Source organism: Hemitrygon akajei, chromosome 22 (genome assembly GCF_048418815.1).
Source record: "Hemitrygon akajei chromosome 22, sHemAka1.3, whole genome shotgun sequence".
NCBI lineage: Eukaryota > Metazoa > Chordata > Chondrichthyes > Myliobatiformes > Dasyatidae > Hemitrygon > Hemitrygon akajei.
Window position 1 is genome coordinate 57149985 of NC_133145.1, and position 104663 is coordinate 57254647.

Consider the following 104663-nt stretch of genomic DNA (forward strand, 5'->3'; position numbering starts at 1 on the left):
CACTGATTTATGAAGGCTAATTTCTAAATAAATATGTTCAGGAAGGGGAAGTGGGGGTGAGGGAGGGGAGTAATTAAATAAAACCCAGTTCTTGATCCATCTCCATCCTTCCATAACCATCCAACTCTCCAAGCCCCAGGCACTCAGCAGCTGCTACTTAAACTCTTTGTGACAGTATCACCATCATTTCAGCATTTTTACCTCAAACATTAAACTGGTAACGGCAATGAATAATAGATTTTGGTTCTTCCAGTCCTGGCCCAAAACCCGAGAGCTGAAAGATAAAATAACTTTGACTAAATCCAAAACACAAGAGATTCTGCAAATGCTGGAAATCCCCAGACCAACACAGACAGTAATGCTGGAGGAACTCAGCAAGGCAGGCAGTATCTACGGAAATGAATAAACAGTCGACATTTTGGGCCGAGACCCTTCATCGGGACTGGAAAGGAAAGGGGGAAGATGCCAGAATAAAAAGGCGGGGGGAGGGGAAGGAGTATAGCTGGAAGGCGACAGGCGAAGCCAGGTGGGTGGGAAAGGTCGGAGAGGAAGGAATGTGATAGGAGAGTAGTGTGGACCATGGGAGAAAGGGAGGGAAGAGGGGACCCAGTGGGAGGTGAGAAGAGGTAAAAGGCCAGAGTGGGGAATAGAACAAGAGGAGAAGGGGGAGGGATTTTAAAAAATTACTGTTAGGAGAAATTGATATTCATGCCATCAGGTTGGAGGCTACCCAGACAGAGTATAAGGGTGGCATCATCATGGGACAAGAGGAGACCATGGGCCGACGTGTTGGAACAGAAATGGGCTGGTAGGTAAGGACAAGAGGAATTCTATCACTGTTAAGGCAGCAGGAAGATGGGGCGAGCACAGATATGCGGGAAATGGAGATGCGGCTGAGGGCAGCATCAACGGTGGAGAAGGGGAAACCCTGTTCTTTGAAGAAGGAGGATGCCTCTGGAACAGAAAGCCTCATCCAGGGAACAGATGCGGTGGAGACGAAGGAACTGAGAAATGAGAATAGCATTTTTACAGGAGGTAGGGTGGGAAGAGCTATAGTCAAGAAAACTGTGGGAATCAGTATGCCTCTAGCAATGGAGCCAAAGAGATCGAGAAAGGGGAGGGAGGTATGAGAAATGCACCAAGTCGATTTAAGGGCAGGGTGGAAGCTAGAGGCAAGGTTGATGAAATTGATGAGCTCAGCATGGGTGCATGAAGCAGCACAATGCAGTTGTCAATTTAGTGCAGGAAGAATAAGGGAGTATCAACAGGGAGGGCTTAGAACATGGGAAGGCATAGCTGGCCCATGTTGGTGCCCTGTCTCTCCCTTGAGTCTGGAGAAAGTGTGAGGAGCCAAAGGAAAAATTCTTGAGGGTGAGGACCATTTCGGCCAGACAGAGGGTGGTTGGTGGAAGAGAAAGAGTAGAAGCTGGAAGGAGTTAGGTGAAACCAGGTGAGGGGAAGGTGGGTGGGGATGTGGGTAGGAGGGATGAAGTGAGATACTGGGAGGAGATAGGTGGTAAAGGGCTGCAGAAGAAGGAATCTGATAGGAGACAAGAGTAGGCGATGGGAGAAAGGGGAGGAGGAGGGGAACCAGAGGGAGGTGAGAGACAGGTGAGGAGAAGAGTTGAGAGGGGAGCCAAAATGGGGAATGGAAAAAGACAGAAGAGGAAAGGGGAAGAAATGATCAGAATGTAGAAATATTGATGTTCATGCCATCAGGTTGGAGACTGCCCAGCCAGAATATGAGATGTTGCTCTTCCACCCCGAGAGTAGCCTCAATGTGGCAGTAGAGGAGGCCGTGTTCAAATGGGAATATAGGGAATAAACTGAACACAGGCAACCTAGAATTCCGGAGAACCATACTTGCCAGGAGTCTGTAGAAGTTCTTTCCAAGAGGAGGAGGAATTGAGGTGAATCAAAGTGACACCGTTATGGGAAACACCTATGTGGGGCGTGAAATGGGAGCTGGAATGAGAATCAGTAACAGACTGACCCTTTTCTACGCTTTACAGTCACAAGAAGAGCAAAAGGCTCGGATCTGACAGCAGCATGTAATGTCTGAAAGTGGTTGTCAGAAGATGATTTTAATTCCATTACAAAAAAACATGCGATTAGGAGACAGTATTTACAATTTATAAAGAAACATATCTAGCTCTCTGCCTGCTTAACACTTATAAATATGATTTACATAATAAAATAAATATGTAAAATTACCAACTCAGCATGGGTTTTAGTTTGTTAAAAAATACACAGCATTATAGTTTGTGGCACTTTTGACCCGAATCCCGCTGTCCCGGTTCTACACTGTTAACGAATGGGGAAAGGAGTAGGTTTGTGTTCTGCGGTCCAATCCATCATGACAACCAGTATTTATTTCGAAAGGCTGCTCGACCTTCTTTCTCCTTTAATTAAACAATCCAGTGCTTTCCACCATTTTGAATTTTAAATTGTGTCCTTGCAGGTTTTTGTTGTGAGAGGTTGTGAGGTTCCGAAAGATAAAGCCTGCCTGCTTCTTCTCAGTGTGGGCTTTGACTTCTTTTCCTCGTCTAAAGTCTCGTCAGTCCCAAGGTGGGGGATGCCTTAGCTCCCGCTGCTTAGCATCCCCAGAAGTTTACTCACCTCCAGACCCTGCTCCTGGGCCATCTTCTGTATATCGAACCCCATGTGCATCAGGAACTGTATAACAGTCATCTCCTGCCCTGTGTACTGGTCTCTGATGGTGGGGCAGGTCGGGTTACAGTGTGGCCACTGACAGCTGTCCGTCAGGTGGACGGGGCACCCCTTCAGGGAACTCTTCCCATTTCGGTTGCTGTCTTGAAGGCTCCGGTCCCAGCAGTGCAGTGCCCGGGGGAGGGAGACTCCCTTCACTTGAAGGTTCAGCCAGTAACTGAAAGCAGGAGAGCAAAACTGGTGGTGAGCATAAAGGCAGACTTCACGTATCTGCGGAGTAGGACGACAATGAGGTAACACGATCGAACGTTTTTACAGAGTTATGTTAGTGACTGTACCTGCTGGGAGCTAGGATCCGGGCTCGCAGGGACAAGAAAGACGCAGGCGCCCTCGAAATACCGCACAGAGGCAGAAGTACAATTTACAATAGGGACATCGGTTCCCCAGTGAAGTCTTTCAGCGGTTAGCAATGGTGCTATGATAGCGTTCTGCTAACCGCCGTGCTAACATGCCACCCAGTGTTTACCTCTGCTCTTATGGCTGTAGGAGGACGAACCTCAGATCTGCATTCCGCATACGTACTTTGATCATAAATGTACTTTGAATCCCTGAAGGAATACAATGTGGTCTGCCATCTCTGATTTTTAAATAGAATGCTCCGCTGATTCCAGAGAGCGTAAGACGCTACATAAATCTTCAGGGACAAAGTAAGGCGCCCTGGTCAGCAGAGAGGAGTTGAGCCAAAGGGCCTGTTTCTGAGCTCTGTAATTTTGTGCCAACATACTGACCCTAATCGGCATGTTTTAGGATAGTGCAGGGAAACCAGAAAACCAGGAGGAAGGCCACACGATCACAGGGAAGACGTACAGACTCCTTACAGTCAGTGGGGGAACTGAGCCCATGTCACTCGCGCTGTATCAACATTAAGCCACTGTGCCGCACAAATTTTGTCTCTGCTTTTACAGAGAAGGAATATAATATCAGAGTGCTCCACTGATTTCCAGGGAGTGTAAGATTCCAGGGCTGCATTAATCATTAAGAGCAAAGTAACCCGCCTGGTCAGCACAAACACACTGGGCCAAAGGGCCTGTTTCTCAGCTCTATCATTTTATGCCTCTATGACAATGATCAATTATATTTCTGTCTGTTCGCTCTACTTAATTAATTTGTTTTTAAAAAAATATATAAAGAAATATATATGTTTCTTTTTGTAATTTATTATCTATTGCAGTGTACTGCTGCTGCAAAACAGCACATTTCATGATATACAGTACGCCAGTGTGGTTAAAGCTGATTCTGATTCTGAACAAGCCCCGGCTGTCGGTGATCTACTTCCCAGCCAAAGCAGTGCCGTTTTAGTCATGTTGAGGAACGAGAGACTGCTGCAGTGATTGAGAGGTTTGTACTGGAATCATAGAGAAGTACGGCATGGAAACAGGCCCTTCGCTCCATCCAGTCCGTGCTGAACCATTTAAAGTGTGAAAGAGTGCCGAGCTGTTGCTGGCACACGTTTGAGCAGGACATTAACTCAGCAAGGTAGATCAAACTCTCTTGTGAATGAAACAGCTCATTAGATAAAGGACTTCCCCTTTCCCTGTCTTACCTTTTTGTGATAACTTCATGAGACAAGCATGCAGGTGCAAAAACAGCCCTAAAACCAAAAAATATATATATGGAATCAATTATATTATAATGTAAATATCCTGCACATATAATACCATATAAACACACACACAGTGGGGTTAGCCTGATGTCCCATGGACCCACACCTGGACTATTGCCCTCTGTACCCTCCCCATTCAAGTATTCGTCCACACAGCAAGGAAGGCTATCAAATCTTGCAGCAGGATCTGGACCAGATGGGAAAATAGGATGAAAAATGGCAGACGGAATTTAATGCAGACAAGTGGAAAGTGTTGTGCTTTGGGTGGACAAACCAGGGTAGGATTTACAGTGAATGGTAGGCCACTGAGGAGCATGGTAGAACAAAAGTATTTGGGAATACAGATCCATTAATTCCTTAAAAGTGGCATCACAGCTAGATAAGGTCATAAAGAGAGCTTTTAAATCTAAATTTAATTTGGCTTAATTTGGAATATCATGTACACCTAGTTACCAGGAAAGATATCAGTAAGATTGCAGAGAAAATTTACAAGGTTGTTGCTGGGACTTGAGGGCCTGTGTTAGAGGGAAAGGTTGAATAGGTTAGGACTTTTTTCCCCCTGAGATTAGGTGTAGGAGGGGAGATTTGACAGAGGTATACAAAATTAAAATATAGGGTAGATGGAAACAGACTTTTTCCATTTATTTTGAGGAGACAGGAGCTGGAGGTCATACATATATGAAGAGCAAAGGGTGGAATATTAAATGGAGAAATTCTTCACTCAGAGTGAGATGACGAAGTGGTGGACGTAGGTTCGTTGGATAAGTACGCGGATGGGAAGAGTATGGAGGACTATGGTCCAAGTGCAGGTTGATGGGACTGGGCTGAATAAGTCTGGCACAGACTAGATGGGCCGAAGAGTCTGCTCCTGTGCTGCGGTGTTCTTGGACTCTTTGTTACAGAGGGATTGTGAGGTGTAGTCCACATCTCCCTGACAGTGACCACACTAGTAGACAGAGTGGTAAAGTGGGCGCACTGCATTCTCGTCTTCCATCAGTCGGGATATTGAGTATAAAAGCTGGCAAGACAACGTTTGGTTCGGCCGCATTCGGAGTGTTGTGTTCAGCTCTGGTGGCAGCAGTACAGGAAGGAAGTGGAGGTTGGGAGAGGTTGCAGAAGAGTCTCACCAGAATGTGGCCCGGACTAGAGATGGCGAGCTACAAGGAGAGGGTAGGCAAACTTGGGACGATTTTTTCTGGAGGTTCAGAGTTACATCATGAGAGGAATAGACAGGTTAGATCTTCAGAGTCTTTCTCCCAGGGTTGAACTGTCAAACACTAAAGGGCATTCAATGTGACAGAGAGAAGTGGATCCATTGGGGGATTTAAGAGGTTCTTAGATAGTCACTTAGATGATGGAAAGATGCAGAGCCATGTGTGAGGGAAGGGTTAGATTGATATTTGAGTGGGTTATAAGGTTATCACAGCATCGTGGGCCTAAGTGCCTGAGCTGTACTCCAATGTTATATGAATGACAGGTATTTTACAGAGACTGGTAGATGCCCGGAACACACCTCCGAGGGAGGTGGTCAAAACAACGTTTAAGAGGCACATGGAAAGGCAGGGAATGGGGGTGGGGGGATATAGACCACATGCAGGCAAAATGGCATCGTAGTCAGTACCGACATTGTAGGCTGAATGGCCTGCTCCTGTGCTGTACTGTTCTGTGTTCTATACATGAATGCATAAGCTTTCTTTAAATATACCAAATGGTTTCTTGTTCCTGGTTAATCTTCCTCAAGCAGTGTCTTCTGATTGATTGATTGATTATTAATTTATTGATCGATTGATTGATTGGTTGGTTGGTTTATTTATTTATTTGGAGATACAGTGTGGAACAGGCCCTCCTGGCAACCCACCTATTTAACCCCACACTAATCAATGTCAAAATGGTTGTTGTGTGAGGAAACCCACATGGAACAGGGAGAACCTACAGACAGCTTGGATCTGGAAGGTGCTGCCCAAAAGCATACAGGATTCAGCAGGATCTTTCCTAAAGAAAGTTGGATAAATTCTGGAAGGAGGAAGCACTAAACTGCAGGGTTTAGTGTGGCCTGGTGGGACTCACGTGATCTTGCTTTGCCTAACAATAGACTGGGTGTACATCTCCTGCGCCGTGCAGTCCTATGATTAAGAGAGCTTTTGGGAACTCACTGAGGACACTGGATACAGTAGGTGACCCCAAAAGACTTGCAGGTGCTCCCAGTGTGGCTTTCTCTTCATCGGTGAGACCCAGTGTAGTTTCGGGAACAGCTTCATCATTTATGGCCTTCTCTACTGCCACAATCAGGAGCAGCTCATATTCCATCTGATGATGTGACATCAATTTATCTAACGTCCAGGAATAGCTCCTCGCCCCGCCTTCTCTCTTTTTATTCCCCATTCTGTCTTCCCTCTTCTCCTCGCCTGCCCATCACCACCCTCCAGTTCCCCTCCTCCTTCCCTTTCTCTCAAGGTCCACTCTCCTCTCCAATCAGACGCCTTCTTCTTCAGTCCTTTATCTCTTCCACCAATCACTTCCCATTTCTTACTTCATCCCCCCCCTCCACCTCACTCACTCACCCTCCTTCCCTCTCACCGATCACCCGCCAACTTGTACTCCTCCTACCCCCACCTCCTTATTCTGGCTCCTGTCCCCTTCCTTTCCAGTCCTGGTGAAGGGCCTCGGCCTAACTGTTGACTGTCTAGCCCCCTCCACAGATGTTGCCTGACCTGCTGAGATCCTCCAGCATGTTGTTTGCGAAACTGTTTTGAACCATTTACTGACGCCAACAGCTTCACATGTGGGCTTGGTTCACGCAAACAACTGTGGCGACGAGGCAGTGTAGGAATTTTGGATGAACTCCTTCCATTTGCTAATGTAAATGATCCTTGTTTGGCACAGTCTCCTGCCAAACAAATCGAGGCTGAAATAACCAACTCATTTAAGAAGGAGCAAGATAAACACACGTCGGGAGTGAATTACAGACGCTGGAGAGGTGTAGACTTAAATAAGTATAGGCAGGGAAAGCAGCTCAGTTCCTTACACGATAGCTACCTGGAAATGCCTTCTGGCAGTCCCACCCCAAGAGCAGAAATGTAATGGAGCCAAACTCCATTAAAAGCAACTACACCAACCAAGCTTACTGTGGTGACCAAGCCCAATACACTCAAAATGGCTGAAGTGATTCACTTTAGCGTAGTTTTGTGTTGTTTCATGTAGCACCATGGTCCCGTAGGAAAATTGTTTCGTTTTTACTGTGTACTGTACCAGCAGTTATGGTTGAAATGACAATAAAAGCGACTTGACTTTGACTTTGAAAGGTCAAACCTGAAGGCAGAGTACAGGACTCTTTAGCGGTGTGGAGGAACAGGGGGATCTTGAGTTGTCACGCAAGCTGTTAGGGCGGTTAAGAGGGTGCATAGTGTGTTGGCCTCCGTTAGTCAGTGGATTGAGTTCAAGAGCCGTGACGGTAATATTGCAGCCCTATAAAACTCTGGTTAGACCACACTTGGAGTATTGTGTTCCTTTCTGGCTGCCTCATTATAGGAAGGAGGTGGAAGCTTTATAGAGGGGACTGAAATTTACCAGGACGCCATCCCAATTAGAGAGCATTTTTCATGAGGATGCTGAGCAGCGACTTTCCTCTTTGGGTTGGAGGATGAGAAGTGGTTTGACGGACTTGTACAAGGCGATAAGAGGCATTGATGGAGTGGACAGCTGGCGGTAGGTCAAGAGGGTGCAACAGCTTCATCATCAGACAATGCGGACAACCACCATTAATAGCTAATATGGTAGGGGGCATAATTTTAAAGTGATTGGAGGGAAGTATAGAGGGATGTCAGAAGTAGGGTTTTTACACTGAGAGTGGAGGGTTTGTGGGACACTCTGCTGGGTGTGGCGGTCGGGATACATTGGGGACTTTAGGAGACTCTTAGGTAGGCACATGGATAATAGAAAAATGGAGGGCTATGTGGGAGGAAGCATTAGATTGATGTTGCAACAGATTACAAGGTCAGCACAACATCTGGGACTGAATTACTGTGCTATTCCGTTCTATGTTCTCAGTGGCTTGAAGACAAGCTGTAATGAGAGAGCTATGGGTGGTGGTGAACTCAAGTGCAGAGTAATGCCTAGAATTAATTCAGACTCTGCCTCAACCTCAAACTAAACAAGACGACACAAACAAAATCCAAAGGTGAAATCACAAGCAGTAGTGCTAGAAAAGCAAATCCTATGATTGAGCACAGAGTGCTCGGCACGAGGCCTTTGAGAAGAGACTTTCCATGAAGGGATGTGGCAGGCAATAACTGGTCACCTGAGTCTTAGAGGGACAGGTGAAACTAAACAGATTCCGGGGAATTGGAGTGCCGAAACTTGGATGCCTGCTGTGGTTCGGTCAGGACCAGGACACAAGTGTCCCGTTTAAAGTCTTGTACAGGAACTCCCAGTCCTCTGGATCACAGGATATATTACAAGTGTACCAACAAAGTCCTACAGCTTCTGTGAGACTCACCTAGTGCCTACTCCATTTAGTGTATTACAGAACAAAACCCTATGCCATCCCACCAACTTCCCCAAAAGCACGGGTGTGAGACTTTGTCCCTCTTCCTTTTAAGTGAGGTTTTAAAGAAAGCAGACCCTGGAATATCAGCCCTCAACAAAACACACAAACATCTGGAGGTCAGCAGGACAGGCGGCACCTATAGAGAGGAATAAACAATGGACAATTTGGACCTTTCATCAGGACTGGAAAAGGAGGAGGAAGAAGCCGGAATAAGATGGTGGTGGGAAGGGAAAGGAGTACGAGCCGGCAGGTGATTGGTGAAGCCAGGTGAGGGGGCAGGGTGGGAGAGAGAGGGGGATAGAGTGAGATGCTGGGAGGTGAGAGGTGGAAAAGATAAAGGGCCGAAAAAGAGGAATGTGATGGGAGAGGAGAGTGGACCATGGGAGAAAGGGAAGGAGGAGTGGAACCAAAGGATATGATGGGCAGGTGAGGGGAAGAAGGGGTAAGAGGGGGCCAGAATGGGGAAGGGAAGGGGCGGGGGATAGAAACTACGGGTAGTTAGAGAAATTGATATTCACGTTGTCAGGTTGAAAGTATGGCACCCAGCTGGCTATGGGATATCCCGTCCTGATTTAATGGGAACATACAAACCTTCTGGAGCTTTACTACCTGTGAAGTGCACAGGGTCATTCAGCAGACAGTACGGTAAATAGAAGCCCCAACCCACCACCCACGTCACCCACCTTAATGCATGTCTTGCAATTAGATCATGAACTGATAAAATAGCCAGTTCTTTCCTGAGATTGAAACCGATGGATCTGACACAGTCGTAGAGCCTTAAAGCTGACTTACGGAACGTCCTTAAGGGTGTTCTTCAGCTCACGCCCGAGGTTCTGGATGTAGTTCCACTGGCCTTCTTGAACTGGTTGTCCAGTGAGATGCACGTTATCAACCGTAAGCTGCGCTTCGTCAAAGAGCCACTGCACCACGAACAACGGGCCTGTGGTCACAAAACTTGGTCAGGCTTACTTGGGACTTGACCCCACCTCCCCTCTGCCAGGCTGCACCGAGTATCTCACCCTCCAGTGGGGAGACAAGGAAAACCCTGGGGAGAGTCTGGGCTGAAATCTCACCATGCCCAGTCAAGTGTAATTTAATCTCCACGCATTATTTATAAATATACTGCCTCTCTGCTAACAAATAACCCGATTTCTTGGACTTTATAACATTTGGAATCATGTAAAATAAAGTGGGCCAGTCAGCCCATCATATACATGCTGTCCCTTTCCCCCAACATTGCCTGTCTCTTTACAGACTGGATTGAAAAAAGCTGTAATTGGCATTAGCCTCCCCACCATCAAGAACATCTTCAAAAGGCGATGCCATCCATCATTAAAGACCTTCGCCATATATGATATTTTCTCTTCTCATCAAGGAGGAGGTACAGGAGCCTGAAGACACACACTCAAATAGCTTCTTCCCCTCACCATCAGATTTCTGAATAGTCCATGAACCTATGAACTCTACCTCACTCTTTGCTCTCTTTTTGCACTTTTTAAAATTATTATCTATATATATTTCTTATTATAACTGATAGTAATTATGTATTGCAAAACTGCCTCAAACTAACACATCTCACAACATATGTCAGTGCTAGTAAACCTGATGCTGGTTTTGATTTGAAAAATATTAATCAACTGTATTTGTAAATTTTAATTCCGATTCTGGACCAGTATCGTTTCAGGAAGTATATTCCAGTTTGAAAAAAAGATCTATTTCCATGTATTAAAAAATGATCTATTTCCATATATTAAAAAAAGATCTATTTCCCCTCTGGTTCCTTTGCTGATTTCAGTATGTATATTGTATACATTTCTTTGACATTAAATGTATCTTTGAAACCTTTGATTATCTGAAATCTCTGCCCTCTGCTACCAGCCCTCCATTGGAAGCAGTTTAGCAATATGTGCTAAAAAAACAAACTCTTGATCTCAGAATCTACCTCATTGTGGCCTTCGCACTTTATTTGCCTCCCTGCACTGCACGCACACTCTCTGTAAGTGTGACGCGATATTCTGCACTTTGCTTTCCTTCTTACTGCCTTGGTGTCCTTGTGTGCGTGATGATCGGTTTGCAAACTAATGTTTTCCTTTGTATTTTGGTATGTGTGACAACTCTAAACCAATTCCAACTCTAATTCCATTAACCTTTATCAGAACCCCTTATCATCTTCAACAATTAACTTATAGGGTCATAGATTACTGCAGCACAAAACAAGCCCTTTGGCCCATCTATGCTGACCTGATCTTCTGCTTGGTCCCATCTGCCTTCAGCAGAGACATATACCTCCAAATTGTACCCGTATATGGACCCATCCAAACTTCTCTTAAATGTTATCATCAAACCTGCATCTACCTCTTCCTCTGTCAACTCTTTCCACACTCACACTACCCTCTGAGTGAAGAAGTTTCACCTCAGCTTCTCCTTAAATATTTCACTTTTCACCCTGAACCCATGACCTCAAGTTCTAGTCTCACCCAACCTGAGGGGGAGAAGCCTCCTTGTACTCACTGTCTCTATACTCTTCCTAATTTGTATTCCCTCTAGAAGATCTCAGTTCATTGCCCTGTGCTATGTGGAGCAAAGTCCCCACCTATTCAATCTCAGGTCCTCAAGTGTTGCAACATCCTTGTAAATTTTCTCTGCAATCTGTCCTCAGCTTGAAGATCAGGACCTTCAGGCGTCAAGTCATTGCATTAGAGTCCAGAATTTGCGGGCCGTGTTAGTAGAAACAAGTTTCTACCCATTGCTTGGAATGTTTATTTTAATGATGTGGCTATTTAACAGCCCTCGAGTTAATCCCACCACACTAATATCAGTCAGGGAACTGAGACAAGAACATTTCTGTCCCCAGAGTAGTTTCAACCTCAATCCAACATTTCTAATATTGACCTGCTGAGTTCCTCCAGCACGTTGTGTGTGTTGCTTTGTAGTTCTAGCATCTGCAGACTTTCTAGTGTTTATTATTCCTAATCATTGGCCAATTGGTTCAATTTCCAAAGATGGGATTTGAGCTCGCTTGCAGGGTATGAGGTTCCTGGAGTGAAGGTGTCAATCTGTCTAAACCAAACAGGATGTTATATCTGATTGAATACGACAAGGAGGAAGTTCAAAGCTAGACATATGCCAAAGAAGTTTTTCCTCCCTCTCTCTGATTCAAAGTCTAAGGGGCCTGCTTTTCATGGGAAGCTCTGGGGCATTTCTGGTCCTTCCTCCAAGAGGACACAACCTTGCCATGGGTTGGAGGCTTGCATGCCTCAATGACCCAGAGAGCCATGTTGGCTGGAGTCAGGGCTTCAGGCTTCAATTCTTGGTAGGGTCACCCATGCCAAAGAGGACCAAACAATAGAGGCCAGACTACGAATGGCTCACTGGTCCTCCAGGTTAGAGGGTTCAGCTCAGGGCTAGCAACCCTGGTAAAACAAAATTGTTGCGGAAACAGCAATGAAGAATCCTTTTACATCTGAGTGCGATGGTATTCCTGAGTTTCCATCCAGGACTTGTGTGACTGACAGCGGTGAAAACCAAGAGGATGTACTGACGTGATGAAGCAAGCCGTCAACACCGCCAGAGATGGAGGACCTTCATTGCTGCTCCGATCGCCAGTGGTGTAATGTAATTCTGGTCCATTCTACCAGACTTAAGTTGTATTTTCTACAATGGGAGTCAAGGCACGTGAATGTGCAGGGAATGGAGGGATATGCATTATGTGCTTGCAGAAGGGATTAGTTTTACTTAGCACCGTGCTCAGCACAGATATCACATGCAGATGGGCTTGTTCCTCTGCTGTACTGTCCCATACTCAGTGGCCACCTCGTCATGAATTGGCCACTGAGTGTGTGTTCATGGTCTTCTGCTGCTGTAGCCCATCCACTTCAAGGTTTGACATCTTTTATGTTCAGAGATGCTATTCTGCACACCACCGTTGTAATGTGTGGCTACATGAGTTACTGTCCCCTTCCTGTCAGCTTGAACCATTCTGGCCGTTCTCCTCTGACCTCTGTCACTAAAAAGCACTGTCGCCCACAGAACTGCCGCTCACTGGATCTTTTTTGTGTTTTGCACATTTCGCTGTAAACTCTAGAGACGGCTGTTTGTGAAAATCCCAGGAGATCAGCAGTTTCTGAGATACTCAAACCACCCTGTTTACCACCAACAATCAATCCACAGTCAAAGTCAATTAAATCACATTTCCTCCCCATTCTGATGTTTGGTCTGAACAACTGAACCTCTTGACCATGTCTGCATGCTTTTATGCATTGAGCTGCTGCCACATGATTGGCTGTTTAGATATTTGCATTAACGAGCAGGTGTACTGGTGTAACTCATAAAGGGACCACTAAATGTATGTTCTACTCTTGATATTCGAAGTTGGTGCACAGCTGTTCAATTTTTTAACTTACTTCTTAACGTTGGATATATTTTGTATCCGAAGAAGCAGTTCCATTCTTCTCCTTCTTTGAACTGTTGCTTACAACGTTCCGGCACGACTCCGTTCCAATAGCTGAAAGGGTAAAGAGAGTTCTAGTCACTTTGTACCAAAAAGCTCCCATCTTACTGAACCAAGAGGGAAGCAGAGGGCTTTGTATTTATGTAGTGCTCTACAGAGCCCAACAAGGTCCCAAAGAATGGACTAATGGACTCTTGAATCTCCTTCGTAATGTGGGAAGCTCAGTTGGAGGTCTGTGCACAGCAAATTCCCATGTTGTCAGAACCAGCCAATATGTTTTAAAAAATATCGACCCTACCCCACCTTACCGTCATAGGTATATCATCATGAGGTGGGTTAAGAGCAGTTGAGAACACCAAAAGACTTTAAAACCATAAGATATAGGAACAGAATTAGACCATACGGTCCACCAAGTCTACTTTGCTAATCCATCATGGCTGATTTATTATCCCTCTCAACCCCATTTTCCTGCTTCTACCCATAACCTTCGATATCCTTACTAATCAAGAACCTATCATATACCCAAAGACTTGGCGTCCATAGATTCATGTGGCCCTGAATTCTCAGATTCTCCACCCTCTGGATAATGAGGTTCCTCCTCAGCTTTGAAGAATCTGGGTTAGGAAGAGGTCAAAAGGACACAGCAATGCCCCCTCAGTACTACATCTAAATTTATATTGTCCACCTATCACCTCCCAGCTTCTCACATCACCCACCCTCCCCCACCCTTTCCATCCCCCTCACAGGGTCTCATTTATCACCCTCCAGCTTATACTCCTTCCCCTCTCCCCACCTTATAATTCTGGCTCCTGCCCCCTTCCTTTCCAGTCCCAATGAACGGTCTCAGCCAAAAACTACTCGTTGCCCTCTGCCTGGCCTGCTGAGTTCCTCCAGCATTTCCCATGTGTCCCCTGAGTGCAGCACTTGGTTTCCTGGGGGGAGGGTCCCCATGTAGAGCCTTGCACTGTGCTGAGATGCAACTCTTGAAAGTCAATCTCCAAACCACCCCAACAAATGCATCTCCTGCTATGGTTATATCTACAGAGGGATTTAGGATGATATTTGGGAGAGCAGATTTAGGACAGAGATGATGAGGTACTACTTTTTCCAGGGTGGCGGTGTGGTGATATTGTACTGGAAGGTAAGTCGCTCTGCTAACCTGCGGGTCACCCTTGGGCAAGGTGTAGCACCTGCTTAGCCCCCCCCCCCCCCCACCCACCGACCCCGATCAGGGTCACGTGAAGCCATGGGAGCAGGTGGTGGAAAGTCATATGAGCAGCTGATGCATATCACCATTATGTGACCATTGACGCCAGGCAGACAATCTCTGAAGAGTATTGATCATGGCTGGGGTCTTGTAAAGACACTGCCCAGAAGAAGGCAATGGCAAACAACATCTGTAGAAAAATTTGCCAAGAGCAATCGTGGTTATGGAAACCATGATCACCTATACCATATGACATGACACGTAATGATGATGTCATATGACATGGTGCACAATGATGACGTCATACAACAGAGCACAAAATGATGATGATGACTTTTCCCAGAGAGTAGTGAATCCTTGGAATTCTTTGCCCAGGTTGGCAGTAGAGGCTTCCTCAATGAATATATTTAAGACACAGTTGGATAGATCTCTGAATAGCAGGGGAGTTAAGGTTTGTGAGGAAAAGGCAGGTAGGTGGAGCGGAGTCTGTACTTGGATCAGTCACGATCTTATTGAATGGCGGAGCAGGCTCGATAGGCCAGTTAGCTGACTCCTGCTCCTGTTTCTAATGTTATTAAATTTCTTAGATAGCAATTGAAACAGAATCATCGGAAGTATATATTCATGCAACCTTTGTTCATTAGGATTGTGTATGATAACGCTCATTTTGTTAGAAGAATCATGTGCTGTGAATCAGACAATCTGATTCATGAGATTGACAGGAGGCCACGAAGCAAAAGGTGCTCAGTTAGGTTTGGAATCAAGCCCACCATGCACTGGAATAACTCAATATCAAAGAGAACTAAGATATGTTTCCTCCACAGGTTTCTGAGCCCGCAACAGAAAAGTGTAAGCAGCAACATGTCTTACCTTATCCCTTTCTTGATCGCTTCTGTGGGGGCGCACGATATTGTGTCGATGCAGTCCGTCCTCTGGTATTGCTTGTTGTCTAGGAACCAGCCCGAGTCAGCCAATCCACGGACCTGCACCCCGTGCAGTCCCAGCTCCTCGAGCTGTTGAGCCACCCGGTCCACGTTCAACAGGACGCCAGTACCTCCCGCACTAAACAAACACAGTCAGTTACACTGTGAACGCGAGAAACTGTTTATACAGCTTCGCAACCTCAGGATGATCACTGCACTTTATAGCTGCTTCAGAAGAGATCAGCTTTGGAATATGAGTACCACAGACAGAGATGTGATCATGTCCAGATAGACTCTGTCTACCTTTGTTGCTGCCTCAGTAAAGCAGCCAACATAATAAAAAAAAACCCACTCGCCCCATACGTTTTCACTTCCCTCTCCCATCAGACAGAAGATACAAAAGCTTGAAAGCACGTCCCAACAGGTTCGAGGACAGCTTCCAACCCATACAAGAAGATGGACCCCTGACCTCACAATCTACACCAGTACTGCGCAAAACTCCTAGGGACATATATATAGCTAGGGTACCCAAGATTTTTGCACAGTACTGTAGTCATTTCATGACATGTGTGAGTGATGGTAAACCTGATTCTGATATGGGTCTTTATTGTGGACTGAGAGTGGGAAAGGAGAGGGAAGCACCAGAGAGACATTCAGTAATGATCAATAAACCAGTTGCCTGGAATCAAGTGACCTTGCCTGGTGTCTCAGGGCTGGGTGTGTCTGCACGCGCACAATCTCCCCGCCCCGGCACTCCTTCTCTGCCACCGGTCCGAGACCCCTCCCATGGCGCTCCACTCTCACCATCCCCAACCTACTTTGCTCCCACCAGATTTACAAACTTGCTCTCTGCTCCACGTTGAAAAGTACAGTACTGTGTGTAAAAGTATTTGGCACCCCAGCTATATACATGCCTAAGACCTTTGCATAGTACTGTACCTCATCGTGATTTTGCACTTTATCATTTATCTGCAATGCTTTCAGTAGATATTAGAATTTATTCTGCATTGTTATTATTTTACCTGGTTCTAACTTAATGCACTGTGTGATGATTTGATCTCTCTGAACAGTATGCAGGGCAGGCTTTTCACTGTACCTTCGTCCACATGAAAACAAGAACTAATTCCAAGACGAATTAAAGCTCAATCATACACACAAGAGATTCTGCAGATGCTGGAAATCCAAAGCAACACACGCAAACTGCCGAAGGAACTCAGCAGATCGGGCAGCATCGATGGAAATGAATAAACAGTCGATGTTTTGGGCCAATAGATAGATAGATACTTTATTCATCCCCATAGGGAAATTCAACTTTTTTTCCAATGTCCCATACACTTGTTGTAGCAAAACTAATTACATACAATACTTAACTCAGTAAAAAATATGATATGCATCTAAATCACTATCTCAAAAAGCATTAATAATAGCTTTTAAAAAGTTCTTAAGTCCTGGCGGTAGAATTGTAAATCCTAATGGCATTGGGGAGTATTGACCTCTTCATCCTGTCTGAGGAGCATTGCATCGATAGTAACCTGTCGCTGAAATACCCTGCTTCTGGACTGGATAAGGAAATTTCCTTCACTGAACCAATTGTTTTTTTTACAACACTCTGGAAGTTTCAACGTTACTACAGTTTACCTATTTTTTTCCACGGGGGCTCTGGATTCCTCTCACAGTCCAAAGACGTAGCAGTTGGTATTTTAATTGGTCATTGTAAATTGTCTCACGATAAGGCTAGGGTTAAATCAGGAGTTGCTGGGTAGTGCAGCATAAAAGACCGGAAGGGCCTATTCCACTCTGCATCTCAATAAATAAATAAATATTTTGATTATATACATTTAAAATTTCCCATCTGCTATGGAGGGATTTGAACTCACATCTTCATATCAATAGACCAGCCCTTTGGTCCAGTGTCTCAACCACTCTGCTGGTTTTTATTAAGAATGATTTAATGCTAACATATAGTAATCCTCATATGTCAGAACAGTCTATGGTGATGTACGCAAATGCACAAACCGGTTTTGGATGAGACAGCCAAATGGCTCGATTGACAGAAATAACATGTGTCTTTGAGTCATTGTGAAAATTGCTTCTTTTTGGCTGCTCCAGGGATCGCTGGATGTTCCCCCCGCCCCCACCCAACCCAAGAGAATTTTAATTAGGAACAAAGAAGACTGAGGAGAGATTTAATTGAGGTATAAAAACATCTTGAGAGGCCTAGTTGTTGGAGGAAGGAGCAGTTTCCCATGGCAAAAATGTCAATAAACAGGAAGCAATGGATCGCCTTCCAGCTGCAGGACGGAGGAAATCTGAAGGAACAGGAGAGATGGAACACGCAAGCCTAAAAAAAACAGCACGTTAACAGGCCTTCCAGACCAACGAGCCCTTGCGACCATGCCACCAATTAACCGACTAACCCGTACATCTTTGGAGCACCCGGAGGAAAGCCGTGGTCACGAGGAGAAGGTGCAAACTCCTCACAAGACAGCTGTGAAATTGAACTCATGTCACTGGCGCTGTAATGCATTATGCTAACCGCTACGTTACCATGCCACCGCAAAATGCTAGCATTATACATTGGGGAGACCCGCCACAGACTGGGAGACCGTTTCGCCGAACACCGGGGCTCGGTCCTCCAGCAGTGGCGGGATCTCCCTGTGGCCACACACTTCAATTTCACAGACCACTCCCACTCCGACATGTCTGTCCATGGCCTCCTCTACCGTCAAGATGAGGCCACACGCAGGTCGATGGAGCAATACCTTATCTCCCGCCTAGGTAGCCTCCTTCCTGCCGGCATGAACATCCAACTCACTGACCTCCGTTTTTAGCCCTGCCCCCCACCCTTACCCCTATCCCTATCTATTATTTTAGTCTGGTTCTCTTTCTCTCCCTTTTCCCCCCCTCACTATAATCTCTCCCCCCAGCCCTACCTTTCTTTCTCTTTTATTTCCCATAATTCTCCACCTTCCCCCCCAGCCCATTTCCCTCCAGCCTATCACTTCCCAGCTCTCTACTTTATCCCTCCCCCCCACTTCTTATCCCCCCTCGACTATCCCATGTTACTTCACTCCTGATGAAGGGTTTCAGCCCAAAACGTTGTTATTATCTCCTCCCATTGATGCTGTCTGGCCTGCTGAGTTCTGCCAGCAATTTGTGTTTTTTATTTATTTCCAGCATCTGCAGATTCACTGGGGTTGCCCCTAGCATTATCATAGTTTGTCAGGGTATTTAGCTAATTATTGCAACCCCCCTCCCAACTTAAACCTAGCCTAATCGCAGGACAATTTACAATGACCGATTAACCTACTAACCAGTACATCTTTGGATTGTGGAAGGAAACCAGAGCACCCGGAGGAAACCTACACATTCACGTACTCCTTTATGGCCAGCAGCGCGAGTTGAGCCCAGGTAACTAATGCTGTAAAGCGTTGGGCTAAGCACAGCACTAACATACGAATGATGCTCGTAGTGTTTCTTTAGCTAGCAGGAATAAGATGGGCCAAGTGGTTTCCTTCTGTATGCCTAATAATTAAATTAATGGTTAATTAAATATGCCTAAGTGGATCAGATGGGAGCACGTTTGATTTAACTGTCAATTTGATCAGGTTTTGATCTTGAATTGGGATTTGGCAACCTGTTGGAGCATCAGATGATTCTGAACTCTTGGGCCAGCTGGTTGGCCTTCTTTCGTGAGGCATCATAGATACTGCAGGAGACACAAGTGACTACAGACGCAGGGATCCGGAGCAAAATACAATCTGCTGGATGGGCCCAGTGGGTTGCACAGCATCTGTGAGGGTGGAGGGGAATAAGCAGTCAACATTTCTGGTCAAGACCCTTCAACATCCTTGGAGGATTGATGGTAACTCACTAAAGAACTCTATTGTCTATCTATATCAGGGGATCCCAAACATTTTTCTGCCACGGACCCTTGCCCTTAACTGAGGACCCCATGTTGAGAGCCCCTGGTCTATACAGAAGATGTACAGTAAATGTACATTACTGTAAATGTCTTCAGTTGCTAAATTGTCACAGGTACCAAGGCACTGCTTGTGTTTTGCATGCCATCCATACAGATCATTTCACCTCAGTATTCCATCGAGGTAATACAATTGAGAATTTATATCATACATTGTACTTTATATATTTAGATTTACATTTAAAGATACATTGTTGTAAGAAAGCCCTCATCGGCCAATTAAACCCACGTGGTCAATTAACCTATTGATCCTGATGAAGGGTCTCAGCCAGAAACATTGACTGTTTACTCCTCTCCGTAGATGCTGAGCTCCTCCAGCCTTTCGTGTGTGTTCCTCTGAGCTGCCAGCATCTGCAGTACCCCTTGTGTTTATAACCTACTTACTCATGCGTCCTTAGAATGAGAGAGGGAACCAGAGCATCTGTAGGAACCTCTACGACGGCACGAGGAGACAATCTCTTTGCAGGCAGCGGTGAGAAATGAACCAGGGTCACTGGTGCTGTACTAGTGTCACATTAACAGCTATCCTTCTGTGTTGCTATGCAGATCTTTGCTTGCATCTGTCCCCCACCATCAGGGAGGAGGCCTACGTAGCATCCATACCAGGACCACAAGACTCAAAAACAGTTACTCTCCCCACAAGCTGATCAACACCTCCTCCCCACCATCATTAGTTCCTGTCAGTCACTTTACGTACCATACAGACGTTCCTGTGCCTTACGTCCCTTTATGTCCATACAGTCATTCTATGTAAATATATAAGATAATCTTATGTATTTATGTTTATTGTGTTTGTTAATTGTGTTTTTTTTGTGCTTATTGTGTTTTTTTATGCTGCATCGGATCTGGAGTAATAATCATTTTGTTCTCCTTTACACTAGTGCACTGAAGAATGACCTTAGACAATCTTGAATCTTGAGGTGGTACTAGGGAAAAGCAGCAACAGAACGCAGATTAGACTGTAGCGTTTTCACAGAGCAATACAATTTAAAAGTGTAGAACGATCACAAGGACCTGCACCATCCAGGCCATTCCCTCTTCTCGCTGCTGCCGCCTCAGGTCCCACACCACTAGGTTCAGGAACAGTTTCTACCTTTCGACCATCAGGCTCCCTGGACCAGAGTGGATGACCTCACTCACCTCAACACTGAACTCACTCCATAATCTACTGCCTCACTTTCAAGGACTCTGTTCTTAATATTATTTACTGATGACATCCGTTAGTCTCGAGAGACCATGGATCAGCACCTGGAAAGTCTTGGAGAGTCCTCTCCAGGGTGCAGGCCTGGGCAAGGTTGTACGGAAGACCAGCAGTTACCCAAGCAGCAAGTCTCCCCTCTCCACACCACCGATGTTGTCCAAGGGAAGGGCAAGGGCCAATACAACTTGGTACCAGTGACATCGCAGGAGCTGCCAGAGCGAGGTTGAAGGCAACGTCGGACTGCCTTAGGGACTCCAACTCCGGATTTGTCCTCAGGGTTTACTCCCGAAGCCTTTCCCATGAGGGGATATGGCCACAAGGCAGCAGAGGTTTGAAATCAGAGTTTTCCCTCTCGTAGATGGACTGCCTTCCCAGGCTGACAAGCTTCATCTACCCAAAATATTATTTATTACTTATTATTTGTTTTTTTTGTATTTGCACAGTTTGTCTTCTTTTGTACATTGGTTGTTTGCCCATCATTGGCTGTGTGTGGCTTTTCATAGATCCTGTTGTGTTTCTTTGTATCTACTGTGCATGCCCACAAGAAAATGTATCTCAGAGTACTATATAGTGTGATATATGTAGCACGTACTTTGATAATAAATTTACTTTGATATTTGAACTTTTAATAGAAGTCATGAGTAGATTAGCAGAGAGCAGCTTGCAATGATTCACCATGAGCTGATTATTTGCTTTCCCAGCCCACTTGTATTAGGCCCAAAAGATGTATACTCTGGCCACTTTATTAGGTACACCTGTCATTAATGCAAACATCTAGTCGGCTAATAACGTGGCAGCAACTCGATGCATAAAAGCATGCAGGCATGGTCAAGAGGTTCAGTTGTTCTTCTGAATGGGGCAGGAATGTGATCTCAGTGACCTTGACTGAGGACTGATTGTTGGTGCCAGACGGGGTGGTTCGAGTATCTCAGAAACTGCGGACTTCCTGGGCTTTTCACGCACCACAGTCTCTAGAGTTTGCAGAGAATAGTGTGAGAAACAAAAAATAATTCAATGAGTGGCAGATCTGTGGCCAAGTGTCTTGTTAATGAGAGAGGTCAGAGGAGAATGGCCAGACTGGTTCAAGCTGACGCGTTACAACAGTGGTGTGCAAAGGAGTATCTGAAAGCACAACATGTTGAACATTGAAGTTGATGGACTAGAGCAGCAGATGAGCACAAGCATACACTCATTGGCCACTCTTTTATGTACAGGAAGTATCTAATAAAGTGGCCACTGGATGTAAAAATATTGCAAACACATTTCTTTTAAGGTACAGCCACCATTCTGAAGTCCTAGACTACCCCTTCCCTCCTCTCAGCATAATGCTGATAGCTAACACTGGCTAGTGAAGATGTCACATGCCTCAGTGCGATTCCCCTGACAATCAGCTCTGCCCCCCCCCCCCCCCCTCTGAATGGGTGCTACAAAGAGCTGGAATGTTAATTGCTTGGGCGGGGAGAATGGGAGGGAGATGGCGAACAGCTTCAGACTTCATTCAATTGGACGGCATTTTCCTTTTAATCCACATCTGGAGACTCAGGGGACCCACAAGGAGGTAATTAGGACCACATGGACCATAAAAGAAAATGGCAACAAAGATACACGCACACACACGCACACACACACACACACACACACACACACAAACATACATACACACACACCAGTATGAAAAAATGTAACTTACACTATGGACAAGATTGTTATCATTATTTAGGCAGCAAAGAGTTATTTAAATACTGCTTATACCACATAGGGAATGCAGTTGGGCAGCACTGCTCAAGGGCTCTAGACTTCATACTCTGTACTCATGTATTCAGCATTAGTTCGGACTGAGTAGCTCACAATTTGGAGGAGCTGTCTTGTGGAGTGCGCTTAAATCTTCAAGCCAGGTTAATGCTCTTGGAGTCTCTGGTTGGCATCACACCATTTGCACGTTACGTTAATGTCCAGAACTGGCACGAAGCAGAGGCTTTGATGAAGGCTTGTCTTCTTAGAAGGAGGTCTCACTGTGCAGTTTAACTTTTTCAAAGTTTGAGGTGGTGTCTGAACCGCAGCCGACTGCCCAGTCACAGCTGAGCACAAAGCAGCAACTAAGAGCGAAAGTTCTGCCCCCACCACTCACGGGCCAATAGAAGTGGGAGCAGGAGTGGGTTACATGCTCCCTGAACCCACTCCACTGCTCAGGGAAAATCCGACTGTGGCCTCTAATTTCTCCATTCCTGCCAGATGTAGAAGATCCTGGATCCCCTGATAATCCGGAAACCTATTCCATCTCAATAAACTCATTATCCACAGCTCTGTGGGGTAAAGGTTCCTTCAGGTTGTCATGGCCAGGGGATGTATTGGGGACAAGTTCCCAGTACCCATTGGCATGTGTCTCCAATAGTCTCTGACAACCAGTTCCAGCTTTTGACCTTCATGTGTGGTTTAGCCTACTAAACCTGGCAGAACAATTTCTACTGACAGGAGAAGGGACAAAGACATGTTACTAGTGCCTTAAAACCAGTCGCTTTGTGCAGATGGGGCTCATCAGTCGCGGCTGGCAGCTCATCTGGGAGAAGGAAAACTCTCACCTCAAGCCTGTACTGCTTTGTGGCTGTACCCTCTCATGGGGAAGGCTTCGGGAGTAAACCCTGAGGAAAAATCCCTAAGGCAGTCTAAAGTTAAATTCAAGGCTGACTGGCAACTCCCGTGATGCTGCTGGTGCCAAACTGTATCGGTCTCTGCCATTCCTTTGGGTTCATCAGTTGCGTGGAGAGGGGGAGCCCGTTACCTGGGCAACAGCTTGCTCTCCCCATTGTACTGCCCTGGCTTGCATAACACATTGACAGCTAGGACACAATATCTATCCATGGTTGACCCTAACCAATGGACAAGGAAAGATTTCCAGACATTCACAATCCTCAGGTGTGTGAATCCGGGTTGCGGGCCTTCTTGTGGGTGAATCACAAAAAGTTAACAGGGAAAGTAGTGAAAAGGACAAACACCATGTTGGCCTATATCGCAAAGCGGTTGGAATTATAAGATAAGAAAATTCTGTTCTGAATTGTAATTGTTAATTATGTTACACCTGTAGTACACTGCACAAGTTCCCTTTCATGAGCAAGGATGTTTAGTCCTGTGTAGGCACACATATCTTTTGCACAGTACTGTGGTATTTTTATGTATTGCTCTGTACTGTTGGCACAAAAATATCAAATTTTGTGACATGTGATGATAAACCTGATTCTGATATGGGTGTGTATTGAGAACAGAGAGTGGGAAATGGGCAGGGAGAGGGGAATCATGGTTGGGAAAAGGGGAGAGGAGAAGGAGCAGGAAGCAACAGAGAGACATATTGCAATGATTAATAAACCAATCGTTTGGAATCAAATGACCTTGCCTGGTGTCTCAGGGCTGAGTGTGTCTGCACCCGTGCCATCCCCTGCCCCGGGCACTCCTTCTCTGCGACCTGTTCCACACCATGGCGCTCCAGCCTCACCAATCTCAACATGGTGTTGGGCATGGGGTAGCAACCCGATCCCATAAAAACCCAGAGCTACAGAAACACCAACAGCCCTCATCCCTGCAAGGGGAAGGATCTTCGAAAATGGGCTCCACCTGGGGACAAGTTGAAAGACTGCCCCAGGACAGTGGACTCTGTTGGCAGCTCATGCCCCAGTGGGACTGATGGGTTTAAGTGCACAGTCTGTGACGAAGTCTGAACTATAGAAGTAATTATAATTTAAATTGTTGCATTTCTTAGCAATGTGGCAGACAGGAAGGTTCTACAATGGGTAGTTGAAACTGCCCAGTGCATCACTGGCAGCAGCCTACCCCGCCAGCGAGGACATACAGTGTACACATAAAGGTGCCAGAAGACAGCCAGTCACATCAGGAAGGACCCCACCCACCCTGCTCACGGACTGTTCGCCCCACTTCAGATACACAGCATCACGGCAGAACCACCAGACTCAAAAACAGTCACTCTCCCCAAGCAATGAGGCTGATCAACTCCTCCACCCACTAACCCACCCCTCCACACCCCCAGCCACCACTACTTTATCATTTCTGTCAGTCGCCTCATGTACGGACACTCCTGTGCCTAGTGTCACTCATGGACATACAATTAATCTATGTATATAAGCTATCCTATGTATTTATATTTATATTTATTGTTCTTTATTATTCTATCTTCATCTGTTCTTTTGTGCTGAATTGGAGCCGGAGTAACATTTATTTTGTTCTCCTTTACACTTGTGTACTGGAAATGACACTAAACGATCTTGAAGTCTTGAAAAGCAGACTCATTGTCTCAAATGCACACTGTCCATCGCTCTCCCATCTATATTCCTCACATTTTATTCCCCACACAGTCCTTTCAGATTCTCCCTGAACACAGGGGCCAAATAAACCTACCTACCAGCACACCTTTGGGATGTGGGAGGCACTGTTCCCTCTAGGCTGCATTACCGCGCAGTAACTGAAACGCTCTCATGAACATAACCTTCAGTGCCGCGCAGCTGGACTTTTCTTTTATGTAATGTTAATATAGTTTTGAAAGTATGTTAATATAATTATGAAATACTCTGTCATTAATTATGTGTTAATGAATATAATCCATATTTCTTAATTTGAAACATTTTAGAGCTGCAATGAATAGTATTTAAATTGTCAGTGTTTCAAGTTACAACACTGTTACAAATTGTGACAATAAATACAGAATGGAAGCCAGAAGCTCATTCTTAATAAACCATCGGCCTGCTGAACGCCAACACCATCCAGTCAATATTCATACTATGCGTTTTACAAAAAAAATTTAAAGTGCCATGTAATTTTCAGGCTGGGTAAAAATGGTTGGTCTGTGCAGCTGTAAAAAAAATTAGAGGGAACATTGGTGGGAGAAATCCCCAGCACCTATGGGAAACACGCTGAGTCTCAGGGAGAACGTGAAAACTCCACACAGACAGCACCAAGGTCAGGATCAAACCCGGGTTGCTCAACCCACTGGGCCACAAAGCGATGAAAGTTACGGTTTCACATGCTTTTATTTTTCGATGGAAGCAAATATTATTGAAGTTTACAAATAGTAATTACTTGGCAAAAGTTCTTTTCTCAGACATAGAGCTTTGTAAACAAAAATCTCAAAGGACTTCCTAGATTAGTTGTGGGTATTTGTTTATTTAGAGATATTGTGCAAAACAGGCCATTTCCATCCAATAGGCCCCACTGCCCAGCAACCCACCTATTTAACACTAGCCCAATCACAAGACAACTTCCAGTGACCAATCTAGTAACCGGTACATCTTTGGACCGTTGGAGTAAACCTGAGCACCCAGATGAAACTGATGGACTCACAGGGAAAACATAGAAACTTCTTACGGGGTGCTGGAATTAAACTTCGAACCCTGGGACATCCCTAGCTGGAATAGCGTTGCGCTAACCGCCATGCTACCGTGGCTGGGAAAGTGAAGGTGAGGTACAGGATTAACCATCGTCTCACTGAAGGATAAAACGGGCTCAAGGGATGAAACAACCCAATCATGTTTCTGCTTTGTATGATTTTCCATGACCTTACAAAACGCAGGCACAGCCCCAGCTTTTGGCACTGACAAGACACATCCACCAACCGTACCATCTCACGAGTGCATCGAAGATGCAGGGCCCAGGTCTAAGAGCAAGGAATGACCCAAGGGTTAGACGATTAAATGCCAGGCCAGATTGAAAACACAGGAGCCAGAGGTGAGGGACGGGTCAGTTCAGTTCGCTGCTCAATGAAGTTTACTCGTTTGTGCACTGAACTAAGGCAACTAATGGGCTTCTGTAGGCTGTGAAATTCAGCTCTGAATGCTATTTTGCTTGCTTTTATTTTTTTGCACGATTTGTTTTTTTTTCTCTCTCTGCACATTGGGTGTTTGACAGTCCTCGTTTTTAAATGGGGTCTATTGGGTTTCTTTGTTTTGTGGCTGCCTGTAAGGAGACGAGTCTCAAGGTTATTTAAAGTATAAATACTTTGATAACAAATATACTTTGAACTCTCCTCAGTCCAAGCACTTCTCTTCCCAAAGTATTTCACTGTAATAATAGCCGCAAATTAAAAGGAAAAGTAAATTTATTGTTGAAGTACTTATGTCACCAAATATTACCCTGAGATTCACTTATGTGTGTTCCTGGTCTTTCTTCTCTGCATTCTTTAAAGCTTCCACATCCTTCCTATAATGAGGCGATCAGAGCTGAACACAATATTCCGTGTGGTCTAACCAGAACCTTACGGAGCCCCAACATTACCTCGCGGCTCTTGAACTCAATCCGACTAATAAAGGCCAACACGCCATGTTCTTTCTTAACAACCCTATCAACTTGCACAGCAACTTTGAGAGATCTATAGACATTGGGCCCAAGATCTCTTTGTTCCTCCACACTTCAAAGTTCAAAGTAACTTATTATCAAAGTACAACCCTGAGATTCATTTCCTTGTGGGCATTCTCAATAAATCCATAATAGAATAATAACCATAAAAGAATCAATGAAAGACTGGACCAACTTGGGCATTCACCAGTGTGCAAAACAAAAAAAAAGACTATGCAAGTACAAAAAGAAACAAATAATAGTAATAAATAAATAAGCGATAAATATTGAAAACGTCAGACAAAGGATCTTTGAAAGTGAGCCCATAGGTTGTGGGAACATTTCAATAATGACGCAAGTGAAGTTGAGTAAAGTTATCCTCTTTGGTTCAAGAGCTAAAAATTGTTGCTGAACCTGGGTGTGAGTCCTGAGGATCCTATCCTTTCTTCCTGTTGGCAGCAACAAGAAGAGATCATTACCTGGTGATAAGGGTCCCTGTTGATGCATGCTGCTTTCCTGCAGTGACATTTCATCTAGATGTGCTCAATGATGGGGAGGGCTTTACCCACAATGTTCTGGGCTTATCCACTACTTTTTGTAGAATTTTCCATTTAAGGGCATTGGTGTTTGGACACCAGGCTGCGATGCAACCAGTCAATATACTCTCCACTACACATCTTTAAAAGCTTGTCAAAGTTTTAGATGTCAAATGTTTGCCAGACTCCTCTGGAAGTACAGATAGTTATGCTTTCTTCGTAACTGCACTTTCTTCGTAACAGCCCAGGACAGGTCCTCTGAATCCTGCCATTAGCAATTTTCCTTACATCTTTAGGTGAGTGTTCTTGTTCAATCGTGTCCAACTCTTCGTGACCTCATGGACCATAGGGTTTACGTGGTAAGATATGGAAGTAGATTGCCAGGCCTTTCTTCCGCTGCTGCTGCCCAGGTTGAGACCCTGCTGGTTTGAACTCAAGACCATCTGCCTTGAAGCCCAGTACTGATGCCACTACACCACCAACCGGCCTAGGTGAGGGGGTCTTTGATGAAATACAATTACGTAAAAAAGATAAGACCCAGGCAGCAATAGAACAGAAGGGGAGGATCAATGTATGCTGTACGAACAACCAGATGGCTGATGTCTGCCGGGAAAATGGTCAGTCGGAGTGGGACTCATTGGTGTTGAGTGATCACCACAAGGTTATACTGCACGTTTCGATGTAGGTGTGATAAGTAAACCAGAATCTGAATATGAATCTCATTTTTTTAAAAATGCTCATTGACCTGCCTCAGTGACTAGATGTTCTTGATTGCATGATGCCATCGTCGTTGCTAGAGAAAATGAAAGGCTGTGCAATAAAAGGGGAGAAGAATGAAAAACAGCTGAGGTACGTTCCCAGTAGTTGAAGGAAGGGCTCGAGTACTGTAATGAAAAGAACGACAACTGCTGCGCACCAGTCCCCCTTCCAAGAAATATCAAAACAGCTCGCCTGGCTTCTTTTCAACGTGTGTGAACCAGCTGTTGTGGCAAGCATTCGACTGGAAAATCGACGCCGACATCAATCAGTTGGTGGAATGATGTCACGTATTGCATGCGCGCGTGGAAATCACATCACGCAGGATTAAAGTATCTTACACGCTCTGCGATGATTTAAAAAAAAAATCTGAATCTAAGGAAGACTACAAGACCATGGGATGGATCTCAGGCTGGCGTTGTAGGGACAAGCCTTCTCTTTCGACAACTTTATGCCCTCCACTCCGGATGAAATCAAGATGGTCCTCCTGTGTGCCTCTCACTTTCCTCAGTGTTCTTACTTATTACTGAAGTGCTGAACGTTAAATGACAAAGATTTCCCAGGATCTTAATGAAAGTTTACCCCAGTGTAAACACTTCAAAACACATTTTATAGAGCTGTTTACATTGTTAATACATATGGTATTTATGGATATATGCACGTTTTTATTCCATATCCATACTTTTCACTTAGACATGCTCTCTTCTCACTGCTGTCAACAGGAAGAAGTTACAGGAGCCTTAGGTCCCACCAGGTTCAGGATCAGTTATTACCCTTCAACCATTAGGTTCCTGGACTAGTGTGGATAACTTCACTCACCTCAATGCTGAACTGATTCCACAACCTACAGACTCACATTAAAGGTCTCTAGGACCCCTGTTATCAGTATTATCTATCTGTTTACCTATTTATGTTATTGCATGGTTTGTCCTCGTTTACACATTGTTTATCAACCTTTACGTGCATTTCTTCGTTTTACTGAGAATGCGGGCAAGAAAATAAATCTCAAGGCATTGACATATAAGTACTTTGACAATAAATTTCCTTTGAACTCTGAACATTATTTTACAGGTACTTTATTCTTTTTTCTTTATATTTGTTGAAGATTGCTGCTCCTAAAGAGTAGTTCTGGTCTTACACAGGACTACAGGGAACAGAAATTCCATTGATAATACTTAACCAATAAGATAGCCAGATTCAAGTAATGATACACCTACTACTAAAACTGTGAACTTTCAAGAAAAATACCAACAATCAAAGACCAACCTTATTCACCACATACGTTTACATGCATTCGGAATTTGCTGTGGTCTGTTGATCGGGTTGCAAAATGCAACCATAAGACATAGGAGCAAAATTTAGGTCATTTACCTATCTTGTTGGTTAATTGCTATCAATGGAATTTCCAACATCTCTGGTCCAGAATGAGAAGGTTACCCTACTTTTTAGTCTGCTCTTTGTTCTCCTCCAAGAGGATCATTACCTTGTCATTGGAATTTGAGGCTTGCATGCCTCAATGGCCCGGAGAGTTATGTTGGCTGGAGTCAGGGCTTTATGCTTTGGCTCTTGGTAGGGTCACCCATACTAAACAGGTCAAAGGGTAGAGGCCAGACTAAGAGTGGTCCACCAGTCCTCCAGGTTTGGGGTTCAGCTCAGGGCTAACAACCTTGACTGGTAAAACAAAATTGTTATTAAAAACATCAATGAAGAATCCTTCTACATCTGAGTGCAATGGTATTCCTGAATCTTCATTCGGGACAGCAGTGAAAACTGAGAGGAAGCTACGGACATGATGAAGGAAGCCTTGAAATACCACCAGAGATGGAGAACCTTCATTGCTGCCCTAAATGACAGTGCCATAAGTTTTTCAAATTCTCTCAACACTTCTTCTTTGCTCTCGTAACACTTAATAAAATATCTGTAAGCAACAAGTTTTCTATCTCATTCTTGAGTCTTTGGTTCGTAGAATGCAACACTTCCGAAGTGCATGTCCGTAACTGTGCATGTCACTGCTCTATGTGCTCATCCAACTTTACTGTAACAGGGCCCACAGCGAGCCAAGGATGTAATCAGAGCCTTCAGTGACTTCAACTAGACCAGGCGATCAGAACATCAATGGAATGGAAGCTATTCTATTCTGGCTATTAGTGCCATAGAATACTACAACACAGAAAGAGGACCTTTGGCCCATCTACTCTGTGCCATCCTGGTCTTTTCCCCAGTCCCATCTATCTGCACCTGCACCTGGACATAGCCCACCATTCCCCTCTCATCCATGCGCCAATCCAAACTTTTCTTAAATGTTACAAATGAACACACATCTATCACTCCTGCTGGCAGCTCGTTCCACACTCACACCACCCTCTGAGTGAACAGATTTCCCATCAGATTCTCCTTAAATATTCCACCTTTTATCCTAAACCAATGACCTCAAGTTGTAGTCTCACCCAACCTCAGTGGAAAAAGCTTGCTTGCATTCACCTTATCTCTACCCCTGATAATTTTGTATCAGATCTCCTCTCATTCCCCTATGCTCCAGGTATAGAGTCCTGATCTATTCAACCTTTCCCTAGTACTCAGCTCCTTGTGTTAGCAACATCTTTGCAAATCTTTGTGCACTCTTTTAAACTTATCAGTATATTTCCTGTAGGTAGGTGACCAGAACTACACATCATGCTCCCAATTCGCCTTTACCAATATCACGTACAACTACAATATAACATCCCAACTCCAGTACTTAAGCAAGATTTCCCAGTGGTCACCCATTTCAATTCAGCTTCCCATTCCTATCCCTTGGACTCCTCTACTGTCACGATGAAGCCACACTCAGGTTGGAAAAGCAACACCTCACAGTCCACCTGGCTAGCCTCCAGCCTGATGGCATGAACATCAATTTCTCTAAACTTCCAGTAATTTCCCCCCCTCCTCCATTCTCCATTCTGGCTCCTCTCTCCTCCCCACTTGCCTATTACCTCCCTCTGGTGCTCCTCCTCCTCCTTCCCTTTCTCCCATGGTCCACACTCCTCTCCTATCAGATTCCTTCTTCTTCAGCCCTTGACCTCTTCCACTAATCACCTATCGGCTTCTTACTTCATCCCCAGCAACCCACCTTCCCCCTCACCTAGTCTCACCTATCACCTGCCAACTATGCTCCTTCCCCTCCCCTCACCTTCTTAGTCCAGCTTCTGCCCCCTTCACCTCCAAAACATTTATCCCCCTCCAAAGATGCTGCCTGACTTGCTGAGTTCCTCCAGCATTTGTGTGTGTGTGTGTGTGTTCCTCAAGATTTTCAATGTCTGCAGAATCTCTTTTCTGTGTATGAACTCCTATACTCAATGCCTTGATTTATGAAGGCCAATGTGCCAAAAAGCTTCCATTATCACCCACCCTATCTACCTATCATGCCTTTCTTTAACGTAAGAGAGCTCCTGCCTCCAACACCCTTTCACATCATGAGTTCCAGACCCCCTTCCCTCGCTGAGTGAAATATTTTCTCAAATCCTCTCTAATCCTTTGTCTAATTATGCCCTCCAGTCATAGACTTCTCTGCCAGGCCTCTCATAACCTTAATGAACAAAAACATTCTCTACTATTTCAAAAGCCTTTGTATGCTAAGTGTGTAATAATAGTGATTTTCAACACAGCCACATAAAGCAACATTTACACATTGAAAGGATAAGCAGAACGTAAGTGGCGATTCCACAATAAAAGCATATATACTCCAAGACTGGGTAGCAGAAATTCCTTTAATCTCCGAGAACTCACTTTGAAGCAAGCCCACAATGTAGGAGCAGTTCCTCATGCAAGGTCCCATAAGGAACCCAAGGGGCATGAAGACATCACCTCCCATCTTATGTCATTTCAGCCAAAGTCAAGGTCAAAGTAAAGTTTATTATCAAAGTATGTATATGTCGCCATTTACTACCAAGAGATTTATTTTCTTATGGGTTTTTGCAAAGGAAATAAAGAAATACAATAGAATTTATGAAAAACTATAAATGAAGACTGACAAATAACCAATGTGCGAGGTAAACCAAAGAACACAAAGATAATACTGAGAATATGAGTTGTAGAGTCCTTGAAAGTGAGTCCGTGGGTCGTAGAATCAGTTCAGTGTTGGGGTGAGTGAAATTATCCACACTGGTTTGGGAGCCTGACGGGTGAAGAGTAATAACTGTTCCTGAACCTGGTAGTGTGGGACCTAAGGCTCCCGTTCTTCCTTCCCAATGGTAGTAGTAGGAAGAGGGTATTGCTCTACCAGATGCTTGCAGTTTTGATGGGCTGAATGGGTCCCTTCTGTGCAGTGACAAGAGGCCAGTTTATTAGCGACACCTGTACACCTGCTCGTTAATGCAAATATCTAATCAGCTAACGTGGCAACAACTCGATGCATAAAAGCACGCAGATGTGGTCAAGAGGTTCAGTTGTTCTTCAGATTAAATGTCAGAATGGGAAGAAATCTGATTAAAGTGGCTTTGACCGGGGAATGATAGTTGGTGCCAGACAGGGTGCTTTGAACATCTCAGAAAGTACTGATTTCCCCAGATTTTCACGCACAACAGTCTCTAGAGCTTACAAAAGCATCCAGTGGGCATCAGTTCTGTGGGTGAAAATGGCTTGTTAATGAGAGAGGTCAGAGGGGAATGGCCAAGCTGACAGGAAAACGACAGTAACTCAAATAATCGTGTATTATATATAACAGTGCATCTCTGTAGAAGAGCGTCTCTGAATGGACAACATGCCATACAGTAGTTACCTAATGAATTTTAGTCAGAGTGTAACTAAAATTCTGGAAACAGCTAAGTCAGGTGTTTGTAAAACTGCAAAGAGAAGGTGAGGTTCACATCTCCGGACCACAAGCTTTCATTATAACTGATTTCCAACACCTGCAGTAATTCACTTTTTATGATTGTCTTAAAAGAATAAAGCACTTATTGTCCACAGTGAAACCCACTAAAGCTTCCACATCCTCCCTATTATGAGGAGGGGAAGTCAAGGGCTAGAGGGCACAGCATCAGAGCACAAGGGCAATGATTCAGAGCAGAGATGAGGAGCAATTTCTTTAGCCAGAGGGTGGTGAATCTGTGGAACTCATTGCCACAGACGGCAGTGGAAGCCACGTCATCGGGTATATTCAAAAGTGGAGGGTGATAGGTTCTTGATTAATAAGGGCATCAAAGGCTACAAGGAGAAGGCAGGAAAATGGGGCTGAAAGGGGTAATAAATCCGCCATGATTGAATGGCAGGGCTGACTTGATGGGCCGAATGGCCTATCTGCTCCTGTATCTTATGGTCACACTCCAATTGCTAGTTGAATATTGAAGCGTTACAGGATTTAACCTTTTTATTGAACCCATTAAGTGAATTAATCAGGATTGCTTTGATGTGTTGGCCGAAGTTTCATATCAGGGATAAAAAGGATCAGTTATTTCCACTCAAGTGTTGGTACCTCAGAGCACATACCAAGCAGAAAGGTAACATGGTGGATTTCCTGACATCTCCCTGACACGTGACTGTTTAGCACCAACACCATCCTCCCCCTCGCTCAGGAACTAGAACTGCATTTCTGCAGCAGATTTCATACCTTCAGGACCTCCCACCAAAGCACTTGAAACACAGCAAGAGGTAACACAGTAACGCTGGTGCCAGTCAGTGCAAAGCAGGCTCCCAAAAGCAGCAGCGTCTCTGTGAATTTGTGGGAGACGCATGCCTGGTAATGGATGTAAGGGAGAATCCTTCCCCACACTTCCCTCCCCACCCTTCTTCAAACACTCCATAGGATGTTTTGCTCTTCTCAGAGGGCACTGTCTCAAAACAAAACCATTGCAATCTATAAGACTATAAGATAATCAGACACAGGAACAGAATTAGGCCATTTGGTCTATCTAGTCTGTTCCACCATTCCATCATGACTTATTTACTACCCCTCTCAACTCCATTCTCCTGCCTTCACCCCGTAACCTTTGATGCCCTGATTAATCAAGAACCTGCCAACCTCCACTTAAAAAATACTCAGTGACTTGTCCCTCACAGCTGCCTGTGGCAATAAATTCCACAGATTCACCACCATCTGGGAAAAAAGGTTGCTCCTCATCTTCATTCCAAAGGGGCGTCCTTCTATTCTAAAGCTGTGTAGACACCCCCATTATAGGACTCATCCTCTCGATGTCCACCCTATCTAGGCCTTTCAGTAATCGACAGATTTCATTGAGTTTCCAACTCATTCCGAAATCCTAGCGAACACAGGACCAGAACCATCAAACGCTTCGCATACACCTTTCATTTCTGGGATCATTCTCGTGTTCCTCCTCTGGATTCTCTCCTTTTTAAGAGGCTCAACACTGCTCACTATGTTCCAAGTGTGGTCTGACCAATGCCTTACAAAGCCTCAGCAGTACCTCCTTGATTTAATGTTCTAGTCCTCTCGAAATGAACGTTAACATTGCACTTGCCTTCCTCACCACCAACTCAGCTTGTAGGTTAAGCTTCAGGGAATCCTGCATGAAGACTCCCAAGTCCCTTTGCACCTCTGTTTTCTGAACTTGTTCTCCGTTTATACAATAGTCTACACCTTTATTCCTTCTGAGACACTCTGTGCAATCAGACAACCAAGCAGATCATCACTCCCATCCCCAGTTCCCCTATTGTTCCACAGCCCAAACACCGCCATCACTCGTGTGGGCACTTAATGTAGATACATACCCTCTTGCACTTTTTCGTCTTTTGTACTGCAGGATTGTACATCACTTATACTCCTCTCTGCATTCCATTTCAGGGAGTCAGAACAGTTGGGAATGGACATCAAAAAAGAAGGTAGCTTTATTTTTCTGTTGTCAAGCTCAAACTCGCCTGGACTGGACAAGCTATTTTGCTCCCAATTTTATCTAACAATCATTGTTGACAATTGTTTATTGTGTTACCATAGAAACTATACATCCTCATATCCACTCATAGTCCCATTCATGTACAGGCAGCTATCTTTGTAAGCCTGACCACCATAGCTCAAAGAATTTCAACGCAATGACGGCCGAATTAGGACTTCTCCCCGTTGCTAACTTGTAAATATCTCGGTTCAAAACTTCCTTTGGTGTTTCCACTGCAAGTGACAGCATGAACATAAAGAACGTGTTTACCACTCCAATAGTCAGCAGGCAAACCCTACATGAGTGTGTTTATGGTAGTGCTACAACATTCTAACATGAGATTTCCCACTTCAATGATGCACAGAATAGGACAAAACCCAGTTTGGATGTGCTTGGGACACTGTGTTCAATTCTGGTCACCTCATTATAGGAAGCATGTGGTAGCTTTAGAGAGGGTGCAGAGGAGATTTACCAGAATGCTGCCCGGATTAGAGAGTAAGTCTATGAGGATCAGCTGAGCGAGCTAAGGCTTTTCCCTTTGGTGTGAAAGAGGGAGAGAGGTGACTTGATAGGGGTGTACAAGATGACAAGAGGCATAGACAGAGTGGACACCTCGTGACTTTTTTTTCCAGGGCAGAAATGGCTAATATGAAAGGACATCATTTGAAGGTGATTGGAGGAAAGAATAGGGGGGGGGGGGGGTAGCTGCCAGAGGCAGGTTTATTTACACAGAGAGTGGTGGGTGCGTGCTAGGGATCACAGTTAAAGGCATTGGGGACATTTAAGAAACTCTTAGATAGACACCTAGAGAGAAAAATGGGAGGGTTGTGTAGGAAGGAAGCATTGGATTGATACTAGTTGCTCCAGGACTAGTTGCACACAGGACTCACTTTTGTTCTGTGTGCTATTTGCTTACTTTTATAGTTTGCACGATGTATTTCTCTCTCTCTCTGCATTCTGGGTGTTTGACGTCTTTTTTTATGGGTTCTTTGTGGTTTCTTTGCTTTGTGGCAGCCGTAAGGAGACAAATCTTAAGGTTGTTTAATGTACTTTGAACTTAAAGGTCAGTACAACAGCGTGGGCTGAAGGGGCTGTACTCTGCTGTATTGTCCTCTGTTATGTTCTATGTTCTAAATACAATCTGACAATTCATCATTCAATCGTCCAGCCTCTCATGGACAATATAGAGCAAGGTGCATTGATGGTGCCAACAAGCTTCAGCCATTCACCAACTGAGTTCTCTGATGATTCACCAGAGGTTTTGGTGAGGCCACTTGGCTCCTTAAGTCATTACAAACATGTTGAAGAGCCAAAGTCCAAAGGTAAGGCCAAAGTGTCAAGGAAAATGGACATTTAAAATTGAAGTCAGCTGAGGGAACGGGAGAAAGACTCTCCACTGGCCAAACACAAAGGAAGATGGTTAGTTTGAGTAACGGACACAAAGTGCTGGAGGAAGACAACAGGTCGGTCAGCATCTATAGAGGGGTAGAAACAGTTGAGGTTTCAGGCAGAAAAATGGGGCAGAGGCCAGAATAAGAAGGTGGGGGGGGGTGGGGAAGGAGTACAAGTGATAGGTGAGACCTTGTGAGGGGGGATGGTGGTTAGGTCGATGGGGGGGTGGGGGATGAAGTAAGAACAGGTGGAACAGGTAAAGGGCTGAGGAAGACGTAATCTGTGTCACCAGTGATGACTAGGGATGGAAGAATTTTAGTCTCCACAGATTCCACCAGTCATCTGCACACTAGTCAATAGCACCCAAGGCCAGGATTGAATCAAGGTATCATGCACTATGAGAGAGCGTCACTGCAAACTGTGCCATTGTGTCACTCTTATTGTCCAATTAGGAATGAAATAGGTGATGCACTTCAAATATAATTCCCCAAAATTGGTTCGGAAGGTAAGTTAAACCAGAGAGCAGAAGGGCAGGAAGTTTGCTTTTTCTCTTGAACACAAAAATGTTCCTATTTTGTTCGGAGTAGAACACTCACTGCCAGATATTAAATACAAGAGATTTTGCAGATGCCAGAAATCCAGAGCAAAACACACAAAATGCTGGAAGAACTCTGCAGGTCAGGCAGTGTCTATGAAAATTAATTGACAGTTGACGTTTTGGACCAAGACCGTTCTTCAGGACTGGAAAGGGAGGGGAAAAACGCCAGAGTAAAAAAGTGGAGGAAGGGGAAGGAGCACAATATAGGAGGCAATAGGTGAAGCCAAGTGGGTGGGAAAGGTACAGGGCTGGAGATGAATGAAACTGATAGGAGAGGAGAACGGACCATGGGAGAAAGGGAAGGAGGAGGGGCACCAGGTGGTCGGCAGATGAGAAGAGGTCATAAGAGGCTGGAGTGGGGAATAGGAGAGGGAAGGGGAGGGAAAAAAATTACCAGAAGGAGAAATCCATCCCATCAGTTTGGAGGCTGCCCAGATGAGACGGATGTTGCTCCTCCTCCCTGACAGTGGCCTCCTCGTGGCAAAAGAGGAGGCCACGGACGGACATGTTGGAATGGGAATAGGGCATAGGAATTAAGATGGTCACTTATTTCCTTGTTTTACAAATGTTTGTATTTGTCTATACAGGACCCCCCCCCCTCCCACTCTACAGCACAATGGAAGTTCCTGCAACAAACAGACTGCAACGCTCCAAAAGGCAGCTCAGCATCACCCTCGCAGAACGGAAGATAAGCAGCATACACAAAGCCTCACCGGCAAGCCACAGAATGAATAAAGAAAATAAAAAACATAAAACAATTTACCAGAGGAAGTGGTCGAGGCAGATACAATACTGTCATCTAAGAGGGACTTGGATAGGTACATGGAAAGGAGAGGTCTGGAGGGATATGGGTTGAAATTGCGATAAGCTCCATGGGCGCCATAGTCGGCAAAGACTCGATGGGCCAAATGGCCTGTACCTTTGCTGCACTGTTCTGTGATTCTGTGAATTCTCTTGTGCTGCTACCTATATTTACCCTTGCACCTTCACGTTGACATCAGAGTTCATATAGACATCAATGGATCTGGGGTTGAGAGGGTGAGCAGCTTTAAGCTCCTCGGCATATACATCATCAAGGACCTCACTTGGTCTGTACATACCAGCTATGTGGTGAAAAAGGCACAACAGCGCCTCTTTCACCTCAGACGGTTGAGGAAGTTTGGTGTGGGCCCCCAAATCCTAAGAACTTTCTACAGGGGCACAATTGAGAGCATCCTGACTGGCTGTATCACTGCCTAGTATGGGAACTGTACCTCCCTCAATTATAGGACTCTGCAGAGAGTGGTGAGGACAGCCCGGTGCATCTGAAGATGTGAACTTCCCACTATTCAGGACATTACAAAGACAGGCATGTAAAAAGGGCTCGAAGGATCACTGGGGACCCGAGTCACCCCAACCAACCTGTTCCAGCTGTTACCATTCGGGAAACAGTACTGCAGCATAAAAGCCAGGACCAACAGGCTCCGGGAGAGCTTCTTCCACCAGGCCATCAGACTGCTTAATTTATGCTGATACAATTGTATTCCTGTGTTATATTGACTGTCCTGTTAGGTGTGAAAATCCCAGGAGATCAATCCGTTTCTGAAGTACTCTAACCACCAGTCTGGTACCAACAATCATCCCACAGTCAAAGTCACTTAGATCACATTGCTTCCCCATTCTGATGTTTGGTCTGAACAACAACTGAACTTCCTGACCGTGTCTGCATGCTTTTATGCATTGATTTGCTGCCACATGATTGGCTGATTAGATATTTGCATTAACGATAAGGTGTACCTAATAAAGTGGCCACTGAGTGCACAGACCTGCACATTACTTTCTACTGTTTGTACTGGGTCCGCCATTTATTCCCCATTTTGTGTCCATCAGGAAATTCCAGTTTGCTATCCTCTGTTCCTGACACATTTGAGTATGTTCTGTAAAGCAGGACGTACCGTGTGGAACATATCTTAGCATGTTTTACCAGTTACAGAAACTTCCTTTTTACCTGCCCCCACTGTCTTCTTCTTGACTGGTTGCCCTGTTCCTGTGAATCCAAGCCAATTACTTCAATGTGTCAACATCGTTGCCGTAGGTCTCCATGCTTTCCTGGAAATTCACATGAACTACGTTCGCTGCATTTCCTGAAGCTAGTCTATCTGCTGTTTCTTCAGAGTGCTGTACGTTGCCAAGGATAATCAGTCGCTCGTGGTTCTGAGCTGAATGGTATTGAATGTCCATCCAGTATCTAATAAAGGCGGCTGGTAGAGCCACAGCCTCACAGTGCCGGTGACCTGGGTTCATTTCTGGCCGGTGCAGTCTGAATCCACTCCGGTTTCCTCCCACATCCCAAAGGCACACAGGTTGGTCAGAACATAGAACAGTATACCACAGGGACAGGTTCATCACTGACCATGACGTTGTTCTTAACCAGTCCATCTCGCCGCACAGGGGCTGCACCCCTTCATTCCCTGCCTGAAATTGCACCTATCTAAATGCCTCCTAAATTTACCAGGATGCCGCTGCCTGGATTAGAGAGCACGTCTTACAAGGATAGGATGAGCGAGCTAGAGCTTTTCTCTTTGGAGCGAAGGAGGATGAGAGGTGACGTGATGGAGGTGTACAAGATGATAAGAGGCATCGACTGAGTGGGTAGCCTGATATATTTTCCCAGGACGGAAATGGCTAACACTAAGGGGCATAATTTTCAGGAGATTTGGGGATAGTATGGGGGTTGCAGGGGTAAGATTTTTACACAGAGAGTGGTGGGATGTGGAGCACGGTGTCACAGAGGCAGGTACCTTAGGAACTCTTAGAGAGGCACATGGATGACAGACAAATGGAGGGTTAGGTAGGAAGGAAGGGTTAGATTGACCTTAGAGTAGGTTAAAAGGTCAGCACAACATTGTGGGCTGAAGGGCCTGTACTGTGCTGTAATGTTCTATTGCTATCGTACCCATTTCTGGAACCTCCCCTAGCAATCCATTCCAGAACCCACCACTCTCCATGCAAAAAAATACCCTGCCTCACACGGGGGGCAAAGAAGAGGCGGACGAACTTAACAAGTATTTTGTGTCAGTCTTCGCTGTGAAAGAAACTAGCCATATGCCAGAAATCTGAGTGTGTCAGGGGGCAGAAGTGAGTACCAAGGAGAAGTTGCTTGGGAAGTTGAAAGGTCTGAAGGTAGATAAGTCACGTGGTCCAGATGGACTACACCTCAGGGTACTGACAGGTAACTGAAGAGAATGTGGAGGCCTTAGTAATAATCTTTCAAGAATCACTAGATTCTGGAATGGTTCCAGAGGACTGGAAATTTGCAAGTGTCACTCCATTCTTTCAGAAGGGAGGGAGGAAGAAGAAAGGAAATTATAAGCCAGTTGGGAAGATGTCGGAGTCTATTATTAAGGAAGGGGTTTCGGGGTACTTGGAAGTTTAGGATAAAATAGGCCAAAGTCAGCATGGTTTCCTTCAGGACAAATCTTGCCTGACAAATCTGTTGGAATTCTTTGAGGAAATAACAGACAAAGGAGAATCAGTGGATGTTGTGTATTTGGATTTTCAGAAGGCCTTTGACAAAGTGCCACACATGAGGCTGCTTAACAAGATAAGAGCCCGTGATATTACAGGAAACATAACAGCATGGATAGAAGATTGGCAGGAGCCAAAGAATGAGAATAAAAAGGGGCTGCAGGTGACTAATGGTGCTCCACTGTAAACTGCCCCTGGAATGAAGATGAGTGATAATATACATGGGAAGTTGATGAAAAGAAATGGGATTAAAGTAGGATGAGTGGTGGGTGCATAAGACAAAGTCAGGGGGCTGAAGGGCCTGGTTCTGTACTTTATTTCCAAATTTAATTTCCAATATACTGAGTTAACTCTCCTGCAGATGGTCAAATCCAGTAGATAAAGTCTGTAGAAAACTAAAAGTAAATTGCTTCCAGTGCCAGAAATATACTTTTTTATCTATTTAGAGATACATTGCAGAACAGGCCCTTCCAGCCCAATGAGCCGCAATGCCCAGCAACCCACCGATTTATCACTAACACCACAATTTACACTGACCAACTAACCTACTATCCAGTATGTCTCTGGACCGTGGGAGGAAACCGGAGCACCCGGAGGAAACTCGCGCGCTCACGGGGAGAACGTACGAACTCCTTACAGGCTGCGGTGGAATTGAGCACTGAAATTCGGCAATGCCCCAAGCTGCAACAGCGTCATGCTAACCACTTGGCCACCGTGGCCTACAGGGAGCAGCGCTAATTTGTTTCCGACTTTGATGATTAATATAACATTGACCGGCTTATTACTTACAAGGGAAAATCTGATCAACACACAGAGAGTGCTGGAGGAACTCGGCGGGCCAGGCAGCATCAATGGAAAAGAGTTCTGCTGAAGGGTCTCGGCCTGAAACGTTGACTGTTTACTCTTCTCCATTGATGCTGCCTGGCCTGCCGAGTTCCTCCAGCATTCTGTGTGTGTGTTGCTGGCCTATTATTTCCTGGTTTATTTTTGTTGATTTACCTACTCGTGCAAGAAAAGGGCAGTAACTGTTGCCACTCTTCCTCGCCTATTTCTTCCCTAGTTGTCACTGGGGAAGACAGCTAAGGAAGAAATAGTTTCATCCCTCCAATCACACCCATCTCAGTTGGAACTTTGAATTTTGAGTATCCCTATCCTGTCTCTAGGAACTGTAGTCTTTCCTCAGTAATACTGCAACCTCAGTACAGACCCCTCCTCTTTAGGGGTGACAGTCCATCAATATCTGTTTACCCTACCGCTTCATTGCTTTCTCAACGTATCAGCAGCCTTTCCCTGTTATGCCTAAAAGTTCAAAGTAAAGTTATTGTCAAAGTACATTAAGGTCACCATATACAACCCTGAGATTCACTCTCTTGCAGGCATTCACAGTAGAACAAAGAAATTCAATACAATCAGTGAAAACTACACACCAGCAAAAACTGATAAGCGATCAGCGTGCAAAAGGCACACTGTGCAAATACTAAAAAACAAATAATAATAATTGTAATGTAATGCCCTGGTTAGGATTTCTACTGCTATGCTGTGGGGTATTTTATTTTAGTAGTGTTCTGTAAAAGCAGTGTGTCCTGCTGATGAGGGTGTTTTGGCTTCGGCTGAAGATAAGGAGCCATGTTGTCCAATTTAGGAATGTTGTATCAGCCAGTTGGGAGTGGGATGGCATGGAGCATTCTGGAGAGCTGGGTGGGAAGGGTTTTCTGAAGGATGGTAGTCTGGTTCAGGGTCTTTTTGGCGGAGAGAAGAGCACAAGGGAAGACACCTGGAGGGTCCCATCTGAAGGGGAGACCCGGTTGCAAGGCACAGGATTCCAAGAAGGAAGTCCTACTTGTGGTTGGTGAGGAAAATGCAGTGCCATAAGTGATACACCCAGCTACTACCGAAATGAGCTCCAATGTTTATGTGCACATTTAGACTAGTTTAACTGTAATGGGCCCTTTAATCTTCCTTTTTCTTTCTCTGTTAACTATTTAATAAAATAGAAAATAGGTATATAGTATCTTTATAATTTTATGCTGGTGTACAATCTGTCATTTCTGGGCTACCGATAACTGTATGGGCATTATTTACACAGCATTCGCTCTAAGCAAGGTTCCTTTAATCGGAACATCCCAACATTCCTGTTTGGTTGAACCCAAATCAGACCGACCCTAGACGTGTAGTGCTTATGACAGACGGCCGCTGAGTCACGTGGCTGTTGACAGAGTCAGTTAACGAGCCAAGTTGGCATACGAGCTCGGGTGAGAATGTTGCAATAATTATGAAACATAAATAAACAATACTGAGAACATGAGTTGTGGAGTCCTTGAGAGTGAGACAGTAGGTTGTGAAATCAGTTCAGTGTTGCTGTGAGTGAAATTATCCACGCAGGTTCGGGAGCCTGATGATTGAGGGGTAATAACTGTTCCTGAACCTGGCGGTGTGGGATTAATCATCAATATCTTTCCTTTTTCCCTCACTGCTTTCTGTTTAGATTTGCTTTTAAGGACAGTCTTGTTTGCCAATTGTTCACACCCTTTAATCTAGACAAGGTCCTTTATCATTTCTCAGTATAATTAGCTATTTCCAGTCAAATGAACATGCCTCTCGCTTTTCTTGTGTCTTGCTATTCTTACATTGAGCGTAATTATGTTGTGGTCACTGTTTCCTAAGTGTTCCCCTAATTTAAAATGACTTGCACGTTCCAATTCAAAAGCAGCAAGAAATGAAATAGCTCTTCGCTGTGTCAAATTAGCAATGTACTCCCTGCATAAAGCAAGCTGTAAACTGCCTGTTCACACTCAGATTTATTTATCACACGGACATCGAAACACACAGTGAGATGCATTGTTTGCTTTAACAACCAGCATGCCCAAGGATTTGCTGGGGGCAGCCCGCAAGAGTCACCACACATTCTGGTGCCAACATAGCACGCTCAGAATGTTCAGCAGAAAAACACAGAACTCAACGAATGACAAAACAATCCCTATTCTTCCCTACCGCTCACTCACACACATGGGCAGTCCTCCATTCTCCAGTCTCCAGCTGTTTCCTCCCCTTCCCTACTTTGGGGAAACACAAATACTGTTGCTACAAACAACAGATTTCCTGTCAGTGAAAACAAATGTGATTTTGATTCTGATTCTGACAACCAAAACCTCCAACACTTCTACTCCATTAGGAGGTTAAGGAGATTTGATATGTCACCTGGGTGGTGGGGTGGAGATGTGTCTCTACCGAAGGAGGGGTAAGGTGTTCCTCCCTCTGCAAGGTCACCTTGGGCAAGGTGGAGCATCTGCTCAGACCCCACCCCCCACCCCCGACCAGGGTCACATGAACCATAGGAGCAGCTGGTGGACGGTGGTACGAGCAGCTGGTGCATATCACAAGTCCTGGTTATACAACCACTGACGCCAGACAAACACTGCCCGGAAGAAGGCAATGGCAAAACACTTCTGTAGAAAAGCTTGCCAAGAACAATCAGGGACATGGATATGTCATACAACGCGATACTTAACGAACGGACGCTATGTCATGAAAGACTAACAATTTTTTACAGATGTACGAAGGAGAGCATTGTGACTGGTTACATCACAGCCTGGTATGGTGGCACCAGTGTTGCAGAGGGTTGCAGTATCAACCAGCTCCATCACGGGCACAACACTCCCCATCATCATGAGCATCTTCTAGAGCAGACATCCCACCTCTCAGGAGTCTCCTGCATATTGATAGCGGCTCTCTGACATCCTCAAATTATATACAATATCCCGGAAATCGATTTTTTTGAGAGAGTGAGAGCGAGAGAGTGAGAGTGAGAGAATGAGAGAGAGAGAGGGAGAGAGAGAGAGAGAGAGAGAGAGAGAGAGAGAGAGAGAGAGAGAGAGACAGGCATGTAGCAAGAGAGTGACAAAGAGAGCATCCTGATTGGTCTCTCTTTGTGCTAAGTCGACCTATCAGTTTTCTCTGTGGGCGGGCTTTACAGTTGACCTCTCTCTCTTTCATTGTCCATCAGTTCAGTTTAATGTCGGGCAGCGCCATGGCAGAGTGTTCCAATAAAGAAAATATAAAACGTACTTCACCCCAGACTACACTAAAGTGTACCCCTGCCTAATAGGGGTCAAAAATAATGACAGTGTTGCTCACTGCACTGTTTGCAACAGTGACTTTTCTGTTGCCCATGGTGGGTTAAAATGTAAAAGACATGTTGAGGTGAGTTTAACAGGTGTCATTCATTCATTAGCATAGCTAACGTTATTTAAACTAGCTGGCTCGCTGCTCAGGAGCTACTCTATTGATGTCCTACGTGATGAAGCCAAACTCCCTGTAGACTTGCTTAAAGTTGTAATAGAATAAAAAACAACTCCATGATAATAAGTACATATTTTAAAGCCGCATTTTCTGCATAATAAAATAAGGATACACCTTATGCTTTATTTCTTTTAGGGAACACAACATATTAGGGAGGCTAAGCGCAGGGAAGGCTGCTCAGGTATTTCACAGTTCTTTTCAGCAGAAAACCAAAGTCTGACAGAGAAGATCACTAGAGCTGAGGTGTACTTTACATCTTTCATCATTGAGCATAACCTGCCAGTCCAGGTGTGTAAGCGTACAGACAAGCTATTCAGGAAAATGTTTCCTGATTCAGAAATAGCAAAACACTATGCCTGCTCATCAACCAAGACAGCAGCTATTGTGAACATGGCACTGGAACCTGAATGTGCAGAGGATCTGTACAAGCTCATCCGGACAGAAAAAAAGGCCATACAGTATTTTGGTTAACGAAAGCAGCGATATCATGTGTGAGAAGGAATGCGCCATTTTAGCCAGGTACTATAATGAAACACAGGATAAGGTAACAGTTGGATTTGTAGACATGCCAGTGTGCAATGATGCCAAAGCTGAAAACATATTCAATGACATTGCATCATCCATGCATGACAAAGGCCTTGAATGGTCTAACTGTGTAGGATTTAGCAGTGACAACTGCAATGTGATGATTGGCAAAAACAACTCTGTCTTATCAAGAGTGAAAGCACAGGCCCCTCATATTTACAGCGTTGGCTGTCCAAGTCACCTGGTCAACATTTGTGCCAAAACTGCTGCTAAGGAGCTCTCAATGTCACCTGAGGAACTGCTCATTGACATCTACTACTACTCTGAGAAAAGTTCCAAACAAAGAGAAGACCTAAAACAGTTTCAAGAGTTCTGCAATGTTGCCCAGCAGAGAGTACAAAAGCATTGTCCTACACAAAATGCTGGCAGAAATGTCGTCACTACCTCTTCCCATGGATGCTGTCTGGCCTGCTGAGTTCTGCCAGCATTTTGTGTTTTTATTTATTTCCAGCATCTGCAGATTCAGTCGTGTTATTGTCCTACACGCTGGCTTTCTTTAGGAAAAGGTTTGGACCATATGCCCCACCAATGGCCAGCCTTTATTTCATAGTTTGAGTCAAAGTGTGAGAATCAGAAGTCATCTCATATTCAGAAGAGGCTGAAAGACCCCAAAATGAAAATACACACATGCTTTCTCCATAATGTCACACAATGTTTTGACAAATTCAATTTGATTTTTCAAAACAAGGCACCTATCCTCTTTAAGTTGGGTCAGAGTGTAGAAGAGCTCCTGCATGACATAGCAAGCAGATTTATTGAACCAAAGGTATTGAGAGAACAGAACGTTCAGGAGATCGATGTGAGCAACCCTGAAATTCACCGCCCGGATGAAGAGCTTTTTACTGGATACCTGGCAAGAGGCAGTTGCTAAGCGAGGAAGCACAAGAGATCCCCCTTTACAAGACAAAGCAGTTCTTCAAAGATGCCGAAACATTCTATGTTAGGTGCTTTCAAAAAATCTTGGAGAAGTTCCCAATGAGAGACCAAATCTTGAAAAATCTGTCAGTGGTCAATACAGAGAGCCAAGATGAGGTGAGCCCAGAGCAGATTTTGACTTTGGCAGAGAGATTTCCAAATGTGATCGAGGCAGATGCAAGAGAACAGCTCCACTTGGAAGTCCTGGATTATGTCTCAACTAACCTTGAAGGAGTGGTGCCGAACTACAAAAGTTTGCCAGTTGATGAGTTCTGGGGGAGCTGTCCAAAGTAAAATCTGTGAGCACAGGGCAGCTGAGATTCGAAGAGCTCTGCCAGTTGATGAAGCTGCTTTTGGTGCTGCCAAATTCTAATTGTGATGTAGAAAGGGCATTCAGCATGGTGTGTCACATTAAGACAGAATTCAGAAGTCAGCTGTCTCACAAAACACTTGTGAATCGTGCAAAATTAACAAATTCATTGACACAGACTGCAATGAGGTTGAGACTTGCAGCAAAATGCTCAAATCTGCCAAGCAAGCCACATCACAGTACAAGGAAAGTTTGCAAAAGAAATAGAAACGCTATTTACATTAGCAATTAGCTATTAGCATCGAGACTGCCAACAAAATACTCAACGAGTGTGTGTTTGTGTGTGTGTGTGTGTGTAAATAGTTTCAACATGTGATCAAATAAATTGTTGTGTTCTTTCAAAATCAAATGTCCTGAATACATACACCCTTGGAAGTCGACCGGTGGGGGGGGGGGGGGGGAATTTAGGGTTGCAGGGGGCGGGGTTAGTGGTGCTACCTCCCTGAAATGAGTTTTTGCAGGGTGGGATGTCTGCTAGAGGCGAAGCGTCAATGAGGCAGCATCCATCGTTAAGGATCCTCACCCTCTGTGATGTGCCCCTCTTCTCATTACTCCCACCAGGGAGGAGGAACAGAAGCCTGAAGACACACACTCAATGATTCAGGATCAGCTTCTTCCCCTCTGCCATCAGATTTCTGAATGGACACTGAACCCGTCAACATGATCAATATTTCTCTTTTGTACTATTGATGTATTCATTTGTACTCCATAGAGCAGCAAAGTTTGCGACCCATGTCAGTGATAATAGACCTGACTGCGATTCTGACGTTGCAGTACACTGACTCGTATGCATCTGTGTCAATAATCTACACAAGGGTAATGGTTTCCATGTAAAGGAATCGGAATAAGAATCAGGTTTAATATCGTGAAATCTGTTGTCTTTGTGGCAGCAGTACAATGCAATCCAAGATAAATATAGAAATAAATAAATAAAACAACAGTAAGTTATATATGTATATTAACTAGTTAAATTAAAAATTGTGCAAAAACAGAAATAATAAAAAAGGTGAGGTAGTGTTCAAGGGTTCAATGTCCATTTAGGAATTGGATAGCAGAGGGGAAGAAGCTGTTCCTGAATCGCCTAGTGTGTGCCTTCAGGCTCCTGTACCTCCTTCCTGACGGTAACAATGAGCAGGCGGCATGTTCTGGATGATGGGGGTCCGTAATAATGGAGCCGCCTTTCTGAGACGTTGCTCCTTGAAGATGTCTTGGATATTACGGAGGCTAATACTTATTTTGCAACTTTCTGTAGCTTCTTTCAGTCCTGTGCAGTAGCCCCCCCCCCCCCATACCAGACTGTGATGCAGCCTGTCTGCAGAAGTTTTCGAGTGTTTTCAGTGTCAAGCCAAATCTCCTCAAACTCCTAATGACATATAGCCAATGTCTTGCCTTCTTTAGGAAGAAAGGATTCTGAGTTTAGCAGATGTGATAGAGGGACTAAAATATTAGTGATAGTGGTAATGTTGAAGAACCAAACTCATTAATACAGTAAGTCGCAGATCTCCACAGAAAAACAAATACTACTCTTTCTATTCTCCCCTTATTCTTATGCCTTCCCTGACAGTTTAGCATTCAGGTATATTTAGTTACCGGTCCTCAAATTTCCACACTCAAATTTCAGGTCCCGGTTCACGCCTATTTTAATCTGTGAAGTTTGTTTCCCAGTTTTATACTTGGCCGGGCAGTCAGTAACTGATCTCATGTAGCAGTGAATATTCCAACTCTCCAAAGAATTACCATCTTACCGACCTGTATTCCGACCAATCACAGGCTGAGGAGTACACAACAAAATCACATCTTGAAATATAAGAAAATAATATAGAATATAACACGTGTTTCCTATGTTCAGGCCATGAAACCCAAGGACAATACCTCAGTCTTTGCAGTTTTTGTTGCACTACTTTTGTAAAATATGTATTTCAGAATTAGGTGTAATCAGGTTTAATATCACCGGTATATGACATTATTGTAATTTATCATAATCCTTATGTTCTGCACTGTACTTCTGCTGCAAAGCAAATTTCACAACCTGGCCATTTTTGGGGGTACAGGAGTGGAGCCCAGCGTGGTCTTCTACTGCTCTACCCTTTCCACTTCAAGGTTCGATGTGTTGTGTGTTCAGAGATGCTCTTCTGCACACCACTGTTGTAACGTGTGGCTATTTGAGTTACTGTCACCTTCCTGTCAGCCTGAACCAGTCTGGCCATTCTCCTTTGGCCTCTCTCAGTAAGAAGTGTTTTTGCCCACAGAACTGCCACTCACTGAATGTTGTTTTTTTTTGTTTTCCCACACCATTCTCTGTAAACTCCAAAGACTGTTGCGTGTGAAAATCCCAGGAGATCAGCAGTTTCTGAGATACTCAAACTACTATGCCTGTCACCAACCATCATTCCACGGTCAAAGTCACTTAGATCACATTTCTTCCCCATTCTGTTGTTTGGTCGGAACAACAACTGAATCTCTTGACCGTGTCTGAATGCATCGAGTTGCTGCCACATGACTGGCTGGTTATATATGTGGCCATTGAGTGCACATCCATGGTCTGATTCTGATACTGAGCAAGACAGTTTGGGGTAATGTTCAAGATAAAGACTGGATTAGTTTTATTTGTCACATGTACATTAAAACGTTGAAACGTAGACTGATGTGCATCATTTGAGTTAACGACCAACACAGTCTGCGGACATGCTGGGGAAGTGTCGCCACTCTTCCCACGCCAACATACTAACCATGGTATATCTTTGGAATATGGGAGGAAACCCACACTGTCATGGGGCGAATGTACAAACTCCTTGACACTGGCGAGAATTGAACCCCTATCACTGGCGCTGTAAAGCGTTGCACTAACTGCTATGCCACCAAGCAGTCGGAAACCGCATTATCTTCCCACTTTCTACAATAAAAATATACAGCAATTTGTTCTAGTCTGATGGCAGTATCATACACAATTATATTCTTTAATTTCAATAGCTCCTTTAAGTTGTCTTCTGCTTCATTTTGTACAAGCGCATCAGACCATAACATGTGCTTGGCCATAGTGTACAAACATATCGAGGTTTTGAAATACTCCCTTTTCCTCTGACATAGCAGAGAACATAGAACAGCACAACCAATTATGTTGCACCGACCTTTTAAACTACTCGAAGATCAATCTAAACCTTCCCTCCTACATAGCCCTCCATTTTTCTATCACCTATATGACTATCTAAGAGTCTCTTAAATGTCCCTAGTGTATCTGCCTCTTCCATCATCCCTAGCAGGGTGTTCCATGCACCCACCACTCTGTGTGTAAAATACTAACTACCTCTGACATCCTCTTACACTTTAAAATTATACCTTCTTGTATTTGACATTTTTGCCTTGGGAACAAGTCTCTGGCTGTCCACTCGATCTGTCTCTTGCCATCTTGTACAACTCCCTAAGTCAATTTTCATTCTCCTCTTCTCCTTGGAGAAAACCTCTAGGTTGCTCAACCTATCAGGATAAAGGTTGCCAGAAATGTTTATTCCTCTCCATGGATGCTGCCGGACCTGCTGAGTTCCTCCAGCTTTTTGTGTGTGTTGTCAGAAAATCAGCTGTAGAGCCACAACGTCACAGTGCGTGGCCAGGAACAATGAGTCAGTGTTTCTGTTGCACTTCCCGAACACAGTTGGCTGAGCCGACTCAATCCTGGTCGGCATTAGAGACCAGCTGGGAATCGGGACTCAGGCAGCAGACGATAAACATGATCCAGCCCCAGCGAGTGAACGCAAAAGGACAATACGTCAACTGTATTGCATGCACCATTGGCTGTTTAAGCAGTGTCCCAACGACAACCTTGCACCCGGTGTCAGCAACACCAAGGAACTGACTGAACTTCAGAAAGGGGAAATCAGAAGAACACACTCCAGTCCATATTGAGGGGTCAGCAGTGGAAAGAGTGAGCAGCTTCAAGTTCATGGATGTCAGAAGATCCAACCTGAGCCCAACACATTGATGCAACTATGAGGAATTTACACTAGCAGTGATACTTCAATAGGAGATTGAGGCGATTTGGTCTGTCACCAAAGACTCTGGCAGATTTCCACAGGTGTACCGTGGAGAGTTTTCTAACTGGTTGTATCACACTCTGATACAGAGATTCGAATACACAAGGTCATACAGAGGCTTCAAAAGGTTGTAGACTCAGCTGGCTGCATTACAGGCCCAACCCTCCCAACCATCAATGTCATCTTCAAAATGAGCATAATTTTGAGCACCTCACATGCCCTCTTCTTATTACTACCATCAGGGATGAGGTTCAGGAGCCTGAAGACCCATCATCACCATTTTAGGAACAGCTTCTTCCCCTCCACTATCAGATTTCTGAACAGACAATGAACCCATGGACACTACTTCACTCTTCTTCTTTTCTACTATATATTTATTTTTGAATATATTGCTTATTGTTTAGTAATTTTTTATGTCCTGCTTTGGTCAGCTGCTACAAAACAATAAACTTTATGGCATAGGTCAGTGATAATAAACCTGATTCTGATTCATAAATAAACAGTAAGCTATAGTGAAACCCTATCATATTCAAAATACTTTTCTTGGGAAAGTTGCTTGAGAAATTACTTTTGCTGGACTAATGACCTGAGTACACACTCTTAAACATGTACCCTGTGCTTTGATTCTGTGTCCACTCTGTCTCTACTAGTTACGCGAATGAAACTGTGGGCAGTGCAGATGAGGCCTAAGCAGCCTTTTCAGCTTTGATCTCAGTTCTTCCTGATCACAGGAAAGCTGTAACCCACCTCGTGGCTGGCGCGGTCGCAGCACTAGAGTATTGCACGATGACCCCTGCGTGGTTCAAAGGTGCTGAGAGAACACATTTCAAATGCCAAGAAACAGGAGAAGGCTTGCAAGCTCTTATCTCAGAGCCAGAGAAGGAGAAACCAATGAACTCCCCTGCTACTTAATTCTATCTGATTTCAACCTTGAGAGACCCACTGACCTTCTGGGTACTTTCAGCATTTTCTGCTCTGACAGACGCAACTTGAAAGTTCCAAAATGAAGCGAAAGTGCCTCAACTGAAGGGACAATGCCTGGCCAGCCAACAAAAGCTGTCCAAACTCGACAAATATTTCTGTCGAGCTAACGGCTTTTACATCTCACATATCCAGCATTCACACCTCACTTGCCCATAAGTTCGAATTTGATTCAACTTCTGCTGCTCATTCCTCCCCTGGACTCCTCAGAAGGTTAACGCAGCAGCTCAGACAACAGCTGTGGACAGGAGTAGACAGCCGAGGTTTTGGGCTGAGACCCTTCACCAGGCCTGGCCCAAAATGTTGACTGCTTATTCCCTTCTGTAGATGCTACCTGACCTGCTGAGTTCCTTCAGCATTTTGTGGGTGTTGCATCTGCAGACTCTTTTGATATGGTATTATTTATTTTTAATTTTATTTATTGAGATGCAGCGCAGCATTAACACTTGTGGCCCTTCGAGACCAGCCGCCCAGCATTCCCCCAGTTTAATCCTAGCCTAATCACGGGACGATTTGCAATGATCAATTCGCTTACCAACCGGAACGTCTTTGTACTGTGGGAGGAAATTGTAGCAAATGGAGGAAACCCACATGGTCATGGGGAGAACATACAAAATTCCTTACAGGCAGCGGCGGGAATTGAACCCAGGTCGCTGGTATTGTAAAGCATTGTGCTAACCACTACACTACCATGCTGCCCACTTGTACTCGTAACAAGGTATGATAATGAAACAGTGAAATGTGTTGTCTTTACAACAACGGTCAACATGGTCCAAGATGTGCTAGGGATATGCATCCAATGCCAAATAGCATGCACCTAACTTACTATCCCTAACTTGTATGTCTTTGGAAACCAAATGAAACCTATATGGTCTCTGGGAGAATGTACTGACTCTTTACAGACAGCAGCAGGAATTGAACCTTGATCTTACAACTGGCTCTGTGAAGTGTTACACTAACTGCTACACACTTGCACTTTTAACACTTCTGACAAAGTTCCACCCTTTCCCTAATTTGCCAAATGATCCTTCAGCATTTCGTGTCTAGATTTGAGAACGAGGAACTCTAATTAGACTCTGAAACTTTAAAAATATCTAAATGCTTTCATTCTGAGGCAATAACTGCTAACAGTTTAGTCGATTTGAAGCAAAGATGAATTAATCCACAACATCGTTTGATTTTATCAAATTGCAGGTGAGAGAGAGTGGAATTTAATCTTTAAGGACCGTGGGCAGTATTTAAGATCCAAAATAAGATTTGATTGTAACCAGGATAATTTCCCCAGCAGGAGCTGGGCACCGTACTCCGTGTGGAATTTGTTTTTATCTGTGAAAAGCATTTGATCTTATCTCAGAAGGTGGTGAGGGCTTCAACGCTGGGGCCCCACAAACACAAAAACAACGTACCTGGTGCCTGCCAACAGAAGGATCTTGGCATTTTCAAGGCCTTTCGTCAACAGCTCTTTGACAACCTCTTGTATTATCAGTGCTCCCATGAAAGCATAATCACCTTCAACAAAGAACAAGGAGAGAAATTTGAGAGAAGACAGAATGGTGCTTAGAGAAAAATCACTTCATTGTTCAGGATGGAGAAATGGAGCAAGGAATAGACCCTTCAGTCTCTATGTCATGTCTATTGAGACCATCCATTTACACTTATTCAACACTGAACCATAAGATTCCAAATTCATTTCCATCAACTCTCGCCAGAAGCTATGCCTCACCCACATATTAGGTACAATTTACAGCGGCCAATTTACCAACCAACCCTCACGTTTTTGGAACATAGAACCCAGAAGTAGTTGTGTATTTAATATTTCGGTGGTGAGAAACAGGAGCAGACTTAGGCCACTTGGCCCATTGAGTCTGTTCTGCCATTCCATCGTGGCTGATTTATTATCCCTCTCAATCCCATTCCCCTGCCTTCACCCTGTAACTTCTAGTGCCCTTTTTAATCAAAAACATCAATTTCCGCTTTAAGTTTATCTGGTGACAGTCGTCCAAGGCAACAAATGTCATAGATTCACCACCCTCTGGCTGAAACAATTGCCCCTCCAATATATCTGAGTAATATTGTAAATATATCGTTTGTTAAGCATTCTTTGTTGTTCACATAATTCGTTATGGATTATATGTAAAAGTACGTGAATGGCATACGTCATCACGCCACTATGTCATGTGAGCACGCCGCACTGAAGTAAAAACGTAAGTAGACTTGAGTTGTCCCCAGCTCTACCATGTTTTTCCTTTGACTAATTTCTGGAGTTACAAAACAAAACAGAACAGAACAGTATAATACAGGACAGGCCATTCAGCCCGCACTGTTGTACCAATGTTGATGCCAATTTATACTAAATGTACTCTTCTTGTACCTCATCCATATGTCCCCATTGCCCTCACATATGCATCTATCTAAAAGCTTCTTAAACCCCACTAAATTGTCTGCTTCCACTACTACCCCTGGTAACACCTTACCAATCTCTTTGTAAAGAATGTACCCCTCACATTGCCTTTAAACTTCCCCTTGCTAACTTTAAAAGCATATCTTCTAGTATTTAACCTTTCTATCCTTAAAAGATCCTGGCTACCTAGCCTACTTGTGCCTCTGATCATCTTAAGCATGAGAGGAAACCCACATGGTCACATGGGGAGCGTGCAAATTCCACAAAGGCCACATTGGAGGTCAGGATCAAGCACAGGTCTCTGGCACACTGTTGCCACAGCTCTATCAGCCAGCCACCCTGGGAACCGTTGCCTAATGCTGGGCCTGTAGGTCCACTGGGAAAGTCAAAGGCCCAGTACCTGCAGGTCTACGAGTCTGCCAGAGGCCCTGACCTGGGGTTAGTGGGCTCTGTGTGAGTGTAGGGGAGGTTGTCTTCTCCCTTCCTTTACAGCCTGAAGAAGGGTCTCAGTGAGAAACGTTGACTGCTTATTCATTTTCATAGATGCTGCCTGACCTGCTGGGTTCCTCCAGCATCTTGTGGGTACTGCGCTGTATCTCCAGCATCTTATGATACGATATTATTTATTTTTAAATTTATTTACTGAGTGTTACTTCTTTTTGTTGTTGTGGCTTGAGTGTTCTGCGAACATGATGGGCATACTTCTGGGGGCAGCCCGCAATGCGTGGCAGCACTTGGGGGCTGCTCCCAGGACAACGCCAGGCTGTGTTAGCCCGTTCATCCAAACAGCATATTTCACTCTACGTTTCGATGTTCAGGCGACAGGTAAATGAAACTGAATTTGAAGCAAATTGTTACAGAGAAGGATCTGTGCCATGTGCGTCAAGAGCCAGACACAAGGCTCACATGCACGGAAAATTCTGGTAAGGGCCAAGAGGTAGAAAACGGGACAGGAATCATTGACTACACATACACTCATCCTCTGGAACAGAGTAGGACTAGTGACTTGCTGCAGCTAATTATAAGGTTGAAAGGTACTGGTGGAAGAAAGGAGAAAAGACTATTTACAACTGCTGGTAAGGGAGTGGGAAAAGAGGTTAGGCGTTGTTCACTGAGTCATTACAGGGAGTTGTTCAGACAGAGACTGCACACTCCATGGCCAATTCATTAGTTACATCCTGAACCTAACCGAGTCACAGAGTCATAGAACACTACAGCACAGAAACAGGCTCTTCGGCCATCTAGTCCATGGCAAATTACTAATCCGCCTCATTCCATTGACCTTCACCTGCACCCTCCATACCCATCTCATCCATGTACCTATCCAAATTTCCCCTAAATGTTTAAATCAAACCCGCATCCACCACCTCTGAGTGAGAAAGTTCCCCCTCATGTTCCCCTTTAACATTTCACCTTTCACCCTTAACCCATGACCTCTAATTCTAGTCTCACTCAAACTCAGTGGAAAGAGCTTGCTTGCATTTACCCTTTCTACACCTCTCATAATTCTGTATACCTCTATTAAATCTCTCCTCATTCTTCTGTGCTCTAGGGAATAAAACCCTAACCAACTGAACCTTTCCCTATTACTCAGGTTCTCAACATCCTTGTAAGTTTTCTCTGTACTCTTTCAATCTTATTTACATTTTTCTTGTATGTAGGTGCACACAATACACCAAATCTTATACAAATACACCAACATCTTATACAAATTTGACATAACATCCCATCTCCTGTACTCAGTATTTTAATTTATGAATGAAAGCCAACGTGCCAAAAGCCTTCTTTACAATCCTACCCACCTGTGAGGCCACTTTCAATGAATTATGGATCAGTACCCCTCGGTGCACAACCTTGGTTGGTCCTTCTGATATGCAAAACTTCGCACCAGTCTGCATTAAACTCCATCTACCATTTTTCAGCCTGTTTTTCCAGCTGATGCAGATCCCGCTGAAAGCCATGATAGCCTTATCACTTTCCACTACGCCCCTAGTTTTGGTGTCATCAGCAAATTTGCTGATCCAGTTAATCACATTATCATCCTGATCATTGATACAGATGACAAACAACAACAGACCCAGCACTGATCCCTACAGCACTCCTCCAGTCAGAGAGGCAACCACCTACAACCACTCTCTGGCTTCTCCTATGAAGTCAATGTCCAATCCAATTTACTACCTCAGCTTGAATGCCGAGCAGCCAGTTTCCCTTGCGGGACCTTGTCAAACCCCTTACTAAGGTCCATATCGGCAACATCCACTGCCTTGCCTTCATCAACTTTCCTGGTAACTTTGTCAAAAATCTCTGATTGGTTAGACAAGATCTACTATGCTCAAGGCAATGTTGACTGTCCCTAATCAGTTCCTGTCTATCCAAATGTCCATATATTTGGTCCCACAGAATACATTCCAGTAACTTACCCGCTGCTGATGTCAGGCCACTGGCCTACAGGCTTCTCTTAAACAACGGAACTGTATCAATCCTCCAATCCACTGGCACCTCACCCATGGCTAAGGACGTTTTAAATATTATCACTGGGACCCCTGCAATTTCTGCACGGGCCTCCCACAGTGTCCCAGGAAACCCCTTGGCAGGCGCTGGGGATTTATCCACCCTAATTTGCCTCAAGAGAGCAAACAACTCCTCTTTTGTAATCTGTACACAGTCCAGAGCCTCACTGATGCTTGGCCTCACTTCTATAGACTTCGAGTCCGTCCCCCAAGTAAGTACAGATGCAAAAATTCCATTTAAGATCTCCCCAAGTCTTTCGCCTAGATGACCACGTTGATCTTCCAGAGAACCAATTTTGTCCCTTGCTGTTCTTTTGCTCTTAATATATATGTAAAAGCCCATAGGATTCTCCTTCACCTTGTCTGCTAGGGCAACCTCATTCCTTCTTCTAGCCCTCCTGACTTCCTTTTGAAGTGTTCTCTTGCATTTCTTATACTTCTCAAGTACCTCATCTGCTCCTTCCTGCCTATACCTGCTTTGCGCCTCCTTTTTGAGAGCCTCAGTATCTCTCAAAAACCAAGGTCCCCAAAACCTGTTATTTTTGCCTTTTATTCTGAGCGAAGCATACCAACTCAGTACTCTTAAAAGTTTACATTTGAAGGCCTCCCACTTACCAAGTGCACCTTTGCCAGAAAATTACCTGATCCAATCCACACTTGCCAGATCCTTTCTGATACCATCAAAAGTGGCATTTCTCCAATTTAGAATCTCAAAAGGAGAGCCAGAACTAACATCATCCATAATTATCTTGAAACTAATGACACCTGATCACTAGATGGGAAGTGTTCCCCTACACAAACTTGCCCTGTCTCATTCCCTTCTAGCAAATCAAGTACCGCACACTCTCTCGTTGGAACTTCAATGTACTTCTACGTACTGATTAACAAAGCTTCCCTGAGCATATTTGACAAACTTTTTCCAATCTTGTCCTTTTACAGTATGGAAGTCACAGTGAATATGTTGCAAGTTAAAATCACCAGCTTTCACAACCTTCTGTTTCTTGCTACAGCCTACGAACTCTCTGCTCCTTTATATCCCATGGACTGTTGGGTGGTCTATAATATAATCCAATTAACATTATCATCCCCTTCTTCTTCCTCAGTTCCAACCATATAGCCTCAGTAGACAAGCTCTCAAGTCTGTCCTTTCTGAGTCCTGCTGGGACATTTTCCCTGACTGGTAATGCCACCCCTCCCCCTTCAATCCGTCCCGCTTTATCAGTCTAAAACAACGGAACCCTGGAACATTGAGCTGCCAGTCGTGCCTCACCTGCAACAAATCTCACCGTTAGCTACAATGTCAAAATTCCATGTGCTGATCCAGCATACCCTAATCTCATCTGCCATTCCTCCAATACTCCTTGCCTTGAAACCTACACATTAGACCCACCATGCTCAACCTCATGATTCCTGACTTTGTATGTAAGCTGAACATCTTTCCCCAAAACCACTCCACTATCTGCTCCTGCACCCACGCTGAGCTCCTCCATTTCATCAACTTCCATCCTGCCCTCAATTTTACCTGATCTATTTCCGACACCTCTCCTCCCCTTTCTCGATCTCTCTGCCTCTATCTCTGGAGAGTTTTTTTCCCACTGATATCTTTTAGAAACCCACTGATTCCTGCAGCTACCTGGACTATACCTCTTCCCACCCTGTCACTTGTAAAAATGCCACCCCCTTCTCTCAATTCCTCTGTCTCCACTGCATCTGCTCTCAGGATGAGGTTCTTCCATAGAAACATAGAAAACCTACAGCACAATACAGGCCCTTCGGCCCACAAAGTTGTGCCAAACATGTCCCCGCCTTAGAAATTACTATTTTCATTCCAGAACTAATGAGATGTCCTCCTTCTTCAAAGAAAAGGGCCTTCCTTCCTCCACCATCAATGCAGCCTCTCCAGCATGTCTTCCATTTCACGCATGTCTGCCCTCGCTCCATCCACCCGCCACCCCACCAGATAGCATGAACACCGATTCCAGTAATTACCTCTCCCACCATTCCTCATTCCCACTTCCCTCACTCACCTTCTCTCCTTTCTGTCTATCACCTCCCTCTGGTGCTCCTCCCATTTCTCCCATGGCCTTCTGTCCTCTCCTATTAGATTCCCCCTTCTCCAGCCCTTCATCTCTTTCACCAATCGACTTCCCAGCTCTTTACTTCACACCTCCCCCTCTCCCAGTTTCTCCTATCACCTACCACCTTGTACTTCCTCCTCCCTTTGCCCCACCTCCTCACTTTGACTTCTCGTCTCTCGTTTCGATGAAGGGTCTCGGCCCAAAATGTCGACCGTTTACTCTTTTCCATAGACGCTGCCTGGCCTGCTGAGCTCTTCCCGCATTTTGTTTGTACCACTATCTGCTCTCCCATCCATCCATAACTCTAGTTTAAACCCCCCTGTGCAGCACTAGAGGGGTTTAAACACCATATTAGTACACCTCCAGTTCATGTGCAAATCATCCCCTCTGTACAGGCCCCACCATCCCTGGAAGACAGCCCCATGATCCAAACGTCTGACGCCCTCCCTCCTACACCAACTCCTTAGCCACACGTTGAACTGTATGATCCTCCTCTTTCTAGCCTCACTCAATCGTGAGCCTAGTAATCCTCCCACTCCATTGTCGTTCTTGCTCCGCGCATATATCACCACAAACCTTGACCCTACACATGCTGCCACAAACTGAACAGCAATCAAAGGTTGAAACCCTAACGACAGAGCCCTCTGCGTAAATGCAAGGCCCTCGCACTTCCTGGGAGTGATCAGCTAACTAAACTCAGATCAGACATCGACCCTCCGAAGGCCTGCAGCACAACACCATTCCCAACAGTGTCTTAACCCAATAAGGCATTTGAACAATTATGCCATTCAAAGATGAGTTCTGCTTAAAACAGAGAAGAGCTTACTTTTCTCAGACTTCTGGGATGCTCCGCTCCAGACGTCACTTGAACAGTAAGGAATGAAGCTGAAATGGAAAACAGAAACCCAATTAACAGACGCGCTCAATGCAATCAAGTGGAGATTAGCCGCCAAGTCAATGTAGAGGATTACAAGTTGCTTGTGTGTGGAACATACCCTCATGCCTCTGCTGTTTATATTCACGGTTGCATCTCGGCCTGGAGTGGGAAAACCAATGCCCACAAATGGGAAAAATTGCAAAAGGTTGCAGATACAGCCCAGGCCATCTCAGGAAAAGCCCTCGCCACCACTGAGCATATCTACGAGGATTGCTGCCACAAGAAAGCAGCGTCCATCAATAAGGACCACCACCACCCAGGCCAGGCCATCTTCTCGCTGGTTCAGAAGCCTCAGGTCCTACACCACCAGGTTGAGGAACAGTTATCAGAATCTATCAGACTCCTAAACCAGAATAGGTAACTGCACTGATCAACTCTGAACTCACTCCACAGCCTGTGGTCTCTCTTTCAAGGACTCTACAACTTCTGTTTTTGTATTATTTATTTATTTGTTGGTACGATGTTCATTCAGTTTGTTTTTCAATCTTTATTCGTGTATAGTATTTTGTTGATTCTATTGTATTTCATTGCTTTGTTGTGAAAGCCTGCAAGGAAATCAGTTCCACGGTACACGGTGGCATAAATGAACTCTGATAATAAATTTACCTTGAACTTGATTGATCCACTAGCTAAATCACTCACTATGGCATCGCAGTTCATGGGATCTTGCTGTGCGCAACTCTGCACTTCTAATCCTGAAGTTGCAGCAGTGACTGGACTTCACAAGAGCTCCGCTGGCTGTGAAATGCTCTGGGATGGCCCGGGGGTGAGGAAAGGTATAAACAGAAGTCTTTCCTTCTGTAATAACCCATGGAGCCTGTCTCAGATTTCAGCTGTGGTTACGACGAGCCAATAAAAAACAGACCTCGGGCACTTCAGTAGAGGTCGGGAATAAAAGCCCAGTGGGACCTTCACCCTGGTAATCGCGTTCTTAAGCCTCTCCAAGTCACCAAAGCAACAGTGAGCCTGTCAATGCTGCCTCCTGCCCCACACTCGCTAAGTGGTGAAGACAGAGGCTGAAAAATAACTTTGAAATCAGAGAAACTGACGCGTTTATAGTTCCCAGCATCTGCCTGCTCTATTTATACACTCTGTGTGGCTTCCAACAGCAGTTGGAATCACTTCAGTTCCTGTGCTCGGTGTCCACTCTACTTTCCTACAGATGACCCTGTCACATCACCACAAGCGAAAACAAAATAAGGCTGAAAACGCTGGAAGATACTCCGAATGTCAGACAGCCTCTGTGGTGAGTTAGGAATTCAACTTGATAAACTAGGATGCATTTACACCCACATGTCCTGTCTGAGCATTGTAAAGTGTCACCTGTGCACACATGTACTTGTACCTGTGCCAACAAACTCTGACTTTCAGCATTATTTCAAATTTATAGCACCCAGTATTTTCTTTACTTTGAAATATAATTATTATGACATCCTCCAGCCATGGTGTAATTTATCCCCATTGTAAGAAGCCAAATGTTAGGCCTCAATGTGAATGCAAGTAAATTTATAGAGAGCCCAGGCAAGAGTAGTGTTAGCATTTCTTATTGATACAACTGCTGTTGGGTTTCTGTAGCTCAATTCAATTTAATAGAATCTTTATCAGGCATTTTTCCTAATTCTTACTCATTCCCTCAACTGGTCTCACCCCATCCAAGATTCTACCCAGGAATGAAAGGGTTAATGTACAGAGCTGTGCAAAAGTCTTAGGCACATACATATAGCTACAGACTTTTGCACAGAACTGTAGTTGTCAACATGGAGCTGAGATTGAGCTTGCAAATTTGACAGGAGCAAAGGATGTTGGGAATGATGAGGGTGCAGTGCCGCGGAAGGGGTGTCGGACATGTGGCAGAGAAGGAGAGCCAGGGGTGGTGGGGTGCGGGGGGCGGTGAAGACACATCCAGCCCTAATAAGACACCAGCCAAGGACATTTGATTCCAAACAATTGGTTTCTTGATCATTACAGCATGTCTCTCTGGTGCTTCCCACTCCCTCCCCTTACCCCAACCATGATTCCCCTCTCCCTTCCCTCTTCCCACTTTCAATCAATAAAGACCCATTATCAGAATCAGGTTTATCATCACTCATATATGTCATGAAATTTGTTTTTGGGGCAATACATGAAGTTACTGGAGCACTCTAACTATATATACGTGCCTAAGATCTTAGCACAGTACTGTACATAAGATTAACTTTTATTTATTTTATTTTCGAGAGGTAGAACAGGGTAACATGATCTTCCTGCCCAATGAGCCCACACCACCCAGGTGACCAACTGACCCACCAACCCGTACATCTTTGGAACGTACCCACCAACCCGTACATCTTTGGAACGTGGGAGGAAACCAAAGAACCCAAATGAATCCCACACGATCACGGGGAGAACGTACAAACTCCTTACAGACAGTGGTGGGAATTGAACTCAAATTGCTTGATTTGTAACAGCATTATGCTAACTGCTACGATAATGTGCCACCCCAAATTTATATTCTCTCTTTCCCTGTTCTGATGAAGGATCCCCCTGTGCAAAACGCACTAACTGCTTCGCTTTCCACAGGTGCTGCCTGACTTCCTGAGAGTTTCTAGTGTTTTTAATTTCATTTCAGCTTCCCAGCATCTGCAGGATTTTTGTTTTTATTGACAGAGGCTTTATGTTACTATGTATATGGTGCTAACCTTCCTTTTCTACTGCATTCCCGTATAACGGAGTTGACAAAACTTACACTATATTAGCATTCCACCAGTAAGGGTTCTCCTCAGGCTGTGCAGATAGCATTCCAGTTCCTATTTAAAAGAAAATCCCAAGAGGTCATGTCCATGTCTCTGACTTTGCCAATACAACACACTTTGTTGCAAGTAAATATTACAAATCGTCACAAACATTACAAAGCTATAATGAACTTTGGGTGAGTTGGGAGGAATTCAGCAGGTCAGGTAGCATCTATGGAGGGGAATAAACAGTTGACGTTTCAGGCAGACATGCTTCATTAGGGCTGGAATAAACCATAGGACCCTAAGATATAGGAGTGGAGTTAGGCCATTCAGCCCATTGAGTCTGTTCCACAATTTGATCGTGGCTGATTTATTAACCCTCTCAACCTCATTCTCCTCTGCCTTCATCTTTGATGCCCTTGCCAAACAAGAATCTCCACTTTAAACATACCCAACCTCCACAGCCAGCTTCTTCCTCCCTCCTCTAGTCCCGATGAAGGCTCTTGGCCCAAAAGGTCACCTGTTTATTTCTCTCCACAGATGCTGCCTGACTTGCCGATTTCCTGCAGCATTTTTTCCCATGCTACTGAAGATTTCCAGCATCTGCAGAACCTCTTGTCTTTATGCACAGTGCACGAGGAATTTCCAATCACTAATCAAAGCAACTGAAAAATCAGGCCGGGAATCTGAGCATAATGTGTTGAGTTTAAATTACAAGTCATGACACCCACACAGAGGCCGTCTTCTGCCTGAGTTATTTGTTGTAACAGATCATATAGTGTATAACAAATTACTTATGCAAACCTGTATTAAATCATGCAACTCTTTCACTACCACTGACATTCGGATAACAGCAGTAAACACAGAACATAAAAATCTACAGCACATTACAGGCCCTTTGTCCCACAATGTTGCACTAACTGTGTAGAAACTGCCCAGAATTTCCCCAGTGCATTGCCCTTTATTTTTCTAAGCTCCATGTACCTATATAGAATCTCTTAAAAGACCCTGCTGTATGTGCTTCTACCACCACCACTGGCAGTGCATTCCACACACCCACCACTCTCTGTGTGAGAAACTTACCCTGACATCCCCTCGGTACCTATTTCCAAGCACCTTAAAACTGTGCCCCCTTGTGTTAGCCATTTCAGCCCTAGGAAAAAGCCTCAGGCTATCCAACGATCAATGCCTCTCATCATCTTATACAACTCTATCACGTACTATCTATCTTATAAACCTTATTGATCTTGGAGCTACACAGACAGGGAACGCATGAGAGAAGAGAATAGGAAAGCAAGAGATCTTATCGACGTAAATAAAATGAGAAGGGACCCTGGTTACACGTTATGTCTGATTTTGTATGATTTTCAATTAGTTGTGTTATGACTGCATTGACAGTTTGTTAAGGAACCGAATCAAAATCAGAATCAGGTTTATTATCACCAACATATGTCGTGGAGTTTGCTATTTTGTGGCAGCAGTACCATACAATGCGTAAAAAAGACTAAGTTATGGAAATAACTCGGAAAAGGTGTAGCTTGTGCGGCTGAATGTTGGGTCGAGTTTTTCTCTGATCTTGGCAATTTACTTGCAAACATCCCCTCGCATAGTGACAAAACATTTGCAAAGCTTAGAGAACAACTCAACCCAGCCACTATAAGTCATGATAAGAAAACTACAAAAGATTAAATAGTACCAAAATGGAACAAAATAAACAGTAGTGTTTCATGGGTTCATAGACCATTTGGAAATCTGAAGTAGGTGCCCCATCCAATAATAAATACTCTTATCTATTTCATTAGGATTTATTAATCAGCTATGGTATAATTTATGCGTGATTTGTATTCTAACCTACATGCCTGTGATGCTTTGGGAAGCAAGTACTTCATTGTACCTGTACCTCACCGTACTTGGACACATGACAATAATCTTTGGTGTTAACTACACCATACACATCTCTACTGCCACCCACTCTCAGCTTCTGCAGAGATCGCTCGCTCCGTGATTCCCTTGTCCATTTGTCCCTCCCCACTAATCTCCCGGCTGGCACTCCCCCCCCCCCCCCCCGCGAGCAGAAGAAGTGCCGCACCTGCCCGTTCACCTCCTCCCTCACCTCCATTCGGGGACCCAACAGTCCTTCCAGGTGAGGCAACACTTCACCTGTGAATCCGCCGGGGTTGTCCACTCTGTCCGGTGCTCCCGATGCGGCGTCATCTACATTGGTGAGATCTGATGTGGGTTGGGGGTCCGCTTTGTCGAGCACCATTGCTCCACCCGCAAGAAGCAGGATTTCCCAGTGCCAACCATTTTAATTCTAATCCCCATTCTCACTCCGACATGTCGGTCTGTGGCCCACTCTACTGCCACAACGAGGACACTCTCAGGTTGGTGGAGCAACGCCCCATTCCTCCAACTTGATGGCATAAACATTGATTTCTCCAACCTGCTAATTTATCCCCTTCCCCTTCCTCTCCTATTCCCTACTCTGGACCCCCCTCTTACCTCTTTTCTTCTCCTCACCTGCCCATCATCTTCCCCTGGTGCCTCTCCTATTTCCCTTTCTCCCATGGTCCACTCTCCTCTCCTATCAGATTCCTTCTTCTGCAGCCCTTTACCTTTTCCACCTATCACCTCCCAGCTTCTTAATTCATCCTCCCTCCCCCACCACCTGGCTTCACCAATCACTTTCTAGCTTGTGCTCCTTCTCCTCCCCCCACCTTCTTATTCCAGCTTCTTCCCCCTCCCTTTCCAGTCCTGATGAAGGGCCTTGACCCAAAATATTGACTGCTTATTCCTCTCCATAAATGCTGCCTGACCTCCTGAGTTCCTCCAGCATTTTGTCTATACTGCTCTGGATTTCCAGCATCTGCAGAATCTTGTGTTTTTAATCTGATTACCTGAGACATTTAATAACATTTCAGGAATAGCTTCTTCACCTCTGCCATCAGATTTCTGAATAGTCAATGAGCCCATGAACACTGCCTCAGTGTATCTCCATCCCTCTTTCGCATTATTTATTTATTTTTTTAAGCTGTAATTTATAATAATTTTTTATGCTTTCCACAAAACTGCAAATTTCATAACATATGTCAGCGGTAACAATTTTGATTCTGAAGAGATTTTTGTATCAAAAGGCCACGAAAGCTATTATGGCGGGACCTCGCGCAGCTGGATCCTGGACTTCCTGTTGGATTGCCAGCAGGTGAGGTGAGGATGGGCATCCTCACCTCTGTCCCTCTGACCCTCAACACAGGAGCCCTCCCACGGCTGTGTTCTGACCCCGTTCCTCTACTCCCTATTCAGCCATAATTATGTTACCACACACAGCTGCAATCTGCTGATCAAATTTGCACATGACTTGACATTGATCGGCCTTATTTCCAACAATGATGAGACAGCCTACAGAGGAGAAGTCAAAGCCCTGACACAGTGGTGCCAAGAAAACAACCTCTCCCTTAAAGTCGAAAAAATGAAGGAGATGATTGTGGATTACAGGAGTAACAGACAGGCTAGCCCCTATTGACATCCATGGGACTGCAGTTGAAGGGGTGAGTAGTTCCAAGTTCCTCAGCATACACTTCACCGAGGATCTCACCTGGACTGTACATACCCGCGGTGCGGTGAAAAAAGCACAACAGCGCCTCTTTCATCTCAGGTGGCTGAAGAAGTTTGGCACGAGTCCCCAAATCTTCAGGACTTTCTACAGGGACACCATCGAGAGGATTCTGACTGGTTGTGCATTGCCTGGTACAGGAACTGTTCTACCCCAAATTGCAGGGCACGGCAGAGAGTGGTGCAGACAGCTTAGCAAATCTGGGAATGTGAACTTTCCTCCATTCAGGACATTTACAGCAGCAGGTGTGTAAAAAATGGCCCAGAGGTTCATCAGGAACTCCAGCCACCCCAACCACAAACTGTTTCAGCTGCTTCCGTCTACCGCAGCATCTTTCACCAGGCCATCAGATTTTCTGATTGCATATCTGACTGTACATTGTATCTGTCTGTATATACATGTATACAAAATAATTATGTATACAATCTTAGTGTTTGGGCAATATCCTCCCACATTTCCCCTCTTTATTGCTTGTACATTGAGACAGAGACGCAACATAAAGACTTTCACTCCCTCAAGTTGTGAGATGGATGTAAGAAATAAAATAAATTCAATTTTATTTCTAATTCTCAGGATCAACGACCTGAGGCCTAGTCATCCATCATGCCTCATTCTACTGCATGTGGTAGCTATGGCAACCAGGTCTCAAGATCATTAGAACCATGGGGCTACAAAACAAATATTTTTCAGAGTCACTCCACAAGTTTCCAGATTCACCAAGGAGTTCGACCACCTTGGACAATATTGCACTATTCCCATTAACACTTCCTCAATAACCATCTTCTGGTTCTTTACTTATCCCGCCATTATCCTCCAGGAAGAAGTAACAAGGATAGGTTCTTTGTCTCCTCAGAATTGTTCCTCCATTCACTAAGATCTTCATTGATCAGATCATGGACTCAGCATTTCGTGTTTGGTTTCCCTAACTCCATTTTCCTCAAAACCTAAAAATCTATCCATCACAATTTAGGAATAGATTTAATGTCTTGGTGTGTAGTTCTTTGGCATGGAGAATTTCTAAGACCTTTGAGAATAACTTCCCCTTATCTCATATTGGCTCCAAGTCCTACAATATCTCCTCACCCTACCCCACCTGGCTCAACCTCCGCACACCCCCCACCCTCACATCTGCTTCCATTTATCACCTCTGCCTCCCCCTACCTCCCAGTTCCATATATTTGGTGATCTTTGCTCTGAAGCCTCAGTCCTAACTCAGGGTCTCGACTCAGGGTCCTTTGCTTCCAGACCAGTTGAGTTCCACCATGGATTGTTTTTGGTCCTTAGTCTCAGCTTCTTCTCTGAGGAACAGCATTTTCTCAGCAGCTACCTTTCTTAAGACTCTACCCATTTGAAACAGTTCCCCTGTCAATCTTTTACACACCAGAGACTGTCATCCCAACCTATTTCATCTTCCCTCTTTCATCTTCAGATTCCATCCAGGAAATCCTCTCTGCACAGTCATCTTAAGACATAAGACACAAGACATAGGAGCAGAATTAGACTCTTTGGCCCATCGAGTCTTCTGCACCATTTGATCATGGCTGATTTACTTCCCCCTCTCAATCCCATTCTTCCCGTAACCATTGATGTCCTTACTAATTAAAAAAAATCAACCTCTGCTTTAAATATACCCAATAACTTGGCCCCCATAATCGCCTGTGGCAATGAATTCCAGACATTCACTACCCTCTGGCCATATAAAAAAATTCCTCCTCGTCCCGGTTCTAAAGGGACACCCTTCTATTTAGAGGCATGCCCTCTGGTCCTAGACTTCCCCACTGTAGCAAACATCCTCTCCATGGTCACTCAATCTGGGTCACTTAATATTCAATAGATTTCAATGGGATGCTCCCCCTCATTCTACTAAACACTAACGAATATAGGCCCACAGCCATCAAACACTCTTCATATTTTAACTCTTTCAATCCCAGGATTATTCTCGTGAACCTCATCTGGCTCTTCTCCAATTCCAGCACAACCTTTCGTAGATAGAGTGCCCAAAACGCACACAATACTCTGACCAATGGCTTTAGAAAGTCTCAACATTACATCCTTGATTCTATAATCTAGTCCTCATGAAATGAATGCTACTAATGCATTTGCCTTCCTCACCACCGAGTCAACCTGCAAATTAACCTTTAGGGAATCCTGCACAAGGATTCCCAAGTCCCTTTGCACCTTTGATTCCTGAATTCTCTCCCCATTTAGAAAATTGTCTATGCTTTTATCTCTTCTATCAAAATGCAAGACCATTCATTTCCGCACTCTGCTCTCTGTCTTGCACCAACAAATCTTCTGTCCACGCTCTCTTCCCTTTCATTTTTTATTCCTGCCCAAACACTCCATCTTCTCCTTGCCTCTGATCTTGCTGAAAATAATCTCTCTGACTGAGAAAATATAAATCATCTCCAACTGCTGTCTTGGCGAAGGGCTTCCTCCTGTGGAAGGGGGAAAGCTTCAGGTTCTCCATCCTCAGATGCTGCCTGACCTGCCGAGCCTTTGCAGCTTTCCCGGAACCTACAGGTTTCCGGCAGCAGTGGGATCACCGACAGACACACACCTGTTCTGCTGCGAGGCCAGTTGGTGGAACTCATCAGCCAATGCATGGTATCGTATCGGTTGTCACAGTTCTCCTTGCTGAAACAGTACCAGCCCCCTGGGAGAATAGAAAAAGGAACAGTCAATATAAGATAATAAGACACAGGAGCAGAATTAGGCCATTCAGCCCATCGAGTCTGCTCTGCCATTCTATCATGGCTGATTTAGTATCCTTCTCGATCCCATTCTCCTTCCTTCTGCCCATAATACTCTTTGACAGCCATACTAATGAAGAAACTATCAACCTCCACGTCAAATACACCCAATGACTTGGCCTCCACAGTCCTCTGTGGCAACAAATTCCTCCTCATCTCTGTTCTATAAGGATTAACCTTCTATTCTGAGGCTGTGCCCTCTGGTTCTAGATCCCCTCCCCCACATGATATAAAAATGAAAGGAAATGTTAGAGGGAAGGGTTAGATTGATCTTACAGTGGGTTATAAAGCCACCACAACATCATGGGCCAAAGGCTCAGTAAAATGCCAAAGCGTACTACGTCCTTTGTTCCACCATCCCACATATCCACTCTACCCAGGCCTTTCAATATTCCATAGAGTGCAATGAGATCCCTTTCATTCTTCTAAACTCCAATGAGTATGGGCCCAGAGCCATCAAACACTCTGTAAACATTAACCCTTTCATTCCTGTGGTCACTTATAAACCTGCTCACAAGACTCGAAACGTGGTGTTAACAATGCCTTAAAAGCCTTGGCATTATAATATGGACCGGCTATGCCTGGAGATTAAAATCGGCATAAATAACATGATATATACAAACAGGACAAGTAGTCATGAAGTTACAGAGATATACAGCCTGGAAAGGGCTCTTTGTCCCACCGAGTCTGTGCTGACCATCAACCACTCATTTACACCAACCCTACATACATCTCATTACTTCCTCTCATCAGCTCCCTGCAGGTTCTACCCCTCAGGTGCAAACCCGAGGTACTTCACCCGGATGTGTGGAAGAGAAGGTCCACCACAAATGATGCAACATGGAGTCCAAGGCAGAACGCTGTCTGCTTATAACAGGCAGAACAGACCGGTGTTTTTTAAGTTGCTTTTAATATTGTGAGCCTTGGATTATTTTATTCTGACATCACTTATGTAATTGGACTTGTTGGAATACTGACCAAGAATCGGTAAGCTATTGGACTACCCGCCTCCAATCAATCAGCCACCATGCCATCCAATAGGATCTCACAAAACATGAAATGGGTGGGGATTCCATTTCTTCGTGAAGATAAGGATGGCTTTGTCAAGTGGAGGTGTGTGCAACCCACCAGGAAGGAAACCTCTTGTGGGTTTATTTTAAAAAGAGATTCCTCCATTTTTTCCCTATGAGATCTGGCTCCACTGAGGGAGCTTGAGGTCTCTAGATCAATAGATGTTAGTCCATAGATCACTCTGAGTAACTGTGCAAGTTGATGGGCTGGTTAAGAAGGCGTACGGTGTGTTGGCCTTCATTAGTCGGGGATTGAGTTCAAGAGCCACGAGGTAATGTTGCAGCTCTATAAAACCCCGGTTAGATCACACTTGGAATATTGTGTTCAGGTCCGGTCACCTCATTATAGGAAGGATATGGGTGCAGAGGAGATTCACCAGGATGCTGCCTGGATTAGAGAGCGTGTCTTATGAAGATAGGTTGAGTGAGCTAGGGATTTTCTCTTTGGAGTGAAGGAGGATGAAAGATGACATAATTAATGCCAAGCTAATTTGACTAAAGACATCTAGACCCTCCTGCCTGTTCATTGTCCATATCCTTCCATTTTCTGTTGTATGTAGATAGCTAGAACCTTTGTATTCATACTCAGACATCTGTTCATATTTAATGGTATTTAAGGCAGAAGTTGATCAATTCCTGATTAGTTAGGGCATGAAGAGATATGAGGAGAAGGTAGAAGATTTGATGCTTCATCATAGCTGTCTAGATACACAAGCCAGGGTAGTACAATATGGATGGAGAGCAAGCTGTTGCCCATGTAGCAAGCTCCCTCTCTCCAAGTATCTGATGAACCCAGAGGAACGGCAGAGTTTGGAACCAGCAGCATTTCAGGAGTTGCCCGTCAGCATCGACCCCAACACAGAACTGCCTCAGAGACCCCAGCTCCAGATTTTTCAGAAGGCTTACTCTTGAAACCTTCCCCATGAGTGGGTACAGCTGCAAAGCAGCACAGGTTTGAGATCAGAGTTTTCCTTCTCATATATGAACTGCCAACCACGGCTGACCAGCCCCATCTGCCAGAAGCGACTGGTTTTAAGGCGCCAGTCGCCCGCCCTCACCCCTTCTCCTGTCGGTAGAAACAGTTCCGCAGGGCTTAGTAACTAAGCCACACGTGAAGGCCAGGAGCTGGACTTGGTTGTCAGAGGCTATTTGAGGTGCACGCTACTTGGAGCATTTAATAGGTCGTGGGAGCTTGTCCTCACTAAAACCCTCTCCCTGGCTATGACAATCTACAACAACCACATGCATTCCTGTAGCACTTTAATCATAATATAATACACCATTCTAGTTCAAGGGCTGCAGTCAGACTGGATTGGACACCAAGGTTTTGAAACGAGGTCAGGGTGTGCTGCTTGTGTCAAGTTGGGCAGTGCATGAAGATGTTGAAGGAAATAATTTTGGAAGGTAGAGCAATAACAGCTGAAGGCACAGTGGGCAATAATAAAAATAAAAATGAGAACAGGCTTTTCCTTGTGGGTAGCACAGTAGCAGAGTAGTTAGAACAATGCTTTAACAGGGCCACTGACCAGCGTTCAATTTCCACCACTGTCTGTAAGTAATCCCCAAGACTGCGTGGTTTCCTCACACATTCCAAAGATGTGCGGGTTGGTAAGGTCAGTTGGTCATATGGGTCCAATTGGACATCATGGGCTCCTTGCACTGTCAGGGCCAAGACCCTTCATCAGGATGACGATGCCCAAAACATCGACTATTTTCCTCCATAGACTGCATCCTCCATAGATGCTGCATGACCTGCTGAGTTCCTCCAGCATTTTGAGTGCCACCTCAAGTTTTCAGCACCTGCTGAATCTCGAAGTTTATCGCTTGAACCCATGATTTATACTTGTGACTTTGTTAATGAGTTGTCTGCCCTGTGTGCCCCATCTGCGCAAGGATCTGCGTTCCCCCACACTGAATTAATCAGCGGCTTCAGAATCCGCCAATCCATCCAGACTGGAAATAAGTTGCTCTTGACCTGCAGGACGGCGGCATGTTAGCGTGGCGGTTAGCACAATGTATTACAGCGCCAGGGGTTCAATTCGCTCCGCTGTCTGTAAAGAGTTTGTCTATTTCCCCCCTTGACTGCATGTGTTCCCTCTGGGTGTCCCGGTTTCCTCCCACGTTCCAAAGACATACGGGTTAATGTTAGTAGAAGTGTGGTGACACTTGTGCACTGGCCCCAGTACATTCGCGGACTGCGTTGGCCATTGATGCAAATGACACATTCCATTGTATGTCTCAGTGTTTCAATGGACATGTGACAAGTGATGCTGATCTTTCATCTTTATTAACAGGAAGTGCTATAAAGGGCAGGATGACCTACTCTACTCCTATGCCTTATTGAAACTTTTCCACTGGTATCGTAAAATTCGGGACCTCGGTGTTGACAAGGCCGCACTTACTGCACATCCCTAGTGGTGTCGCTTGGATGTAACTGATTGCAAGTGGCTTGTTAGGCGGCAGAGAGCATTTAAGAGCCAACTACATGGGGTAGTCCGGAGTTGTATATGGAGCTCACCGGGTGCGGGTGCCAAATGCCCTCCCATGAAGAACATCAGTGAACCAGGTGGGTCTTTGCAGCATTATTAAAGTTCATATCACAATAGAACATAGAACATAGGAATAATACAGCACAGTACAGGCCCTTTGGCCCACAATGTTGTGCCGACCCTTAAACCCTACCTCCCATATAACCCCCCCACCTTAAATTCCTCCATATACCTGTCTAGTAGTCTCTTAAATTTCACTAGTGTATCTGCCTCCACCACTGACTCAGGCAGTGCATTCCACACACCAACCACTCTCTGAGTAAAAAACCTTCCTCTAATATCCCCCTTGAACTTCCCACCCCTTACCTTAAAGCCATGTCCTCTTGTATTAAGCAGTGGTGCCCTAGGGAAGAGGTGCTGGCTGTCCACTCTGTCTATTTCTTTTAATATCCTGTATACCTCTATCATCTCTCCTCTCACCCTCCTTCTCTCCAAAGAGTAAAGTCCTAGCTCCCTTAATCTCTGATCATAATGCATACTCTCGAAACCAGGCAGCATCCTGGTAAATCTCCTCTGTACCCTTTCCAGTGCTTCCACATCCTTCCTATAGTGAGGCAACCAGAACTGGACACAGTACTCCAAGTGTGGCCCAACCAGAGTTTTATAGAGCTGCATCATTACCTCGCGACTCTTAAACTCTATCCCTCGACTTATGAAAGCTAACACCCCATAAGCTTTCTTAACTACCCTATCTACCTGTGGGGCATGTATCCCCAGATCCCTCTGCTCCTCCACACTACCAAGTATCCTGCCATTTACTTTGTACTCTGCCTTGGAGTTTGTCCTTCCAAAGTGTACCACCTCACACTTCTCCGGGTTGAACTCCATCTGCCACTTCTCAGCCCACTTCTGCATCCTACCAATGTCTCTCTGCAATCTTCAACAATACCAAGCCTTCTCTCCAGATCGGGGGTGGGGGGGGGCAACCTCAGCAGATGTTACACATTGCCCAAGAGTGACCTGCAGGCTAGCAGAGGGAAAGGGTGCCTTACACCTCCTTTGGTAGAGGCGGATCTCCACCCCACCACTCAGTGGGCTGAAGATACAAAAGCCTACAAGAACATCTCACAAGGCTTAAGGACAGTTTCTATCTCACTGTTGTAAGTTTACTGAGTGGCTTCTTGAACTCATAATCTAGCTCATCATGAACTTGCACATTATTGTCCACCCAAAATGCATTTTCTCCTTAACCATGACCATAAGAGATAGCACAGAATAAAACCATTCGGCCCATCAAGTCTACTCCACCATTCAAACACAGCTGATTGATTTTTCCTCTCAACCCCATTCTCTCACCTTCTCCCCATAACATTTGACATCCTTACCAATCAAGAACTGTGGTTTACAAAATTTACATGTTGCTGGGATTTGAGGACGTGAGTTATAGGGAAAAGTTGAATAGGTTGGGATTTTATTCCCTGGAGTATTGGAGAATGAGGGGAGACTTGATAGAGGTATACAAAATTATGAAGGGTCTAGATAGGGTAAATGCAGCAGCCTTTTTCCACTGAGGTTGGGTAAGATGAGAACAAGAGGTCGTGGGTTAAGGGTGAAAGGTGAAAAGTTGAAGGGGAACATGAGGGTGGTGCAAATAGTTATTGCTTTTCCCTTTTACTCTCTTGATGTACTAGCCCGATGAAATAATCCATCTAAAACATAGAAACATAGAAAATAGGTGCAGGAGTAGGCCATTCAGCCCTTCAAGCCTGCACCGCCATTCAGTATGATCATGGCTGATCATCCAACTCAGAACCCTGTACCTGCGTTCTCTCCATACCCCCTGATCCCTTTAGCCACAAGGGCTATATCTAACTTCCTCTTAAATATAGCCAATGAACTGGCCTCAACTGTTTCCTGTGGCAGAGAATTCCACAGATTCACCACTCTCTGTGTGAAGAAGTTTTTCCTCATCTCAGTCCTAAAAGGCTTCCCCTTTATCCTTAAACTGTGACCCCTCGTTCTGGACTTCCCCAACATCGGGAACAATCTTCCTGCATCTAGCCTGTCCAATCCCTTTAGAATTTTATACGTTTCAATAAGATCCCCCCTCAATCTTCTAAATTCCAGCAAGTATAAGCCTAGTCGATCCCATCTTTCTTCATATGAAAGTCCTGCCATCCCAGGAATCAATCTGGTGAACCTTCTTTGTACTCCCTCTATGGCAAGAATGTCTTTCCTCAGATTAGGGGACCAAAACTGCACACAATACTCCAGGTGTGGTCTCACCTTGTACAACTGCAGTAGAACCTCCCTGCTCCTGTACTCGAATCCTCTTGCTATGAATGCCAATATACCATTTGCCTTTTTCACCGCCTGCTGTACCTGCATGCCCACTTTCAATGACTGGTGTTCGATGACACCCAGGTCTCGTTGCACCTCCCATCTAAATGGCATGCAGAACATTTTTGACTGCAGCTTGGTACACAGGACAATATAAACGAATCACCAATTACTCGATTCCAGTGTCCCGATCGTTAACTACATTTGAGTTCCAGAGTGGCAGTGGGAGGATCAAAATGTAGATAAAACATTAGTTATTTTGGTTATCCTATCAAATATTCACAAACTGCATCCTTGGAAATGGCTCCCTTTCAGTCTGAAACAGAAATTCGGACCCTGGAAAGGTAAATCTGGGTTGGATTTGTGGCAGACCGTCTGGGGCTGTTGGGAGCCATTTGAATACCTGCAGCTGGGGTGTCCTAACTCAGCCCCAGCATCACTCCACCCTCCCCTAAGGAGGGCAGTGCGGATGCCTGCAACCGATGTTTGCCAGGGTCTTTAGGCAGCACCCTTCCTGAGGTAAAACACGGGGGCAGCTGGTGCGGTCAGGCACAGTGACTCGTCCTAGGAAAAGGCACGGCATAGGCATGGACACGAGGATGTGCAGACTTGACAGGTCAAATTCTGTACCTATGCAGTAAAAGTAGGTGCTGATATCAATGGGTGGTCAGCACGGCCCTGAGGGCCTGGACAGCCTGTAGATACTGGAACCGAATCAATGAAAATGGGATAAGGTTTTCATAACTAAGTAGTTTAGAGCTCCAGCACTGTGACAAATTCTTCTGACCCAACCTGCCTGGTGCCCAGTTACACCCATGTGACTAACTAACCTCATAACCTGCGCCTCCTAAGGATGTGGGAAGAAAGTGTGAGGAAGCCCACACAGTCGATGGTTCCTTAATGTCTCACAGGTGGGGGCTGGGGTGTCGAGGGGATAAGCTCCCACTACCTACTAAATGCTCTCAATGGCGGGCGTCTCTGACAACCAAGTCCAGCTCCTGTTCTCCACATCCGGCCTAGCTACTGAGCCTGGCGGGGAACCGTTTCTACCGTCAGGAGAAGAGGCAAAGGCGGGTTACCGGCGCCCGAAAACCTTACAACCTAGTCGTTTGGGGCAGATGGGGCCGTGGTTGGCAGCTCATCGGGAAGGAAAACTCTGATCTCAAACCTCACTGCCTTGCACTCCTGAGGAAGTTTTCCGCAGTAAACCCGGAGGGAAGAGTCCGGAGCTGGAGCCCCAAAGACAGTTCTACCTCGAGTTCAATGCTGACCAGTAATTTTTGCGATGCAGCTGGTGGGTCTCTGCCGTTCCTTTGGATTGATCAGCTGCGTGGAGAGGGGGAGCTTGCCACATGGTCGCCAACTTGCTCTCCGTGTTGTAACCCCCCGCCCCGGCTTGCGTTTCATGAAGACAGCTAGGTCGCAATGTCCACGGTCAACTCAGCAATAACGGGAGGAAGTACAAGCTCCTTACAGACCGTCGCTGGTGCTGTAATCGCGATAAGTTGCCGAGAGTGCTATAAAGTCTGGAGAGAGTGGAGCTACTGAACAGCCGTCAGGCTCTGAAAACGTGTCCTCGGGCACGGCTGAAAAAGCTGCGGGAAAGGTCGGTACATATTCCCATCAGCAAACCCAAACTCACCTTCTAAGAAGATAAGCCATCGCCTGCTGCCTTTAGACTCTTTAATGTAGTATCTGTGAAGACAAACCCAGAAAGGCCAGTTAGCAGGTTGGACGTTAGTGAGGGGGGTCCCTAGTCCCGTCGCGTACGTTTGACTGGTGCGAAATCGGGAGGTGAGATCAGGGCAGGGTTGTGGCTGGTGTTCTAAGGACCCGGACAGTTCCGCGTCCGCAGCCTGGAACCAGGAGTGGGAGCGGCCAGCGCGACCCCGACCCCAGCGAGACCTGAAGAGATCTTCAGGGCGACTCTGCGTAGATAAGCGATTCCTATGAACTGTTCCGCCTTCTAACTTAATCAACGGGGACGCGTGTATGTCTGATTATACAGACGCCTTATGGGGTTAAATCTTGGCCGGCCCCGTCGGGGGAACCGGGGGAAAAGTTAAATAGTCGGTGCTTAGACCGCTCTAAAAATCGTGGGCAAATGCATTGTACTCTGGAAACGTTTAGGTCCTGTAGGTTACTGCATCCTACAGAGCGGCAAACGAAGCTTCGTAGTTTGCAAATTGAGTTTGATTCTGAGGTGAGTTAACACTTGAGTCCCCGACAACAGTTCGCTTACTTCTCTTTTTACTCGCGGTTCCGACCACCTGCGACGTTAACCCCTTTCCTCTGTCCGCGGATGCTGCTTGAGTTTCCAGTATTTACTGATTTTATTTCAGATTTCCAGCGCCTGCAGGTTTTTTGTTGTTGTTCCATCGGCAACTTTCAACGCTCACCAAGCATCCCAACGTACTCATTAGGCGTTAGTGTTGCGGTTAGGGCGACGCTGTTACAGTTCAGGGCGTTCCGGAGTTCGGAGTCCAACTCCGGCGCCGACAACAGTCTGCACTCCGGCCCTGTTGGGTGCTCGGTGTCCAAAGACCGACCGGTCGCCGTGGCTCAAAGGGCCGGAAAGGATTACTGCTCCGCGCTGTGACGCCAAATAAATAAATAAAGACCATACGACAGGGGAGCAGAATTAGGCCATTCGGCCCATTGAGTCTGCTCTGCCTTTCCATCATGCTAATGTATTATCCCTCTCAAGCCCATTCCCCTGCCTTCACTCCGTAACCTTTGACACCCTTACTGATTAAAAACCTGTCAGTCTCCGCTTTATGCCTTCACAGTCGTCCGTGGCAATGAATTTCATAGATTCACCACTCTCTGGATGAAACAATTCCTCCTCCTCTCTCTCTCTTGGCATTCTGAGGCTGTGCCCTCTAGTCCTAGACTCCCCCACTATGGGAAACTTCCTCTCCATATCCACTCAATCTGTGTCCTCTAGTCCTAGACTCCCCCACTATAGGAAACATCCTCTCCACATCCACTCTATCTGTGTCCTCTGGTCCAAGACTCCCCCACTATGGGAAACATCCTCTCTACATCCGGTCAATCTAGGCCTTTCAATATTCGGTAGGTTTCAATTCCCACCTCACCCCTTCATTCTTCTTAAACCCAACGAGTATAGGCCCGGGAATGCATCCATTTGCCGTTGGATGTAGGACTCAGTACAGCGGGTGTCTGAAACCGACCAAGGTGTCCGATTCACGAAGGGCAGAGGGTCAAAACTGCAGAGTCCACGTACCCTGGGATAGAGTTCCCGCGACGTGAGTGTCGGGTAACTGAAGGCAAGCCAGCTCCTTCGCACCCGTTCCACAGTCCTACTAAACCTAGCTGGCAAGCCCGCAGTCAAAGCCCAAAGTACCTCTACCCTGAGTTTCGTGTTCTTGCGGGCATACACAGTAAATCCTGGAATCAACGAAAGACTGCGGCCAAAAGGACGGACAAACAACCAGCGTGCAAAAGACAACAAACTGCGCGAATAAAAATAAGAGGGGAAAATGATAAATAAGTGAATGAGTAATGAATATCGAGAGCATGAGATGAAGAGTCCTTGAAAATGAGTCGATAGGTTGTGGGAACAGTTCAGTGATGGGGTGAGCGAAGTTCAAGAGCCTGATGGTTGAGGGGTAATAACTCTTTCTGAAGCTGAACGCAGCAGCGAGAAGAGAGCATGGTCAGCGACCGCGAGTCGTGTCTCGAGAGGAGCTCATTTCTGGGCTCGGGGACTGTCTCCCTGCGAACTTACAACATTTTATTACTAGGAGAGTGAGATGCGAGGGCGCGCATTCCCCTTATTAAGCGATCAGAAGCCGGGGTGGGACGTAGATTTAAGGTCACTGGCGTTAAAATTAAAGATGATAATTTATATAGAATGTTGTGAGTCTCCCCTTGTCAAAGTCTTCCTCGTCACCCTTAAACTTTTACTTGGTAACTGTCTGGCGGTAATTTCGAGTATTCTGGAGAGATAGATAGCACGGGGTCAGTGCGCCGAATAGACGTCTGAGGTGGTTGGGGGGTGGGGGTCTACAAGATATCTACGGGTCTGTAACAAGTGGCGGTGAGGCCGAGGGGCGGTTTGAGCAACGTGACGGGCGTCAGTCAGACTGAGGTGATACATACCCGGCCGGGGTGCCGTCATTGCAGGTAACGGAGGTATTGGCCAGAAAGTGAAGTTTCATGTCGTCGTTCAGCTTCTGGGAGGAGCAGGGGTAGAGAGACTGAGCCAAGCTCTTGATCTGAGCCATGAAGTTGTCGATGTTGCCCTCGACGGCGGTGAAATCCAGCGTAAAACTTTCCTCGGTGGCTGCCGTGCCGGGCTGCTGCTGCTGGTTCCAACCGGGCGCCTGGTTCCTGTCGCGGGCGGCCAAGCCCTGCGCCCGGCGGTAGTGCGAATTCTGGCGACCGGCCTTCCAGCTCTTCCTGGCGTCGGAGAAGCCGCCGAACTGGAGCAAGACGACGATAAAAAGCAGCGGGCGCCACAGTCCAGTGCTGGCCTGCCACTTCAGGTCAGATCCCATTCTCTCTCTGGAATATGTTGTAACAGCTCCCGCTATCCCGGTGCAACCGAGGATGAAAAGTGAGGTTAAAGTATAGAACAACCGCCTAAAGTTAAAATAGGGAAAAGTACCACTCAAATATTTTAATTTACAAGACACAGTAAACTTCTCCCAATTAAATAAGGGGTTCCTGCGTTCAAATATTTCTCTTCAGATATATTTAACACAAGAAGCTCCGTATAAATGCTAAGCTAAACCTCTGGGAACTGTTCCGGAACTTTGTTCAGCTTGGGCTGGGGTCTAGCACTCTTCCTTGCCGCTTACCTCCGCCTCGTTAAATACTCATCTTGAAGTCCAGTGCATTTAGATAACTAATATGGGACGGAGGATTTTAGCTCCCTCTCTCTTTCTCTCTCCCTCTCTCACTTATTTCATTATCCCTCTGACTCTCTGCCAATGAAGGCGCTCTGAAATTCCTAGCTTGAAAATGGGCGTACTTTATTTATACCGTTTGCAGATGCAGATATTTTTTCCCCCGAGGGCGAGGTGCTTCCACGTATACCGTTTGATGTTTTTGAAGAGTGAGAGAGAGAGGGAGAGAGAGCGGGAGAGAGAAAGAGAGAGGGAGAGAGAGAGAGAGACGGGGGGAGGGAGGAGGGGTGAGGGTTCTTTCTGTGAGTCCGTGTTTCTTTTCGTCGTCCAGTTACGGCGGCGCAACTCACCCCCCCCCCCTCCCAGCCATCCTGCTCACCACCTCCCCGAAACCGACACACTACGGAGTATTGAACCTTGCAAGGAGAAATTCCTTTGATATCGCCGCTCCCAGAGATCGGACGCGGCGGGGCGTTGATAGAGAAGGCAGGTCGGAGGTGGTGGGGGGGGGGGGAGCAAATAAAAATACTACCTGCTCGTTTCCCCAGCGATTTCTATATTAAAAAAACACCCCCCCCCCCCTTTCTGCAGATAAGCGGATTTCATTGAAGGGGAGCAGTGGATAGTTATCGGTATTGATCCCGCTGGTGGCGTTGGCACCAGTGCATAGTGCAATCGTGTTTAAAACATGTTGCCGTAGGTTTGAACCGACTGCAATCACTTCCAGACTTAATCTGCAATCAGTCTTTGCCATCAAGTCATTCCACGACCTTCTCTCTCAGTGTATCAAGTGCGGCAGACGAGCTTTATCAGTCTGCCGGTCCTTGTGCATCATCCTACCCAGATGGTGTATATTTTATTGCGGGCTTGTGGACGAAGACACTGGGCGATGCACTGTTGGTGAAGTGCTTTGAAATGGATTTGATCCCCCCCCCCCTCCCCACCCCACACACGCACACACAGAACAGGCGGCTTCTTCAATAACCCAGCTACCCAGGCAGTCTCAGGCCGTCTTTCCCGTTGCATTCAATCACATCCCGCTATTATTTTTCAGTCGTGACTTGTTTACATACAGTTTAGAAAACAATATCAAAGGAAATAATGTGTAATGAGAACTCTTAAATCGTCTGCGCTTGGCCGGCGCGGAAACTTCGTTCTAAAGCAAACAGGTTGTGCGCTCTCTGCTTTCAATTAACAATGAAACGTGTCCTTTTGAAGTGATTGATTCAGTAAAAGGATGCGGACTCGAGATAAGGTGTGTTTATTCACGAAACAACCACGGGCGCAGAGAGAGAGAAAAGAATTAAACGTTAACGCGTTTGATTGTGCGTGGCAGAGAAGTCGGCTCTGGCACCGGGCGCGTAGCCGAGAGGTCGACGAGACGCGGCCGGGAGGAGGGCGGAGTGGACCGGGGCGAGATGTGCAAGAGAGAGGGAGCGCAAAGAGAGCGGAGAATAACTGTGAATGGATGGGAAACGAAGAGGGAGAGAGCTTGGACGGTGAAAGAAGAGAGAATGAGGGTGAAAGCAGGAGGAGGGAGGGAGAGAAATGGAGCGGAGGCCAAAGTAGAGGGAAGTGTAAGAGAAGATGTAGAGGAATAGGCGAAGGGGAGAATGTAGAAAGGATAGAGGTGGGGAAATAGTTGAAATCAGGTGGAGAGGGAGATAGCAAAAGGAGGGGGTCATACGGGAGGTTTTATGGCCCTTCGGCCCAACTCATCCATGCTGACCAAGATGTCTATCTGAGTTAGTCCCACCTGCCTGCATTTGGCCCTTTCCTATTTGTGAATCCAATGGTACCTGCTTTTACAGCAGGGGTTTCCATCTTGGGGTCCACAACCCCTCGAATAATGGTAGGGGTTCATGAAATTTAAAAAAAGCTGGGAACCCCTGCTCTACAGGTTTGACTGACAGCTCATTCCATATACCCCTCACCCTCTGAGTGGAAAACTTGCCCCCCAAAACTTCCCCTTCTCACCTTAAATCTATGCCCTTTAACTTTAGCATCCCCCTATCCTGGGAAAAGTAAGGAGACAGAGAGTGATTGTGTGGGGGGAGAGATGGAGGGATTGAAGTGGGCGGAGAAGATGAGGGGTGGAGGTAGTGGGGCAGCTTGAGGAGAGGGAAGGTGGTGTGCAGGGCTGGAAATTCTGGGGTGGAGTGGAAGTGGTGCAGATTAGTCAAAGGTAGCGATTGTTTCTCCTACAGGATTCGATTAAAATAAAGGGTGCAATGTGCTCTGGTCCAAGAAGTTCACACTAACGATGACTGAACTACTCTGAGCTGTGTCCAGGCCAGTGAATGTCAGGGCCATTCTCAACAATTCATTAAAATATGAAACATCGCTCCACTCAATGGAGAACTGGAGCTTTCAGTCTCTTGGGAGGGAGGATGCAGAAGACCAGCATAAACCATAGAAGGGACAGTCCATTGACCAAACATAGAAACACTAGAGAAAGCATCCTATCCGGATTAATGTTTAAAGTGGAAATGGGTTCTTGATTAATCGCAGCATCAAAAGTTAAAGGGTGATGGTAGGAGAATGGATTGAGAGGGAAAATAAATCAACCGAGATTAAATGATGAAGCAGCTTCAATGGGCTGAATGGTCTAATTCTGTTCCCATGATATAAGCTTATGCTCATAATGGCTTCAACATAGAACATTACAGCACAGTACAGGTGCTTCAGTCACAATGTTGTCCCCCCCTTTAACCAACTCCAAGATCAATCTAACCTTCCCCTCCCACATAGCCCTCCAGTTTTCCATCATCCATGAGCCTACCTAAGTGTGTCTTAAATGTCCCTAATCATCCCAGGCAGTATATTCTATGCACCCAACACTCTCTGTGTAAAAAAAATGACCTTTGACATCTCCCTTATACATTCCTCCAATCACCTTAAGGTTATGCCTCCCTTGTATTCACCATTTCTGCACTGGGAAAAGGTCTCTGGCTGCCTACTCTATTTTTCTTTTCATCCTGCACACCTCTATCAAATACGACATAGTTCTTCTTCCCTCCCTCTACTTTTTTCCCCTCCATCTCACCTCCACACGGTCACCTTCATTTTAGTCGGAGGGTTGTCATGGCAACTGTTCTGCCCGTGACTGCAAGGAACTATAGAGAGTGTGGGTGCAGCTCAACACATGGCGGATGCCAGCACCCCCCCCCCACCACCATAGACACTGTTCATAATTCCTGCTGCATAATCAAAGACCCCACCTACCAAGAACAATCTCTCTTCTTCCCTCCTCCCATCGGACAAAGGTCTGAAAGCATGTATCTTCAGGCTGAAGGACAGCTTCTACCGCCCTGTTATCAGACTATTGAGTGGTTCCTGAGAATGAAAAGATGGACTCTTGACCTCACAGTCTACTTCGTCTTGGCCTCGTGCCTTATCTGCCTGCACTACACTTTCTCTGTAACTGTAACTCTACAATCTGCGTTCTGTTATTGTTTCTTTTTTACTTTCTTACTGCCCATTATGCCGCTGGTCTTCAGGGCAACAATGAAGGTCCTCCATCTCTGGTGGTGTTCCGAGCTTCCTTCATCACGTCAGCAGCTTCCTCTCGGTTTTCACCGTAGTCAGTCCTGCAAGTCCCGGCTGGAGACTCAGGAATACCATCACACTCAGATGTAGAAGGATTCTTCATTGCTGTGTCTGTAGCAATTTCATTTTACTTCAGAGCTATTAGCCCTGAAACAAACCCCTAAAGCTGGAGAACTGGTGGACCACTCTTAGTCTGGCCTCTACCCTTTGACTTGTTTAGCATGGGTGACCCAACAAAGAGCCAAAGCATAAAGCCCTAACTCCAGCCAAATTAGTTCTCTGGGTCACTGGACAGGTGCACAGGCCTCTAAACCCAATGGCAAGGCTGTGGTCCTCTTGGAGGATTGCCTTTTTAATTTGTGCAATTTGTCTTTTTTTTGCACATTGGTTGTTTGTCAGTCTTTATTAATGCACAGATTTTCATAAGTTCGACTGTATTTCCTTATTTTCATTTAAATGCCTGCAAGAGAATGAATCTCAGGGTAGTATATGGTGACATATTAGAACTTTGACCGTAAATTTACTTTGGTTTTTCCTTGTACTACCTTGATGTACTGCTGTGATGAAATGACCAGTATGGATGGCATGCAGACCAAGGCTTATCTTGGTACACGTGACAACAATAATCCAAACTACCAATTTAAATTTACCAATATACCACCCATCACATCAAGTGTCTCCTGCCACACCCAAGGCAGGTTACACGGGTCTCAAACAACCTCATCACCCAAAGAACCTGCATAGTAGGAGGTCATCCTCAATCCCGAGGGTCTGCCCAAGGAGATTAAGATAAGAATATACGAGGGGTGATTGATAAGTTTGTGGCCTAAGGTAGAAAGAGTCAATTTTAGAAAACCTAGCACATTTATTTTTCAACATAGTCTTGGACCTCCAGAGGAAGATAAGTTATAGCGCTGTCGTTACATGCATGTGCAGTTCAACTCTTTGAGTGATTATGCAGAAAGTTTGAAGTTAATAACTCATCTCCTTTTACCTTAGGCCACCAAATTATCAATCACCCCTGCTGTGGACCACTTCCTGGAGGTCCAAGACGCGGACTTCTACAAAGAAGGGATCTGTGTGCTCCACGACCGCTGGACTAAGTGTGCTAGGTTTTCTAAAATAGATTCCTTCTACCTTAGGCCACGAACTTATCAATCACCCCTCGCAGACCATAGCTTCGGTCTGCAATGCTGTGCCAACCTTTTAACCAACTCCAAGACCAATCTAATCCTTGCCTCCCACACTGCCTCCATTTTGCTATCATCCATGTGCCTCTCTAAGAATTTCTGCAATGTCTCTAATGTATCTGCCTCTACCACCACTCCTGGCATTGTGTTCCACGTAACCACCATTCTTTGTGTTATAAACTTACCTCTGACATCTCCCCTATACTTGCTTTATTTTTAATCTCTCCCTCTCCCAATGTAGAGTGCCCTCCTGCTTCAAAACATCCACCATTGTCCTTGTGCCCAAAAAGACCAAGGTAACACGTCTCAACGACTGGCATCCTGTCGTACTCACCTCAATAATAAGCAAATGCTTTGAGAGGCTGGTCAAGGACTACATCTGCAGCATGGTACTACCCACACTGGACCCCCTACAATTTACAGATGACGCAACAGCCACTGCTCTACACACCGTCCTTACACATCTGGAGACGAGGGATGCTTATGTGAGAATGCTGTTCTTGGATTACAGTTCAGCATTCAACATCATAATTCCCTCCAGGCTCGACGAGAAGCTCAGACACCTCAGACTTCACCCTGCCTTGTGTAGCTGGGTCCTGGACTTCTTGTCAGATCACCAGCAGGTGGCAAGAGTGGGCTCCCTCACCTCTGACCCGCAACACTTGCCCCTCAGGGTGGTATACCCTGACTGTGTTGCCACCCAGAGCTCCAATTCTGTTAGTTAAATTTGCTGATGACACTACACTGATTGGCCTAATCTCAAATAATAATGAGGCAGTCTACAGAGAAGAAGTCATCACCCTGACACAGTGATGTCAAGGAAACAACCTCTCCCTCAATGTCACAAAAACAAAGGAGCTGGTTGTGGACTACAGGAGGAACGGAGACAGGCTGACACCATAGACATCCACGGATCTGTGGTTGAGAGGATGAACAGCTTTAAGTTCCTCAGCATAAACATCACCGAGGATCTCACGTGGTCTGTACATACTGGCTGTGTGGTGAAAAGGGCACAGCAGTGCCTCTTTCACCTCAGACGGTTGAAGAAGTTTGGTATGACCCCCCATATTCTAAGAACTTTCTACAAGGGCACAATTGAGAGCATCCTGACTGGCTGCATCACTGCCTGGTATGGGAACTGTACTTCCCTCCGTCGCAGGACTCTGCAGAGAGTGGTGCAGACAGCCCAGCGGATTTGTAAATGTGAACTTCCCACTATTCCGGACATTTACAAAGACAGGTGTGTAAAAAGGGCCTGAAGGATCATTGGAGACCCGAGTCGCCCCAACCACAAACTGTTCCGGCTGCTACCATCTGGGAGACGGTACCGCAGCATAAAAGCCAGGACCAAGTCTCCAGGACAGCTTCTTCCACCAGGCCATCAGACTGTTTAATTCATGCTGACGCAAGTGTATTTCTATGTTATATTGACTATCCTGTTGTACATAATATGTATCAGAATCAGTTTTATTATCACTGGCCATGTGCCGTGAAATTTGTTAATTTAGCAGCAGCAGTTCAATGCGATACATAATAATATAGAGAAGAAATAGTTAAGTAAATCAATTACAGTAAGTCTATACTGTATATGTATATTAAATAGATTAAAATAGTGCAAAACAGAAATAATATATTAAAAAGTGAGGTGGTGTTCATGGGTTCAGTGTGCATTTAGGAATCAGGTGGCAGAGGGGAAGAAGCTGTTCCTGAGTAACTGAGTGTGTGCCTTCAAGCTTCTGTACCTTCTTCCTGACGGTAACAATGAGAAGAGGGCATGTCCTGGATGATGAGGGTCCTTAATAATTGATGCTGCCTTTCTGAGGCACCGCTCCTAGAAGATGTCTTGGATACTACAGAGGTTAGTACCCTCGATGGAGCTGACTAATTTTACAACTTCCTGTAGCTGCTTTTTCCTGTGCAGTAGACCTCCACTCCATACCAGACAGTGATACAGCCTGTCAGAATGCTCCCCACGGTACATTTATAGAAATTTTTGAGTGTTTTAGATGACAAACCAAATCTCCTCAAATGCCTACTGAAATATAGCTGCTGTCTTGCCTTCTTTATAGCTGTATCGATATGTTGGGACCAGGTTAGCCTCAGAGATCTTGACATCCAGGAACTTGAAACTGCTCACTCTCTCCACTTCTGATATCTCTATGAGGATTGGTTCACGTTCTCTTGTCTTACTCTTCCTGAAGTCCACAATCAGCTTTTTTCTCTTACTGACATTGAGTGCAAGATTGTTACTGCAACACCACTCCACTAGCTGGTATATCTCACTCCTGTACACCCTCTCATCTCCATCCGAGATTCTTTCAGCGATGGTTGTATCACCACAAAGATAAAACAGACGACTACAAATGCTTAGTGAGGTCGTATCTGTCACATGGAGGGTGCCAAGAATGAATTGGTAAATAGGTTTATGGTAGTCACTGTCATGGTGTATGCAGGCAATGATGAAACCCTAGTCCAGAGGAAAGACAGACACCTATGTAGACAAGCCAAACAGTGTTTATACATAGGAATTCCAACGGAACATCAGCCACTCAACTGAGTGACTCTGCGAGATGCAAACATTCTCAAAAATAGGACCACCTGATAAACGCTAAAGAGTATCCACTTAAATAGCACAACGAGTGACCCGGAATCCCCTAAATAAACTTAACAAGGTTAAACACTTAATGATATAATTTGAACCACAATTAACCAGGTAAGGTGCTCTGGAAAGTTCAGAGCCCACTGTTGTCTGACTTCTGGCACAGGCCCGGAGATCTCATTACAAACATGTGTACCAAGATACAGTGAGGAACCTTGTTTCGTATGCTATCCATACAGATCATTTCATGAAGTTGGTGTATCGAGGTTGTACAAGGGAAAATGGATAAAATAATGCAGAATAAACAGTTACAGTTACAGGGAAAGTGCAGTGCAGGCAGGCAATAAGGTGCAAGGCCATGTTGAGGTTGATTATGAGGTCAAAGGTCCATCATATTATGCAGGAGGTCCATTAAATAGAATTGTAACAGTGGGATAGAAGCTGTACCTGCTGATGAACATATACATCGAAGCACACTCAAGGATGCGCAAGTGTTGCTACATATTCTGATGCCAACATAGTAGCACAGAACAACATAAGCAACAACAAAAACGAAACAACAGCAAAACAAGCTCCTTTCCCATACCACACATACACACACACACACACACACACAACATGCACATACGCACGTGCACGCACACACCCACCACACACACACACGAGTGCGCACACACCCACACACACACACACACACAGACACACACACACACACATACACTCACCACACACACACCCACCACACACACACACACGAGTGCACACACACCCACACATACACACACCACACACACACACACACAGACACACACATACACTCACCACGCACGCACGCACACACACACATGCGCGCGAACACACCCACACCCCTACCCATCGAAACCCTCTCAGAGACAGGCCTCCAGCCCCAAAACAGGCCACCTCTGGGCTTCCGGTCCTTGTCCCTGGATACTCTGACCCATTCCATGTGTTCTTCTTACCATTTAGTATACCTCCTTCAGTCCCCTCACATCTTCCTTCACTCCAAAGGGCAAAGTATAATTTAATTCCAAGGCTTTGCCATTACTCCACTGGGGGGAGGGGTTGGTTGGTGTCTTTAGCCTACGGACAGTATATACGGCCCAGATGGGATTGGCAGGTGTTGATGGCCCACTCTGGGACCCTTCATTCTGGACACGCCCTTCCCCTGAACTTCCAAACACCTTTGAAATAAGTGAGGCATCAATTCCCAGATTAGCTCCAGGCCATCTATCTGACCTAATGTGACTTGAATTTACTTCAACTGACAAGGATTATTCAGTCCCGCTGTTCATTTATTTCCAGATTGCGGCCCTGACAATCAACCCAGGGCGTGGTCTTCCCTGTCTACAGGAGGAACAGAAAGAACAAGTCACCCCACGCCAAGCTACAAATGGGTCTGAGTTGGTTTATCACATCCTGTCAAAAGAAAACAGAACCTCACTGGGAAGTGAAGGACATAGCAATAGCATACACCACCATCAAAGCCTTGCAGGGAGATTTAGCGAGACCTGACGTGGGTTTTGATGTCTTACCAACATGTCTTCACATTGCAGACCTTCTATGTAGGGTCAATGAGAGGAACCAAGTTCCTTTGGTAGAGATACAACAGCGTTATCAAATGCCATATGAAGGATGGAAATCAACAAGAAGCTACAAATTAATGAAAATCTGAAGGAAATTCTCAGCAGGTCAGGCAGCATCTGTGTGGTGCATCAGGATGAAGTTCTGATGTAGGATCCCACACCTGAAATGCTGAAGTGGCTGAGGTGGAGGATCTCAACCTGACAATTTATTCCTCCCCCACAGATGCTGCTTGGCTCACTGAGTCTCTCCGGTAGATTGTTCTTACTCCTGAAGAGCTAATGTTGCTTCTCTTTCCAGTTGCTGCCTTGTGTGCTTCTATCATTTTCTGCTGATATGGAGGACGGGTTTAGACCATAAGACATAGGAGCAGAATTTGGCCATTTGGCCCATCAAGTCTGCTCTGCCATTCAATCATGGCTGATCTTTTTTCCTCCCCAGCTCCACTGCCCGGCCCTCTCCCCGTATCCTTTGATGCCGTGTCTAATCAAGAACCTATCAAGCTCTGCCTTAAATACACCCAACGACCTGACCTCCACAGCTGCCTGTGGTAATAAATTCCACAAATTCACCATCCTCTGGCTGAAGAAATGTCTCAGCATCTCTGTTTTAAATGGACACCCCTCTATCCTGAGGCTGTGCCCTCTTGTCCTAAACTCCCCCACCATGCAAAACATCCCTTCCATATCTACTCTGTCTAGGCCTTTCAACATCAGAAAGGTTTCAATGAGACCCTCCCCCCTCATCCTTCTAAATTCTAGTGAGTACAGACCCAGAGCCATCAAGCATTCCTTGTATGATAACCCTTTAATTCCTGGAATCATCCCTGTGAGCCTCCTCTGAACCCTCTCTTTATTCAGAGTATTGGTGTTGTCGGAAGCCCAGAGGGAAATAAAAAGGCACACTTGCCCTTATCACGTCAATATAACCCCTCCTCTACTTTCCTAGATCTGTTTTCCTTTCATCGATCTGACCCCTGTCCACCCTATCCATCTATTGCTGTGTTCCTGGTTGGTCTCAACCCTTGTCATGGTGCTCAATGTTACCCATTACAACTGCCTGGGTTGGACTATTTTGCCCTAAAATGCAACAGCGAAGTGTTAGAAGCACACACACAAAATGCTGGAGGAACTCGGTAGGTCAGGTAGCATCTGTGGAGGGTTTCATGCTGAGACCCGATGTCAGGACTGGTTTTAGATACGTGTTGGAGTGCTAGACACATGTGAACCATTAAAACATGGTGCCCAACAAGGAAGCTAGTAGTGTTTTGACAGTAACACACTTGTTCAAAGTGACACCCTATAATAATCTGTCCCATCTGTTTTCACTGGCATTTACATTGACATTTAGATCCAAAACATTGTTCAGACCCAGTGTCAATTGGTTCAATCATGCTCCATGAATGTGGAGGGGATGTTTCCTATGATGGGGGAGTCTAGGACCAAAGGGCACAGTCTCAGAATAGAGGGATGTCCATTTAGAACAGAGATGAGGAGGAATTTCTTTAGTCTGAGGGTGGTGAATCTCTGGAGTTAATTGCCACAGACAGCAGTGGAGTCATTGGGTATATTTAAAGTGGAAGCTGATGGGTTCTTTACTAGCAAGGACATTAAAGGTTACAGGAGAAGACAGAAGAATGGCTGAGCAGACTTAATGGGACAATAGGCCTAATTCAGCTTCTGCATCTTATGGTCAATAGGGAGTTAAAATTCAATCCTTTCTGCCAACCCAGATCACCACAGGTCCTCACTAGTGAAACAGCAATGGGAGAACTCCTGAATGTGAGGCTTGAAAGGACATAACCTTTGATAGGAAGCCGAATGATGGGAAAATGGAGGGCTATGAAGGAAGGAATGGTTAGATTGATCTTAGAGTAGATTAAAAGCTCAACACAACTTGTGGGCCGAAGGTCCTGTACTGTGCTGTAATATTCTATATCCTAAATTCTATAACTCAGAGCAATGCCTCCTTCAGGAATAGAGCAGAATTGCACCTAAAGAGAAATTTGAGTTTCTCGGTGCCTGGCATTGTGAGGAACGTCCCCGCTCATATTGGCACATGTTTCTACTTTGAGGGTGACCAGTTCATGGCTCCATGTTAAACTGCAATGCCCTGTGCTACACCAATGCTCCCTCAGCCTAGCTTTGAGAAAGGGTACCCACTGTACTGGAAAGCTTAGGAGTGGGAGATGTTAGTCATTGGTTATTGTGTTCAGCGTGACAAATTCACACCAGGTAGGCCCAAGGACCTGGAGGTGTAAGGGTTCAGAATTGTTATTTTTTTCTCATATTGTTCTTGATTAATTTCTCTGCTTGTATTTTATTTATTTTTAATTTGTATTATTTTATTCAGCGATGCAGGCTTTTCAGGCCCAGCAATCCACCTATTTAAACCTAGCCTAATCACAGGACAATTTACAACAACCAATTAGTAGTAACTGGAAACTGGAGCGCCCGGAGGAAACCCTCATGCTCACAGGATGTTCTTATGGACGGTGCTGGAATTGAACTCCAAACTCCAACATCCCGAGCTGTAATGGCGTCACGCAATCTGCTATGCTACCATGGCCTGTATTGTTCAGTGAATTTTCCAGGCCTTGCACTACAGCTGATTGTGTAGTTTTCTAGAAGCTTCTCAGTGTTCCAGTAGCAGGTGTCACACACTTGGGTCTGGCTATTTTAGAGGTTAATTGTTATCACTGGAATTTTGTTACCTGTAGTCGGAGAATGAGATAATGAGATGACTACAGCTGCTTTTTTCTTTGTCCCCCACCATCCAGGCCATGCTCTCTTCTCGCTTCCACTACCAGGAGGAAGGTACACGAGCCTCAGGACCCACACCACCAAGTTCAGGGACAGTAATTACCCCTCAACCATCAGACTCTTGAACCAGAGGAGACAACTTCACTTACCCCATCACCGAACTGTTTGCACAACCTATAGACTCACTTTCAAGCACTCTTAATATTTATTACTAACTAACTTATTGATTTATTTATTTATTATTTCCTTTGTCTGTCCTGTTGGTTGCAGTCTTTCATTGATTCTATTATGCTTATTAAATTTACTATGAATGCTCGCAGGAAAATGAACCTGTGGTGACATATATGTATCTTGATAATAAATTTACTTTGAACTTTGTTCTCTTGGCTCCTCTTCTTTGTTCATTCTGGTTTAAGGTGGCAGTACTGAAGTCAGGTGACAACTTACTGTAAGTTCAAAAGGCAAGAAATATGTTTAAATATTGGTTAATAACACTTTCTCTGTGGTAAACTATCACCGCAAACATTGAAGAGGTGAGCGAAGGTGAGGCTGACTTGAGCTCGAGCCGTGCAGGTGCGATGCAAAAGCAGAGTATGGCATGGTTGAGGAGAAGTGAGGTCGAGGCGTGTTCGAGATGGTGTCAGAGTCTAAGATGGAGTTGGAGCGAGTCAATCGGCGAGGAGGAGGTTCAGAACCCATCCGACTAAACCAGGAGCGAGGTTCAATTGACCTAAGTGCCGAGCCAATTTGGGAAGGTCGAGAACAGCCTCAGGCTGGGCAGTGATGTCTGGGCCCAGTTCCTAGTGAACAGCATGATCCCTAGTGTTTGGATGATTTAAACGCCGGTCCAGTTAGACTGAAAAAGCAGGGTGTCGGGACCAGAGGTGAGGATTAGGCTGATTCCACTCCGTTTTCCGCAATGTTCATTCCTCTCTCTGCAGTGCTGAGGCTGTGAGACTATTTCGGCTGTTATGTGCTTCATGTCTGCAAGCTTTGTGGCGATTTACCCCACTGTGTGATGAACTGAGACCAAGGCTGTGGGCCTACCCTGGCTGCTCTGGGATTCGGGTCTATGGTTTGGAGTACTGTTGCTTGCTTTTATTGTTTGCAAGATTTGTGTGTTTTTTTCTCTTTTCCTGCACATTGGGTGTTTGTTGGTCTTTTTAAATTGGTTTCTTTCTGGTTTTTCGCTCTGTGGCTGCCTGTAAGCAGACAAATCTCAAGGTTACATAATTTATACGTTCTCCTTGATAATAAATGTACTTCAAATCCTTTGAATCTTAGTTCTTGTAACAGTTAATAAAACAGCTGTAAGAGCAAGTTTTATGCCTCATTCTTGGCTTCCGAAGAACAAAGGCACCAGAATCCAACAAAGTTTTCATGCCATTGACTTTCGATGGGCTTGGCATCAGACAACCGAGGTATTTCAGCACTGTGTTAACCTTTAATATAATACTTTCCCATATCCAAACTTCTTCAACAGGAGCTACAGGTGTCAGAGCCAGTGGAGATAATAGTAAGGAACTCCAAACACTCAGAACTTTTATACCTCCAGTTTTATTCTTAACACTTCAGCTTATTAAAAAAAAGTAAGCATTGCAGCTCAGAAACAGGCTCCATGCTGAACTGTTTTTCTGTTGAGTCCCATTGATCTAGATAGATAGATAGATAGATAGATAGATAGATACTTTATTCATCCCCATGGGGAAATTCAACTTTTTTTCCAATGTCCCATACACTTGTTGTAGCAAAACTAATTACATACAATACTTAACTCAGTAAAAAAATATGATATGCATCTAAATCACTATCTCAAAAAGCATTAATAATAGCTTTTAAAAAGTTCTTAAGTCCTGGCGGTTGAATTGTAAAGCCTAATGGCATTGGGGAGTATTGACCTCTTCATCCTGTCTGAGGAGCATTGCATCGATAGTAACCTGTCGCTGAAACTGCTTCTCTGTCTCTGGATGGTGCTATGTAGAGGATGTTCAGAGTTATCCATAATTGACCGTAGCCTACTCAGCGCCCTTCGCTCAGCTACCATGTTAAACTCTCCAGTACTTTGCCCACGACAGAGCCCGCCTTCCTTACCAGCTTATTAAGACGTGAGGCGTCCCTCTTCTTAATGCTTCCTCCCCAACACGCCACCACAAAGAAGAGGGCGCTCTCCACAACTGACCTATAGAACATCTTCAGCATCTCACTACAGACATTGAATGACGCCAACCTTCTAAGGAAGTACAGTCGACTCTGTGCCTTCCTGCACCTTCCTGCACAAGGCATCTGTGTTGGCAGTCCAGTCTAGCTTCTCGTCTAACTGTACTCCCAGATACTTGTAGGTCTTAACCTGCTCCACACATTCTCCATTAATGATCACTGGCTCCATATGAGGCCTAGATCTCCTAAAGTCCACCACCATCTCCTTGGTCTTGGTGATATTGAGACGCAGGTAGTTTGAGTTGCACCATATCACAAAGTCCTGTATCAGTTTCCTATACTCCTCCTCCTGTCCATTCCTGACACACCCCACTATGGCTGTGTCATCAGCGAACTTCTGCACATGGTAGGACTCCGAGTTATATTGGAAGTCTGATGTGTACAGGGTGAACAGGACCGGAGAGAGTACGGTTCCCTGCGGCGCTCCTGTGCTGCTGACCACCGTGTCAGACCTACAGTCTCCCAACCGCACATACTGCACTTGTTCCATAGCCCTCTGTACCACTCCTATCGTCCAAATTACTCTTAAATGTTGCAATCAAACCGCTTCCTCTGGAGTTCATTCCACAGGATCCCCATCCTCAGTGGAGAGCTCCCCTTAGACATTCCAACTTTTACCCTTCGCCTCCAGTTCCAGTCTCACCCAACCTCAGTGGAAAGAAGCCTGCTCGCATTTTCCCTCTCTGCACCCCTCATAACTTTGCATGCCCCTATCAGATCTTCCCTCATTCTCCAGTGTTCCAGGCAGTGCAGAATGAAATGCAGTTACTTGTAGTCTCTGCCATTCTGACCTTGGACGATACTCAGACGAGACATTTCATATTGCACGCTGTGTCGTTGATGGTTGGCATGAACCACACAGGAGCTCCGCCATCTTCAGCAGTGCAAAATCTTCCTATTATTCCAGCTTTAAACTTCTTCTTATGCATTTCAATGATGCCACTATCACCCGCAATTAATCCAAGACTACTATTTCGAGGGGTGATTGACAAGTTCGTGGCCTAAGGTAGAAGGAGTCAATTTTAGACAACCTAGCACATTTATTTTTCAACATAGTCCCCTCCTACATCTACACACTTAGTCCAGCAGTTGTGGAGCATACGGATCTTGGACCTCCAGAAAGTGTCCACAGATGGGTGATTGATAAGTTCGTGGCCTAAGGTAGGAGGAGATGAGTTATACAGCTCTCATTACATGTACGTGCAGTTCAACTCTTTGAGTGATTATGCAGAAGGTTTGAAGTTAATAACTCATCTCCTTCTACCTTAGGCCACAAACTTATCAATAGAAGGAGATGAGTTATTAATTTCAAACTTTCTGCATAATTATTCAAAGAGTTGAACTGCACGTACATGTAGCGAGATCTGTATAATTCATCTCCTTCTACCTTAGGGCACAAACTTATCAATCACCCATCTGTGGACACTTTCTGGAGGTCCAAGATCCGTATGCTCCACGACCGCTGGACTAAGTGTGTAAATGTAGGAGGGGACTATGTTGAAAAATAAATGTGCTAGGTTTTCTAAAATTGACTCCCTCTACCTTAGGCCATAAACTTATCAATCACCCCTCATACTTCCATCTTATAAATCGCAAGCATGGCCTGGAATACATAAGGGTCGTGTAACACAAGAATATTCTGCAAGGATGTCAACTTCCAGTCTGGGTGTCACCACTAGATGTCTGAGTCCCATGATCCTATGTGCAATATGTTTTATGGCTGGTCTTCAACGGCTGAAGAATAACATTTACCAGGCATTCCCTCCTAATGTAGCTCTGCCAATGTTACAGTCATGGCACCAAATCGCTGAACCATAACAGAACTGCATGCAATTTGTCAGCCGTGGTCTGGACACGCCGGTCTTTAATTTCAAATTAATGTTATTATGTATATTTATATATAATTATTTTATTATTAAGGTCATTAAAATAAAATAAAACCAAAAGTTTAAAAAATTTGCTGTATTTACATAAACACAAGAGGTTCTGCAGATGCAGGAAATCTCGAGCAACACACTCAAACTGCTGGAGGAACTCAGCAGGTCAGGCTGCATCTTCTGGAGGGGAGTAAGCAGTTGACATTTTGGGTTCAGACCATTCATCAGGATCTGATGGTCTCAGGGATGAAGGGTCTCAGCCTGATGAAGATATTGCTGAGATATTTGATTAAACAAACATTCAAAGTCAATTTTATTGTCATATGCACAAGTACATGTAGGTACAGACCAGAATCAGGTTTAATATCACTGGCAGACTGTATTTTGTTAAATTTGTTGCTTTGCAGCAGTGGTACATTGCGAAACAAAATAATAAAAACTATATATTATAATAAAAAGTGCATATAAAGAATTAAATTCAATAAGTATTGCAAAAAAAGAGGAAACTAAAAATAGTGAGGTAGTGTTCATGGGTTGGTTCATTGTCCATTATGAAATCAGAGGGAAAGAAGCTGTTTCTGAAATGTTGAGTGTATGTCACCAGGCTTCTGTACCTCCTCGCTATTGGTAGCAATGTCCTGGTTGATGGGGGTCCTTAATGATAGAGGCCATCTTTTTGAAGTATTGCTTTCTCAAAGTTCAAAGTAAATTTATTAACAAAGTACATATATGTCACCAAACACAACCCTGCAATTCAATTTATTGTAGACACATACAGCTCTGACTCTCAATACAGGAGCCCCTCAGGGTTGCGAACTAAGTCCCCTCCTTTACTCCCTGTATCCCTCCTTTACTCCATGACTGTATCGCCATCACAGCTCCAATCTGCTAATTAAATTTGCCAACAACACTACATCGATTGGCCTAATCTCAAACAATAACGAGGTGGCCTACAGGGAAGAAGTCATCTCACTAACACAGTGGTGTCAAGAAAACAACCTTTCCCTCAACGTCGCAAAAGCAAAGGAGCTGGTTATGGACTACAGGAGGAATGGAAACAGGCTAATTCCTATTGACATCTATGGATCTGGGGTTGAGAGAGTAAACAGCTTCAAGTTCCTCAGCATCCACATCACTGTGGACCTCATGTGATCTGTACACACCAGCTGTGTGGTGAAAAAGGAACAACAGCACCCCTTTCACCTCAGATGGTTGAGGAAGTTTAGTATGGGCCCCCAGATCCTAAAAACTTTCTACAGGGGCACAATTGAGAGCACTATGACTGGCTGCATCACTGCCTGGTATGGGAACTGTACCTCCTTTAACTTCAGGACTCTGCATAGAGTGGTGCGGACAGCCCAGCGCATCTGTAGTTGTGAACTTCTCTTGATTCAGGACATTTACAAGGTGTGTAAAAAAGGGCCTGTAGGATCATTGGGGACCCAAGTCATCCCAACCACAATCTATTCCAGCTGCTACCATCCAGGAAGCGCTACTGCAGCGTAAAAGCCAGGACCAACAGGCTCCAGGACAGTTTCTTCCACCAGGCGATCAGACTGATTAACTCACACTGATTTGAGTGTACTCTATATTACATTGACTGTTCTATTTATTATAAATTATTATAAATTACTATGATTGCACATGGCACATTTAGATTGAGACGTAACATAAAGATTTTTACTCCTTATATATGTGAAGGATGTTAGAAATAAAGTCAATTCAATTCAATACATTTATAGAATAATAACCATAACAGAATCAGTGAAAGACTGCCCAACCAGGATGCAGAAGACAACAAACTGTTCAAGTAGAAAAAGACATAATAGTAATAAATAAATAAGCAGTAAATATTGAGAACATGAGATAAAAGTGATTCCATTGGTTGTGGGAACATTTCAATGATGGAGCAAGTGAAGTTATCCCCTTTGGTTCAAGAGCCTAATGGTCGAGGGGTGGTAACTGCTCTTGAACATGATGGTGTGAGACCTGAGGCTCCTGTACCACCTTCCTGAAGGCAGCAGTGAGAAGAGAGCATGACCTGGGTGGTGGTGTTCCCTGATATTCGATGCTGCTTTCCTGTGACAGCATTTCATGTAGATGTGCTCAATAGTTGGAAGGGCTTTACCCGTGATGGACTGGGCCGTACCCATTACTTTCTGTAGGATTTTCCGTTCAAGGGCATTAGTGTTTCCATACCAGGCTGTGATGCAGACAGTCAATATACTCTCCATTATACATCTATAGAATTTCGTCAAAGTTGTAGATGTCATGCCAATTCTCTGCAAACTCCTAAGGAAGTCGTGTCTTCTTTGTAATTGCACTTACATGCTGGACCCAGGACAGGTCCTATAAAATAATAACACCAAGGAATTTAAAGTTGTTGACCATCTTCACCTCTGCCTCACGGACCTCTGGTTTCCTTCTCCTTAAGTCTATAATCAGCGCCTTGGCCTTGCTGACCTTGAGTAAGAAGCTGTTGTTGCGGCACCACTCAGCCAGATTTTCAATCTTCCTTCTATGTGATGACTCACCACCACTTTTGATTTGGCCTATGACAGTGGTGTCTTCTGAAGGCATCCTGGATGCTGGAGAGGTGAGTGCCAATGATGAAACTGGCAGAGTTTACAACTTTCTGCATCTTTTTCCAAACTTGTGCAGTGGCTCCTCCATACTAGACGGTGATGCAACCAGTTAGAATGCTCTCCATGGTGTATCTGTGAAAATTTGAGAGTTTCTTTGGTGACATACCAGTTCTCCTCAAACTCCTAATGAAATATAGCTGCTGTCATCCCTTTGTATTGCATCAATATTTTTGCCTCAGGATTGATCCTCAGAGATGTTGACACCCAAGAACATAAAACTGCTCACCTTTTCCACTGCTGATCCCTTGATAAGGATTGGTGTGTGTCCCCCGACTTCCCATTCCTGAATCAATTCCTTGGTCTTACATTGAATGTAAGGTTGCTGCTGTGACACCACTCAACCAGCTGATCTCTCTCACTCCTGTATGACTCCTTGTCACCATCTGAAATTCTGCCAACAATAGTTGTGTCATCAGCAAATTTATAGATGGCATTTGAACTGTGCCTAGCCGCAGAGTCATGGGTGTAGAGAGAGTAGAGCAGTGGGGTAAGCATACATCCTTGAGCTGCACTTGTGTTCATTGTCAGTGAGAAGGAGCTATTCTTTCCATGTGGTCCCCCAGTGCAATGGGGACGAAGGGTCTCAGCCTAAAATGTCGACTATTTATTCCCCTTCATAGATGCTGTCTGACCTGCTGAACATTTTGTGCGTGTTGCTATATGTACATTCTGTTTTGGTTTTGTTCAGCTGGAGAAAACTCTTCTCTTTGAGTCAGAAGTTGGGCGTCCAAACCACATTCCAAAATCCAAGTTCATAATCTGGACTCACGCATTAACATTAGGCAGGGTTACTCTGAAGTTAAGAGAACACAGCAATCAGTTGAAATATAAACTGAGGTCTTGTCCGCTTGATTAGTTGGATTTAAAATTAAATCACAAAACTCTCTTTGAAAATAAATAGAATTTTGATTTCTTCGTGAAACAAAGGATAGCATCTGGAAAAAGGCGGATCGGGTATGACATGCATTGTGGAAGTTGACTGTTTGGAGACCAGTTGCGAGGTGTAACATGAAATTAACTTTCTAATGTTTTTCAATGTACTTCTAATGTAATTCAACATTCTAATGTACCATTGACAAGAGCTTTTCAGGAGTGGAGTAAGTATTTTGTGATCATATTGGACAGCAGACTATTGAGGTGCACATTCCGCAGCTTCTTTATTAGGTACACCTGCTCATTAATGCAAATATATGTGTGTTATATATTTGTTTATAACATAGCATATATTTTATGTATCATTATATATTGTATATTTTATAGCCAATCATGAGGCAGCAACTTAATGTATAAAAGCATGCAGACATGGTCAAGAGGTTCAGTTGCTGTTCAGGCCAAACATCAGAATGGGGAAGAAAAGTGACCTAAGTGACTTTGACCATGAAATGATTGTTGGTTCCAGGCGGGGTATTTGAGTATCTCAGAAACTGCTGATCTTCTGGGATTTTCACACTCAACAGTCTCTAAAGTTTACAGAGAACAGTGCGAAAAACAAAAAAAGAACATCCAGTGAGCGACAGTTCTGTGGGCAAAAATGCCTTGTTAATGAAAGCGGTCAGAGGAGAATGGCCAGACTAGTTCAGGCTGACAGGAAGGTGACAGTAACTCAAATAACCACAGGTTGCAACAGTGGGGTGCAGAAGAGCATCTCTGAATGCACAACACGTTGAACCATGAAGTACCTAGGTCACAGCAGCAGACAGGCACAATCATACACTCATACACTCAGCGGCTACTTTATGAGGTACAGTTGGTATCCAACAAGTGGTTACTGAACATTTGTCTTCTTTGGCATCCAAGTAGGGTAGAACTTCATTTGAAGCAATGAGTCTGTGAAAACCATGCGTCTATCGGTCAAATTCTAAAGAACAGTGATTAATATCAGGGAAACATATTTTGTTGTGTATTTTAAGTCAGACTCTTCAATTAATACAACTAAATAAATTATGAGATATTAAAGAAGAAAAAATGAGCTTACTTTTACTGACCAATGCATCTTTAACTGGAGGAGACAGACACTGGGATTAGGACCAAGTTAATGTAGTATTGGCTAATTATTTCCATGCAGAGAAATGTAAAGCCATCAGATTCCATCCCAAAAGCAGGATCAACAATAACTGTTAAAAAGAAGTGCCAAGATATTACAAGAAAAAGTGGCAGTTCGAATCACTGCTGTTGGAGGGGTTTCTGGGTCGTGATGCTCTTGGAGATGTTACCGAAATTCTGAGATTTATGGACTGTAGTTCATATTGTCCTCTTACAGTTCTCTGGTTTTTTTGTGCTCTTGCCTGTTCTTTCTTGTTGACGATTGGCAGGCTGGGGAGTTTGGGTGCTCTGTTAGTTTTTATGTGAGGGAGGTGTTGGGGCAATTTGGGGTTTGCGAGTTTTAGTTTTTCTTTTCATGCAGGGGGATTGATGTCTTTCTTTCGACTACTTATATGGCTTTCAGTATTCTATGGCTATCTGGAGAAGACAAATTTCAGAGTTGTATTCTGCGTACATAAAATGAACCTTTGAACATTCAAAGTGTTCAAATCGTTTGTTGTCATATGCACAAGTAGATGGATGTTTGGCTGCAGCAGCGTCTCAGGCATGGAACATAGGTAGCAATCACCAGAAAAACAAATTAAGTGTAAGTTATGAGGGGTGATTGATAAGTTCATGGCCTAAGGTAGAAGGAGTCAATTTTAGAAAACCTAGCACATTTATTTTTCAAAATAGTCCCCTCCTACATCTACACACTTAGTCCAGCGGTCGTGGAGCATACTGATCTTGGACCTCCAGAAATTGTCCACAGATGGGTGATTGATAAGTTTGTGGCCTAAGGTAGAAGGAGATGAGTTATACAGCTCTCATTACATGCACATGCAGTTCAACTCTTTGAGTGATCATGCAGAAGGTTTGAAATTAATAACTCATCAGTTAATAACTCAACAGGGGTGATTGATAAGTTTGTGGCCTAAGGTAGAAGATGAGTTATTAACTTCAAACTTTCTGCGTAATCACTCAAAGAGTTGAACCCTGAGCAGAACCCCCAAACTTGGAGGACTCTTAGTCTGGCCTCCACCCTTTGGTCTGTTTGATATGGGTGACCCTACCAAGAGGCAAAGCACAAAGCCCTACACAAGCACCAGCCAACGTAGTTCTCTGGGTTGTTGAGGCATGCCAGCCTGCAAACCCTTTGACCAGGTGGTGGTCCTCCTGCAGGTTCCATACAGAATCAGAATCAGGTTTCATATCATTGGCATGTGTTGTGAAATGAGATAACTGTGTGGCCGCAGTACAATGCAATACATGATGATATAGGAAAAAACTATGAATTATAATATATATATCAAATAGTTTAATTAAATAAGCAGAGCAAAAGCATAAAAAAGTGGTAAGATAGTGTTCATGGTTTCAATGTTCATTTAGGAATCGGATGGTCGAGGGGAAGAAGCTGTTCCTGAATCATTGAGTGTGTGCCTTCAGGTTTCTCTACCTCCTTCCTGATGGTAACACTGAGAAGAGAGCATGTCCTGGGTGGTGGGGTCCTTAATGATGGATGTTGCCTTTCTGAGGCACTGCTCCTTGACAATGTCCGGGAGACTATGGAGATTAGTGTCCATGGTGGAGCTGACTCATTTTGTATCTCTCTGCAGGTTACTTCAATCCTGTGCAGTAGCCCCTCCACGAGGCCCCCCCCCCCATATCAGATGTAGCTGATGATTAATCCACAGCACTTTCAAACATTCAGCCTTTATCTCAATCTTCATAGATTCATATCATTCAATGATTCCAGTACGATAAGCGCCAAATGTGGCCCAGGAAACTTCAGTGGAAACCTCGGGGTCAGCTGAACCATGGGATATGGCAACGTGTCATCCACACACTTAAAATAGTAAAAAAAAAGTCATTTCCTAATTTGTACAAAATAATCACCTCTGAGTGAATGTGAACTTCACAAGCCACATGCTAATGTGACCTCCTCAGTCTTGCTCAAATCAAGTGATTTGTGACTTCCTGTGCCACATTGTGATTTTTTACATCCGTATGCAATGTTATTTTGTGTCCCAGTAACACTAATTTTATAGGGCAAAAAAACCCCCGTGTCATTGGGAATTAGATCAAATTGACAAAGCATTGTATAAATAATTGGCTTATATTATAAATCGTACCTTCTGCACTAAGTGACGTGTGCATTTTACTTTGAATATATCTGCTTTACTCCATTGTATATATTCAGAACTACTTTTTATTTTTTGCTAACTTTGATGATTGTGAATTCAGAAGATAAAGAAGTTTGGAGGATGCAGAAGCTGTGGCAAATACTGGCAGAGATAATCTATATGCGGTGATTCCCAACCTAGGGAACATGGACCCCTTGCTTGACAGTGTTGGTCCATGGCATAAAGAAGGTTGGAAACCCCTGATCTATAGGTAAGGTAGAAGATGAAGCTCCTCCCTGTGTCTTGTTTGGCCCATCGGGCAACAACCTTGCTGCTTCTTTAGTGTTTGTCTGTTTTATGAGGCTGAGTAGCTAGCCTGACGTTCAACCCAACACGGATGGAAGGCATACAAGGAGCTGGCCGGATTTGAACCCAGGACCACTCGCCCCAAAGTCCGGTGTGGATGCCACTACACCACTGGTCAGCCTCTAATTTATTGGTACACACTCAAAATGAAGGAGGAATGCAAGAGATCAGGCGGCACCTATGGAGGGGAATGAACAGTCGATGTTTCAGACCGAGACCCTTCAGCAGGTCTTGAAAGCAAAGGGGAAGAAGAAAGGATAGGAAGGTTGGGGGGGAGGAGAAGACATACAAGTTGGCAGGTGGTAGGTGAGACCATGGTGGGGGGGGGATGGAGGCAAAGTAAGAAGTTGGGAAGTGATAGGTGGAAGAGGTAAAGTGCTAAAGAAGAAGGAATCTGATAGGAGAGGACAAGGGAAAGGAGGAGGGGCAGCAGAGGGAGGTGATAGGCATGTGATTCTGTGCTCCTCCTCCTTCCCTTTTGAATAGCTTTACATAAATGGTTATACTCTCATAACTCCTGGTTTCAGACAGCACGGTGTAAACAAAACCAGAACATAGAAAAAGTCAGTAAATTAGGCTCTTTCCAACACTTTCTGATTTTGTTTCAGATTTCCAGCATCTGCAGAATTTTATTTGCTTTTCATGTTACTTTCCAGTTTTCCTCCCTTTGTCCTTCAAGGGGAAAATTGCTTGTCCATCTTGGCCACCATCAGGCCCCCCCCCCCCCCATCCTAATGGCAATTCCTCGTTCAATGGAGAATTGAGGTTTTGTGTTCTGTTCTGAAATAAAGATCATTGACATGAAATGCTGAAATTCTGTATAATCCTCCATAGAAGCTGCCTGACCTTCTGACCATTCCCAACAACTTTTAGATAGATATCTTATTGATTTCAAAGGAAATTACAGTGTCACAGTAGCATTACAAGTATAAATATACAAATATTATAAGAGAAGTAAGAAAGAAAAAGAAAATAAGTTACCTCAAACAGTCTAACAGGAGGAGGTCATCACTTCCCCAGTTGTAGGTTGACTCATTATAGAGCCTACTGGCTGAGGATAAGATTGACCTCATGCAACGCTGTTTGGAGAGGCGCAGTTGTCTTAAGACTATTACTAAAAGTGCTCCTCTGTGCAGAGGATGAGAAACATTGTCCAGAATTGCCAGGATTTTCCATAGGGCCCTTTGTTCTACCACAGCCTCCAGTGTGTCCAGTTTGATTCCTATAATAGAGCCAGCCTTTCTAATCAGTTTATTGAGCCAGTTGGTATCATCTGTATTGATGCCATTGCCCCAGCACATCACCGCATAGAAGACTGTACTGCTGACTGGTAGAACATGTGAAGGGGAGGCCTGCATACCCCAAAGCACCTCAGTCTCCTTAGGAAGTAGAGGTGACTCTGGTCCTTCTTGTACACGGCCTCTGTGTTGGTGCTCCACTTAAGTCTGTCATCCAGATGCACCCCCAGGTTTTTGTAGGTCCTCACCACATATATTTCTTGATCATCATTAGTAACAGAGAGCAATGCAGGCTTAGTCTTCCTAAAGTCATCACCATCTCCTTTGTCTTACAGATGTTGAGCTGCAGATGATTCAGCTTGCACTATTTGACAAAGTCCTCCTGTCCTCCCTTTATACACCCAACTGTTGCTGAGTCATTAGCGAATTTCTGCAGATTGTCATGACTCAGTGTTGTATCTAAAATCACACAAACTGTGGTCTGCCAGTCAGGTAGTCCATTATCCAGAATACGATGCTAGTGCCAGCCTGCATTGAACAGAGCTTTTCCCCCAGCAATGAGGTCTGTATGGTATTGAAGTGCTGCCCTGCTTATCCAAACAGAAGCAGGCAATGGCAAACCACTTCTGCAGAGAACAATCACGGTCATGGATAGAGAAAACAATAATCAGATTAAAAACAGATGGAAGACCATGATGATACACATCATATGACACGTCACATAATGGCAATGATGATTGATTTACCTGATTCTAGCTCAATTCACTGCGTAATTATTGGACCCGTATAAACAACAGGCGAGACAAGATTTCATTGTATCTTGGTACAGTGGAGTGAAAGGGTTAACAGGTGAGGAGCATTTGATGGCTCTGGGCTTGTACTCACTGGA

General features: G+C 44.9%; 1 protein-coding gene and 1 long non-coding RNA gene across 4 annotated transcripts; one reads left to right on the forward strand and one right to left on the reverse strand.

The window, feature by feature from the left end:
- Positions 1-2065: 2065 nt before the first annotated feature.
- On the reverse strand, positions 2066-80023 carry notum1a (notum, palmitoleoyl-protein carboxylesterase a). Of its 3 annotated transcripts, none has more exons than XM_073026311.1 (12): positions 80001-80023; positions 78836-79318; positions 76353-76405; positions 68619-68714; positions 62457-62517; positions 59621-59679; positions 53212-53314; positions 15407-15598; positions 13283-13383; positions 9672-9819; positions 4274-4321; positions 2066-2887 (listed from the first exon to the last, which is right to left on the reverse strand). In XM_073026311.1, exons 2-12 carry the CDS (start codon positions 79231-79233, stop codon positions 2581-2583), a joined length of 1566 nt encoding a protein of 521 aa, XP_072882412.1. In that variant the 5' UTR covers positions 79234-79318; positions 80001-80023; the 3' UTR covers positions 2066-2580. The 3 variants fall into 3 exon arrangements, with proteins under 3 accessions (XP_072882412.1, XP_072882410.1, XP_072882411.1); XM_073026309.1 differs by lacking the exon at positions 80001-80023 and adding an exon at positions 79721-79916; XM_073026310.1 differs by lacking the exon at positions 80001-80023 and adding an exon at positions 79537-79711.
- On the forward strand, positions 79084-91626 carry LOC140714766 (uncharacterized). Its single transcript, XR_012095993.1, has 3 exons — positions 79084-79221; positions 84133-84236; positions 91304-91626. It is a non-coding gene; the product is annotated as an uncharacterized lncRNA (long non-coding RNA).
- Positions 91627-104663: the final 13037 nt, after the last annotated feature.

What these genes read in the sequence shown, in the direction of transcription:
- notum1a (XM_073026311.1), bottom strand. Translation starts at nt 79,233, where the DNA reads ATGGGATCTGACCTGAAGTGGCAGGCCAGCACTGGACTGTGGCGCCCG. An exon ending in CTTCTGTTGGCAGGCACCAG is followed by an intron (nt 15,599 to 53,211) that starts GTACGTTGTTTT and finishes GTGTTTGTTTAG; the next exon opens with TGCGGGAGGTACTGGCGTCC. An exon ending in GCGATCAAGAAAGGGATAAG is followed by an intron (nt 13,384 to 15,406) that starts GTAAGACATGTT and finishes TTACCCTTTCAG; the next exon opens with CTATTGGAACGGAGTCGTGC.